Source organism: Ixodes scapularis, unplaced genomic scaffold (genome assembly GCF_016920785.2).
Source record: "Ixodes scapularis isolate PalLabHiFi unplaced genomic scaffold, ASM1692078v2 PGA_scaffold10__122_contigs__length_95168666, whole genome shotgun sequence".
In the NCBI taxonomy this organism is placed as follows: Eukaryota; Metazoa; Arthropoda; class Arachnida; order Ixodida; family Ixodidae; genus Ixodes; species Ixodes scapularis.
In genome coordinates, this window is record NW_024609836.1 from 90,922,746 (window position 1) to 91,050,367 (window position 127,622).

At 45.6% G+C, this 127,622-nt stretch overlaps 6 protein-coding genes and 1 pseudogene across 6 annotated transcripts in view; all 7 read right to left on the minus strand.

The window, feature by feature from the left end:
- Positions 1-8,906: 8,906 nt before the first annotated feature.
- Positions 8,907-11,260, minus strand: LOC120836064 (juvenile hormone acid O-methyltransferase-like). Its single transcript, XM_040211323.2, has 3 exons — positions 10,763-11,260; positions 10,064-10,223; positions 8,907-9,079 (listed from the first exon to the last, which is right to left on the minus strand). The coding sequence occupies exons 1-3, from the start codon at positions 11,258-11,260 to the stop codon at positions 8,907-8,909; spliced, it is 831 nt and encodes a 276-aa protein (XP_040067257.2).
- Positions 11,261-19,262: 8,002 nt separating this feature from the next.
- Positions 19,263-24,303, minus strand: LOC121834816 (juvenile hormone acid O-methyltransferase-like). Its single transcript, XM_042288630.1, has 3 exons — positions 23,803-24,303; positions 22,684-22,843; positions 19,263-19,435 (listed from the first exon to the last, which is right to left on the minus strand). The coding sequence occupies exons 1-3, from the start codon at positions 24,301-24,303 to the stop codon at positions 19,263-19,265; spliced, it is 834 nt and encodes a 277-aa protein (XP_042144564.1).
- A 4,366-nt stretch (positions 24,304-28,669) lies between these two features.
- LOC121834817 (juvenile hormone acid O-methyltransferase-like) lies at positions 28,670-30,488 on the minus strand. Its single transcript, XM_042288631.1, has 3 exons — positions 29,991-30,488; positions 29,453-29,612; positions 28,670-28,842 (listed from the first exon to the last, which is right to left on the minus strand). The coding sequence occupies exons 1-3, from the start codon at positions 30,486-30,488 to the stop codon at positions 28,670-28,672; spliced, it is 831 nt and encodes a 276-aa protein (XP_042144565.1).
- Positions 30,489-39,035: 8,547 nt separating this feature from the next.
- LOC120840695 (juvenile hormone acid O-methyltransferase-like) lies at positions 39,036-44,196 on the minus strand. The gene is made up of 3 exons (XM_040211310.1): positions 43,696-44,196; positions 41,705-41,864; positions 39,036-39,208 (listed from the first exon to the last, which is right to left on the minus strand). Exons 1-3 carry the CDS (start codon positions 44,194-44,196, stop codon positions 39,036-39,038), a joined length of 834 nt encoding a protein of 277 aa, XP_040067244.1.
- Positions 44,197-58,523: 14,327 nt separating this feature from the next.
- On the minus strand, positions 58,524-99,186 carry LOC115316764 (ATP-binding cassette sub-family G member 1). Its single transcript, XM_042288730.1, has 14 exons — positions 99,104-99,186; positions 81,780-81,888; positions 80,528-80,656; positions 78,581-78,701; positions 78,089-78,278; positions 77,326-77,471; positions 76,020-76,143; positions 72,544-72,658; positions 71,367-71,530; positions 69,897-69,986; positions 68,151-68,319; positions 66,876-66,976; positions 60,507-60,662; positions 58,524-59,125 (listed from the first exon to the last, which is right to left on the minus strand). Exons 2-14 carry the CDS (start codon positions 81,799-81,801, stop codon positions 58,769-58,771), a joined length of 1,884 nt encoding a protein of 627 aa, XP_042144664.1. The 5' UTR covers positions 81,802-81,888; positions 99,104-99,186; the 3' UTR covers positions 58,524-58,768.
- A 24,600-nt stretch (positions 99,187-123,786) lies between these two features.
- Positions 123,787-127,140, minus strand: LOC120840696 (annotated as a pseudogene).
- A 242-nt stretch (positions 127,141-127,382) lies between these two features.
- Positions 127,383-127,622, minus strand: part of LOC120840702 — an 11,276-nt gene continuing 11,036 nt past the window's right edge. The window contains exon 4 of the mRNA XM_040211325.3: positions 127,383-127,447. Within this exon, the coding sequence (XP_040067259.1) occupies positions 127,437-127,447 (11 nt within the window). The 3' untranslated portion in view covers positions 127,383-127,436. The remainder of the gene's footprint in view (positions 127,448-127,622) is intronic.

Below are 127,622 nucleotides of genomic sequence, written 5' to 3' on the forward strand. Positions count from 1 at the left end.
ATTATTGCTTCAATGGCAATCAAATAAATAAACGAGAAAATTCTCATACCCTACGATTTTAATGCCGTGGCATTACCTCGGAGAAAGTCAGCATTCAGGTCTTCGACCGGCGCTGTAATTATCCTTTTAGAGCGCAGCTCTTAGGCGTCCGTTTCCGGCCTCAGAGGCGTCGCCGTAACCGCGGCGACGTTTTCGGCATGGTGACGTTCCGGCACCATGCCGAAACACCTGCGCGGGGTCACGTAACCCCCTCGGGGGGGTCAGGAAGGTCATGTGACACCCCTCGGGGGGAGGGGGCTCAGGGGGCCACGGGACACCCCTCGGGGGGGGGGTCACGTGACCCCCCTCAGGGATCTCAGGAGAATTAGGTGAAACCCCTCGGGGTGGGGGCACGTGACACCCCTCCGGGGGGTCAGGGAGATCAAGTGACCCCCTGAGGGAGGTCCGTGACTTCCCTGAAAGGGTCATGTGACCGCCCTGACCCACACGAGGGGGTCACGTGACCCCCGTGAAGGGTAACGTGACCCCCATGAGATCACGTCACCCCGTGAAGCCACGTGACCCCTGCGGTCACGCGACGTCACGGGGGTCACGTGGCCTACTGTTACGCCGACGCCGCTCGGAGAGAGGAGCAGCATGATGAGGAGGTGAGGAGGAGGGAGGAGGGGTATACCCTCCCCTCAGTACCCTTCCCTCCTCCTCCTCAAGAGCTGCGCTCTAATTCGGCATTACAGGGAGTTGTAAACGGCTTTAATTTTTCTAGTGATTCTCAGATTTTATACTCAGAATTAACGTTCACAACCGGTCACAAACAATCTAGCAGCACCTTCCGCGCATGACGCATTTTCAGCGTAACGTAACGAATAGGGCATAGCAGGCTCCCCGATACTTTCCAAACGATTCACGCGTTCGCCTCTTCTTCGTCGGCTTGTCCAGTTTGCGCTAAACAGCGTCTATACTCTTGGACATTTGTCTGTGGCATTTCAAAGAGGGGAAGGGATCATGTGTGCACAGCTTTTATCAGCGCTAAAACGTGGTCCCGTACCTTTGATTGCAGCCGCACTGTGGTGCAGCTCCCGGACGCCCAGTATCGCTTAAAACCTACTACGTGCCAGTGCCGCTTCTGAAAACAAAAGTGTTATGGGGTGATTTCAGATAAGATCGACCAAAGGGTGGCTGGTCGACATTTTTAAATCAACTGATGTTTTTATATGACATTGTCTAGTGTCTGGTATAAACGAATCCACACTTAGTTTTGACCAGAAAAAAAATTTGGAGGCAAGAAAAATCGTAAGGCAGGGAGAGGTGGACAGTTGCAATAACGCGCACTGATGGAGGGGGCAAGTTTGAAAGTGAATAATTAAAACAATAAAATTAGGAGAATTTTAAAACTTTTTACAAACTATGGGTACAACTTGCTTGTAATATAAAGTAATAATATTTATTAAAAATTTATTTAGTTTTCTAAAAATTGCCAAACATGCCTGCTCGTACGACAAATGGCAAACTTTGGAAATCTGTATCTCATGAAATAATTTAATCATTATTACATAACTTGCAGACATTATTTTACTAATATATGGCTATTATTGAAAAAATAAATAAGGTATCTGAGTGACACAATAGTTACAATATATTTAGGCAAACATGGGAAAAAAATCAGACAAAGAAAAATTCCAATGCGAATAAAAAAAAACCACCACCTTCGATTTTTTAAAAATTTGGGTACCCTGTTATACTCTATTTCGGCATTCATTTCTATTAAAAACATGTTGCATCATTGCACTGTGAAAGAAGAAACAACTCCCCAAAGTAGGGTCCTTTTTCAAAGCCTACACTTAGCAGTGTCCTATACAAGAAGTGACTCCGAGTTCCAGTTTCATGAAACTTGCACAAATCTTTTATATACATTTATTCAGATGAGGTCATTGATAAAAAGAGCGATCGGTCACACAGTAAAAGGGAGGAGAGACTATATACAGCATTTTACATAAGCGTACAAAGTGGTATCATATTAGAGACTAATGATTTGAGAAAAGATGATGCAGTGTGAAGTTGTACCTTCCGGTATATTTTACATCTAGAGTAAAATAAATAACTTTACTTCCACACACAAAAACAAAGATATAATAGTAAGATATTTAGGTTGGCTGTGTATTTACGATTACAAACAATTTCAGGTGACGGATGCCATAGTGCCTAACTGGAGCAGCTTCGATGCTCTCGGTGTATGAATGAATCGTGGCAAGCCGATATATTTTATCCTGCTCGAGGATAACATTTTGGGATTTTTTTTTATAGCGATCAGATAAAAATTATTAGTAACCACCAACAAAAACAGTAGGTTAAATACCCCGTGAAGAAAAATGTGATAAATAAGATGTCCCTGCATTCAAAATGAGCAGTCCTTGGGAAATCAAATTCGGCACTTTACGCTAAGGTTTTCCTCGCTGTACCCATTTAATAAAGTTGCTTCCAAGCAGACCCGACTGTCCGTGCTACATATACGTCACAGGTCCCTTCTGTTGATGACTTGCTGAGCCGCCACGCGTGCCAAGACTGAATGCCAGGGAAGGCGCACACCGTCAGCCACTCTTCTTTTTTTTTGTTCACGATACCGAACAACCTCATTTTCGTCCAGATATACAAGATGCACGCCTTTCAGTTTCTTTGATAGAACGCTCACTATTGTCCTGGCCGTCTGAATTGCGCTTACTGAACGTTCTCTCAGGTTGTTCAGCGTGGCCTGGTGCTTCACGAGTCCGCCAACTCCGTCACATGCATTTTTCCCATGTCCAGATGCAGAAAATAACCACTGGGCTTGTGGGCAATCGTCCTTTGCAAATTGGTGAAGCTGGTAGCGATTCTTGAAATGACTGGCGGCGCCGTCACTTACGTACGTCACGTACGAGTATACCGCAACGTTGTCTTCAACCCACTCCTTCACTTTTTCTAGAGCCAAGCAAGCGTGAGCGGCGTCGTGACACAGGTCCTCACTGATGATGGCAAAGCTGTTTGTAGATTTTCTTGTCGTCACTACACATGTAAATATCGAAAATTGTTTTTTTTTTCCAGTGATATGCTTGCACTTCGTCAGGAAGCACGATGGTCCAGTTTTCAGCAAAGTCAAAATGAAAGACAATGCTCCCGCGTTGCATGCACTGTTTTTCATCGTAGATCGCTTTACCTTGCGTTTGCCGGATATGGTTGTGAAGTACCCAACTTCCAACCGTCACTTGGATGACTTTTAGGAAAGTCTCAGGTTCCAAAGATTTTTTCACAAGGTCGCCGGACTCCCATGTTGCAAGCACAATCTCTTCATCCTCCGGGATATCAAGTTCCTGGAGTGTAAGAAACTGGCCTTTTGGGCAGTTATCACAGTCTCCTTGAAGGCACAGTTCTGTTGCTGGGTCGCACAGAAATGCCGAGTTCATTTCACCAGTGTTGAATGTTGAGCCTGTAACGTTCTCTAGAGCGGCAATACAAAGATAATAATTGGCGCAGCGCACACAAACGCACACTTCCTGGTGTGGAATACATTGGACCCATCTAGGGCTCAACGAATAAAATTTCGTTAGCCCAACGCCGGAATCGGGATGCTTGTCTTTGTATATACGGAAGGCCTCTCGTATTGAGCGTGTCATGAAGCGCTTTGGCACGAACGTTTTCTCTCCGTTGAGCATGACAGAGATGACGTCCTTCTGGTTGGGACTTTGGCGCGAACATTGTAGCTCGTCTTTCGTGAAGTACTCTAGGGCAGCAGACAGGTTCTCAGGGCTCACCTTGCACCTCGTGTAAGGATCCGGCTCATACCACACGCCATGCTTTTCCTTGAGTTTTCGGGATTTACTGATGAGGTACATTGAGGCCTGTGGAATCATCTTTTGAACCTCATTCTTCGTCAGTGTTGACGGCAGGAGTGTAAGCAGTTGACAACGTTCCCGGAGAGAGGTGGCGGTTTCAAAGGGCTGCCGAAAGTTGTCCACCCACTCAGTGCATGTGGAGCATGTTGGTTCGGACGACCCCGATGGTGCGTCCCTGTACGCAATACGTAGCCTTGAGCGTATATTCTTGACAGCAACCTGCTCCAGTTCTGTCTGCTTTCTCTTGACATAGGCAGGCCTGTCCCGACTTCTTACGACGCTTGGTTGTCTCAGCGGCGACACATCTGTAGGTAGTATGCTGCGACTTAGATCTTCAATTGCTTCTTCAGCTGGCACAAATATGTCAGGGCACTGCTCTGAGCTTCGCATCGAGATCTCCTTAGTGATGTGCATGAAGCAATGGTAGCACAGGTAGTCCGTCGCACTCACTTTGGTGGAACAGTCAGGCGGAAGAATTTGCTTCAACGAGTTTAGGTCCAACTCGCCAACTCTTCGAAAATTCCGCTGCTTTGGTATAGTCTTTTTGTGTTTGCAAAAGTAATCTGCACAAAACACTCGTTCGGAGCTCCAGGACGTCTTCATAATGTATACATAAATAATAGAAATTAAACCCCAACTGATGGCATATAATTGCCAAGTGAAAGAACTACTGGGTGCACAAGTGACAAGTCCGAGGCTGAGGAGCTCACTCACTGCAAACGTACATTTGAAAAGAGAGGTCACAACTGAGGCTGTCGGCAAAGCTTGATCCACGTCAAAGGAAGAAAGAGGGAAAGTCTCCAGACAAAAAATTGTGGTCAGCGGCCTTCGAAAAAGACTTTCCGGAATCGCACTGTCGTCCCTCCACGCGCTGATATGAAAGCACCCGAGCTTCTACCACGTGGTTCATGACACAGCCTGAGCCATGTCGGCGACCGGTTCGCGAGGGGTTGGCGGTGGGGTTACGTTGATGGTCACTCGGATTAGCCCTTGCTGTACTGAGCTACCGCCTGCAGTGCCTTATCGCCGGCTGGTGTCAACAACGAGAACACACACACCCTGTCTACACCAAAACTACAAGCGTTCACCGCACACGCGTCGCCGCCGCTTTTAAGCTTTCGTGAAATTGCTTTCTTTTGCCGCGGAGAACCGCCTTATCTTAACTACGCGCCTGAAATCCTTCCAGGCGGGCGTACACAATATCAAGCGATTCGAGAAATGCCCGTGGAGTAGAACTATGGGAAAATTCGGAGCCCGCGATGTCGATATCGTCGCCGTTGTGTTAGTACGCCGTCGCGTACTGCAGTCCCCCGTTGGGGGAGGGGGGGGGGGGTCTTACTACGATAACATGGCGACAGCGTTTACACTCTATGTATTTATGCGAGGCTCGAGTATTTGGGGATAATGCTGCCGGTTGGTGTGCCCCTTTGTGCCTGATATTATCGCCCGTGACGCCAGCGAGTGAGATGGCGACAGGCATGACTGCTCAGTAAACAGGCGTCATCGGCCATGTTTTGCTGGTTGAAGCGAACCCCCTTGTCCTTGACAGCGAGCGGGGAAATGCGAAAAAAAGATTGTATCGGCCGTTTTGCCAGAACTAGCGACGAGTGTCGTCTGCGGTTTCCGGCAACTATTTTGCCATAATCGTGAGCTTAGCGAGGAAATGATTTTTGCTAGCCACAGAACACTACCACGCAGAAAGGGAATGCTTGAACATGTTTTTGTTCTGGATATATATCAGGGATATATATGAGAGCGAGACAGGGAGAGATGAAGGTAGAGCGGAAGAGGGAATAGCATATAGTGTCGCAGGAGAATAAAGTAAACAAAGTTCCTAGTGGCCGATGGCTGCATGATCTTTTCTCGGATCACTAGTCCGTAATATGATACCTCTTTGTACACAGTAGTTTCTCCTTACTTTAAGTGTGTGAACGATTTCTTTAGTTATCATTGGCCTCATCTGAATAAAAATATATAAAAGATGTGTGTTGGTTTCATGAAACTGGAACTCAGAGTCAGTTCTTATATAAAACACTGCTAAGTGTAGGCTTTGAAAAAGGACCCTACCTTGTGGAGTTGTATCTTCTTTCTCAATAAAATGATGCAACATGTTTTTAATGGAAATGAATGCCGAAATAGAGTGAAACAGGTTACCTAAATTTAAAAAAAAATCGAGGGTGGTGTTTTTTTTTTTATTCGCATCGGAATTTTTCTTTGTTTGATTTCTTTTCCATGTTTGACTAAATATATCCTAACTATTGTATCACACAGATACCTTAGTTATTTTTTAAATATTAGCTATATATTAGTAGAATAATATCTGCAAATTATATCATAATGATTAAATTATTTCATGAGATACAGACCTCCAAAGTTTGCCATTTGTCCTTCGAGCAGGCATGTTTGTCAATTTTTAGAAAAATAAATAAATTTTAAATAAACATGATCACTTTATATTACAAGCAAGCTATACCCATAGTTTGCGCCTAAAACGTATTAGAGTTCTCCTAATGTTATCGCTTTAGTTATTCACTCTCAAACGGGCCCCCTCCATCAGTGCGCGTTAATGCAACTGTCCACCACCTCATGCCTTACGATTTTTCCTGTCCCCAAGTATTTTTTCTAGTCAAAACTAAGTTTGGATTCGTTCATACCAGATACTAGACAATAACATATAAAAACATCAGTTGATTTGAAAATGTCGACTAGCCATCCTGTGGTCGATCTTATCTGAAATCACCCTATGATGCCTCACTAAACAGGCCGTAAGTCAGCGACCGAGTATCTAGTCCATGTGTGCTTGTAAAGACAGCTGCAGCGTCTGGACTCAAGCTGAAATGGAATACAGAAAGTCCCCAAGAACAGTGATCCGTGTTTCTTCGGCCCAGGTACATAAACTACGCATCACAAAAAGCTCAAACTCTGTGATATTGTGATGGTAGCGGTTCGGATAGAAGTCGAAAGTTTGAGAACATTACGTTGCCTGGATCAAAAGATAAGCGAGTAAAAGTAAATTTTTTTGCTCTATGAGCCGACGCCCACCTAAGCTTCACTTCGTCAAAACAAGACCTGATATTCCGGACGCTCGTTGGAGATTTATTTAAAAAAAACATTTATCAAGAAATAAGAGGAGATTGTTTCCTTTCTTGTTGACAAGTTTTTTCATCGAAATAGATGTTACAGGCTCTTACAAGGTCATTTCTTGTTTTATTGAGATTATAGGTGGACTCATAGCGAAATTTCATTTTTTTCTTTATATATTTTGATTCAAGTAACGCCATGTCTCAACTGTTCTCCTTCGAGCCCAACCACAAGCATCACATTCTCACGGATTATCTGCGATGTATCGTTTATTTACCCGAGCCAAGAAACACGGTTCTCCTTTCTTGAGAATTCCCTGTATAGAGAGAGTACTGCTGGTAATTGGACGAACTCAAATTCTACTATGAGTATGCCCTGAATGAGCATATTTTTTCACCACACCCTATATTACTAAATTTAGAAACGAAAACAAACGAAACAAAAAACGCTGATGATTTCACCCTGCACCTCTCTTTTCAAAGTTGTCAATGTGGTCAGTGACGACTTAAAAAAGGCAGGGCATGAACTGCTATGTTCACACCTCTTGCTTCGTGATTGGTTCGTTGGCGTTCTTATCGTCTAACGCCACAATCTTATTGGCTGAGGAGGGATAATGAGGTGCTCCAAGCTCGCCACGCCCTCAGGCCTCTCAGGCACGATGACTTCCTAATGCTTCGCGGCTCAGCTGGGTGCGGAGCTGAAGCTATTGCGCAACAGACAAGGAGAACATTCGTTCCCAGGTTCTGCAGTACTGTGTTTTTTTAAAGCTGTTTTGAAATATCCGAGGGAAATCGGTAAACAGACTGAAACCATTCAGAAAAACAAAAAAAGCAAACATTTATTTGAAAGTACATTTTTGTTTAAATTGCTTATCGCACGCTCGCAGAAATACGAAAAATCCACGGGACTCAGCCAAATAGTTGTTATGTCGACTCAGCCAGCTTGCTATCGAATTCCCAAGAAGAGCGTATAACATTTCGTTGGTTTGCTGTTTCATCCAAGCTTAAAGGGACAATGAAGGCAATTTCGGACATCTTTTTGGCGATTGAACTGGGTTCCAAGCACGTCTCAGGCCACATTGCACAAATTTCAGCCGAAACCGGCGCTTGTGTGCCGCGCAAATCAATTAAACAGTCGCGGTAATAATCGTACCGGAATCGACTGGAGCGACGCCCCGAGAGTTGCGGGAGAAGCCAGGAGAGGCGGAGCTCACGTGACCGATGCGAGGCCAAGAAGCGCGACGTCACAAGAGACGCCTCAGCGATTGGTCGAAACGAGAAACGCGCCCTCAGTCACGTTTTGGTTCTCGGTTTTTAGGAACACTATTCTAATTACCGCTTGAGTAACCATGAAAAGCATAAATCGGACCGGAAAGGATTACTAAACCGCAAATAAAGCACCATAAATGTTTTTTTTCTTTGCTACGCTGGACGTGAAACGGCCAACGAGCAATTATGGGCACTTCGGCATGCGGGCCGCTCGTTACCGGCTGGGCGGTCTCCCTCGGGTGACGGCGGAGGCCGCCACACACGTACTCCCGTTCCGTTTGTGTTGGGTTACTGAACGGAAGCTCGAACTCGCTCGCGAGAGCGGCATTGCCGTCCATGTTGACAGATTCGATGAAACGACCGCGCCACCGCACCACCGCGCTGCTATAACCCACCGCGGTAACCAGAATCTCGATCTCCTAAATACTACCGATACCGACTATTCACACTTGACGTCACCTCCGTTTTTGGAAGCCCAGAAACGAGATTGGAGATTGTTCAGTTTCGGTTTCTTTACTTCTTTCGTAGGCACAGAAATACGCGTCACAAATGGCTACAAAAAGTTGGGCAGCATGCTATGTTCCCAAGAAGCATAAAAAGACCATTTAAAAAAATTAAATAAAATCGTCTTCATTGTCCCTTTAAAAAGAGGTGCTCGCAGCATTCAGCTGTCGGTCATATCTTATAGTTTATCTCATGAAAAGACCTTGGAGGCGCGTACAATGTACACAGGGTAGTCAAGTGGAGATCCGCCGGCTTCTTTTTCGGTCCACAGTCTGTCCGCTTCCTTCATCACCTCCTCTCGAAGAAACGGCATTTCTTCCTTGCTTATTTTGGTTGTGAGCGGGTTGATCTCCATCAGTTCTCCTGAAAGTCGGATTCCCGCACACACAAAAAATATCATTTTAGACACGTATTTGAACAGTTCAGGGTCGAAACGAGGTTGGCACTTATTTCAGTAAAAGCTTAAGCCCCGATCGCACAGTTAAGACATCATACAAATGACTGACTCCAGACACTGTCTGAGAAAGGTGTCTTCCTCATATGACTGTCCTCTCACAATGATCACACGAAAACTGACCACAGACCATGGGCGTACCAACCGGGGGGGGGGGGGGGCGCTTACCCCCCCCTCCCAGTTCTCAAAGTGGGGGGGGGGCATAGCATGTGTTTAGCCCCCCCCCCCCCCCCCCCCCCCCGGCCTCCCCTGAAACAGCCGCCACTGGGCAGTGCAAACACTGGCCGGCGCCGCCCAAGGAATACCAAGGGCACCGCCCCGCAGTCCCGGGGGGGGGGGGGGTTGGGTCTGGTTTGCCCCCCCCCCCCCCCCCCCACTCAAAAATAAGTTTGCATGCCACTCTCACATATATGTTCGAAATATGTGTATCAATAGAGCACACATGCATCGAACTTGTTTGAAGCGCGTCCGCAAATAATGCTGTCACCATGTCTGCAAAATAACCCCGCGTGTTTTTTTTTTTTTTTTGTAGAATGTATGGACAGTGTGGCTGGAGCTTCATGCGGTTAGAGAATGGGAGTTGCTGCCTCCTCATTTTCTGTAGTCGGGAAACCCTTTCCGTGGCAGTTCGGAACAAGTAAAGCGTTCACGCGAATACCTTGAGAAGAGTTGCCTACAAATATCATTACTGAGTGGAGAACATTCATTGTTCTTTGTTTATAATACTTTTTTCTACTCTGGTAGCGCGATACCTAGAAGTGGTTCGCTGAAATGTTTTCTTCGCCGTATACGTTGCACACCTAGTTCTTGCGTGGTGGCTAAGCTAATGGTGTCACATCAAGGATGTGATAAAAATTTATTCTGTTTTGGAATGAACGCAAAAATGCGCTTACGTTTAAGGTCCTCTTTAGTGCCGTAACGCGTTGATATTTCCGTTATGACATCACAGAAGGTCGGTGTCAAATTGGCGCTTTTCAAGAGGCGTCTCATGTAGGAAATCCGGGCTTCGTTTCCAACCAGGTCTATGGTGCCAGGAGTAGTACTTTCACAAATCTGCATATTAAGAACGAAAGAATATTAGTCAGGGTCAGTTATTAACTTGGGTGTACCTAGAAAAATATATAATTTTATTGCAGCGATCGTGACCAAATGTAGACATCGGCCGTTTCAGTCTGAAATTATAGTTACTACCCGAAATGTCAGTTTACCAAAGGATCCTCGTCAGTTGTCTTCTTTGGTACATACCCGTGGCAGCTCAAGTTTTGCTGAGAAACTTAAAAAAAAAAAAAAGAAACTCTCTTCACTAACATGGAACGATCGCTATCACTTAAAACTTGTTGTTGGCCTAGTTGGTTCATGATGTAGTATAGAGGTTTTTTTTTGCACGACACAGGGAACAATTACAAGCGATCGTTTTTTTGCGCTTGTCCGTGTCTACTCGCTTGTAATTGTCCCCTGTGTCGCGCAAAAAAAAAAAAACTCTATACTGGATCGCTATCACGTTTAGGGTTTTAGCAGGTTCCTTTTTTTATCTAATTCCTAACAGCTTGATCTATCTTCGCGTTGGTTCTTAACTGACCATCAAAGCTCACCTCGGCATATTTCTTCCAACGTTCCGTATTTGCCAACTTCTTTCGAAATTGAAGATGGAAACTGGAAGCGTAGAACATGAATAGACATTCGCCACCGGGCTTCAACAATTCGAAGACGTTCTTGAATCCTTTCTCCTGGTCCTTCACCCAGTTGAAGAGGAAGATGGCGTAGACTCGATCAAACTGACCGTACTTCTTCACGAAGGCGGACACGTCATCCGCTAAAGCATCGAGAACGTCGTAGCAAATCTTGGGATGGGCGAAGTTCTTCTTGGCGGTCTCAATCTTGTCCTTGGAGACGTCGGCGGCAACGATTCTGCCGACAGGAAGACAGCGCGGAAGAAGCGCCTCACGCGTGACATCACCTATGCCACAGCCCAAGTCAAGGAATTGCTGTTCCTCACTCGAAGGCTTCTGGAGGGTCTTCTGCAGAAGGTCTAGTCCATCTAGAGTAATTTGATGAATGGTGCTCTCGTGGGATTCGGCTTGCTGAGACATGGTGGTCGTCGATGCCCACGGGAAAAAAAGCTGCTACTGAAGAACTTTATACTATTCAAACTCGTTCAGTCGGACCGGATTGTTTACGGGCAAAGAGAGAGTATATCTCGGTACGCCTGACTAACGCTGCTGGGAGGATACCGCCAAAGAGTGGAATAAGCTCGAAACCTTTGCTTTATGTAGTCACTGGTGGTCGCTGTTGGCCGCAGATGGTCGCTAACAGGATCGCAGGAACAACATGGACGCATTGCGATATGTATCAATCACTCGTAGCCTTGATAGCAAACGTGTTGCCTGCAGCGCTTGAACAATCAGAAACCGTCGGTGCACCAAGCAGCTGTATTTTCTCAGAAAAGAGTACGCGCGTTACGTGACTCAAAAACGACATTTATTGGTACATTTTATACGCTACGTTAACTGGTATGTTAACTGAAAGAATCAAAGGACTCTGTTCCCAACCGCGTTCGGAGCTACGTTCCATCTAACGGATTTCCGTTCTAAAAACGGGCCATGAATGAATCAAATCTATTCTACTCGCGTGCGAAAAGGTCCTAATTTAAGGGTTTTTTACGCACATATGGCGGCCAGATGTAGAAGGAGTGACTGAACTATGATGCTGTTCGCTCATATGGTCGCAGTTATCTGGCGCCACTAAAACGGCATTTTGATTTAGATATTTTTTTTTGTATTACTATACTGTTCGGTCTGGTATTTTGCCTGGCTGTCTGTAGGTTCCGGACTTTGTTCTTGGTAACATAGGCAAACACACGTCTTTTATGCGGCGGGTCGTCGCCTCGGACATTTCCGCTGACCCGAGCGCATTTAGAGCACAGACACGGACATCTACCAAAACTTCCAGAGCCCCGAAGTGTGCCTATCAGCGGCCTGAACGTCGTTTCGAAAAAGTGGACTGAAGGTTAGAGCCCTGCGCGGATAACGGTTTGATCATCCGCATCCGATTTGCACCCGCAATCTTTGCATTCGTACCGCATCCGCAAAAGTCGGAACCGCATCCGACCCTCAATGCGCGCATTCATCTAACATCATAAAATCAACCATAAATAAAAATAAAAAAGAGCATCTGGATGGTATTCTAAGCCGCCTGCTTACCTTTCTACGATGAACTCTTCGTGCAAGGAATACGGCGAAATTCATTTTATCGTATTCCGTTTTATCGTATTAATGAAATAAGCGATCATCATTCCATAGTCACTTCCCATCCCTGGAAATATGATCGCAGTTATAAGATCGTCTTAGGAGCCCGTGACACTGACACTCTGTCCAGAAGATGGGCTCAAAAGGAAGGAAATATATATTTATTTTTCTTTGCGCTTTAGAAGCTCACTTCAAGAAGAGGCATATATTATAGACATGAAAATTGACTAACGATAAACCAATGACATTGTGCCACTCTATTTAGGTGAAGCTATGAAGAAGTGGGGGAGAGAAAGAGAGAGAGACAGCATGTTTATTATATTGAGGATTCCCGTCATTGAGTGGTGTGCTCTGAGACGAGGGGGTGGGGGTGAGGGGTCATAAGGAGGGGGTGTGGATGACTATGGTGATATTAGCTGAATTTATGAGCCCCATGTTTTCTGATGAATTGAGCCAGGGAGTCTAGGATCGCCTTTCGGTGCTGTTCCTGGCCTCCGGTGTGAGTCCAATCGCTAAGCCTCCTTCGTTGGTCCTGAGCGGATAATTTTTCTCACGCAGTTTTCTGCGGTCTTCCAGGCCTCCGCACTCCGACCAGTAAGTGCTTGACACCTGACACCTTATTTTCTCTGCAGGCCTCGCTGATACGGTCTTCTTCCTTCAGTAGCCCCTGCCAGTTTGGCCGGGAATAACTGATCTTTTAGCGGTTCAAACATTTCCGAAATACTTCGAAATCTTCCGCCAGGTCTTTGACGCTCGCGCTCTTTCCCCGGTTAGGCACGCATAGTAATCCGAGTGAGTCCAATCCGACGAAGTTTATCGAATAATATTAATAAAGCGAACTCTCTCTTCACAGTGTGCGTTCTTCTTATCTTTTGCTGCGAAACGCTCGTCGTTCCCGAAGCAGATGTGAAAGATCGGAGAAGTTCTCGTCAGTCAGTATACGTGAGAGTTTTCGCGCGTGAAATTCGATGTGTGAAGTTGTTGATTGCGCAAAATCTCGGGTACGTGCCACCACCGCGACTTGAAGAAATACGCCGTGCGTATAAAACGTAAGCGCACTGGCCGCGCCAATTGAACACGAGCCACATGATCGGTAACCGCGAATCATGTTCCAGCGCTTTGGAAAGCTATAATTCAACGCGCAACTTCTCTGTCATTTCACTGCGACGGCACTGCTGTCGGCAGGACGCCATGTGAAAACGCTTCATTTCACGGGAATCTGGTTTCAACGCACCCGCAGTGTCCACACCTGTTGCGGCCGAACTCCGGCTTGATAGTGAACCGTGTGTTCGTCTATTGCAGGGGTCTCAAACACGCGGCCCGCAAACATCGCGCGGCTGCGAGCCCAAGTTTTCATGCCTCGTGCTCTACATGCGCCACTAATAATAGTTTTATATCGCTGATTCATTTACTCTCATATAACCTGCTCATACATTTTGCACTATTCTGTTGGTGTTTCTTTTTTTCAGGGATAGGGGGAGGGAGAAGAGGGGCTGAATATTTCTGGGTCTAATTATTTGTTTCTCAGCCCTTTCTTATGGAAATCAACCATAACGGCAATACCACTACTAGGCTACAAGTGCGAGCTCTTTCTTCAGTAAGGCACCTCGGCTGCACCAACTCTCGCTCAGCAGTATAACAACTGCGAAAGATAAAGAGATGAGATTGGGCTTCTGGCGTCAGAAAATACCTTTAAAATACGGGCATTTTCTTATAATGCTGCTATAAAAATCATCCGGAAAGAAAAACCTGCAGTATGAAGTTGAGCCATTGTGCGATAGGTTATGGGGGTTGTGCTTGCTTCGTTCTATTGGAACTGACAGTCTACGTTGGCGTTTTAAAAGTTGTAGCACGAGGGCCAGTCCACAGTAGTCCTACATGCAAATGAGCGTGAAAGATGGCAAAACGCTGAGTTTACAAAACCCAGAAAGCACGAGGCACCCTTACAAATCACTGGGGTGTCGCAGGGACAGTCGGCTGCTTTGCAACGCGTCACACCACTGCTGCGTGTTTGTTTATTTCTTTGTCCCAAAAGAACCAGATATAACTTGCCCTCCCCCCTAGTCGACCCTCGAACTTTCGGCGGTTGGTAATCTTGACCGTACACTTGAATGAGTTTGAAACTACTTCTCTGAAGGGCCGGGGGGTACATAGCCAGTCAAGCAGCGCTAAAAGTGAACAAAAATGAATCATCGTGGCACTAGTCATGGTGATGCAAATAATACAATAAAAAGGACGGCGGCACACATAAACGCAACACGCGACTCAGCATCGATCCAGGTGTGCTGCAGACTTTGCGACGCGCGTGTCGATGTAAACTTTGTTTTATGTGATTTAATGGACGAATCCTGCGCTAGCTACGTTATTTTGTTTTGAAATGAAAGCTCCGAACACTTCACCACCGGATGTGTTTTACTATCCTGCAGAACGGGCTCAGTGCTCAGTCGAAATATCGTGAAAGAACACCTTAAAAGCATTTTATATACCTGTGCGTGTGTAGGTATGTGTACTTGTGTGTGCGCGAGCGGTATGACTACTCTGAAACAGTGCGAGGTTCGGCACGTCATGAGATGTATCAATGCCATTAAATACAAATCAATTCTGACTTCGGTTCACCTATCTTGGTTGACAGGCTAAGAACGCAATAGAGGCCCCGTCTTCAGCACGACCTCGTCGCACTTTCCCTGTACCTGTGCGGTGCGCACGTCGAAGTGGTATCCGAGGCAGGAAGCACGAGCTCGAGGCGGTGCATCTGCTGGGTTCTAGGCGTGTCACGGACCATATTGATGGCCATAATTCGTTCAGGAAGCTATGCGAATAGCGCTCTGACGTCTCCACAAGTGCTCGTGGCGTCCGCTCCCTCGGTTTATATCTGTACACTGGAAGTTAGTTTGAGTGATACCGGATGTTAGGTTATTTCAGTCGTACAAAGCAGCATGCAACCAAAAAGACGAATATTTTAAAGCGGAAATATCAACGGTTCTTGAGTGTGAGTCTCTAGCTAAGTGGTTCTCAAACATTCATGTTTCGCGGACCCCTTGTGAACTGGCGGAGATGATGGAAAACCTAGTTCGTTGTGGATGGAAGAGAAAGGTAAAAGTTAATTACGATAATGATTTATTAAATGAATGCAACTAAGGGATAGAGTGAAGTACACTTCTCTCATTGACATCCACACGAGAAAGGTCACCCGAAAATTGGAACATTTCTTTTCAGTTTGAAAAAAACAACTTTTATTGCCGGGCTACTGATGAGACAGGGCCTCGCGGACCCTTAGAAGGCATTCACGGACCCCAAAGGGTCTGCGGACCCCCGTTTGTGAACCACTGCTCTTGCTGAACAAAGATTTTGTGTTTTGGTTACATCGAATAATAGATTATTACACACCTACGACACTCCGTGACGTCATGTGGCTACACTCGACACGCAGCCTGTAACGTTGCTGTTGAACAAAAGCGCTCTTAGCCACCGTGTTAATGTCGGACATTGCTCCATCAAAAAGTGTCCTTCGTGGGCCCAAAATCGATCGCTTCACGTGGAGCCACCAAGCGGGCCACGTTTCGGAAGAGCGACATTTTGGCAACCTCGGTGCTTGAAATCATTGTTGGCTGTTATCATTATCTGAAAATTGCGGGAAACGGTTCTTCCAACCCCAGAGATGTTTCTGCAGTCCGCGAAGACAGAGCGAAATTGATATCGCGTGTGCTTCCTGACACCGTATCCAAAGGTGAGCAGGCCACATTTTCGAATCCAAACGGTCTCAAATTGCGGCCGCACTGCACTAGCCAACAAAATGGCGGCGTCCATAATAAAGCCGGGGTTGAAGAGTGCCGATGCTCTAAAGGCTGGTTCACACACTGGCCACAGCTATCTTTCGACGAGAGAACACACTGGCGCCATCTATGTCGGCTTGATAACTTTGAGGTCAGCAAGTTTCGAACATGCTGGAGACTAGGGGTGTCACGAACCGGTCGAGGTTCGAGTTCGACCAGGTTCGACTTTTTCTAACTTCTTGTCAAAAGTTCTGCAAAGGTTCGACTCAGGTTCGACTGCTATGCACATGCGCGGCAGGCTGGCGAGTTGACTTCCGATTGGATGGTGATGGCTAAAAGATGTATTAAGGGCAGCACTGATTGGTTATTTCAGTTAGTACAAAGCAAAAAAATAACTTTTTCAGTGATCAGAATTAGTTTATTTTAATTGCAACTGTTCAAAAAAGTCCCCAAACCTAGACATGCTTCCATCAAGGTCTGGCCACGCTGTCCAGAAAGTCGAACCGGTCGAATCTGGTTTAAAGTTCAAAGGTTCGTCGAACCGGTTCGACCAGTCGAACCCCGAAAGTTCGACTTAAAAATCCGGTTCGACAAAAGTTCGCGACACCCCTACTTGAGACGTGCCCGTAAATAATTCTTGCATGATGTCTTCAACGAACACCATGTCTGTATGATGCATGCATGCGCAGTGTTGACCACAGCTTTTGGGTGCTGAATGCAAAACGAATACTTTTTAAATCTATTTTAAGTTTCGATGCCAGCGTGTCTTTCAGGTTTAAGTTAAGGTTGCCGTAGGCAAATCTCTGTCGCACCTTCGTTACTGGAGAAAACTTTAAAATATTGTCGTTTACGTAGGGGAGTTACGTTGAGTCGCGGTATTTATTTATTTTCGGGGCACCGAAGCAGCGAAATACGTTATCCCTAAAGGCAGAAAATGCCCCACGGACATGGCAAAGTTGCTTTCTCTTCAAGAAGCACCATATTACAGCGAAAGACCAAAGTAGTTCCATAAAAGAAATCCACTACCGTGAAGCAAACCAAGCCTCCCAAAGACAAGTGCCATCCCAAATATCGCAGTTCTTTGTGCCGAAATTCGATTTCAGGTTTGTAGATCAACTTTGACACTGCGGCATTTATGTGGCAAGCTAGAAAAAAAGCCATAGAAGGTCCAAAGAAAATTATTCTGGCACTAAGTAACGCCTTGAAGTGAAACCCTATTAGAGCCAAGTTGCGAGCCTAGTTTTGCCAAGTTTGAACTAAGGTGAGCGTTTCTCTAGCCTGCTACCTAGGGGATCACTCCCTAGAAGATTAGTAAAAGCACTCCCCCCCTGAAGTAGACGCTATTACCCCATCAAAACGCTAACACATCATCCCAGGCATAAGGACAATGTAGCTTCCGAAGTAGGTGCTTAATCAGATCCTATCCTGCGGCGTTAAGGTTGCTTCCCAAATCGAGCGCTGCTACTCCTTCCAGTATGGTGTAGGTGGTGCTCTTAGTTTTTGATGAAACAGCCTTGCCTTCTTTTCAAGCGCCATAAAAAGTTACCGAAATAAATTTTTAGTGAGCCTTTTTTTTAGATTGTCAAGAATCGGTTCAAAAGCAATTCCCTGCTCATTTTTCATCCCAGCTTTTCTCATACCAAAAATAAAATACGGGGTATTATGAAGGATTGGGATTGTGAGGTCATAAATGGCCAAGCTATATACATGGCCACATAAGACCTCATTTGCCCAAACCTTCATAACGACATATAGACACTTCTGCACGCGTATCGAGATATCGTGACAAAAGTGTTGCGAACATTGGACAAAGAAGAAAGCGAACGAAAATAAACAGACACATTTTATAATATTGCTTTTATGGCCACCACCTTTCATTCTACCTTCACCTTATCAAAAAAAGAAGAAAAACACCGTGCTAACCGATTTTGTTGGTTGCGGAGCGATAGCAAGGCGCTCGACACTTCGGCATGCGCAAGTCTCGAGCACGTACATGCCTCGTCTTCAAAGTGTTATTCGCTCCAGGCAACACAGCATTGCTCCAGCACGCCGCCACATTTGTCTAGTGGGCTGTGAAAAACGCTCTGAGCGTGAGCGCTAGCTCTCTTCTATGGAACGTTTGGTGGCGCACATGAGTCCACAACTTAGTGCCTTCGCTTTTTTTTTTCTTGTCTCGATGGTAAGTGCTGGAAGGGGGATGTGGGATTAATAGTTCGAATAGAATAGTGCTATGTCATCCATAACCTTTATAGTATTAACTCACGACAACCCGGCTCTCTTCGCTGTGTTGAAGCTGTGCACCGAGAAAGTGAGAGAGAGAGAGAGAGAGCGGGGAAGACGCGAGTGGGTGGGAACGTCAGAACGCCGAGCTCTGATTGGACAGATTAGTGGGTAGACCTAAGGGTAGACCTAAAGCTAACTGCTTTTCACTCCACTGCATCCGTGAAACACCTTGGAACCCGGAACGCCGGCGCCTCCGGCGTTTGAGTTTAGCGTCCGAGCGCGTCCGACGAGTGCAGTGCGAGTCAAATTTGGCAGATAGCTTTAGGCCTACCCACTAACCATTCGAATCAGAGCTCGCGGACTTTCTGACGTCTTCGCGCGCCCTCCTCTCCTCCTCTCTCTCTGTCTCTCGGCGCATGCGGACCCCGACGCTGCACTCTTCGATTCGAAGATAGCTTCATCGCTTATCCCACCCGGGCGAAAAAAATGCTGAGTCATTGAGCTGTGGACGCATGCGCAGCGTCCGATCTACCGCACAGCAGATCGACAGCGGATGCTCAGAAGGCGTTCCACAGCCCAGCAGACAAAGATGTCAGCGCGCAGAAGTCGATTTGTGCGAAGGTCTATGCGGAAAGCAAGTCGTTTGCTACTGGCGCAGGAGATGCGGTGACGTCAAAACAACGCCGAGCTCTGATTGGTCGACTGAAAAAAATAGTGGGTAGATCTCAATGCTAGATGCTTTGAGGTCTACCCACTACTTTTTTTAATGAGCCAATCAGTGTTGGGCGTCGTTCTGACGTCACTTCAATTCCCGCGGAAGAAGCAGACGACTTGCTCTGCGTATAGTCATCTCACGCGCTGGCCTTCGATGCACGGATAACGTAGACGTCGTAGTCGAGTGGGTGTCCTCCGGCCTCTTGTTCGGCCCACAGTCTGTTCGCTTCCCTGATCACCTCCTCCCGAAAGTGCGGCTTTTCTTCCTCGGTGACTGCGGCCGTGATCGGATTGACGGCGAGAATTTCCTCTGAAAATTGGAGCAGGACGAAGTGACCTTTGAGAGAAGGAGACTCGATGACCGTTTGTCTTAGATAACACGACAACGATTACACGTCGAAGTTAATGTATTGAAAGGTGCAATATTCTTCACCTATTTTTTTAGAGCGCAGCTCTTAGGCGCCCGTTTCCGGCTTGAGCGGCGTCACCGTCGGCGTCGGCGTCGGCGTCGCCGTCGCTGTCGGCGTAACCGCGCGGTGCATTATGTGTAAATTTCCCCGCTAAATCTAGCGGAAAAACTTCCCCGCTAAATCCAGCGGAAAATTTCCCGGCTAAATCTAGCGGAAAAAATTCCTTGCTAAATCTAGCGGAAAAAAATTCCCCGCTAAATCCAGGGGTAAAATTCCCCGCTAAATCTAGCGGAAAAAATTCCTTGCTAAATCTAACGGAAAAAATTCCCCGCTAAATCTAGCTTAAAAAGTTCCCCGATAAATCTAGCGGAAAAAATTCCCCGCTAAATCCATCGGAAAATTTCCCCGCTAAATCTAGCGGAAAAAATTCCTCGCTAAATCTAGCGCAAAAATTTCCCCGCTAAATCTAGCGGAAAAAATTCCCCGCTAAATTGAGCGGAAAATTTCCCCGCTAAATCTTGCGGAAAAAATTCCTTGCTAAATCTAGCGGAAAAAAATTCCCCGCTAAATCTAGCGAAAAAATTCCCCGCTAAATCTATCGGAAAAATTTTCCCGCTAAATCCAGCGGAAAATTTCCCCGCTAAATCTAGCGGAAAACATTCCCCGCTAAATCCAGCGGAAAATTTCCCCGCTAAATCTAGCGGAAAAAATTCCTTGCTAAATGTAGCCGAAAAAAAATTCCCCGTTGAATCTAGAGGAAAAATTTTCCTGGGGGGTCACGTGACCCCCCCCCCCCCCCCCCCCCCCGAGGTCAGGTGACGCCTCCTCCCCACCCCAAGAACAGGTGACCCTGAGTACCCTTCCCTCCTCCTCCTCAAGAGCTGCGCTCTAATTCGGTGTTACAGGGAGTTGTAAACGGCTTTTATTTTTTTATTCGGAATCGTCGAACATCTGCCGTGTTTTATTGAATTATCTGCAATAATCCTGCATAACGAAATCAAATGGAAGTCAAGGTATATGCAGTTCAAGGTGTTGTTCCTTTTTGCTTCCAAAACTTGTCTGCCCTGTGCAGAGCAAGACGGATGTAATTTCTGTATACGCGAAAATAAAATAACATTTGGAGATGTACGCCTAAACATGCTGCGTCAACATCCCATCAAGATCCATCAGCACACTCTCTAATGATGCAACGACGATCTGTATTATTTTGAATTTTTCGACCGTAGTTGATTCGATCGAAAGTTTAAAACACCATTGAATACCTAACCACACCTAACATCATTATCCGCCCAAATGTATCGCCTAGCGGTAGGAACCTGTTGACCAAGGTTTTAAAACTAACCGTAATCTTAGTGAAAAGCTATACATGATTTTCGGAAATTTATATGGTATAATGGCGGCCCACGCACGATTTGCTCTCGATTACTTGGAGCTGAATGGCGCCAGTTACCAAACACAAGCCCCATTTTCCGACTGAAATTTTGAGAAAATCACTTATAACTAGGGCTCCGTGTTTTCTGAGTTTATTTTTCGTTAAAATCGGAGGGTGTTTTTCGGAGTTTATTTTTTGCCGAAGATTCGGAATTTATCGGAGTTTACATTTGTTCGATTGCCAAATATCCGAAATTCGGAGTTTAATTCCACAGTGTTTCCTATTGAAAATAAATATGGAAATAATAACCGGATGTAAACGTATGCCAAATAAAAAATAAAACGCGCTTGTATAGATTAAAATTTCTTCAGTTGAATTTGACGTTCGTGCCATTGCAATTGGCACTATTACTTTCTACCACGACAAAAGTTGCACACAAGTTTAGCTTCGATAAACGTCGATACCTTAAAATCAATAAACTTCCAGAGGTAGCCGCAGGGAAGCTCGTAGTCATCCCATCAATCTATCCCGCGGCCGCGTGAGGTGGAGTGGTTAAGGATGTAGTAGATAGTTTCGACTGTCCCTTTTCTCTATTTAATACAATCTCTATGGTCCACAGCTTTCACTGTTACCCCCAGAAACATACCGTCTCCTTTCTCTAAATTCCATGGCCTAAACTGGAAACGAAAAGAATGGCTTTTGTCGTGACCCGAATGCACAATGACCTGTTGCCCTGAATCAACCTCGACGAGACAAGCGGCAAGACCTCTTTTGACAACGGTCTGAGATTTGAAAGATAATTATGGTGCTATTTTCACAGGACCATTGACTCCGTGCTTAACCAATAGACCCTTTCCGGAATTCAGTCTGGCCACTTTGATCACTATCATCATCATCTGAAAACGGCATATGTGCTATACTAATGGCGGCCTTCTGTTTATTGATGAAGGAAGAAGTTGAAGATGCTCCTAAGCAGATGATTCGAGGCCTATACATTCTAGATGTTAGCGCGGCGTGAAGCAGGAATTGGACGCAAGAGCTGCGTAAGCGTTCATTTCTAACTCGGTCCCAGTCAATCGGTTAGTAGCACTCACTCGGCTTCAAAGCCCCTTGATGTATAAAACTCTATCAAGGCGTCTATGTGGGTTGGCGCTTCGTTCCGAGTGGCTGCATTTGTTTCGCCATCGACGATAAAAGAGATTTAAAAATAATTGTAGTGAAGTGTACATTCTCGTTTACCGTGGACCTTCAAAAGTGACGGTGATCCATAAAATACTGCAGATCACAGGTTCATTGCCGCCATTAGTATAGTAAAAGATAAACTGCCATTTGAGACACCAGATGGCACTGAATTCCGGAAAGGGTCTATTGTAAAAAAAAAAAGAAGTATTTTTTTTTTTGCTTTGGGGGGGGGGGGGGGGGGGGGGGTTGGCATTGGCACATAAACATTCGGAGTTTATCGGTTAAATCCGAATTGACCAAAATTTCCCCGGCGGGTGTTTTTCGGAGTTTTTCGGATTTATCTGAAAACACGGAGCCCTACTTATAACTTTTGATTGAGATAACCGTTGATTTGGAAAATTTGACGTCTGGTTCGAACTTCTAGCGTTACATTTGGGCGGATAGAGTGCGTTCGGCTATATCTAGTTTATTTTCTGAATAAAAACAGAAAACACGTAAAATATACTTCTTTCCTTTTTTTTTTGGGGGGGGGGGGGGGGGGGGAGGGGAAGGGGGGCACGCTGTCTTTTGTTGAAAGGGCAGATATCGACTTACGGATTAGGACGTCCTGACTGGTATAATGCGTGCATCTTTCTTGGATTACATCGCATAAGGACGGTGTGAGGTTGGCCCTTTTCAACAGGTCAGTCATGTAGGAGATGCGTGCTTCTTTTCCAACAAGCTCCAACGTTGGAGGAGTTGTACTCTCGCAGATCTGGAAACGAAACGTGCAACGTAAATGCCTGAAAAACACACTGAGCGAAAAAAAAATTGGTCTTATTTTAAGGTACTATTGCGTGAATGATAAAAAAAAAAAAAGCTACGCACTGGGTAAATTTTCAGCGTATACGTAACCTCGAAGCACCAGCCACAACGACAAGAATTGATTGGGCAGTGCAATCGGGCATCAACTACTTGCTGAAAGGTTCCCACGAAACAACACGTGACAGTATTTGATTGGGAGAGATGTATGCCAAGACAGTTATGTAAAGGCCCGTTCACACACTTACAACTGGGTACGACTGAGATAGGCGAGACCTGCTGAAACCTCTTAAATTTCTTAGGAGGAGAGAACTCACTGGCACGATGGCACAATCTGTGCGGTGACCCATGGAACTACATTTTAGGAGAGCGAATGTTTTGCGGGATTTCCGAGGTCAAGTGTGCGTAATACCTATGAGAAGGGCTCATTTATAAGTTATAACGTCGGCAAAACTTTTTTGAGCCAAGAAAGAAAGGATAATGCGCGAGTGAAATAATAAATAGGCCGGACGGCCAGGTTTACACTGCTACCCTATAGATGGCGCCAGTGTGTGCGAACGGTCCTCAATAGATAACATTTCTTTCAGTCAATGTTACTTTCTGATGAAACCTTTGCTATAATATAACCGTCATAATAAAGGCTGCTTTCCGCACTTGCGACTCGTAAGCAGTCACAACCGGCTTAAAAACCGGTTGTATCGCAGTCGACCATAGGAAAAAACAAGTGTCTGACAACTTCGTAAAAGCACGTGATTTCAATCGGTACTACTAATGCTAGAAGATAACGATCCGCACTAATCCCCTGCTGTAGAATACTTTAAGTTCCTCTTTATGTAAAAAGGGAGGTTATCTATAACAATTTTATTTGGACAATAAATCCACCAACCTACGAACTGACAAACCGAGGCTTACCACCGCATATTTCTTCCAACGTTCCGTCCTGGCTAACTTCTTTCGAAACTGAAGATGGAAACTGGAAGCGTAGAACATGAAGAGACATTCTCCACCGGGCTTCAACAGTTTGAAGACGTTCTTGAATCCTTTCTCCTGGTCCTTCACCCAGTTGAAAAGGAAGATGGCGTAGACTCGATCGAACTGACCGTACTTCGTCACGAAGGCGGACACGTCATCCGCCACGGCATCGAGAACGTCGTAGCAAATCTTGGGATGGGCGAAGTTCTTCTTGGCGGTCTCGATCTTGTCCTCGGAAACGTCGACGGCAACGATTTGACCGACGGGAAGACAGCGGGGAAGAAGCGCTTCCCGCGTGACGTCCCCTTTTCCACAGCCCAGGTCAAGGAATTGCTGGTCCTCACTCGAAGACTTCTGGAGCGACCTGTGCAAGAGGTCTAGTCCTTCTACAGTTATCGGACTGGCGACGTCTACATGCAAGTCGTCTTCGGGCTGGGACATGGCGGGCACTGCTCTTTGCGCAAATCGAGTTACTGCTTCTTGCAGTTGAAGTTCCCCCCAAAAAAAAAAAAAACTTGCTGCGTGTTATTTCAACATTTACACAAAATAAGAGTTCCTTGCGTCTCGCCCGTGTACGACTCTGTTGGCAAATACAGTTGAAATGTAACTGTCCTCCTCCTTTACATACGGACTTATGAACTTGGGGGTATTGCATCCGGCATATCATGGGCGCGGTCCCCTTTATCGTTCGCTCTTAAATTTGCTAGCGGAGTGGGAGATCTGCTACGGCTGGACCAATCGTCTGTCGACGCTGCGGCGCGCAAAGCACATGTGGGCAGTACGTTCATGTGACCTTAAAAACAACGCTTTTCGTTACACGTCTAAGATTTAAAATTCATTTTGTATGTCGACTGAACAAAAAAGAAAACACGACGTAGTTGCGATGCAACGATAGTTAATCGGCGCATGGGCCAGTTGCAGGCAGCGCCGACTTCATTTGCAGTTGTGCGTTTTATACTGTAAAGATTCATGCTATACCACCTGCGTAAGAGTGTCACGACATGTGCAAATTTACATTTTTAAAATATTTGGAGCAGGATGTAGAAATATAAAAAATTGCAGGCCAAATTGCCCTGCATTTGTGCTGCTGCGGAAAACGTTTTAGGTTTAGCGCTAGTGACCTACAGGCATTTCTTCTCGAGCTGTACCTCCAGGTGTCTCCAATCCTCTCCACTCCATTGACTCCCCCCCCCCCCCCCCTTCCCTCCGTCCCAATGAGTTTGCCCGTCGGGTCGGCCTGTATATACAGAGTATGCATGGGAAATAATGGGCCACGGCCGGTCACGTGTCAATTTCCCCCCTTAAATTTAGCAAGTAAACTGTATCGATATGTAGTTCGCGTGACGTGAAGTTTCCCGCTAAAACTAGCGGGGAAATTGAATTTGAATATAGGTCACGTGACACGAAGTCATGTGATGTCATTTTCCCCCAAAAATTTAGTAAGGAAACTGAATTGGCGTTGAGGTCACGTGACGTCAATTTTCCCGCTATATCTAGCGGGCAAACTGAAGCCGCGTGACGTCACGGGCCACGGCTTCACGAAATGCAGCTTCACTAAATCCAGAGAAACTAGTCAAAGAACGTTTTGCGTTAATACAAGGATACCTGGTCGCAGCTAAATCCAGATATTAAAATATGTTTGCGAAAAACACCGGATGTATGCTGCGTGTCACTGTAAACGCTGGTTCACAGTTCTGCGTTGGTTAAGTTCGCATGTAACCGAACCGACCGTAACGACAAAGTTTCCGGGACTATAGTGTTCGCCGTACACAGCATGGCAAGCGATGCAAGAGAATGGATTGCTTCGCGAAGCAATACATGAGTCACAGGTGTTGGGGTGTGGTTTTTGCGGTCGTTACGGTTGCATGCGAACGCAACTGTTGCAGATGTCTGAAACATACATCTTAACTGAATCATAGAAAAGTAGCGCCAAGCTCGCCGTATGCTCTCCATGTTAGCTCATAAAACGAGCAATGAGCAATGAGCGCAGACAAGGGGACTTTATTTTCCGTTTCGCTGCTACAGACTACAGGCTTCCATCCATGGGACAGGGGACTTCAGGTGCCGTTTGGCGCGGCTTCAAGAGCTGATAACGCCAGTTCGCTCCATGGGACAGTTAATGCTTTCGCATTAAAAATAAGATACTAAGAAAGAGCCTTGTTGTAAAAAAGTGCCTATCCACGGCGTGTGCGTAAGGTCCTCTATCTTCTTAATGAAGCATTTTCCAGATTGTTGCTTTAATGGCAATCAAATGAATAAACGAGAGAATTCTCATACCCTACGATTTTTATGCCGTGGCATTACCTCGGAGAAAGTCAGCATTCAGGTTGTCGACCAGCGCTGTAATTATCCTTTTAGAACGCAGCTCTTAGGCGCCCGTTTCCGGCTTGAGCGGTGTCGCCGTCGCCGTCGGCGTAACCGCGGCGACGTTTTCGGCATGGTGACGTTCCGGCACCGTGCCGAAACATCCGCGCGGGGTCACGTGACCCCCTCATGGGGTTCAGGAAGGTCACGTGACGCCCCTGGGGGGTTCAGGGGGCCACGGGACACCCCTCGGGGGAGGGGGTCACATGACCCCCCTCAGGGGACTCAGGAGAATCAGGTGAAACCCCTCGAGGGGGGGGGGAGGGGCACGTGACACCCATCCGGGGGGGTCAGGGGGATCAAGTGACCCCTTAAGGGGGGTCCGTGACCTCCCTGAGGGGGTCATGTGACCCCCCTGATCCCCACAAGGGGGGGTCACGTGACCCCCCTTGACACCCCGAGAAGGGTAACGTGACCCCCCTGAGGTCACGTGACCCCCATGAGATCACGTCACCCCGTGAAGTCACGTGACCCCCACGAGGGCGCAAGGGCAACGCGACGTCACGAGGGTCACGTGATTTACGGTTACGCCGACGCCGCTTGGAGGGAGGAGCAGCATGATGAGGAGGGGAGGAGGAGGAGGAGGCTATACCCTCCCCTCAGTACCCTTCCCTCCTCCTCCTCAAGAGCTGCGCTCTAATTCGGCATTACAGGGAGTTGTAAACGGCTTTCATTTTTCTAGTGAGTCTCAGAGTTTATACTCATAATTAACCTTCACCACCGGTTACAGAGAATCTAGCAGCACCTGACGCGCATGGCGCATTTTCAGCGTAACGTAAGGAATAGGGCATAGCAGGCTCCCCGATACCTTGCAAACGATTCATGCGTTCGCCTTTTCTTCGTCGGCTTGTCCAGTTTGCGCTGAACTGCGTCTGTACTCATGGACATTTGTCTGTGGCATTTCAAAGAGGGGAAGAGAACACGTGTGCATAGCTTTGGTCAGCGCTAAAACGTGGTCCCGTACCTTTGATTGCAGCCGTACTGTGGTGCAGCTCCCGGACGCCCAGTGGCGCTTAAAACCTACTATGTGCCAGTGCCGCTTCAGAAAACAAAAGTGTTATGATGCCTCACTAAACAGGCAGTAAGTTAGCGTCCGAGTGTCTAGTCCATGTGTGCTTGTAAAGACAGCTGCAGCGTCTTGGCTTAAGCTGAAACGGAATACAGAAAGTTCCCAAGAACAGTGATCCGTGTTTTTTTGGCCCAGGTACATAAACTACGCATCACAAAAAGCTCAAACTCTGTGATATTGTGATGGTAGCGGTTCGGATAGAAGTCGAAAGTTTGAGAACATTACGTTGCCTGGATCAAAAGATAAGCGAGTAAAAGTAAATTTTTTTGCTCTATGAGCCGACGCCCACCTAAGCTTCACATCGTCAAAACAAGACCTGATATTCCGGACGCTGGTTGGAGATTTATTTAAAAAAAACATTTAACATAGAAATAAGAGGAGATTGTTTCCTTTCTTGTTGACAAGTTTTTTCATCTAAATAGATGTTACAGGCTCTTACAAGGTCATTTCTTGTTTTATTGAGATTATAGGTGGACTCATAGCGAAATTTCATTTTTCTTTATATATTTTGATTCAAGTAACGCCATGTCTCAACTGTCCCCCTTCGAGCCCAACCACTAGCATCACATTCTCACGGATTATCTGCGATGTATAGTTTATTTACCCGAGCCAAGAAACACGGTTCTCCTTTCTTGGGAATTCCCTGTATAGAGAGAGTACTGCCGGTAATTGGACGAACTCAAATTCTACTATGAGTATGCCCTGAATGAGCATATATTTTCACCACATCATATATTACTAAATTTAGAAACGAAAACAAACGAAACAAAAAACTGACGATTCAACCTTCACCTCTCTTTTCAAAGTGGTACATGTGGTCAGTGACGACTTAAAAAAGGCAGTGCATGACCTGTTATGTTCACACCTCTTGCTTCGTGATTGGTTTGCTGACGCTCTTATCGTCTAGCGCCACAATCTTATTGGCTGAGGAGGGATAATGAGGCGCTCGAAGCTCGCCACGCCCTCAGGCCTCTCAGGCACGATGACTTTCTAATGCTTCGCGGCTCAGCTGGGCGCGGAGCTAAAGCTCTTGCGCAACAGACTGGGAGGACATTCGTTCCCAGGTTCTGCAGTACTGTGTTTCTTTAGAGCTGTTCTGAAACATCCGAAAGAAATCGGTAAACAGACTGAAACCAATCAGAAAAAAAAAAAACATTTATTTGAAAGTACATTTTTGTTTAAATCGCTTATCGCACGCCCGCAGAAATACGAAAAATCCACGGGACTCAACCAAATAGCTGTTATGTCGACTCAGCCGACTTGCTATCAAATCCCCAAGAAAAGCGTACAACCATTCTTTAGTTCGCTGCTTCATCCCAGCTTAAAAAGAGGTTCTCGCAGCATTCATCTGTCGGTCATATCTTATGGTTCATCTCATGAAAGAACCTTGGACGCGCGAACAATGTACACAGGGTAGTCAAGTGGAGATCCGCCGGCTTCTTTTTCGGCCCACAGTCTGTCCGCTTTCTTCATCACCTCCTCACGAAGAAACGGCATTTCTTCCTTGCTTATTTTGGCTGTGAGCGGGTTGATCTCCATCAGTTCTCCTGAAAATCAGATACCGCACAAAAACGAACATCTTAGACACGTATTTGGACAGTTCAGGGTCGAAACGAGATTGGCGCTTATTTTAGTAAAAGCTTAAGCCCCTATCACACAGTTAATACATCATACAAAAGACATGTTCGAAACATGTGTATCAATAAAGCACACAAGCATCGAACTTGTTTGAAGCGTTTCCGGAAATAATTCTGTCACCATGTCTGCAAAGTAAACCCGAGTGTTTTTTTTTTGTAGAATGTATGGACGGTTTGGTTGGAGCTTCATGCGGTTAGAGATTGGGACATGCTGCCTCATTTTATGTAGTCTGGAAACCGTTTCCGTGGCAGCTCGGAACAAGTAAAGCGTTCACGCGAATACCTTGACAAGCGTTGCCTCCGAATATCTGTAATGACTGTAGAACATTCATTGTTCTTTGTTTATATTCTTTTTTTTTGTACTCTGGTACCGCGGTATATCTAGAGGTGGTACGCTCAAATGTTTTCTTCGCCGTACGTTGCACACCTAGTTCTTGCGTGGTGGCCATGTTAACAGTGTCACGTGAAGGATATGATAAAAATTCCTTCTGTTATGGAATGAACGCAAAAATGCGCTTACGTATAAGGTCCTCTTTAGTGCCGTAACGCGTTGATATTTCCTGTATGACATCGCAGAAGGTCGGTGTCAAATTGGCGCTTTTCAAGAGGCGTCTCATGTAGGAAATCCGGGCTTCGTTTCCAACCAGGTCTATGGTGCCAGGTGTAGTACTTTCACAAATCTGTAAATTAAGAACGAAAGAATATTAGTCAGATTCATTCGTCTTAAAACGTGCAGTTATTAAATTGAGTGCACCTAGAAAAATATATAATTTTATTGCAGCGAATGTGACCGAATGTAGACATGGGCCGCTCGGTCTGAAATTATAGTTACTACCCGAAATATCAGTTTACAAAAGGATCCTCGTCAGTTGTCTTCTTTTTGGTACATACACATGGCAGCTCAAGTTTTGCTGAGTAACTTACAAAAAAAAAAAAACTCTCTCACTAACATGGAGCGATCGCTTTCACTTTTAGCTTTTAGCAGGTTCCTTTTTTATCTAATTCCTAACAGCTTGATCTATCTTCGCGTTGGTTCTTAACTGACCAACAAAACTCACCTGCGCATATTTCTTCCAACGTTCCGTATTGGCCAACTTCTTTCGAAACTGAAGATGGAAACTGGAAGCGTAGAACATGCAAAGACATTCTCCCCCGGGCTTCAACAAATCGAAGACGTTCATGAATCCTTTCTCCTGGTCCTTCACCCAGTTGAAAAGGAAGATGGCGTAGACTCGATCAAACTGACCGTACTTCTTCACGAAGGCGGACACGTCATCCGCTAGGGCATCGAGAACGTCGTAGCAAATCTTGGGATGGGCGAAGTGCTTCTTGGCGGTCTCAATCTTGTCCTTGGAGACGTCGGCGGCAACGATTCTGCCGACAGGAAGACAGCGCGGAAGAAGCGCCTCACGCGTGACATCACCTATGCCGCAGCCGAGGTCAAGGAATTGCTGTTCCTCACTCGAAGGCTTCTGGAGGGTCTTCTGCAGAAGGTCTAGTCCATCTAGAGTAATCTGATGAATGGTGCTCCCATGGGATTCGGTTTGCTGAGACATGGTGGTCGTCGATGTCCACGGGAAAAAAGCTGCTACTGAAGAAATTTATACTATTCAAACTCGTTCAGTCGGACCGGATTGTTTACGGGCAAAGAGAGAGTATATCTCGGTACGCCTGACTAACGCTGCTAGGAGGATACCGCCAAAGAGTGGAATAAGCTCGAAACCTTTGCTTTATGTAGTCACTGGTGGTCGCTGTTGGCCGCAGATGGTCGCTAACAGGATCGCAGGAACAACATGGACGCATTGCGATATGTATCAATCACTCATAGCCTTGATAGCAAGCGTGTTGCCTGCAGCGCTTGAACAATCAGAAACCGTGGGTGAACCAAGCAGCTGTATTTTCTCAGGAAAGAGTACGCGCGTTACGTGACTCAAAAACGACAGTTGATTGGTACATTTTATACGCTACGTTAACTGGTATGTTAACTGAAAGAATCAAAGGACTCTGTTCCCAACCGTATTCGGAGCTACGTTCCATCTAACGGATTTCCGTTCTAAAAACGGGCCATAAATGAATCAAATCTATTCTACTCCAGTGCGAAAAGGTCCTAATTTAAGGGTTTTTTACGCACATATGGCGGCCAGATGTAGAAGGAGTGACTGAACTATGATGCTGTTCGCTGATATGGTCGCAGTTATCTGGCGCCACTAAAACGGCATTTTGATTTAGATATTTTTTTTTTGTATTACTATACTGTTCGGTCTGGTATTTTGCCTGGCTGTCTGTAGGTTCCGGACTTTGTTCTTGGTAACATAGGCAAACACACGTCTTTTATGCGGCGGGTCGTCGCCTCGGACATTTCCGCTGACCCGAGCGCATTTAGAGCACAGACACGGACATCTACCAAAACTTCCAGAGCCCCGAAGTGTGCCTATCAGCGGCCTGAACGTCGTTTCGAAAAAGTGGACTGAAGGTTAGAGCCCTGCGCGGATAACGGTTTGATCATCCGCATCCGATTTGCACCCGCAATCTTTGCATTCGTACCGCATCCGCAAAAGTCGAAACCGCATCCGACCCTCAATGCGCGCATTCATCTAATATCATAAAATCAACCATAAATAAAAATAAAAAAGAGCATCTGGATGGTATTCTAAGCCGCCTGCTTACCTTTCTACGATGAACTCTTCGTGCAAGGAATACGGCGAAATTCATTTTATCGTATTCCGTTTTATCGTATTAATGAAATAAGCGATCATCATTCCATAGTCACTTCCCATCCCTGGAAATATGATCGCAATGATAAGATCGTCTTAGGAGCCCGTGACACTGACACTCTGTCCAGAAGATGGGCTCAAAAGGAAGGAAATATATATTTATTTTTCTTTGCGCTTTAGAAGCTCACTTCAAGAAGAGGCATATATTATAGACATGAAAATTGACTAACGATAAACCAATGACATTGTGCCACTCTATTTAGGTGAAGCTATGAAAACGTGGGGGAGGGAAAGAGAGAGAGACAGCATGTTTATTATATTGAGGATTCCCGTCATTGAGTGGTGTGCTCTGAGACGAGGGGGTGGAGGTGAGGGGTCATAAGGAGGGGGTGTGGATGACTATGGTGATATTAGCTGAATTTATGAGCCCCATGTTTTCTGATGAATTGAGCCAGGGAGTCTAGGATCGCCTTTCGGTGCTGTTCCTGGCCTCCGGTGTGAGTCCAATCGCTAAGCCTCCTTCGTTGGTCCTGAGCGGATAATTTTTCTCACGCAGTTTTCTGCGGTCTTCCAGGCCTCCGCACTCCGACCAGTAAGTGCTTGACACCTGACACCTTATTTTCTCTGCAGGCCTTGCTGATACGGTCTTCTTCCTTCAGTAGCCCCTGCCAGTTTGGCCGGGAATAACTGATCTTTTAGCGGTTCCAACATTTCCGAAATACTTCGAAATCTTCCGCCAGGTCTTTGACGCTCGCGCTCTTTCCCCGGTTAGGCACGCATAGTAATCCGAGTGAGTCCAATCCGACGAAGTTTATCGAATAATATTAATAAAGCGAACTCTCTCTTCACAGTGTGTGTTCCTCTTATCTTTTGCTGCGAAACGCTCGTCGTTCCCGAAGCAGATGTGAAAGATCGGAGAAGTTCTCGTTAGTCAGTATACGTGAGAGTTTTCGCGCGTAAAATTCGATGTGTGAAGTTGTTGATTGCGCAACATCTCGGGTACGTGCCACCACCGCGACTTGAAGAAATACGCCGTGCGTATAAAACGTAAGGGCACTGGCCGCACCAATTGAACACGAGCCACATGATCGGTAACCGCGAATCATGTTCCAGCGCTTTGGAAAGCTATAATTCAACGCGCAACTTCTCTGTCATTTCACTGCGACGGCACTGCTGTCGGCAGGACGCCATGTGAAAACGCTTCCTTTCACGGGAATCTGGTTTGAACGCACCCGCAGTGTCCACACCTGTTGCGGCCGAACTCCGGCTTGATAGTGAACCGTGTGTTCGTCTATTGCAGGGGTCTCAAACACGCGGCCCGCAAACATCGCGCGGCTGCGAGCCCAAGTTCTCATGCCTCGTGCTCTACATGCGCCACTAATAATAGTTTTATATCGCTGATTCATTTACTCTCATATAACCTGCTCATACATTTTGCACTATTCTGTTGGTGTTTCTTTTTTTCAGGGATAGGGGGAGGGAGAAGAGGGGCTGAATATCTCTTCGGCTAAATATTTGTTTGTCAGGCCTTTCTACAGGAAATCATCCATAACGGCAATAATACGACTAGGCTACAAGTGCGAGCTCTTTGCTCAGTAAGGCACCTCGGCTGCACTAACTCTCGCTCAGCAGTATAACAACTGCGAAAGATAAAGAGATGAGATTGGGCTTCTGGCCGTCAGAAAATACCTTTAAAATACGGGCATTTTCTTATAATGCTGCTATAAAAATCATCCGGAAAGAAAAACCTGCAGTATGAAGTTGAGCCATTGTGCGATAGGTTATGGGGGTTGTGCTTGCTTCGTTCTATTGGAACTGACAGTCTACGTTGGCGTTTTAAAAGTTGTAGCACGAGGGCCAGTCCACAGTAGTCCTACATGCAAATGAACGCGAAGGATGGCAAAACGCTGAGTTTTCGAAAAACAGAAAGCACGAGGCACCCTTACAAATCACTGGGGTGTCGCAGGGACAGTCGGCTGCTTTGCAATGTGACACACCACTGCTGCTTGTTTTCTCTTTCCTTTGTCCCAAAATAACAAAATATAACCTCCCCCCTCCCCCCTACCCCTATTTGGCCCTCGACCATTCGACGGCGAACTATCTGGCCCTTACATTTGAATGAGTTAGAAACCACTGGTCTGAAGGGCCAAGGGGAGGGGGGGGGGGGGGGGTACATAGCCAGTCAAGCATCGCCAAAAGTGAACAAAAGTGAATCATCGTGCCACTAGTCATGGTGATGCAAATAATAAAATAAAAAGGACGGCGGCACACATTAATTCAACACGCGACTCAGCATCGCTCCAGGTGTGCTGCAGACTTTGCGACGCGCGTGTCGATGTAAACTTTGTTTTATGTGATTTGATTGATGCAACCTGCGCAAGGTACGTTTTTATTTTTTTTAAAGTAGAAATTCGAACGCTTCATCACAGGATGTGTTTTACTACCCTGCAGAACGGGTTGGGCGCTCAGTCGCAATTTAGTGAAGTGTGAGGGTGTAGGTGTACGTGTATTTGCGTGCGTGCGTGCGTGCGTGCGTGCGCGCACGGTATTACTACTCTGAGATAGAGCGAGGTTCGGAGCGTCATGAGACAGATCGATTCCATTAAATGGACGTATATACTGAATTCAGTTGGCCTATCTTGGTTCACAGGCTAAGGACCCAGTCGAAGCTCTGCCCTCAGCCAGCACCACCTAGACAGAAGGCCTCCACATGGTTCCCTCTTCTTCTTTGAAAGGTCATCACAGTCGGATCGCGCTCGGTCGGCTATTGGACCCGAGCCCGACTTTCGACGCGCTGATTGGCCACGAGCCGCAGCCGAACACTGACGCAGCACTCGTGCCCAATCTCTCGCCTCGATCGATCTGACTATGATGACGCGTGTGGAGGCCTTCTGTCTAGGTGGTGTTGCCTCAGCGCGCGCTCGGTGCACTTTCCCCGTACCTGTGCGGCGCGTACGACGAAGTCTTACCCAAGGCAGGAAGCTCGCGGTGGAGGCGGTGCATCTGCTGGGCTCTAAGCCTGTCACGGACCATATTGATGGCTGTAATTCGTACAGGAAGCTATGCGAATAGCACTCTGACGTCTCCACCAGCTCTCATGCCCTCCTATACCATGGTTTATGTCTGTATACTGGAACTGAGTTCGAGTGATACCGGATGTTAGGTTATTTCAGTCGTACAAAGCAGGATGCTACCAAAAACACGATTTTTTTAAAGCGGAAGTGTCTATGGTTCTTGAGTGAGTCTCCAGCTAAATAACCGTTTTTTTTTGTTGTTTTTGTTACATCGAATAATAAGTTATTAATCACCTGCGACACTCTTTCCCGTTATGTGGCTGCACTCGACAAAGAGTCTGTAACTTTGCTGTTGAACGAAAGCGCTCATAGCCACCAATTAACCCCGCGAATGTCCGACATTGCTACATCAAAAATTTTTCTTCATTGGCCCAAAATCGATCGCTTCACGTGGAGCCACCAAGCGGACCACGTTTCGCAGGAACGACACTTTGGCAACCTTGGTGCTTGAAATCATTGTTGGCCGTTATCATTATCTGATAATCGTGAGAAACGGTTTCATCAACCTCCAGATATGTTACTGCAGTCCGCGAAGACAGAGCGAAATCAATATCGCGTGTGCTTCCTGACGCCGTATCCAAAGTTGAGCAAGCCGCATTTTCGAATTCGAACGATCTCAAATTGCCGCTGCACTGCGCTAGGCAGCAAAATGGTGGCGTCCACAATAAAATCGGGGTTGAAGAGTGTCCATCTTCTGAAAGCTGGTTCGCACACTGGCGACAGCTTACGACGATGTGCGTTCAAGGAATACTTCAACAAAATTTGCAATATATCCGTCGTGTTCAGAAATAGGCGGAATATGATCTACAATATCCGTAAAGGACATTCGCACTTTTTTATTTTGAGTCCGATGGCTGTATTTTTCGTTATAAGCGGCCCACTCTGGCAAGCGCTCGGAGACCAGCCAGCGGAGAGCACGTCACATCCGGCGCAATCGTGACGTAGTCTGTCTCGGGATGAACAAAACTGCGGCGAGGCTTACGTCGTCAGGACGCCCGAGCCGTTCCAGCCACCGAAGCGGTCGAAGCACGCCAGCGATCGGTCCACCGGAACTAGCCGCAAAGCTGCTTTTGTTGTGTATCTCGAGTGACGGGTCAATCTTCTACAATCTTGTAGAGGGAGAATAGCGACGTCTGGGACAAAGAGAGTCCATTTGAGTGGGTAGTTCCTCCCTCCCCTCTTCTCTTGTGCTGGCCGTAGAGCTTCGTCACAACCTGTCAGGTTTCGTAGATGGGCATTACAAACGAGGTTTTAGGGACATCCACCAGGTGCTCTTTGCTAATCGTTTAATTTGTGTTGAAATACCTTTTCGTGTCTTTTTTTAACAAGATATTGCTGTGTCCGATGTACGTAATTTTATTTTATTTATTCAAAAGACCCCTAAAGGCCCTCTGTATGAGTGTATTAAATAAGGGGGGGGGGGAGGGAGGGAAAGATGCCGAAAAAAAAAAAGACACGAAATTTCACTGTAGTTTTTCTTTAAAATTTCTTAAATAACTTTTGACCAGAGAACACACTGGCGCCTTTTATGTCGGCTTGATAAGTTCAAAGTCAGCATGTGTCGAACATGCTCCAGACGTGCCCGCAGATAAATTTTTCGCTGTGTCTGCAACGGACAATGTGTCCTTTGTACGATGTATGAGCAGTGTTGACTGCGATTTTTTGAGTGCTGGATAGAAGCACGAATAAAATTTGAATTTATTTTCAGTATCGACAATAGCGTGTCTTTCAGGTTTGAGTTAAGGTTGCCGTAAGCAAACCTCCGTCGCACCTTCGTGATTGGAGAAAACTATAAAATGTTGGCGTTTAATGGGAGTTACGTCGGGTCGGGGGATTTAGTTCTTTTCGGTTCACCGAAGCGGCGAATGGCGTTTTCCAAGAGGCAGGAAATATCCCGCGGACAGGGCAAAGTTCCTTTACTTTAAAGAAGCGCCATATCACCACGAGAAGACCGAAGTAGTTCCATAAAACTATGCACTACCTTGAAGCAAACCAAGCCTCCCAAAGATAAGCGCCATCACGGGTATCGCGGTTCTTTGTGCCGAATTTCGGTTTGAGGTCCGTAGATCAACTCTGGCGCTTCAGAATTCTTGTGGCAATCTATAAAAAAAAAGGCATAGAAACTAAAAAAAAAAAAAAAAACTATTCTGGCACTAAGTAACGCCTTAAAGTAAAACGGTATTAGACCCATTGCTGCGAGCCTAGTCTTGGCAAGTTTGAGCTAAACTGGGCGTTTCTCTAGACTGCTACCTAAGGGATCACTTCCTAGAAGAGTAGTAAAAGCACTCCCCCTCCCCCCCTTCCCCCCCAGAAGTAGACGCTAATACCCCATCAAACCTCGAACTCATCATCCCAGGCGTAAGAACAATTTAGCTTCCGAAGTAGGTGCTTAATCACTCCCTATCCTGCGGCGTTAAGGTGGCTTTCCGAATCGAGCGCTGCTACTCCTTCCAGTATGGTGTAAATGGTGCACTTATTTTTTCTTGAAACAGCCTTGCCTTCTTTTCAAGCGTATAAAAAGCCACCTAAAAAAAAGTTTAGTGGACCATTCCTTTAGAATGCCAAGAATCGGTTCCAAGGCAATCCCCTGCTTATTTTTCATCCTATCTTTTCTCGTACGAAAATGAAATACGGGGTCGTATGAAATATTGGGATTGTGAGGTCATAAATGGCCAAGCTATATACATGGCCATATATGAACTAATTTGCCCAACATATGGACACTTCTGTACGAGTCCTTATGGAAGTGTCCATAAGGACATATAGACACTTCTGTACGAGTATCGAGATATCGTGACAAAAGTGTGGCGAACATTAGACAAAGAAGAAAGCGAACGAAAATAAACAAATACACATTTTATAATATTGCTTTTATTGCCCCCACCTTTGATTCTACCTTCACCTTATCCAAAAACGACACAACCACCGTGCTAACCAATCTCGTTGGTTGCTGAGCGATAACAAGGCGCTCGACACTTCGGCATGCGCAAGTCTCGAGCACGTACATGCCTTGTCTTCAAAGTGTTATTCGCTCCAGGCAACACAGCATTGCTCCAGCACGCCGCCACATTTGTCTAGTGGGCTGTGGAAAACGCACTGAGAGTGAGCGTTGGCTCTCTTCGCGGAACGTTTGGTGCCGCACACGAGTCCACATTTCAGTGACTTCGCTTTTCTTTTTAGCGCAGCTGTTAAGGGCTGGTTTTCCCAGGATCGTGTCCCCCGCAAAGAAATGAAGACACTGAACTTTGGACATCTACCGCCATCTATGAGCGACGGCGGCAAGCCACGTATCTGATTGCCGACGTCGCTCATAGATGGCGGCAGGCTGCAGCCTTTCCACTCTAGCTTGCCGACTTGCGGCTGGTCATTACTTTCCGTTGTACAGCTCCGCTGGTCTTCCTTCTTCACCAAAGTGGAGAAGCTAAAGTTTTTTTTTTCTGGATGGTAAATGCTGAAAGGGAGGCGTGAGAATAATAGTTTGAATCGAATAGGGCTATGTCATCCATAGCCTTCACAGTATTAACTCAAGACAACCCGGCTCTCTTTGTTATGTTGAAGATGTGCACCAAGAAAGTGAGAGAGAGAGCGAGAGCGGGGGAGACGCGAGTGGGCGGGAACGCCAGAACGCCGAGCTCTGATTGGACAGATTAGTGGGTATACCTAAAGCTAGCTGCCTTTGACTCCACCGCACCCGTGGAACGCCTTACGACCCAGAACGTGGGCGACTCCGGCGTTTGACTTTAGCATCCGAACTTGTCCGACGAGTGCAGTGCGAGACAAAGGCACCTAGCTTTAGGCCTACCCACTAATCTGTGCAATAAGAGCGTTCGTGCTTTCTGAGGTCTTCGCGCGCCCTCCTCTCCTCCTCTCCCTCAGTCTCTCGGCCCATGCGGACGACGCTGCACTCTTCAATTTGAAGATAGTTTCATCGCTTATCACCCTGGCGAAAAATGCCGATTCACTGAGCTTTGCACGCATGCGTAGCGTCTGATCTACTGCACAGCAGATCGACAGCGCATGCTCGAAAGGCGTTCCACAACCGACCAGACAAAGATGGCAGCGTGCAGAAGGAGATTGGTGCAAAGGTCTATGCGGAAAGCAAGTCGTCTGCTACTGGCGCAGGAGATGCGGTGACGTCAGAACGACGCCGAGCTCTGATTGGCCGACTGAAAAAAATAGTGGGTAGATCTCAATGCTAGATGCTTTGAGGTCTACCCACTACTTTGTTTAGTCAGCCAATCAGTGTTGGGCGTCGTTCTGACGTCACTTCCATTCCTGCGCAAGAAGCAGACGACTTGCTCTGCGTATAGTCATCTCACGCGCTGGCCTTCGATGCACGGATAACGTAGACGTCGTAGTCGAGTGGGTATCCTCCGGCTTTTTGTTCGGCCCACAGTCTGTTCGCTTCCCTCATCACCTCCTCCCGGAAGTGCGGCTTTTCTGCTTCGGTGATGGCAGACGTGATCGGATTCACGGCGAGAAGTTCCTCTGAAAATCGAAGCAGAACGAAGTGAACTTTGAGGGAAGGAAAGTCAATGAGCGTTTGTCTCAGATAACACGACAACGATTACACGTCGAAGTTACTGTACTGAAAGGTGTAATATTATTTGGTTATTTTTTTATTCGAAAACGTCGAACATCGGAGAAGTTTTGTCGCATTATCAGCTATAATCCTTCATAATAAAATCAGAATGAAGTCGACGTATATGCAGTTCAAGTTTTTGTTCCTTTTTTGCTTCGAAAGCTTGTCTGCCCAATGCAAAGCAAATAGGATGTGATTTCTCTCTACGCAAAAATAAAAGAACACGTCTAAACATGCTATATATATATCCCATCAAGATTTATCAGCACACTCTGTAATGTTGCAACGACGATCTGTATTTTTTTTTTTGTTTTGTATTGAAATTTTTAAGCGTAGTTGATTCGATCGAAAGTGGAAAACACCAGCGAATACCTAACCACACCTAACATCAAAAGTAAGGTCATTACACTTTTGGAAAAGTTTTAAGGCGGATAGCCCTCTTCCCGTGAAAAACAAAAATGGCACAGATTTGCCTAGGCCAGCCGAGTGATTCTAACTGCTCTGCATGACAATATATGTTCATTTCCTTTTATTTTATCCACAAAAAACGTTAAGCCTAAAGGGACAACAGTTTTTCTTTTATCAGTATATAAAGGGACGGTTTCACGCAAGTCGCGAAAACTTGCCCGTATACCGACAGCAACTTTGTAATTTTTGTTCCTCAAGAGAAATTGTAATTTCTGCAAAAAAAAAAAAAAAAAGTTTGAATATGTTTTTGCGGTTGCACAACAAGAAAAAAAATATTTTGGCATAAATAAAGAAAAAAAAGTCGAACGGTCATGGTTATTTGACCCTATCTGAAAACACCCAATATAGACAATCACAGACAATCGCAATTCTTTTTTTTTGTATCTTTACTTCTTTTGCGTTGTGCCCTCCACGGCGGCGGATCTATTGTCGCTCGCAGGCGGCAGAGGTTCAGGTTCTGCCTCACCCTACCTCCTATGTCATGTTACCGCCAAGGTTGTAGGCTGATCTGTTTGCAAAGCCGCTCCTGTTGCTTGCTTTACGTCGCGTAAACGGAGACGCTACACGCCGGCTGTTGAAACAGGTACCGCGAAACGTGTTACAGGGTGGCGCGCGCTTATTAATTTTGAGGGAGATTTACAAAAAACACAAAACGTCACCGCAAAACAAAAAGTATAAAAAAAAGAAACTTTCAGCCTTTCCACTCTGGTGAAGAAGGAAGAAGAGCGAAGCTGTCCTATGGTGGCAATGAACTGATGGCCGTCCGGAAGCCGGCAAGCCAGAGTGGAAAGGCTGGAAAGGCTGCCGCCATCTATGAGTGACGGCGGCAAGTAGACAACCGGCAAACACAACACTCTGGACAGCTACCGCCATCTATGAGCCACGGCGGCAAGCAGACAACCGGCAAACGCAACACTCTGGACAGCTACCGCCATCTATGAGCCACGGCGGCAAGCAGACAGCCGGCAAACACAACACTCTGGACAGCTACCGCCATCTATGAGCCACGGCGGCAAGCAGACAACCGGCAAACACAACACTCTGGACAGCTACCGCCATCTATGAGCCACGGCGGCAAGCAGACAACCGGCAAACACAACACTCTGGACATTTACCGGCATCTATGAGCGGCGGCGGCAAGCAGACAACCGGCAAACACAACACTCTGGACAGCTACCGCCATCTATGAGCCACGGCGGCAAGCAGACAACCGGCAAACGCAACACTCTGGACAGCTACCGCCATCTATGAGCCACGGCGGCAAGCAGACAACCGGCAAACACAACACTCTGGACAGCTACCGCCATCTATGAGCCACGGCGGCAAGCAGACAACCGGCAAACACAACACTCTGGACAGCTACCGCCATCTATGAGCGGCGGCGGCAACCAGAGTGTTGTGTCGACATTGGTTTGGTACCGGACACGATCCTCGAAACCTAAGCCTTAACAGCTCCGCTGTAAAAACATTACGTATAATTTTGGACGCTCATTGTCCGCCCAAATGTATCGCTAGCGGTCGGAATCTGTTGACCAAGGTTTAAAAACTAACCGTAATCTTACTGAAAAGTTATACGTGAGTTTCTGGAATTTGAAATGGTATAATGGCGGCCAACGGACGAAGCCCTCGAAATTCTGAATACATGGAGCTGAAAGGCGCCAGTTACCAAGCACGGGTTCCATTTTCCCATTGAAATTTTGAGAAAATAACTTATAAACTTTGGTTGAGATAACAGTTCATTTGGAAAGTATGACGTATGGTTCGGACCACCAGCGTTTCATTTGGGCGGAGAGTGTGCGCTCGGCGATTCGTAGTTTAAATTAAAAAAAAAAGGAAAACACGTAAAAAAAAGTCTTTGCTTTTTTTTTCTTTTGGGGGGGAAAAAAAAAGGGGCGGCACGCTGTCTTGTGTTGAAACGGAAAATATCGACTTACGGATTAGGACGTCCTTATTGGTATAATGCGTGCATCTTTCTTGGATTACATCGCAAAGAGACGGTGTGAGATTGGCCCTTTTCAACAGGTCAGTCATGTAGGAGATGCGTGCTTCTTTTCCAACAAGCTCCAACGTTGGAGGAGTTGTACTCTCGCAGATCTGAAAACGAAGCGTGCAACGTATGCCTGAAAAACACACTCAGAGAAAAATACAATTTGTCTTACTTTGTGCTACTATTACTTCAATGCTAAAGAAAGAAAAATATCTAGGTACACCTAGCACTTGTTATGAGTTGTGAATCCGAAAGCATGTACATTATGATTATAATGCAATTGAATGCAAAGGTGCAAGCGAGCTGAACAAGAATGACAAAAATAATCCCTGGAGAAGGGGAACAAGAAAAGGAACACGCGTGTTGGCGCGCTGGCTGGCGCTGACTAGAGTTCCTGTATAGGCTCCCTACGGGAGCCAGAGTTGCGCATTTGTTTTCCCCGCGCCGCCACGCCGCTATTCGCCGAGATCCATCACGTGAGGAGCAAAGCATCCGGTGGCGTGCAAGAAAGCCACCTTTACGGTCGCTCCGCCGACGTTTCTCTTGCCCCGGCGCATGTTTCCCTGCTTTCCGCCTCCTTTTCCTCCTCTCCTGTTTTCCATGCGCGGCGGCGCGCGCGGCGCCGCTATTCGCCAAATTTAGTCACGTGAGGAGCAAAGCATCCAGCTCGTGCGGGAAAGCCGGCGCTACGGCCACGCACCGAGGCTGAATGCGCAACTCTGCTACCGTAGGTAGCTATACAGGAACTCTAGCGCTGACGGAAACGCAGCGCCATGCGGTGGCCGGTCGTTGAAACTGACGCGCAGCGTCGGTTTCAACCACAGGCATTTTCTTATTAACTGATGGCAAGGGGGTTTTATAGCCTCACTTTCTTTGCAGTGCGGAGTGAATATAGATTTCACATTTAAATATTCTAAGCTTAAATGGTAAAACAAAATGGCTAGGTGGCGTAAGCTACCGCCTGATCCAAAGGGCTCAGCCGGATTTATCCATTCATCCATCCATCCATCGGACACTGGTCGACGCGCGCTAGCCAATGGGATCGAAGCGGGGTGAAAGGTGCCGGGGCTAACCGGCGAATGGGAGCTGGTTTGACTTGGAGAAGGAATAAGAACCGTTTGGCGTGGTTTCAAAGTTGATGACGCCAGGTCGCTCCATGAGACAGTTAATCCTTTCGCATTAAAATGACGCACTGGGTAAATTATCGGCGTATACGTTATCTCGAAACACCAGTCACAACGACAAGAAATGATTGGGCAGTGCAATCGGGAATTAATTACTTGCTGAAAAGTTCACGCGAAGCAGCACGTGACAGTATATGATCGGGAGAGATGTGCGCCAAGGCAGTTATGTAATAGCTAACATTTCTTTCAGTCAATATTACTTTCGGATGAAAAGTTGGCTATAATATAACCACCATAATAAATGATGGTTTCCACACTTGCGACTGCTTACGACCGGAGTGGTTAAAAACCAGTTTTTTTAAGTGCACACTTGCGACCGAGTAGGATGGAGAGAGACAAGACCGGTTTTTAAGCCTCTTACGACGGTTTAGGACCAGCTGCGCAGCAGCGTATCCTGTCCTAAGACGTCGCAATAGGCTTAAACCGGGCATGTCTCTCTCGGTCGTACTCGGTTGCAAGTGTGTGAACGGGCCTTTAACTCTTGAAACCGCTTGCAACCTCGCTGTGACGGTCGTAAGCAGTGCTTAAGAACCGGTTGTGTCGCAGTCGGCCATAGTAAAACACAAGTGTCTGACAACTTCGTAAAAGCACATGATTTAAATCGGTACTACTAATGCTAGAAGATACCGATCCGCAGTAATCACCGGCTGTGTAATACTTTAAGTTCCTGTTTATATAAAAGAGGAGGTTATCTATAACAATTACATGTGCACAATAAATCCATCAACCTACGAACTGACAAACCAAGGCTTACCACCGCATATTTCTCCCAACGTTCCGTCCTGGCTAACTTCTTTCGAAACTGAAGATGGAAGCTGGAAGCGTAGAACATGCAGAGACATTCTCCACCGGGCTTCAACAGTTCGAAGACGTTCTTGAATCCTTCCTCCTGGTCCTTCACCCAGTTGAAAAGGAAGATGGCGTAGACTCGATCGAACTGACCGTACTTCTTCACGAAGGCGGACACGTCATCCGCCACGGCATCGAGAACATCGTAGCAAATCTTGGGATGGGCGAAGTTCTTCTTGGCGGTCTCGATCTTGTCCTCGGAAACGTCGACGGCAACGATTCGACCGACGGGAAGACAGCGGGGAAGAAGCGTTTCCCGCGTGACGTCCCCTTTTCCACAGCCCAGGTCGAGGAATTGCTGGTCCTCACTCGAAGACTTCAGCAGGGACCTGTGCAAGATCTCTAGGCCTTCTATAGTTATCGGACTGGCGACGTCTACATGCAACTCGTCTTTGGGCTGGGACATGGCGGGCACTGCTCTTCGCGCAAATCGAGTTTCTGCTTCTGGTAGTTGAAGTTCCAAAAAGCCTTGTTGCGAGTTACTGCAACACATACACAAAATAATACTTTTTTGAGTCTCGCCAATGTACGAAGTTGCTGGCAAAGAGAGTTGAAATATCACTGTCCTACTTTTTTACATACGCACTAGTGGACTGGTGGGTATTGCATTCAAGAGTGTAATGGGATATCTGCATCTGCTAGATCAGTCATCTGTCGCCGCTGCGGCGCGCAAAACACATATGGGGACTACGTTCACCCGAGTAAAAAACAACGTTTTAAGCGCCATTTACACATATGCGACTGAGTACAACCGAGAAAGACCAGACCGATTTTTAAGCCTTTTGCGACTTCTTAGGACCGGATCCACTGCAGCGGAGCTGGTCCTAAGAAGTCGCAAGAAGCTTAAAAACCGGTCTGGTCTCTTTCGGTCTTACTCGGTCGCAAAAGTGTGAACGGGCCTTAAGATGTAAAATTCGGTTTGAATTTTAACTAAAAAAAAACAACAAAAAACAACGTAGTTGCGATGCAGCACCTGTTTCCGCCCTCCCACCTATAGTTAGTTGGGGCATAGGAGTGTTGCAGGCGGCGCCGACGTTGTTTTCGTGTGTCTGCATTTTTGTGCTGCGACGGCAGAAATACTAGAAAAAAAAATCATTTATTAAATGCAGATATTTAGATACGTCATGTAAAAACAAGGATTCATACTGTAACACATGCTTAAGAGTGTCACGACACATGCCAAAATGCATTTAAAAAAATTTGAAGCGGTATTTAGAAATATTTAGGAAAGAATGCAGGGCTAATTGGCCCTGTACTTGTGTTGCTGCGGGAGACGTTCTTGGTTTAGCGCTACTAGCCTCCAGGAATTTCATCTCGAGCTGTTCCTCCAGGTGTCTCCACTCCTCTCCACTCCATTACTTCCCCCCATTGACTCCCCATACTTCTCTCCACCCTATTGACTTTCCCCGTCGGGTCGGCCTGTGTCCATAGAGTATGGCGAATGACGGGCTACGGCCGGTCACGTGTCAATTTTCCCGCTAAATTTAGCAAGTAAACTGTGTTCATGTGTAATTCGCGTGAAGTGAATTTTTCCGCTAAAGCTACAGGGAAACTGAATTTGTATACAGGTCACGTGACACGAAGTCACGTGATGTCATTTCCCCCCCCCCCCCCCCCAAAAAAAAAAAATTTAGTAAGGAGACTGAATTGGTGTTGTGGTCACGTGACGTCCATTTTCCCGCTAAACCTAGCGGGCAAACTGATGCCATGAGACGTCACCGGCTACGGCTTCACAAATGCAGCATCACGAAATCCAGAGCAACTAGCCAAAAAGCTTTTTACGTTAACACTAGGATACCTAGCCGCAGCTTAATACAGATATCTAAATATGTTTGCGAAAAACACCGCATGTATGCTGCGTGTCACTGTAAGCTCTGGTTCACATATCTGCTTTGGTTGCGTTCGCATGTAACGGTTGGTTGCGTTCGCATGTAACGGAAACGACCGTAAAGTCAGAATGACCGGGGCTAGTGTTTGTCGTACACAGCGTGGCAAGCGATGCAAGAGGTAGCTTCGCGAAGCAATCCATGAGTCACGGGTGTTGAGGTGTTTTGGCCGTTGCGGTCGTTACGGTTGCATGCGAATGCAGCCGTTGCAATTGTGTGAGCCAGTCTTAACTGAATTGTGCGAAAGTCGCGCCAAGCTCCCCGTATATGGTCCCCATTTTTACTCATGAAATGAGCAATTTTTCCTTCACCTCTTGGTGATCGAGCCCATGTAAATTCGTTGGTGACGGGTAGCTTTATAGGGACAGTTCTAGTATACCGAGATTTTGCTATTCACACAGTGGCGAAACAAGCATACATCTTCGTACCACCACCACATCCGGTGTTGGTGCTTTGAGGCATTGAAAAATAATAATTTTTCAGTTTTGAAATACGAAAGAACAATAATATTGTAAGAGATCCGCGAAGTAGGCATGATTGAATAATTGATTGCATACACATTGCCGAAAACGCCTATATTGGCGAGGAACGCCTTCGGTACGATGAAACTCCGTGGTGATCTTGGTGCGATTGGATTAGAACGGTCCTCTCGAAGCTTTGAGGATTTCAAAAGGCCGAATTGGCGATTGCATTAGCAACGGAAGCCGATTAGCCGATCGCCTTGCGAGGAGACCGATTAGCCGAGCACAAACAAATACTAACATACAGACTCGCCTTGCGAGTATGTATGTTAATGTTTGTTTGTGTTCGGCTAGCTGGCAGGGAAGGCAATGGCGCTACTTTCCGAAGATCCAGTAATTTTAGGACAGCCAAGTGATCATCAGTATTTTTTTGTTGTTCTCTTTGTATGGAATCTCATTCATAAAAACTACTAGGGTGTGTTAGACGATGTTCTCTTAGGGCACTAACTTCAATGTCACCCAATTTACTATTAGGGGGAGGGAGGTGAATAAACGGGTCAGGGGAGTGTGGTTTCAATAAACCTTTTTTTTTGTACGGGAAAGACAGATAAAACAAGACTAAAGCCTCATTTCAGTGCTTCCCTATTGAAAATATTTCTCTGGGGCCCACCAGAATTTATGAAGGATCTTGTCGTACCCTTACAAACTTTCTGAGAGGTTTCAGACTTCTATCGAAATTTTCTAACAGGTACGACTTATCCTTCTATAATTTCTAAACGGTGTGAGAGGTCCGACATGGTTTTTAAAAAGGCCTGTACGGTCTGTGAATTCTTTTACGAGAAAGCACGTGAGCATTCATACTAGTTTTAACAGGTCTATGGGAATGATCACGCGACCCTTCAGGATATATGCGTCGGGGAATCTGCTTGGTCATTTTGTATCCGTTTGTCGCAAGGAACGATCGTTCATTGTCGGCTTTCCGTGCCCCACGTGGATCTATCTCCTAAGCAGCTCAGTCTGCGGATATAATAGAAAGTCACTCAGTGCCCTGCTTTTGCGGCTATTAGTCCGTCAGGCTTTAGAAGCTCGCCGTGCGAGTGAAAAAGACTCCGGGGACGCTACCGTGCCGGCACCAGTGACGACATTGTGACCGTGCTCAAGACGGCGGCAGATGTTGGTTTTCCTTTCGTGGGTTTCGCTAAACGTGTTACTGGCAGTGTGTATGCATGTGGTGTACCCGCTAGGTTTTAAGGGTTGGATTCTAGTACATCTCAGTCATTCACCTCGCGGCATTCTGAGTACCTTGAAAGGTAGTTTTGGTGAAAAAGAACTCGATTAGCGCTACTTGATCTGTTCGCTTCTCTCAAGAGCTGCTTGCTCCCGGGTTTGAGTACACGTTGGTTCCTATTGTTTTTCTGAGTTTCAACAAGCACGTAAAACTCAATGTCTAAAATAAACTTATATTGTCGTTTTAAACAACTGCATTTTTGGCGTAGGGTTTTTAGTCATTTGGGTGTCTAAAGGGTTGAAAGGCTGAGGGGGTCTGAAGGGCTCAGGCTGAAAGGGTTCGGAGGGCAGAGGGGTCTGGTGGGCTGAAGGGGTTTGAAGAGTTGAGTCACATAGCACATCAGGGCTGAAGGATTATTTTGATAGGGTTTTCACTGATTGTAGTTTGATTTCTCCCAACGTAGAGTTTAACATAGTTATTTTGACATACATTTAGCGTTTGCTAATTTGTTCTGCTTCAACATACTTCCACTGAGATGAGTAGCCAACTTTTGTAAGTTTGGTGTAGAATGATAGTGCGGATGACTTCTTCAGCATTGAGGTTTGAATTTCCCGGCAGGAGTGTTACAACTTTATGAATGATTCACATGATCAAGAGGAGGGGGAGGTGGGAAGCCGATACCCTCTATACTTATAACGAGATACGTACCACACCACCCTCGGAGTTCTATAATATCGGATATACAGCTGAACGCGCACTTGTTACCAGAATTATCAATATTGTTTGAAATACGTAGGACCAAACCGTGCACGTCCAAAATGTATTTCGCGATAACTGCAGCGACGATATATTCGCATCACAATACTGCCAAATCTGGGCGCGTAGGCTGAAGGTTTTAGTGTCTGTGCTTCCAGTATTGCTGTCGGTGCCTGGCGGTGCGACTAACATTCAAATACTCGTAGGGCCAAAAGGATGCTGAAACTAACCCTCGATGATATCTAGTTCAAGTGAGACTCAAGGCTTGTTCACACTTTTGCGACCGACTACGACCGACCCCGACACAAGCGGTCGTTAAGCATCTTGTGATCGCTCACGACGGGCTGTGCAGCAGCGATGGCGGTCGTGAGCGCATATAAACCGGTTATGTCGGAGCCGATCGTAATCGGTCTTAAAAAGTGAACGCCGAATTGGAGCGCAGCTCTTGAGGAAGAGGAGGGAAGGGTACTGAGGGCCACGTGTTCTCGGGGGGAGGGGGTCACGTGCCCCCCCCCCCGAGGGCACGTGACCTTGGTGGGGTCACGTGGGGGCAGTCACGTGCCCCCCCTCAGAGGTCACGTGACCTCGGGAGGGGGTCACGTGACCTCGGGGTGTCACGTGACTCCCCAGGTCGCGTGACCAAATTTTTCCGCTAGATTTAGCGGGGAAATTTGTTCCGATAGATTTAGCGAGGATATTCTTCCGCTAGATTTAGCGAGGAAATTTTTCCGCTAGATTTAGCGGGGAAATTTATCCGCTAGATTTAGCGGGGAAATTTTTCCGCTAGATTTAGCGGGGAAATTTTTTCCGCTAAATTTAGCGGGGAAATTTTTTCCGCTAGATTTAGCAGGGAAATTTTTTCCGCTAGATTTAGCGGGGAATTTTTTCCGCTAGATTCAGCGGGGAAATTTTTTCCGCTAGATTTAGCGGGGAAATGTTTCCGCTAGATTTAGCGGGGAAATTTTTTCCGCTAGATTTAGCGGGGAAATTTTCCCGCTATATTTAGCGGGGAAATTGTTCCGCTAAATTTAGCGGGGAAATTTTTCCGCTAGATCTAGCGGGGAAATTTTTCCTCTAGATTTAGCGGGGAAATTTTTCCGCTAGATTTAGCGGGGAAATTTTCCCGCTAAATTTTTCCGCTAGATTTAGCGGGGTCATTTACCCATAATGCACCGCGCGGTTACGCCGACGGCGACGGCGACGGCGACGGCGACGCCGCTCAAGCCGGAAACGGGCGCCTAAGAGCTGCGCTCTAAAATATGAACCAGCCTTCACGCCCCCAAAATATAGCTTCTCTTTTATTAATGTGAAGTATGCTTAAAAGCAAGATTCTGCGTTTTGGGAGTTTAGTTTTGAGGAAAATCAGAGGTTGTTTTCAGAATGTATTTTTTTCCCAAAAATTCTCAATTTTTCAAAGCATTCGTTTAGGACACTTGAAATCTTGAATTTTTAAGTGTGCTTAGCATTTCAAAGTGTTCAACTTCAAATGTAGTCATGCTTTCGAGCAGCAACAAATTACAGTGTAACTACAGAAATAATTATATTCAGTCAATCTTTAGAACATTTGTGACCAAAATGAATGCCTTGTTAGTTGCCATTGCGCCAGTGTTTACGTCAACTTCTTGTCCCTGTCGATTTTTATTTCGGCGCTTGTCTACGCTCATAAACCAACTGACCCAAACTGCCAGATTACTGCAACTGACTGAATCCGGAATTTCTGTCGTCAAGAAGGATGGCAGAGGAACTTGTGCAAAGGTTCAGTCTGACACAAAAGGAGGTCAAAGGAGCTCTTATACGGGAGGAAGGCCCCCGCTTGAACTGGTATACAGAATTGACCTTGTTCCGGCAATTGTCGCGAGGAGGACGTTGATAAGGGTTCTGAGGACACCCTCCTACCGCTCATTCACACTGGAAGCGGATCCGCGTTCGCAAAGCGGTTGCGAACGCTGTTGTATGAAGATCCAGAACAATTGCACGCGCACTCGATGACATCGAGTGCGCGTGCAATTGTACGGGATTCTTATTGGCAACGTGCGCGACCGAAGGTGTCGCTGTGGTCGGTCTTCCACGATTGGCCGTACGCTGACTATGACGTAAGAAAAGTATTTATCATCTACTGAAATAAGAGGAATGAAAGAACTTTAATTTTGACGGTGTTGGCAGTGTCCCTTTGAGAGCGCAATGATTTCAAGCTTCCACCATGCTATTTACAAACACCATCGAACTTGTTGTTTGCAAGGTAATGACGTCACAACGGGGAACCGTAGGAGGGCGCCACTAAAACTTCTCGCCGCTAATACAAACGCGTTCGCAACCGCTTTGCGAACGCGGACGCGCTTCCAGTGTGAATGAGCGGTTAGAGTGCAGCTCTTAGGCGGCCGTTTCCGGCTTTAGCGGTGTCGGCGTCGCCGTAGGAGTAACCGTAACGCGTCGGCGTGACGCATCGGTGTCGCCGTCGCCGTATAGCCGTAACGCGTCCCATAATGCACCGCGGTGACGCGCGCGTTGAATTATGAGACGTTTCCCATAATGCACCGCGCGGGAGGGAGGACTGGGAGGAGGAGGGGGAGAAGAAAGGAGGGGAGGAGGGGGGGAGGAGGAGAATGAGGAGGAGAAGAAAGAGGGAGGAGGAAGAGAGGACGAGGAAGGAAGAGGAGAGGAGAGCTGAGGAGCAGGGGAGGAGTAGAGGAGGGAGGAGGAGAGGAACACCGTCCCCTCCGTACTCTCCCCTCCTCCTCCTCAAAAGCTGCGCTCTAATTCGGCATTACAGGCAGTCTTAAACTTCTTCCATTTTTTTTAGAGCTCAGCTCTTAGGCGCCCGTTTCCGGCTTGAGCGGCGTCCCCGTCGGCGTCGGCGTAACCGCGTGCGTTGCAGTATGGTAATAATGCAAGCGAGCGTAAACGCGCGTTAGTTTATGGGAAAATTTAGCGGCAAAATTTTCCCGCTAAATTTAGAGGAAAAAGTTAGCAGGGAAATTCCCCCCCCCCCCCGTTATTTTAGCGGAGAAATTTTTCCGCTAAATTTAGCGAGAACATTTTTCCACTAAATTTAACGAAACAATTTAGGGGGAAATTTAGCGAAAATTTCTGGCTAAATGGGAGGGGAGCAAGAGAGGAGGAGGGTGGGGTACAGAAGGGACGAGGGGCATACCCTCCCCTCCTTTCCCTCAAGAACTGCACTCTAACTCGGCCTTACAGAAAATGTTAAACGTCTTTCATTTTCTAAGCCTTCGGAAAGGGCAAAGTGAAACGAACGAACATGGAAACAAGAAAAACTGGACGAAGAAAATGTCTTTCAGTCCCAGAAAAAATGTCTTATTTTTTTTTTTTTTTACTGCGGAGTTTTTGAATTTTTAGTTTTTCAGATAAATCCGAAGTGGAGATATTTTTACGTACTTATCAGTCGCAGCCGGCTTAAGAAACGCAAGGCTTATTATGTTCCCGCTTCTCGATTACTTCTTTGGCGTTCTTAGTGACTAATGCCGCAGTCAGTGGTGCCACGGTGCGGCTTCTAGACGGACCAGACGAAGTCCATGACGTCGTCAAGAAGTCGAGGACGGCGCAGACAGCTTTTTACTATGCGGCGTTACGTGGACGGTGTCGTTGGTGGCGCTGCCAACCAGCTACCAAGTTTTCACATCAAAACTATATAGTTTTCACATTTAAATACTCTCAGCTTAAATGGTAAAACAAAATGGCTAGGTGGCGTAAGTACCGCCCGATCCAAAGGGCTCAGCCGGATTCATCCATCCATCCATCCAAGGAGAACACACCAGCCGCAAGCCCTTTTTTGGCAGCAGGGTCGCATATTTGCTACAAAAAAATATTTCGAGTCCGATGAAAGTAGGGGGAGCAGTGCGGAAGACTGTGACGGAGCTCCGGGAGTTGATGGCAGTCGCTTGGATTGTCTTGCTTTCCGCGACTACGAGTTCTCGTGTTTACGGTGTTTTGATGACCTTGCAAAGTATCGATTTGGGGAGCTCTAGTATTTCTTCTTTTTTTTTTTAATAATGGAGATGTGCGAGAGCGATAGGTGCGCGTTATTGCTTTCCAAATGTTGCGAGTTTTATGACGTCATCGCACATGACTCCAGTTGTTTTGGAGAAAACCGTCAAATTTTCAGTCATCAATTTCTTCTACATCTTTAAACTTTCATAGGGCATGTCTGCGCAAAAATCTAGGCATGCGTAAGTTTCTGGTCAGTGTATTTTTAATTCCTATTGGTCAGGAGACACCATGCAATCCCAAGACAAATCTTTTATTTTATTTTCTCTTTTAATACTTTTAATTTTGTTCCACTTTTTCGTAACAGAAGTCCCTCGTTCAAAGTGTAGCCGCGAAAGTACAGAATATGAATAACAAAATGAGAAGTTAATAACCAAATCGGAGGGCCGTCGTCCAACTAATTTGAAATTTTCTGGCACATCGAAACATGACAGTAAAAATCGGGACTCGGAGTTGTCAGTTCCGCCTGAAATTGATGTAGTATACTTGCAAACCTTGTTTAATTAAACTCTGGCTATGCAGCGCATCGCTTCCAATCACGGTATGGTTTCGCCTCTGAAAACATTTGAAACTTTCTTACTCGACATCGGATCTCGACAACGAAATCGAGAATGCGTTTTTCCGCGAAAATGCGATCTGCGACTGCGAAGAATGCATTTTCACGCGAAGACGTTAGCTCTGTCTTGTATATCACTGTCATCTTTCTGACGACCACGGTGATTGGCTACATGGGTGCTCCGCGGGAAAGCGAACCCTTAAGTTTTGTCCATAAACAGCGCGTGTATCACTCGAGTAGATACTTTATATATGACGAGAGTTAGGAACGTGGTCAGCTAAACGAACGCATCAACAACGCGAATAATGTTGCACGTAATCATCTTACGTCAATTTACATTTATTCAATTTGCTTCAGCGACGGCCAGAAATTTCTTTGGTAAAAACTTCGTTTCGACTTTTATTATTTGAAAAAAAAAAATCATCTTTAAACTGGAGTCACTTCAAACAGAGAGAAGACAAGTGGTTGTTTGATTCCTTTTATAGTCGCTTTGAGGGAAGATTACTGAGGGTCCCTCTAAGAAACCTTGAACGTTTTCTTTCCCGCCAAGCACGCGAGAAGACCAATCGTTGTCATCTATACCGATTATGCCGAAAGTGCTCGGCAAATGACGGAGCTGGAAATATATCTATATCTATATATATATACATATATATATCTGAAAATCGAAACTGTTTGCTCTGACACTGAGCACTGTGAAACGTCACGATGCCACATCGCAGACTTTATCGACATTACCATTCGGAACGTTTTCCTAATTTTAAAAACAACCTCTCCCCCCTTCCGTTGCCCCCCCCCCCCCCTCCCCCCTCCACTTTTTTTCGAATCCTCAACCTAACGCCACGTTATAAAGTATAACTCTCCTTATTATTCGGTGCAGTGCCAGACTGTTTTTCATCCAACGTCATGTCCCAGCTTGCTCGAACTTAATTGCTCTGTCGCACGAACTACAGTCCTAAATATTCCAGCTGCGCGCCATTTTTTTATTTTTTTAGTTTTCGGTTTAGATGTGATTTTACAGGAGTTCCAGAGTGCAAAACAGAACTATTGCCCGTACTCACATGAACGTGCACCGCGTTTTACGGAATACAATCCAACGTAACCGGACGAGTTTAGTTTCCGCTAAAATTTCTCAGTATACATAATATATATTTATATATATATATATATATATATATATGTGTGTGTGTGTGTGTGTGTGTGTTTGTGTGTGTCTGCACCGAAAACCAGAGCAAACGTTTTGTTTCACTGGAAGCACGAGGAAAAACATGCAACATGGTGTGGTACATGTCGTTTTCTGATCATGAGGAGACGAGAGCACCTTTGCGACTTCCAACAGTCATCCCCGGCCCAATTTTTGTTTTATGCGCGCACGAAGCGTTCCCCAGTCGCCGACGGTTTAAGAAATACGGGGTGTGGTGAGCCCCTGGTTATCGCTCCACAGCCAATGAGATTGCCACGATCAACCTCTAGGAACACCCAAGCACCAATCAGAGGGGCTCGAAACGCGATCGTAATGTGATTCTTAAGTTGTCCGTGTCTAGAGCCACCGACAGCAACAGCAGAGGTATACTGGAAAAAATGCTACATCATGCGAAAGTACAAAACGGGTGGATAATATACGAGCACAACACACATATTAAAGAAATTTGAGTAATCGTATCTAGGCTTACAAAATATGCTCTAAGTTGCTTAAAGGACCTCTTAATCAGATCCAACTCACTAGCACCAAACTGGTTGGGCAAATTAGGTAGCGTATATCTAATCATCTGAGAGCCGTAATTTGTCCTCCGCGCTACCATTTCCCAATGTTCTGCTTGATTAGTAAGGTAAGCAAGTTCTTTTACGGAGAGATGTGCCAAATTCGTAAGAAAACCCGTGTTTCTGTTGCTCTCCAATTTGAATGTACTGCTAAGTCTATAGTTGTGTAAATTGTATAAATAACGCGGAGAGGCCGTAAACGGACCAGCTGAATGAGAGTCAAACGGGACGCCGCCGATGGACCTCAACACCCTCTTTTGTAATAAAAATTCCCTCTCACGACTGAATAATCTAGCTGAGCCCCAGATGAAATGGCAGTAATTTAAGTGGCAATAAAACAGTGATGTATAGATTAGTCATTTCACGTTCTTTGGCAAAATTGACCAATGACGGTATGTAAAGCCACCTATTCGTGACAGTTGAGGGTTTATAAAATTAATGTGATTGTCCCAGGACATATTTTGAGAAAACAATACTCCCAATGCCCTGAAATGACTCAGAATCTCAGTTGTAGTCAAATTTAGAGCGATATCTCGCGTTAATCTGAACGATCAATTTTTTTTTTTGTGAAAACGTACAGCTTTCGTTTTGTTTATGTTTATTTGACATTAGTTCTCCCGACTCCAAAATTCCAGTTTGGACAACGTCAGACTTGCCGTAACTACTAGCACATCGCAGTCCCCTCCCTAAGTAAGTATTGTTGTATCGTCGGCATAGTTGAACAAATTTTACATTTGAGTTAATGTTTACGACGTCATTTACATATATGTTAAAGAGGAAGGGACCTGATATACTGCCCCGAGGAACACCACGAAGTATTGGTTTTACTGAGGAGGAATTCCCATTTAGACAAACATACTGAACCCAACGCTCCAAGTATAAATTGCAAAAAAAAAAAAAAAACTTTATTAGAGGTTTTACTTGTTAAGAACGACGAAGGACAACTCGCAAGGCAAAAAACGTAAACATTATAAGCCACATGTTGTTTCTCAAGCTCTCGGTGACCACAAGGGAAAGTCGGGGTCGTGCCCAACGTGTCTCTTTTATCTATGCATCTTCTGACACCCTAAATAACAACGATACCTCTTTATGTGAAGTCAATCGATCATAAATGACAGTCGCATATGGCACCACCCGTTGTATGGGCCAACGCGGGCTTGTTTGTAAACAGGGTGTCGGTCTATAGCTTCCGGGATGGTGCCATTAAGGGTTCACTTATACTACGGCGTCTAGCATAGCAGACGCGGCGTAGCGCAGCGCACGCAGATACCGATTGGTCGCGGATATCGAGTTCCTGCTCGCCGGCCAATGAAATGCGCGTGTTCTGCGCTACGCTGCGTTCGCTGTGCGCGACGTTGGAGTACACTAGAGCCTTTAGAAACATACGAAAACGTATGGCGACGTTGTCGGATTCAATGAGTCAGAGAAGATCGGTTTGTTCAGGGCGATTTGCCCAACGTTTATTACGTTCGAATCAATGGGAAGAAGTTTCAGCACAATTAAAACGGGACAAGAAATATCACAATTTCCAAAGAACCGCTGACAGCAACGCTTCCACCCGTCCACTGTTTTACCGGGTTGCCCTGCAACCCATTCCATGTAAAGATAGCGGAGAACTTACAACATCTTCTCTCCGCTAAAGAGCCGTCCACACACTTGCAACTGAGTACGACCGAGAGAGACAAGACCGGTTTTTAAGCCTCTTGCGGCGGCGTAGGACCAGATGCGCTGGTGCGAAGCAGGTGCCGCCGTCGCAAGAGGCTTAAAAACTGGCCTTGGCGCTCTCGGTCCTACTCAGTCTTAAGTGTTTGAACGGTGCTTAATGACCATTGCATAGAAGCGTCACACTACATACGTTCAACGTGTGGAGTTAGATGCTCGGCGCGAGATGGCAAAAGTTACATGTCATGTGGGAGGTATACGTGTCTGCCATTAGGTGCCAGGAGTATAGACCCTTTTCTTTGCAAGCGCCACCATGTGACGCTCCAGTAATTGACATCCCAGCGAACATCCGGTTCATAAAAATAATGAACAAAGCCCACCCTAGCACTGCTGCTTCAAACGTGGATGAAACATGTAACCACCACTTCTCCACGTGTATGCCAAAGGAACCAAGAAGCGCGAGATCTGTTCCAATTCTTGAATATTCTTGTAAACCGACTTGTCTCCTCCAAGATGTTAAATCGTACAGCCGAATGCCCTCACTAAATCTCCAACTTTGCCGTTCGTCTAGTATTTATGCTTTCTAGCACTGGCGACATAAGCAAAGTCAACGGGTTCGCAAAGACGAAGAGACCGAAAGTCGCTTTGGACGCTAGCAGCGGTTCATGTTCGTAAACAGTTAAAGGGTCTTATATAGGTGAAACTATTGATGATTCACTTTTGCTCGCGCCCAGTTGCACTTCTCCGCAGTACAATAAAATCCTTATCGTCCACTGCGTGTTTCAAATGACTTTACTGAAAAAAAAAGGAAAGTCTGAATTTGTTTTCTTGCAGAAGAGCGAATCCGGCGGTCACGACGACCATATGCTGGGAAGGATCACAGGGAATAGGGAGTTTTCGTAGACCACGTTTCCCCCTCCGCTCAGCCTTCCGCAACGAAGAAGCCGCTACTGCGCCTGCGCGTCGATAGCCTTGACTGTAGAGTTCCGGCTAGCGTAGCGGGATGCGAAGAGCGTTGCGGGACAGCGGAAACGATCTACGAAAACTCCCTAATGGCGAAGCTCAGAGAACCGTTGCATCTAAAAATGTCCATGTGGACACGAACAATACAGAGTTTTAGTGGATCGTTCCGGTGACTCCGATAACGATAACAGATACTCTGTCGCAGCCTTTGCGCATACATCGTATCTTTACCGGGCATCGTTGTCGGGGCTATCAGAGGTATCGGAACGATCTGCTGAAACTTTTTTATGAGCGAGTGAAACGTATATATTGTTCATCTTCTCTTCGCACATCGCAGTTCTTCTTTATTTTTCGTTTATCTAATTGTGTTCAGACTTTTGTAATTTGCTGGCTTCATCCCATCGTTGCCCGCGAATAGCTGTCTACCTGTCCCGCAGGAAAGTGAACTCAAATATTTTTTTTTCTCTTTAGAGCGTGCCCCTCACACAGGCAACGATGTGGTTCCACGGATAATGTCACACTGTAACAGGTATAGATATGTAATAATGCCCAAAATTGGCGAGGTAGACTATTTAACAGTGGACGGAATTCGGAGCAAGATTTAAATGGGAGGGGTATAAATGTTTCTAAACTACAGCCCGATGGAAATGATAAAGTCATTGCCATCCATCCATTCATCCATCCATCCATTAACCCATACATCCATCCATTCATTGTCGGCCGGGTAGGTCTATAGCTCCTTGTAAACTGCGTGGCGCGGCCCGCTGCCGTAGTTAGTAGAAAGGGTTCCTTGTTTTCGGGTTTTACTTTTCTTCGAATTCGGGGGTGTTTTTACGGAGACTATTATTTACCACAGATTTTCGGGGTGAAAGTTTCGTGTCGGGCAAAAATTCGGTGTTTATCGAGGGCTAAGGTTGAGGAAAGCCGGACACGGGCATCACATTTCTTAAACTTGAGGCAGCAAGCACGTGATTCTTTCCGGTACCGATAGGAGGACACGAAATAAGGGAGGTGGTCCCGCAGAAAAAAAGGAGCAACCTCATGGAGAGCTCAGTGCGGGCTTTGTTCGGGATCAACAAAATTTATTGTTATAGATCTACGTTTTTCTCACCGAAGTTTTCGGTTTTTTATTATTTGAAGACAGACAGAACTTTTTTTCGTCGATTTTTGATAAAATGGGCGTGGGGGTTATTTGTCAAAGTTGATCGGTATTTATCGAAAAAAAAAAAAAAACACCTTGTTATAAAAAGAAAAAAAAAACACACACACAGGTCTGGCGTTTGTTGAATCTTCGTGCGTTTAATGTTTGATCTATGCTTTGAACGCGTAGTCAACGCATGGGCCCGGTCTGATCCGCTTATAGTCGCGCATCACGTGGGAGCCGGCTTGCCGGCTCGTGTACGCGGATTTCACACACCCTCCATTCGTGTCCAGCGTCAGAGGTGGATTTGAAATCCCCTCGAGCCACGGTCACTCTGCTCAAACACCATATGAATGACACGGCCTTTTCCACAGACACGGTGACAGAATTATACGCGGACCGGCCTTAAGCATATTCGAGACATGCTTGCTTCAAACGTCTCCAACGTGCCTGCAGACAGTTTGCGCGGCCAATCTGACAGTCATACAAGAAAAGTACACGCCCATGCCATTGTCCGTAAACTGTCTTTCGTACGATGTATTGTCAGTGCGACGACGGCTCAAAGGGCACGCTTGCCCCTGTGCCTCAGGGCGAGATACGTGGCCCCCTGCAAGACCACGACGAAGCCCAACAACGCTGCCAGGCACACTTCCACGCTCATCTCGTGGAGGCCCATGAAGTCCAGGAAGAGGTTCGGTTCCACGAAGAGGCAGGGCGACGACGCGTCGTCTTCGAGGCACTCCAGCTCGGGGCGGTCGTAGCCGTACAGCGTCCGCATGCTGCTTTCGTAGGCGTAGCGTAGGAAGGACGCGTACGAGAACCAGCGCAGGTAGTGGGGGATGGCGCGGAGCGTGACCACGAAGCCGCTGAACAGCATGAACGGGATGGCCACTGCCGGAGCCAGGAACACCGCAACCTGCAACGGTCGCATTGAAGGCGACGGAGTTTTGTAGCGAAACCCTCCACGGACCTTGCTTGCTCGTATTGGTGCTGGTCGCACCGTACAATTCGAGCGTCTACTTAATTTCCCTCAAAGTCCCAGGAAGAGCCAATTCCTGCAACCTAGGCAGGCGACTCAGCCAATGATGAGGCTGTAAATATGCGTACACCCAGTCTAACCTAACCTAACACAACCCAACCCAACCCAGGGGATAATATAAAAAAGGGGGGAAGTCTCCCCCCCCCCCCCCCCCCTTCGTTTCGAAGGGTAACTTTTTCTACGCAAAACACGGCATACACCAGCTTTATTTTTTAAGAAGAGAGGATTATTTTTTAGTGAAATGGCAAATGTTAAATCAACAAAATAAATCTTCATCGGTCCGTGACGTCACATCCCTCTCCATAAACCGCCCCCCCCCCCCTTCCCCGGGTCTGTCCCTTAAATCCGTCCCTGACCCAACCAACCTAACTTAGCACACAATTAACCTAACCACTAACCACCATGACGTTTCACCATGTGCAGTACTACCGCGCGGATTGTTTCCTTCTAGGTATAAACATTTTTTTTCTGCCTCGTCATTCTCCGTGCTCGCACCCTACATTGCAGCAATTGGCCCTCCCAGGTGCTTTGATGGAGAGCAGACGCTCCAGCTTTCTTCAGCCGTAGTTACGCTGCCCATGCACCATACGAAAGGCACTGTGTTCTTCGGTGCAGACGCATGATGACGGAATTATATGCTGACACACCTGAAGCATTATTCGAAGCAGCTGTGCTTCATGCATAAGTATGCGCCATAAGATGCCTAAAGGCAGGTTTTGCATGACCAATGTGGCAAAACCGCCATACAAGCACAAACAAACAAAAAAAAAAATAGAAAACTTTCAGCCTTTCCACTCTGGTGAAGAAGGAAGACCAGCGAAGCTGTACTATGATGGGGCGACCTCAAGCACGACTTCTTGGGCGACCTTAAGGACGACGCTTAGAGGACAACCTCAAGGACAACCTCAAGGACGACCTCAAGGACAACCTCAAGGATGACCTCAAGGACGACCTCGAGGACGACGCCTAGAAAAGTTCAGCCTTTCCACTCTGGTGAAAACCAGAGTGGAAAGGCTGGAAAGGTTGCCGACATCTATAAGCGAGGCCGGCAAGCCAGTTGTCTGGTTGCCGCCGTCGCTCATAGATGGCGGTAGCTGTCCAGAGTTTTGTGTCGACATTTCATTCCTGGGGACACGATCCTCGGGAAACTAGCCCTTAACAGCTACGCTGTCAAAAGAAGAAACGGGCCTTTAACAGTGTTTGCAATGGTCTTTTGTACGATATTTTAGCGGGATTCTGTCGGACCCTCTGCACCCACCTGCACGCATGCGATGGCACCGATGAGCATGCCGAGAGAGTGTGCCACGAAAGAAACCAGGACGCATGTGGCGGTGAACATGACGTAGCGGTAACAGTCGGAGGGCTGTGACGTCATCCAGTACACGATCGAAATGAAGAGGGTGGGGTGCAAGATCTGAAAAAAAGGAAGTTCATTTTCAATATATATATATATATATATCGATTTTCCTTGGTTGCAAGGGCCGGCCCTCTCGTGTTTTCGAGAAGTATACAGAGAGTCCCCGAGAAAAAAGAACTGTGTTTTTCGCTAAGGTTGAAGCCTGTCCAGTTGGTGTGACATACTTAAAAGCTTAAAACAGCGCAAAAGACAACGGACAGGGCACAAAGAAGGACACAGACAGCGCCCTGTCTGTGTCCTTCTTTACCCTGTCCGTTGTCTTTTGCGCTGTTTTAACCTTTTAAGTATGTGTTTTTCGGCCCGGGTAGATAAAATATGGGTCGAAGAATTCTCAAACTCCATGAGAATATGAAGCTAGTAGTTGGGATAGAATGCGAAAGTTTGAGAACATTACCTTACATGAATCAAAATATAATTGAGAAAAAACGAGAGCCGACGTCCACCTAAGTATAAGTTCGTCAAAAAGTTTCAGTGGAACTAACTTGCAAGCAGGAAAGAAAACGATATTCTCTTTCTTTTGCTACCAAGTGTTCTTCGCTGATATAAATCCCATGAGCGTTCACAATATAATATTTTGTCTTAACGATGCTAAAATAAAATAAACGTAATCACAAAAAAAAAAAAAAAAAATTCTCAGTTTTTTTTTTTGTTTTGCAAGATATTTATTGTTTCAAACTTTCGCGTTTTATCCAAACCACTAGCTTCACATTTTTGCGGAGTTTGAGCTTTCTGTGACATATAGTTTATTTATCCGGGCCAAAAAACAGGGTTCTCTTTTCTCGGGAACTCTCCTAGTCTTGAGAATGTTATTATTGATTTGCAGTCATGCGATTGCGGTATCAGCAAACAAGAGTCACAAAACAAAACTTGTGAACAGTGCAATAACTTATATCAGTGGTCTCAAACTCATTTGAGCTCGGGGGCCAGATAGCCCACGCCAGAAAGGTCGAGGGCCAATGTAAGGCGGAGGGAGGGGGATGGGGGGACAGGGGGAGGGGGGAAGTTAATTTTTTTAAGGAGAAGAGACCTCGTGCTTTATGCTTTTAAAAAAATCACGGTTTTGCCATTGACATATTCGGATTTGATTTGCTTCTATGACTACTTTGGGCTCTGACCTGATGTAATAGCAGAAATTGAAATTACACCGCCCCCGCCAACGTGCGGGCACTTTTAATAGAACAAGAGAGCAAGTACACTGTCGTTCCAGTTCCTAATTCACTCAGGAATTAAGCGAGCTCAACATGTCCCTACAAAAGCAATCAGTTAATTTGACAGTTCTTACTTTCCTGACCATATTTATTACAACACTCTGAACAATATACTTGTCCTATAATGGTGATATTTGTTTGAAGGCGGGAATCCCGAGCTCGTAGCTATATCTTTGAAAGTGCCTCCTGCTGATAGAGAGTTCGCGCAGCCGAGATGCATCCTTCAACAGGTAGCTCGCGCTTGCCGCCTAGTAGCGGAATTGTTTTACATTACACAAAGCTGGGAAGCAAAAAATAAAGCAAAACAAAGTGCGACCGAACACAGATAACTATCAACAATGTGAATACGTTAAAAGAGCAGAGCTACGTTTCACCGAAAATGAATCGACGAGATGAGATCACTATGGCGCATGTCTTTTCTAGCGCTCGAGACATGGGAATCGGAATTCGTAGCCGGTTGCCTGCGGGCCGCGTCACAGCGAGTCACGGGCCATTTACGGACCGCGGGCCGTGTGCTTGAGAAGCCTAACTTGTTGCATCGAGGTATTCGTTGCGCAGACGGAATCCCAACCTGAGTAGGGTGTCGCGTGTATGCCTTTGCTGTGTGTGTGTGTGTGTTTGTTTTTTTTAGGTAAAAACCGGTAGTTAATTAACTCTCGTTTCGTCCAGTTTCTCGTTTCGTCCGTGTCTAGTTGCGCTGTTTCAACATGAAAGCGCACCAACTCGCCCAGTTGTCCATTCTGTTAATAGTAATCCTCACCCTGCGTTTCTTAAAGTGTTCGTGGCTAAGACAACTGAAAAATCGACGGACGTTACTTACTCTGTTGAAGATTTCGCCATTTTCTATCTGTTTTCGGCGTTATGATCAGGGCTGGACAGGGATCGACACTCAGAAAGGCACCACAAAATAAAAGTACTAAAACAACACGTGTTTTTTTTTTCTTGGGGGGGGGGGGGGGGGCAATACATATCGAGATACCTAAGCCCTGGCAAAGTATCGCCAAATAACCGATACACCGTATTTCCCTACTGAGATACAAGTACATTCCCCAAAACGTATTTCGATACAGAGAAGACACAGATATTCCAAAGTATCTCTAAGATACTATAGAGATACTGGCCAATCCTGGTTCTGATCGGCTAACGCTGTAGAATCATCTGTTGTGTAGCGGTAATAAGATTCTTGGAACTTGCCACGCCTTGTGTTTCTTGGGCTCTCAGGGACTATATCAGGGGTTGTCAATCTAAGGTTTTGAAGTCGCATTCGGCTCGTCCCACACGAGCGTCGTATGCGTCGTATGCGTCATATCATAACCTCCTCTATACTCACAAAGCCTCGCAGTTCGACGAAGGAGCAGTGCCCGGTGGCAGATTTGGAGCACGACGATCTGGTAGCACAAAGCATCAAAGAGCCATTTCTCGGGGAACCTGACGTCAGCGCTCAGCTTTGTAAGCGGCGAGGACCCGGAACACACTTGTTCGTTCGGGAGAAGTGTGTTCCGGGGTCTCGCCGCAGCGGGGCACCAGTCACGTGGCTCTCCTCTCATCCGTTATCTGCCGCTCCGCCTTTTCCATTTCGGCGGCCGCTTCTCGTGGCGATCTGCCAGGCTTTGTCAGTATATAGGAGCCTAGTATATAGGAGTCAGTATATAGGAGTCGAGTCGTGCAAGCAACCGAACAAAAGGTCGGTTTTCAAGGCAGAGTGTTATGTAAGGAAAGTAATGGTGACCAGTTTCAATCCCGACCCAACTATCCACCTCATGCGGAGCTTGTGAGCTCCGTTTATGAGGCCGGGTCACTGCGAACAGCTGATTTCGCTCTCCTTGAGCGCCTAAGGTGTACTGAAGCTTATTGTGTTCCGTCTCTTCGCCGTCCTGGGTACCGCGTGAGCGCAAGGGGCATCGCCGTACCCGGAGCCGTGTAGACAAACTCAGAGGGGATGAAATCCGGGCGGTCTTGATATTGCGAAGGCTCACCTGCACCGTCAAAAATTCAGGAACGGTATCTTAGAAATAATCTGTCTTTGAATTCAACACGTTTACGAACCTCTGACGAAGTGGGCCCTGCAAACAGGGGAGTTCACGGTTGGTTGGCAAGGCGTTGCGTCAGGGTTCTGTCGCCGTAAGGCTTGAGCTCATTCCAAAGAGCTTTAAATGTCTTTCCAGTGACTAATATGTTCTGCTCTTCTTCCTCTATTTTCACCAGGGTTGGACAGTATAGCGATACAAATGTATCGCGATAGTATCTTAGAGATACTATCGAGTATCTGTATCTCTGTATCGAGATACATTTGAAAATGGATTTGTATCTCGGTAGTGTAATACATTTACAATATATCGCGTATGTCGCGATACTTCGTCACACTTAGGTATCTCGGTACATTTGTTGACGTTTTTTATGATATATTTAAAAGATGAAAACACGTTTGGTGCAAGGTGCTTCAGAATTTATAATATGAACCCGCCCTATAACATATGATCTATCACAGTCACCAACATTAAAAAAGCTGGTTTAAAGAAGGTTACTCGCAAGAATTATAGAATAAGCTCCTCTCACAAAGCCCTCCACTTTTTCCAACGTAGTAGAGCAAACGCTGTAAAGGAGTTGAGTGTAGAAAATGTGCGGCTCTGTTGTATCATCTCCCCACATTATGGATGACTCAGAAGCATTTAAGACAGCAGTTGGAGATGCGCCCTCACGGGAAAACAGGGTTCATTTCGTTCAGGCTCCTTTTGTGAAGAAGGCACACAGTCTTTACCGTTATGTGTTTCGCCAAGGGCGACGTGTTCTTTTTTTCTTTAGCGGCATTAAGATTTTGAGACACGGGGAAGTAAGTGCATATACAATAACACAAAAAGAGGAGCACAAGCATACATTGCATTTGGATTTGTCACGAACTACACCCTCCCTACCAAGCACCGTTCAGAAACAAATGTATTTCTATAAGTATCAAACGAAACAAACAGCGCCGAAAGAACACGGACACAGACGAAGAGAAACAGGACAAGGCGCACTCTCAGCTGAAGTTGATTGAAAGTTGACAAGCTAATATAGCCACACTACTAATCACCGAAATAAGTACGTCGAATGCGCTACTGGCGTCGGCTACAAAATCCCCATGACGTGTGGGATGACATACGTGCGCCAGACGGACAGGTGCGTGAATGATCGCACCCGCGAGCATGCTGCCTCTACAAGAACGACGCCTTCGGGGCATCTTGCAATTCCTTGTAACAGATGCTCGTGCACCCCGGCCTTCAATGACGCTAAGATTTTGCTTAGTTTTGTCTGCGAGAATTACATGCGGCATCTGAAATTAGGACCAGGGAGAAGAAAGGTATAAGTGACACGTCCCTGTCGTTATCTACAAGTGAGTTTGAATTTCTGAAACGCGTGCTGAATAGATAAGGATAACGAAGTTTCTGGTGGCTATATTATTTTGTCAATTTTCAATAAACTTCAGTTGAGAGTGCGCCTTGTCCTGTTTCCCTTAGTTTGTGTTCCTTTGTTTTTTCAGCGCTGTTTCTTTGTTTGCATTGAATCAACTGGGCCAAATCTCTACTTTATTGCTATAAGTATCTCTATTTCAATTCCGGAATACTTTATCGTCATTTTTGTGGACGTATCTCAGGGATATTCCTTTGCATAAAAGACAAATGTATCTCAGTATTTATATTTTGGGCGTTAAAATACCCATATTTTAGTATTTGTAGTCCCCAGTACTTTTTCGAGTATCTCTGCGCAGCCCTGATTTTTACATGGCAAGATGTGAATGTGTATAGCGCACGCGTTAAGAACGGAAAGCTTTATCCAGTTATTATTCACTCGAGTACCGAGTACGCCATTATTACGTTACAAAACCTCGCATGCACACTTAATGTCTTTTTGTTAAACGCAGGATGTCCCCGCTGTTACGTTGAAGACCCGGCCACCTGACACGGGGGGATTCGCGTCATAGGCTTCTGAAACGGGGGCTTTTGAAAGCGGGGCAAAAAGGGCGAGGTGTTTGATATTGGGTGCTCTCGTGCACCACCCACAAAAGGCTGCTGGAACTCTACAAAATCTTGCTTTTGAACAATTTTTGCTGCTGTTTGTGCAACCTACAGCTACACTGTGGTGACGCATGACAACTATGAAGCCAAGCCGCGAGAATAGCGGAGGGAGTCAAGCCCAACTAGCAGCCTCCCAAAATGACGCCTTAAGGCCCGTTCACACTCTTGCGACTGCTTGCGACCTCTTAAACCTGGGTTCCTTAAAACTTCTTAAACCAGAGAACACACTGGCGCCATCTATTGGGAAGCAGTGTAAACTCGGCGCTCCGGCATATTTTTTTTTTATTTCTCGCGCAATATCCTTTCTTTTTTGGCTCGAAAAACTTTTGTCAATGTTATACAGGAGCCTTTCTATGGGTATTACGCACATTTGACCTCGGAAATCCCGCAAAACCTTCGCTTTTGTGAAATGCAGTTCTAGGGTCACCGCATAGATGGCGCCACAATGTCAGTGTGTTCCCTCATTCTAGAAACATTTAAGAAGTTGTAAGAGATCTCGTCTCTCTCAGTCGTACTTGGTCGCAAGAGTGTGAACGGGCCTTTATTCTCTTTCTTCACCTTTCTCAGAGTTGGCGCATGCACCCAGCGATCTTTGAAAAAGGTCGGTCGAGGTGATGTGGTTATTTTGAACGCCTGTGTTGTCCAACTTGTAAGTTTGAAACGAACATCTGTTCCAACATTATAATGCATTATAAACGATTAGATAAAAAAAAAAAAAAAAAACTTCCATGTTCTTAGCGCGATGAATGCACGCTATTGTGCGACCACCTCTGCAGGTGGTTACACAAACCCCTGATTTCAATATGTGATCTGTGGCACGTATTCTACATTATTTTTTCTCTAGGTATATCATGCAGTAAAGCCTAAAGCGACCACCGATGTCGTAATAAGTTACGGTACTTAATTTACGTCATTAGACATATGCAATTTGGTACCTAGATGGTTCTTACCTGGAATGGAATCTCAACAATTGTTTTGGCCAGATAATATGCCTTGAGGGTGTACCATGAGTTACATCTCTCCCTAGTGAAGACAGAAGCCTCCAGGGGAACTGCAAAGATTCCAAGATATGTCAAAGATTGTCTTACTTTTTTATGTTTTAAGAGTTATAATAGTCTGAGGAAGCATAAATATAATCAATGCAACTGTGATAAATAAATGTCAATTGTCACCTCTTCATTTTTTTACTCTAATTATTTTCTCTTTTACGTCGTCTCATATTTTATATTTTGCGGTTAAAATTTTTCAGATTTCATATTATTTACAAGGCAATTCAAACATAACATTATAACCTCATGCTGTATTACAGACGCTTCATAACTTAAACTCTTGCTCCACACGCTAAATATATATGTGCGTCTACTTTTGTCTACAGCAAGTGGTGAATCAATCTGCGCAATCCCCGGAAAACGTTCAGCGAATGACCATGCGCCAATTATTTAGATTCGCACCATACTTATACTACTCTTTCATAAAGAAAGAACTGCTTTAAATGCAACTTCTACTTTTATATTAACGTATTTGATTAGCAGTTAAACCATATATAATAAATTAATACATCGGTGTTACAAAATTCATTAACATTTGACATTGGTCTGGTTAACATCCGCGATCCCAACAATGATGCATCAAATCATTTGATCGCAGTAACGGATATCAAAACTGCAATATGACATTTATTAGAGTTTGAAGTTAATCTGACCGTTTGCATTCACGGTTGAAATAAACATTTATTTAGTCACCTCATAACCAATTCGCCAGTGGAAACTACAATATGACAGAGTTTTCACATAATTTGATCACCATGCATTACATCACTGGTGGCGCAGACATCAGTCGCAACTTCAGTGCAACATTCGTCGAAGAGTGCACTTAACCTGATAATTTGTATTCACGATCCGACGTATGATCAAATCACTCGTGATTGCATTAGTGGAAACTTCAATACAATAATTATAAAATATTGCACTTCGCCTGATCATTTGTATCCACAATTTGACGAATAATCAAATCGATTGTGATTGCGTGAATGAAAATTTAAATACAATAATTATCAAATATTGCACTTCACCTGATCATTTCTATCAGCTATTTGACGAACAATCGAATCACTTGTTAGTACACGAGTGAGAACTTCAATACAATATATTTATTAAAGATTGCACCTAACCTAGTCATATGCATCCATGATTTGAATAATGATCAATTATCTTTTGACTACTCACACACGAGGACGACGGGCATCATGCCGGTGAAAGTGAGGAACATGAGGGCGAAGAACACGAGCGTCGCGTTGTTAAATAATAGGTCGGCCCGGTTTCCCGTGCCGTAGTACAGGAGACCCATAATAACGCCCACCGCCACGTGGGTGGCCAGACGGAGATGAAACACCATCTAGAACGAGATAAGCAAGTTTGGCGAAGGAGTGAAATAGCAGCGGGCAATAAAATCGTCGTGGAAGTTTCGATATGCTGAGATTGGTTAGTACCAAAAATTATCACACTTTGACGAACTAAAATGTTTTGAAGTTCGCATAAGGTGACGTTCCGATGGCTGATATATTTGTTTCATATTATGCTTCCGTATATATTCCAATTTTTTTTAATACGAACTCGGGACTATATAAAATATAGTATTCGTCGGAGCTTCCCAAACGGTTCAAAGCCTTAGAATACGGCAATTTAGCGGTAACTTTTTTTGCAAGTTAAGGAATGCAATTGTTTGTAACGTTTGTGCCTCAACCTCTCGAATGGTGGATATTTTTCATAAATTGACAACCGAACTTTTTAAGGCATTTTTAGGCGAATGAAATAAATACACATAATAATAATGACATTTTCTAAAACAACATAGTTTATATTTAAATTTGTTTTAATTGATAAAAATCTTTCAGTTGGGCACTCTCGTAGGTGAAACTCGCTTGGTAGGAATATTGTTACTAAATTGAATCGCTTGAATTTTTATTCTCCTAATAATTTAAGTACTCGTAATCATTTCGAGGTGGTGAGGCAATCAGGTCATGCCTAATTATTTTTTAGAAACACCAGAAAATCCCGACGCATAACGCTTAATGGATTCGATCTGATAATTGCACAAGATATAGTTTTCTCTAGAAGGCCATCCGCGCTTACGAGAAACTCTTCAGGTCGTTCGTAAACAATTGATAACGAAAGTTTGAGCGCCAGCGAGGTCATTCATGACCCCATTTAAAACACCCTGTATTCCACATACAACGGAAGAAGGTCCTTTAAAATAATTTTACATCGTTATTTACCGCTTCGTTTCTTCAAAATAAAGCAAGAGGGCAAGCGAGCTGGTTCAGACTTACATGGTAACCCAGGAGCGGGGGAAAAACGAGACGGACGGCCTAGCGAAATTCTAGCTGCGTTTGAAGCTTTTTGTTGTTCGTCCCGTTTTTCTCTGGCTCCTAAGTTACCATGTCTGTTGTTTTTCCTTCCATGCTATGCTCTTGCCTCATGTCACCGAGCTCTCTACGTGGGCTGCAGCGATTGACTTTTTCAGGTGCTTTACAAGAAAGTAGAGATTCCAGGTTTCTTTAAATACAAGCACATAAAAGCTTTTTTTTTTTTTTTAGCTGCCTGACTAATTCAAGTACTTAAACAAATTGTGACAAAAGGGTTTTTAAATTAACGCAATATAAATATGGCGTCCGGCCAAACGTGTGCTTTATGCTTCTGACTGATCATTGATTCACAGGTTGCGATTTTTCTTGCGATTTTGCAGCTGCAGCGTTGAGCCCCGCAGCCTCCACCACGTATTTTTTTTTCTGCATGAGCGACCGCGGAACTGAGAAATCGCAATCAAAATTGCATCATAAGATACAGGCTTGAGAACGTCAATTTATGAAAATCGCCATTTCGCTTACAACCTAGATAATCCGTGTTTGCCATTTTCTGCGCACAATGTTGACAAAAGTAAGCAGCGCGGAATTCAATCTTTTGTGTACTCACGGGATTTCGCACTAGTGAGAGGTAACATCTCTTCAGTAGCACTTTGATTTGAAGGCCGAGTGAGACCGTATTTACAAACACTCGATCCTCCTGGAAAGAAAGAAGCAGGTTTGAGTTCTCACGGTGCCACATTTTCTTGGGTCTTGAGGCCCGTTCGCACACTCGCGTTTGCTTACGATTGTTGTAAGCAGTTGCAAGTCTGTGGACCAGCCCTTACAATCAGTGCCAACTTAATAAGCGCAGGGTATGGCGATTTCCTAGCACCTTGTTATCGCTCCAATATTGCGACATTGGCCGATAAGAGCACTGAAGTACGAATTACGAAGTAAGATCAAAAAAACTGCTCCGACTTTACTCAACAAGATTGAGTAAAGTCGGAGCAGTTTTTTTGATCATTATGATTCCCGGCTTTTGGAATATTTTTGCATACGAAGTAAGAAACGGGAACATACTGAGTCACGGCCTGCATTTCCTAAGACGTCAGTGACATTAGTTCAGGGGTCTCAAACTCATCCGAATGTGGGATCGAGTTTGCCCACCCACGAATAATCGAGGGCTAACAGAAAGGGGGGGGGGGGGGGGGATATTTTGGTATTTTAAGGCAAAGAAGAAAAGCATTGCTGTTTCAGGTTGCAAGGCAGCCAACCCTCCCAGCAATACCCCAGAGATTTTCTACAAGAGGTCCCTCGTGCTCCCTTGTTCTTGTATGCTCGCCGTCTTTCCGGTGACATATTTAGTTTTCATTTGCATGTTGATATGATTCAAAAATTTGCACTTGATGTGATCACTAAATTCAAAACGCCAACTAGCTGGCAGTTCTTCATAGAACAAGAGCGAGCACACTTATGTTACCGTGTCGCACAATTTACTTGGCTCAACGGGCATGGATAAAGATATCTCTTCATACGGCAGTGTTTACTTTCCCGAAGATTGTTAAAAAAGCAATATCATAAAATACTCGCATTGGAAACGTGTTTCTCAAGGCTACAATGCCAAGGTCATTGCTTTATCCTTGGCACAGACTCGTGCTGAGTGAGTGTTCGAACAGCCGAGGTGTTTCCTGGAGCAAAGAGCTCGCGCTTGTAGCCTAGTGGTATTGTCAGCCCGGTTGATTTGCATGAAAAGGGTTGAGAAGTAAATGTTTCGACAAAGCTTAACTTAGCCAAAAAAAAGAATACAAAATACTGTAGAATGTGCGGTTACGTTATATGAGCTGAGCTTTGTTTTGCTCGGAAATGAATCGTCGATATGAAACTATACCATTTACGGCGCACGAAGCGCTCGAGGCATGGGAATGGAATTCTCGCAACCGCGTGATGCTTGCGGGCTGCGTGTTTGAGGCCGCTGCTATGGTGGATGTACACCCGCATTGGTTATTTCATGTCAATGTAACACCTGCATTGTTTATTTAGACCTTGGAGAGACATGCATTTTAACGTGGCCCGCGGACAATAGCCACTAAAAGCTCACCCTGGTTAACAAGGGAACCACAGCCACTTCATCATGCTGGGTATCTTCGATGTAACCATTTGTCATCGCAGAGGCATAGCAGGGCACTTTATCCATGTTTATGTTCGTATATTCCACAAGACTATCTTTCACGCTCCCATAATCTCCAGATGCAACCTCGATCACTGAAAACAAAAGTAAATATAATTTAGTAATCATCTCAAACTCCAGAAAGACAAGAATTCTTGATATAAGAAACACCAGAAAGACCAAAGTTCCTTATATAAGAGATTTCTAATCGAAAAATGTATTTTCGTATTTGATCTCTTAACTATTATAAAAAAAAAAACAGAAACTTTGTTATGATTGTGTATGACTTTATGGCCTATGCCCTGTAAAAATCACAAAAGAAATGGAAGCTCGTATATGAACAACTTACAAAGCCAGCTCAATCAAAACCGACTTATTCACTCTGAAAAAAAAAAGAAAGCTAAAGATAAAAGAAAAAGTTGCAATAATGTCGGTTGACAGGGCACCTGTGTTCCTATAATTAGCAAATCAGAAAATATACTATATACGAATCGAAGAATCAATTTGTTTTGCGTTTTGTCCCTTTCAGTTTACCACCCTCCTAGGGCAAAAAGCACATTCCAAGTGTATTCGTGCAACGTGATGTGCACTTCAGAACCTTGGGCGGTGACAGCGGTTGATGTAATTACGAAAATAATTATATCCTTCATTTTCCAACAATTTCATACAAAATAATTTAAAAAAATGATGAAGTTTCGCAGCGGATGCCAGCGAGTGTTCCTTTACAGTCGTGTCACAACGTCGCAGTATCACATAACAACATTTAAAAATGTATTTGGTAAATTTAAAGGGGACATTTTTCCGCTAAATTTAGCTGAGAAGTTTGCCATGGTCATCGTCAGGTCACGTGGCGTGCATGTGCGCAGTCTGTATTTAGCATAGTACGCAACGCTTCGGCCGTCACAAGTCACAAGACGTCAAAGCGATTCGGCTGTCACATGATGTCACAAGACGTCAAAAGACACCATGAGAACCATCGCTGATCTTAGCGGATAAATTTTTCCATTTAAATTTAGCAGATAAATTTACATGATACGGCAAATGGCCGGAAGTTTCTTGTGCTCTTTTACCCCACGGGGATTGGCGTCGAGCTCGTAGTGTGTCTTACAAAAATCAGCCGGGTTGTAGAACGGAGGACATTGTAGATTGTTGGAATTCAAATGGAGCACCATGTCTTTGGCGGGACCTCTGTAGATGCAGGAGCCTTCCGCTAACACGTACAGCTGAAGGAGGAAGAGAAGAAAAAGTGGGCAGCAAATGTAGAGATTAGAATTTCGTACTATGAAATCATATCAATATTATTTTTTGTCAAGGCGGCGCATCAGAACAGAAGACTGGGTCAAAAATTGCTTAATAACAACTTGACGAAGGTGCCAGCCCCCGCGAAGTTCGTAACAGAACTCCAAATCATAAAAAAAATAGAATACAAAAAAGCTACACAACGCACTAAACCTACGTTAACAGAGCTAAGTATATAAGCTAAGTACATCAAATCTACAGCTGAGAGACAAGTCAATCGTTGAGAAAGAACAACTTCAGGCTGTATAAACGTACACACAATACAATTACATAATTTTGTACAAGCGATAGATTTTACTAGCTTTAGACAAATACACAGACGAAATAGAGACATCACTAACCAATTACGGAATAATAAAAATCAAACATATACACACTGGTCTATACAAATGTACACACACACGCACATATATATATATATATATACGTGTGTGTACACGTGGATAGAGGGATAGTATACATACATATGCACATAATCGAAAACATGCAGATGAATGGACCATTCTTGATCGAATGAATCAAAGTTTACGAACCCGCCGAAAGACAGAAAACTTCGGCGACTTCATAAGCTTTGATTCATTCGACCGAGTACGGTACCGTTAGCTGCATATTTTCGATTATTTTCTCTTATGACATCACATGCGATAATGAAAGTTCCCGTGATACATACACATACAGATGTATACACAAATGCATCATTATCGTCACTTACTTTTCTCGGGGGCCCTCAGGGCATTATACGAGGGGTGGCAATAAAACTGAAGTAGAACAGCAAACAGAAATATAACACTGTAAGCTAGTTAGCTAAGCTAGATAGAAAGAGGGTAATGGATTCAACAAATTGAGTAGTATCGTTTATAGAAACGATGTTGTGAGGTAGTGAGTTTCCGACCCTCGATAGCCAATGGTAGTTTGGAAGTCTTGTGAGAAACAGTTGATGATCGAATTGGACGTAGTTTACATGGGCGATCTAAACGTGAGAAAGTGCCTGGTGAGGTGATAGTAATGATTATCTGAGGTGGATATTGTGATAGAAAGTTCGATGAACGGAAAAGACGCGTGACTCTCGATGGCGAAGGGAAGGCGAATAAAGGTTAGCCGAGTGCCGTAATTCTCATATGCTGGTATATGTTGAGTAGGTATTATAAATAAAACGAAGGCCTCTGGTTTGAACGAATTCTAGACGATTCGTGAGGTATGACTACCATGGAGGCCACATAAGCCAGGCATATTCTAACTTGGATCTTAGAAGTGTAGTATATGCTAGTAGTTTTACGGCGGGTGTAGCAAGTTGTAGGTTAGGGCGCAAGTATCCGAGAGTACGCTTAATATCAGCAATAACAGAGGTAAAGTGAGTAGTCCATGATAGGTCGGAGGTGAGATGAACACACAGGTATTTAAAGATGAGCAGGCTCTTACTTGAGTGTTAGCAAAGTAATACGAAAATGATGTGGCACGTGAACTGCGGGAAAATGACAAGGATTTACATTTATTAAAGTTTAGCGATATGCAATCTGATCTTATCTAATATAATGTAAAGTTTGCTTGAAAAGTAAATGATATTACTATTCGGGAAGAATCACATAGAAAGAATGAGCTCGATGAGTGCCTCATGTGACAATGCTCCTAGATCTATTCCTTTTTTAGTAATGTTATTCCATGTTGTCCACATTTATTGTAACGAAGCGTTTGATTGAGGTGATTAGTACGTAATGGCTGAATCACATACCCTCTCCAGAGGCAAACTCGACACACTAATGCCTCCACTACCCAGCTTCTTCACTCCAGCAAAAGCGAACGCCTTGTAAAGCACACAGCCGAAAGCGGGGAATTAGCTCTAAGAAGTTGGTCTTTGTACGTGGCATTGATTAATGAAGTCGGGGGTGCGTGGTATAGGCGAGCTTGTTCTCCGATCATGCAATTAGAACGGAAATATCGGAGCTTTCTAGATTGCCACGAAATGGCTGTAACATTTGAAAAGGGTATATTTCCCGACCTAACACTGCAAGGAGCACGTCTTCGTTAATGCACAAATTAAAAGCAAAAAAAACAACATATTGGTGATGATTAAATTTTTTTAAATAACTAAGGTTGGTTGAAAACTACCTGCGCACGAGCGAAGGATGACTGGAACAAAAGATTTCAATCTCTCCACTACCTTCGTTTATTTTCTCTCTAAAAGCAATACAAGCCCGAGAAAGTGGACGCCCCGAAAGACAGTACGTTAGGCATTGCTTTATTGCGTGATTGTTAGTTAGAGATGCATATCATGAATCTTGAAGATCGCGATTGCTTGGAATGTAGAAAACCATAACACGACGATATTTCTTTTTTGGCATAGCATGGGAATGAAAATGCCGCCATTGCTATTCCTGACTGTATTCCTGGGTTGTGTAATGCAGCATCTAGATAATCACATACCTCGATAAAAGGTCTTTGCAGTGCCCCCTCTTTCAGAAACCTCAACGCAACACCAGATACTTTACTAGGGTAACACATCTCACTCCGCAAAAACCCCAATGGTCCTGGCGCCGACGAGATTTGCGTATATGAAACCGCTGGATGCGCGCAGCCTTGGGGGTTTCCCTTTTCAATTGGGAGGAGTGCCTACCGCCATCTATCGTCCTAGAAACCCGTCGAGACGGCGGAGGCAGCCGTCTCTGCCGTCTTGGCGAGTCCGGTATCTCGGTGCACCGTCGGCAGCCCTCTCCCTCCACGCCGTAGACGCGCCGTCTAATGCTAATATGCGGAGTTAAATCTATTCTCACCAGTAGAGTATCTGGTAATACTGTTTGTTTATACATCCATGGCTATTAGCCGCGCCAGCAACGTCACGTGAATGTTATAACAGGTGGAGGAAAGCGAGCGAATCAACAGCCGCACCACCAGTTATCAAACCCTTATTGTCGTCAAGGGGGGAGGGGGGGGGGGGGGCTGAGTATCTATAGTCACTGAGCGCTCAACAAATGCAGGGCACGGCTTATAAGTTATAATGTTCACACTTCTTGAATTATAATTCGTTATTCGGTATTGTTAACGGCTAATGCCGTATTAATATTGGTTGTGAAGTAATAAAAACATGCTCCACACCCGGCACATTCCGCGTCTGTTACTATGATTGTGTTGAGCTCACGCACATGCATTTTTTCCATAAAACTTAGCAGTAATTCCGAGCATTTGATATCACACTACTCTGTTTAATGGGACAAGGTCTCGACAAGGATCACGATATAAAACGGACCTCGAAGGTTTCATGTTTCACAAACATTTCTAGCAGAAACATACTCTGTCAAACAGTTGAAAGAGCCTCGAACTTGGTTGATGTATGCTGAAGGCAATGGTAAGACCCCTGGTCGCTAACTCCCTCAGCAACATGATGCACTGCAGTGAGCTACTGCTGTCCAAGCCACTGCATCAAAGAAGAAAAAAAAATGATCAGATGGACGTTTAATTTCTGCTTGAGTGTTGAAACCCTTTTCTTTTGAGATTTGAGGCTGTGTGTGGATTTGAGGCTGTGTTTGGTTGCAACCTTGTTTGATGTGTGCAAATGTGATCACTAACGACCAGAGCAGGAGCACACTGGCGCCATCTATCTGATAGCCCTAGAGCACCTGCGATTTGCGTTTATTTCCTATTTTCTTGGCTGATTAAGGAGCATAACATATACTCGGTGGCATCTAAACGCAAGTGTGTTAATCTGCCTCTAGAATGCGAGCACGCACAACGGATACACGTCAAAAGGCCAAGTAGACCTGCTGCAAGTCAAACGCTGTTTGTGTGTTTCTTGTTCTGTCTCTCCGTCACGTGATAACTTGCACCCTTAAGCCTCCAAAAACGTTTAAACAACTTAGTCGACTACTTTCTTCAAAGCCACTTATTAAAAAAATTAGGTAAATATTAAAACTCGGAGCACAGGAATGCTTGTTAAAAAAAATTGCAAAGCTTCATGGTGACTGGACCAGTTTCCCGAAACCTGCGTGCTAAAAAAAAAAAAAAGGCAATGTGTATATTTTTTGGCAAAGCCATTTAAGATAGCCAAAAGCTGCAATCTTCGAGGGAGCTCGGCCAATGACGAGACTGAAATAATGTTTAGGCCTAAAAAATGACTGTGTGCACCCTGACACTCATGAGCCCATCGTGAGCACGTTGAAACGTCGAGCTCAGTGTCACAACGCAGATTGTTGCCCAATGTCTGTAAATAAATTTTCAGCCTCCCTCTGTAGGTTGCAATGAGCGGCTCTCCCAAGTGCATGGCGGAAAAAGTAGACGTATTTATTTTTTACAGTTTATCTTGGAGGCAGTTCTCGAGCTTTTTTAAGTATAATATTCATTAACTTATTACAGAAAAAAAAACAAAAAAAACTCGGGACGAGGAATGAAAAAAAAAAAAATATATATATGTATATATATATATATATATGTATTTTTTTTTTAAGTAAAGATGGCGTTCGTCGTATACATGTCCGGAGTTCGTTTTATTCTTTCTGGGTCAAGTCAACTTTAATGACCCGCTGCGCAGTAAATTTAGATTCCGTGATCTGCTCCTCCATGTAATATGAGCGAAATTATTTTGATAACTGTCAGCTCTCACCTTGTGGGCTCATCGAGGAATATCACCGGTGGAGTGTTGACCAACTCTTGCGCTACGGTAACCCTCTTTCTCTGTCCGGACGAGAGATGCCTGATGGCTCTGTGTTCACAGCCGTCCAGGTCCCAGGACTTGAGGAGATTCGTCACCTGTTATTGAGACCATTTTTGAGTTCATCTTGATACAACAGAAACACTAACAACCAACGGTCTTAATTCTTCGTAACCTGATTTATGCTATTGGAAAGCAAACATTTTATAAGAAACTTAAATATGACCTTTTTTTCGAATACAGTCAAGTCTAACATCACACTGCAGACTTTTTTTTGTATGATGCATCAGCGCGCAGTGTGAGCGTGGCTGCAGACACGGAATGTCACGGCTTTGAAAGTTTGTTCACTGGCTCGGAAGAAAGCCCAATCTTTCCCAATGTGCCATTTGGCAGGTTAGTTTATCTCGCACATGACCAACACCGCCTAGATGCAAGGCCTTTGGCACTGTTCCCTCTTCACAACACTCAACGTAACCCTACACGTCCGGACGCCGTTGGGCATTGGCCGCGCCAACGAGGTAACGCGACTATGCCAAACAAATGGGAGAGGAAGCGAATCGACGGTAGCGCTGCCCGGTATCAGACCTTTAGTGTGACGTTATGGAGGAGAGCAGGCAGACCTTATCGGTATCTAGGTGGTATTTACACCAGTGAGATGACACCCCCCTCAAATTATTCCTTCACCATTCCGTCCGACAGCAACACAGTTTCGTACCAGGGCATCTCTTTGCTGGTACGTGCTGTTTTCCGGCATCTTCAGCCTGGCCGCCGCGTCGATGGTTTCTCGTACCGTCAGGTGCTGTATCAGATTGTCCCCGTTCATGATGTAGCTGCTCAGTTTACGGAAGCTCTTCTCCTTCGTAGCTTGCCCATTGACAAAGAGTTGTCCCTGGCAACCCCGGGTCCTGTAAAAGAGGAAATCAAGTTCATCATTTCCCATTTACCGAAATATAGCTTTTTCGCGCAAGTGGCCGTGTAGCCAGTGGCCCAATTGAGAAAATCAAAAACGAAAACAAAAGACTGAATTCACGGGCAGCTTCAGAATTGCAGGGCGTGGAGTGTCCATGGGCATCTCATCACCGCATCAGAGTCAATGAGAGTGCACCATTAGCCGATGCGAACGCCCGAGAACGAATCACGGAGACAAAAAACGTGAACATGTGTTCTTGATCTGTTCTTGATCGATAAAAGACAACGTAGTTCTTACTGGAAGCCAGATAATATGTTGAGCAGGGTCGTCTTTCCGGCACCTGAGGGTCCGAGGATTGCGGTCAACTCTCCAGACCTCAGGTTTCCGGAAAGGTCGTTCAGGAGGTTTTTCTTCTTGCCTGGAAGGCGGAACGTCGCGCGATTTTAGAAACATTCGAGTCGTTAGGAGAAACACGAATTGCCAAGGCTGATTATTCGGACAAACATGAACCGTCAAGGCGGGATCGTTCGACTGCGTTCCAACCGCTCGTCAACGGCGACGTCGAGATAACACACTGGCACACGGGCGCCATCTATCAGGTACCCCCGGAAACACTTGCGATCTGCGTGTAACTAGACTGGCAGTTTCGGAGTATTCTCGAGATCAAATATAAGCGCCACTATAAGAAAGGGTTGCTCCTAACATGGCCAGTATTATTTCAAGCCCAATGTGAATTTTTTTATGTGTGTAAAGAAATAGGTAATGTACGGGAACATCTGGGAAAAAACAGCGAAGATGTTCACCTCAAACCAACTAGCCCAACACGTCACATTGTAATGTAAGCATATCAGAAGTATGCCAAAGGTATCCGACAGATGGCGCCAGGGTGTAGATCACACTCAGACTCATATAGCGTAAAATTATTACAAAAAAAAAAAAAAAATGCAGTTTTTCTTTACTGAACGAAAACGAGAAGAAAGTAATTCCCCAAATATTCGTCCTAATAGGATTTGGGTAACCGCAGAGATGTCACACGAACGGTGATGAAAAATAGTCGGATAAAACTCTATTTTCACTGTCTGCTTAGAAACAAACAGGTTGTGGCATATAATAATCACTCTTGCTTCGTGATTCCTTCTTCGGCGTTCGGACCTAACACGCCGTGCGTTTCTGAAGTTGTTTTCAGCTATATAATGTCACAAGTCCCTGATCGGATGTTACACCGTGACGCCCTCAAACTGGCTACGCTTTAATCAGCTCAGACAATGAGAGGGGCGAGCGGTGTAACGGTGCATAGATAACGCAGCCTATAAAGACGCGCCCACCTTAAACTGCCATAAAAGAGGCGGAATACCAATCACAGTCGTAATGTTTTACTTTGACGAAAGAACGAGGAATGTCCGATGTTCTAAGACCCCTCGGTGCAGTTTATACCAGGTAACTTCTGAGAGTGATACAGCGCAGGAACCCTCACTTTTGGAGTAAAACAATACAAATGAGAACATGTACGTACATTGCGCTACACAATTATATCGCCGACAACTTAAGAAATGTTGGACGCGGCGAGTTTGGAGTGTCTTAGTATCGCTCTACAGTCAGTTAGATTGCGGCACAAGACGATAAAAACTGCAATCCAGAGATCAGAAATCAAGAAGCATGAGAGGAGAAGCCGCTTCCTTCGTTTCTCAACATGTCAGTGACTATAACAGTTTTAGTGACTGACATCTCAAGAGACAAAAGGCGTGGCTTATGCTTAGATCTTCTGGCCTCGTAATTCGTTTTCATCCGATTTCTTTTTTTATTTATTTTAACTCAAAGGCTGTCATTAAAACTTCTAGTGTGGTGCACAGAGAACATTCAGGCCACCAATTTACGCGGTAAGCAATTATGCTTCTAAACAAAATAAAACAAAACAAAAAAAGGTCGATGTCTTTAAGCCAATCGGGCTGTTGCGCAGTGCGCGCGCCTGGTGCTGCACTATAGCCCGCGACAACTTAAAAACCCAGTGGATGTTCCGCCCCCAGTGCGAGCCTTCTCCCTTTGGTAACACTTCGGTGCGCGGGCAGCAAAACCCCGGCGGAAGTCACCGAGCGCGTTGGGGGCCAAGCGTCTATTAGGTCCTTAACCTTTCCCCGACTGTAAGTTACTCGGGGAGCTTCTAAAGTAAAAGTCGTACACCGTGACTGCTTGAACACTACCCAAACGCAGAGCCGCGTACATATGGCAGGCCTTGGTGTCTCTCACCTTTTGATGTGGGCACACTGTAAGATAGATTCTTCCAACTAACACTGATTCTTGGCGGTGTTGCGCATGAAGGTAAATGCTGTCCATTTCGACTGGATATAATTTTGGGCGTCAAATCCGCAGACACATCTATAAAGAGAAATGAAAAAAGAAAGAAATGGCAACAATTATACATATCCCAATTGCTCGTCAGTTCTGAGGATGCAGTTCGCATAACCTTAAGCTATTTTTCGATAACTTAGTGCTGGATAGAACTGCTATATCCATGTGTTCAAAACTAACCTTCCTGATATTTTGTATCGTATCTTGTTTCGTTTTGTTTCGAAAATACCACGTTCCCAGTTCCCAGCAGTCCCTGAGTGTAGTGCGGCTCACTTCGAGATGGCAAGCAAACTCGGGGAACAACATCAAAATGGCGACATTCTTGCTCCGAGCCTGCGGCCTACACTGACAGAGTTGCACAACTCTTCTGAATTTCTTGAAGCGTTTCCTATGGCACACTCTCACAACACCCACCAGCGGGTTCACTATCTCCTGGAGAAACGTGAACACTCACTCACTGCTACACGTATAGGGATAACGCAGAGCGAATGATTTATACTCTCTGAGTAATATTTTCCCGAACCGATGACTTAGTGCTCACTGAATACATGCGCCAAAGCGTGCTCAAGGTACCAAGCCTCGATGAATGATCATCTTTCCGTTCTGCCGTGAAGCAGATGCGCTAGTATTTTCTTAGCGTAGGTCTGCGTGCGCATGACATTTACAGAGACCGCCACAATTTGCATCTACTATTTCACGCGAATAAACTAAATTCAGTTCTAATATTGTGTCACCACAATAGGGCTGTTTGACGTACTATGGACCTCATTAACTTCTCTGCCTTCTCTGGTAGATTGTTGGAAATGAAGGCTGCGTCTACATTATTGTATACCGCATACTTTCAAATGGCAATTTTTAGACACGCACGTGAGCGCACTATAATTACATAAATGATCATGTAACGACCGCTCCGTGGCCATCAACTGTTCCGATAGCCTGTTGCAGGTTTAGAATAGCCGGACAATCTCGTCCTCACAGAGCTCTCTGCTCACCATAATCTGTAGTTTCCTCCTCTCCAGAATTCGATTTGCTAAAGTGAAAAAAGAGTAGAGGGCTTTGTGTGATGAGCTTGTCGTGCTGCTACTCTCATCCTGCAAGAGACTGTATGGACGGCAGTGCAGAAGCCAGAACCCACGTCTTTCTTTCTTACCTTGTAGCGCGAGAGATTCCATTGGAGACTCCCGCTTGGGCGCATGAAAGGCGGACTTCGCGGCCGGCGGCGGCCTTGTCGGCAGTGTCTACTTTTCCGGCACGTGTACCTGGAACAACGGCAAGGTGCACATTAGGATCGGTTCTCTTCGACTGGTTTCTACCGCAGTACACTCCGCCAGATTTCTGGCTTAATGAACTCGCAGCGGCCGCAGCTGCTGGTATGCGGTCACGGCCGTAAAATACATTTGGCTATATGTGTGACCGAAGAGAAGGTGTGCTTAGTTCGGACAACCACCACTCCGAGCTCGGAATACGTTTTTCTCTTATTTCCCTTGTTACGCACACTGAATGCGCCGTAATCCTCCGTTTTTCTTTTCTTTTTTTAATTTCGGGAATGGTTTCACCGGTGATAGTAAATGCACAAAGGCAACGAACGTCGTGACGATGCATTTTTAGCGCTGTTGCATCTGTTGCTATTGTAACGAAAATAGGGCTCCTCTTCTCTTCGTGCACACCGCGACTTTCCGCCTTTAAACTCTGTGTGTACGTAGACTTCCCCTTCCATTTTCTCTTTTTTTTTTTTTTTTTGTTGTTGACGTCATTCTTCTTTTTAAACACGCCGCGATTGACTCTTCGAGTGTTAAGACTATAGAATATTTCCATCTGCATTTCCCGGTTTCCCGGGCTTTACGCGAAAAAACAATCACTGCAACCTACGTATGTACGTGTCCTGCCAATGACGAGACACAAAAGAAATTGCGTTGAAAACGCATCTAGAGCACGGACTGTGAGTGGCTGCGACGTCAGTCTCATGATTGGGCGTCATAATTCTCTGAGCGCACATTAAGAACCTTTGAGATTGGCTCTACGTGCAGTGAATTTAAAGCGTATAGAGTGCTTCAGCAAACCTCTTACTTTCGGCAAACTTACTTTCGTGTAGCCAAACCCACACAACCGACGCATATCGTTAGGGGAGAAACACACACGAAACAGCTGCTTTCGAAGTATGCGGTCCCCACCGCTCCGCGCACCGAGCCGCTCACATGTGGTCACATTACGAGCGTCGCAAATTGCGGTGCCACATGTGAAACACGACAAACAAAACATAACGCGCAAAACACGACGAAGCTCGCATGCGGTGCTTAGAACCATTTCCCTGCAGGCTGTCTATATTTTGTGCCAAGTCTAAGCATATTGCCCGCTTGTTCCTGCTTTTTTCGGATAGTACACATCGTGTGTCGGTGGACCTTTTTGCAGCACACGCGAACATTCTCTATACCCTGGTACCTGGCCACTGCTTCCAGCTGTTGACATTTTCGGAGGGTATACCACCCTCACGACAAGCACTCTCAGCATCTGTATCTTTGCGAGTGTTTCTTCTGTTTTGAGGACGCTGAGCAACGATTAAAACTTTTAACCCCATAAATCACCACTTTTTAAATTATTAAATTACTCGATTCATCAGCTTTGTTAATTCCCTTGCATCGTAATCTAACAAAATCAAAATTACATTTTTTGTTGTTGTTTTTGTTGAATATGTAATGAACGAAAAATGTACAATTTCAGATGTTAAAACAACCTTGTTGTATCGTCCAAAAAAGACAAACATACCCACACGCGAATTATTACTTCAGCCGCAAAGGCAATGAGGTGCGTTTATCCCCCCCGCAAAAGCGGATTCTTTGGATTGGTCCCAATAGTCTATGTTGCGCGAAACGGACACTCGCACGGCCTTGAAGTGACTGCGACACGTATAACCTTTTCCGCTTGTTTGGTTACAGATCTTTCCCCTACAGCTTACTTTAGGTCAAAATGTCACCTAAAGTTTGCCTTCATACAAGTGCATTCGTCCACGTCTGCGTGGTGAACGGGACGAATTTTTTCATTTTTTTGTTTCGTTTAGGAAAAATTAAACCCACCAACCGGTTAAGAAAAGTAATCGCAATTATTAATCGATTAATCGGTATGTTAAACGATCAAATGCCCAGCCCTACTTTTCCTTTTCTTTTTTTAGCTGCGGTATAATCGGGGAAACTCTCTGCAGCAATGCATTCAAAAGTACGGGCACACGTGCCCTTTCTCAGGCTGAACGCATATCAAAGCTGTTCACGCGTCTCTCCTCCTCTTTACGTAAATGTTGCAGAAAGTGGCCCCCGATTATAGTATATGGGGCATAAAAGAAAGCAATCAAAACCGATAAAACTGCACGGTGCCGGTGTGTTCTAATAATCGAAGGCATGCTGGACTGCCCTTCATTTGTAGTCCACATACTAACGCCCAGATGGCGTTCGATACTCGAAAGGGGGTTCTTACTAACGTCCAGCAATTAAAAAGTAAAAAAAAAAGGTTTTCTTTTTTTTTTAATGAATTACGTAGAGAGCCGAGGTGCTGCTCACTCTACTGCACACTCTGCAACACGCAGACAACATCCGTGCGCTCGTGCATTTTCTTGGTAAGTTTAATGGCGAAATGAACATAGTATTTTCCCCTTGATCTTTTCAGCGGAGCTTCGGGTGCTTCCAGGAATATATAATCGGTGCAGAGACAAGCGGTACGCTTATCTCTGCTTATCTCGCTGATTTCGCTTCCTGGTTCTTCGTGCGCAGGTGGCGTTGCTTAAGTAATATTTTTATCTTTGTTTTTGTTTTTTTCTTTTTTGCATTCTGTTGGACGTGTTGTAGTTTCCAATGACTCACCCACATCCTGGTCGGCAAAAAACGTGGAAGTGCAGTTATTTCGTTGGACTCTCGTCCTTCTCATTCAATGAACTGATCGAAGGAATGCCAAAGACTCTGCTTCCAAGCGCATTGTGGTGCAGCCTACCCTCGCGAAGTCCCGTGCACGTGAGCCTATAGCCAATGTCTGACGGACAAAAAAAAAAAATCCTTTTTTCGAAATGCTTGGGAGATCCCCCAATCATATCAACATCTGCGCATCGAGAAGATGGCTCGTCGATTAGGGAGAAGGGGGGGGGGGGGGGGGGGGGGGGGGGAGTTATTTCAATGGCACTCTCTCGCATTTCTTATCTGTGACTTTCACCATTAGGATTATCAATTGGCAGCGACAATTGCCATGGTGTGTATGTAAAAAGCACGGCGGAAGGTTGGAGACGTTGTGTCCTTAACTAAGCGTGGAGAATCAAAGTCAAGATGATTTAAATCATGATTTTTATCATGATTTATATAGTGATTTTAATCACACCAGTATTACAATGATGATTGAATTCGAGCCTTTTCTCTAAAAATAATTCCGTAAACAGTTTTTATTTTCCGCTCGTCTATCATATTATAGTTTTTGTGTGCATTTATTTTGTACTGAAATTTAAAAAAAAAATAATCCATGAGGCAAACAAATTTTACCCTTTCCACTCTGGTGAAGAAAGAAGACCTGCGAAGCTGTACGCTCGTCCCGTGTGTGTCTTCTTCGTCCTCGTCTGTTTTGAGCGCTGTTTCCTACGACGAATTCCCACCAACTCGCCCAACTATCTATTCTTCTACGATAGCTGGAAAGGTTGCCGCCATCTATGAACGACGGTGGCAACGAGACTGATTGTCTGGTTGCCGCCGTCGCTCATAGATGGCGGTAGCTGTCCAGAGTTCTGTGTAGTTTTGTGTCGACATTTATTTGGCTTTCTTTCTACCTTCCACTTCGTTCGTCAGTTGCGTAACCTCCTATTGCGAGCAAATCAGACCGCGATGAAAAGAGCAAATAAAGCATCTTAGCTAACTAAAAAAAAGAAAATCAAGCCGTTTTTGTTCTGGTATAGCGGGGGTCACGTCAATAAGGTTGTTAATGAAATAGTCCTTTACACACACACAAAAAAAATTTAATTTAAAAACTTTAGGTTAAACCAGCCTTTACTTTTAACATTATTATCATTGATAAGCCCCTCGGATGGAAGCTTTCTCAGGGGAAGGAATGCCTTCGTTTAAAATTGTTCATCAACTTAATACGAACAAACCGGCATCGATAAGGCTAGATAAATGAAGAGTTTATATTTAATTTTGTACCGGAACGATCATGAAAATATTTTAAACGGCGCAGGAGTTGAGCTGCAGTACTCTTGTTTTTGCCCACTCTTCTTTGTTCTTTTACCATTTGCGAACGGAATTGTCTTGGTTACGGCTTAAAATTTGGTTTGAGAAGTTAAGAGAATCCACTGGCAACACTGAAAGCGTGACGTCAAATGTTGTACGTTATAAAAGGGCAGTACAGCTTGTTTCCAACGGATTACAAGAGGTTTAATGGTGTGAAATGAATGCCACGGAAGCTCATTCCAGCCAGCAGAATGAAATACAAACGCCAAAGGTATTGTTTCTTATAGACTGCCTGCTGGACCTTCAAGTTATGCAACTCGTGATGTTACCTCAACAAAGACAACGGGGAAATGTGAATATATGGTTTTGACCTGACCTTAAATTTACGCTTCCTTAATAGTAATTGTGAATTTAGAGATTATGAATAGCACGCCGGGAAGAGCAAAGTCTCAGTATTCCGAAAATGTGTTCAGTTTCGGTAGCTCAAAGAACCGCTGGAGCTACCCTACACGAAATGGAGACGTTACCACGGACTGTCACGAGTGGGGAAAATACTCGTTCAGAGGCCGAGTCTAAAAATGAAACGAGGGAAGCGATAGCTACTATTAAGGGGCTACTAAAAGCAGGTATAAGTTTATATATTCCTGGCTGATGTCTGCGACGGTGCGGAAGAGATTTTACGCTTCGATGCGTACGTGGTAAATACTGACTTTAATGAGGTCGTGTCGTTCCGATAAACAGCGTCAAGGTTGTTCCAGGTGCGGAGCAGTCGCTGCCGCCAAGATACATTGTCGCAAGTTTGTAGAGGGTTTAAGCTAGTGCTAGTTGCTTGCATTTCACAACAGCGAACCTCTCGAAGTATTTGCGAGATGACATGCATACGCCAACCTACTATGAGAAACGGCTCTCTATAACATGCGCGAAAAAAAATGTCAAAAATATACGCAAATCGCAAGTATTCCACGGCAACCCAATAGATGGCGCTAGTTTGTTCTTTCGTCGTAAGATTTCATCACCAAGGCCCGTTCACACACTTGCGACATTTTAGGACCGCAGAAGCTAAAACCGCTTTCAAGCGTGTTGTGATGGCTTACAACAAGCTCCGCAGCAGCGCAGCCGGTCGTAAGCAATCACAAGAGGCTTAAAAACCGGTCTTGTCTTCGTCGGTCGCAAGTGTGTGAACAGGCCTTTAAAGGCCGGTTCACACACTTGCGTTTCGCTGCGACAAACGGGGACAAAACCGGTTTTCGAGCCTCTTGTGACGTCTTACGACCGGCGGCATCGCTGAGCACTCGGTCGTTAGCCGTCACAAGTGGCTGAAAAATAGGTTGCATTGGACTCGGTCGTAGTCCCACACTTGTGACCGATTACGTTTTACGGAGACATCTTGCAACGGTTTACGACCGGATGTGCTGCTGCGGAGCCGGTGGGAAGCCGTCACAAGAGACTCGAACACCGATCTTGTCTCAATTGGTCGTAGTCGGTCGCAAGTGTGGGAAGAGCTAAGCCTTAAGTTTTAACCCACTCGGTTGTAAGCGGTGGAAAGTGTCTGAACCAGCCTTCGTCATTGGTTGTTCGTGCGTTCTTATCATTTAATGCCACAATGTCAGTGACCGCAGAGCGATAATAAATCCGCGAAACTCGCTCTACGTTTCTTTGGCTGTCACTGATTCTAGTTCAGAGTGTACGATGACGATTGAAGCAACTTGGTGCGCCGCCAAGTTTAGCCCGGTTCGGCGACTCTTCTTCAGGTGAGCACATTCAAGAAAATCGATTATAAATATTTATACCACTGCCTGTAGCGAAAGTGCCAATCCGTCAGGTGGTGCAACAGTTGTTAAAAAACACACAAAAATGCATTTATTTATGTTTGGGCGGCAGCCAGCGCCAGGACCTTCACGAGAAACCCTTTTCGAAATTCGGTTCCATCTGGTGACGCAAAAAGCAGTTTCACTTTCGACAAAATGATGGTGGTCACGAAGCTGCACACCTCTCCTAGCTTACACCTTTCCCTTTACCCAAGAAACAGACAAACGTGAAACTCTTTTTCAATGGGCTCCGTCACTTCGGCACGTCAATGGCAGACGAAAATCGGTTGTTTTGTCGCCTCATAATTCTTTCCGAATTGGTTTCAAATCAAATCAAATCAAATCAAAGTTTATTTAGACAACCGTCGAGGAATACAGCTGTCTGGGGCGCCGTCACAAAAGGCATCGACATGCCTGACAAGGCGACAGCCCCCCGCCATCTCCACGTCAAGACAAAATGAAAGACTTAGATGACGAAAACTACTTGATCATGAAAGATCAAACATAAAATCCCATAAGCGGTACAGAACACTGTAAACAAAGAGAAAACAATGAACTAAAACCAGACACTCCCTCACGTAAGACAAACAACAACGAGGCACATAAATTTTTATGCCTGCACAAACATGACAAACAAAGGAGCCGCAAACAACAACATAGTGCAGCCAGCCAGCCATCTCTACAAAGAGATGCTGCACAAAAAACAACATACGCGCACAAAAAAAAAAAAAAATACTGAAAAAAAAACATGTTATTTTTGAAGGGACAATAGATAGACATTTATGTTTTTCTTTAAAGCTTGTATAGACATACCTCCCAGAATAATGGTCATGAGATCAGGGTGGTCATTCAGAAGTACAGGTATTTGATAATCTAATTTTTGTATGCCATAGTTTATGCGTATTTTCTGCCTTCTGTAGCTGGTTCGGAACACCAGTTCCGAAGATCTGAACATAAAAATTGACCGGTACAAAACGGCGACCCATATGCCCCTTGATTGAATTTCTGCTCTCAGAAAGCTTCACAGCCAAACTTTTGCCAAGAGATTGATCGGACGACATTCTGAAACGAACGCTTGCGCAACCGCTTTATCAAATTCGTGAGTCGTGATGCATTGACGTCTCGAAGGTACAGGCCTCCCGTATCCTCCACTTTGTAGAATGTTCATCATCTTCCTTCATCAGCCTCAAGAAGTACACCATTCATATGGCAGAGATGCTATCATGCATGCCATAACTGAAATGATGATCAAAGTTGCCAGACTGAAATTTGAAAGGGGTCTTCCTGTCACAGAAACCGGCTGTTCCAGAAACCGACGGGGGTCGTGCTGACGTCTGCGGAAGAATAATGGCCAGTGAAGTAAACGACCGCCTTCGGCGGATGAGCTCGCGGCCAGGCGCGTGTCAGGTTACGCAGGCAGCGCTTCGTTGAAGCGACCGCATGTTCGGTGTTTCTTCGTATACACAACCTAGAGTGGTTTTGGGGGGTACACAGGTCTCTGCAGCCCCAGATTTACGAGGCGAGCTGGCGGCTCGCTGTTGGAATGTTTTTCGTCAACGCTGGAATGGCCTGGCGGGTCTTGGTATTTAGAAGAACACTGCTTTAGGGTCAGGGGTCAGACCGAGGGGGCAACAACCTACCGTGGGAACAAAGAGAGTGCGGGAACCGCGGGGTCGCCAGGACTGCCAGTGCGAGAGAGAACTCTAAGGCGGACGGACGCATCGCGACGTCGAAGGATGCGGCGAGACCCTGTCGACGGCCCCACGCCAGGCACCGGACGAAGCTTCCAGTGAGTGTGCGACCGCAAAAAGTGGGCGTGCGGGGCCAGTGAGCCGCGCCCACGGTGTGCCAAGCCACCCGCCGGAATTTCTCCACCTCGGACGGACCGCGCAGGGAGACGCCAGCACCTCTACGCCAGATGAGACTTTTTCTTTGCACTCACTTATCCCCCTATTTTAGTTTACCATTAGGACTCTCTTAAACTTAGTATTTTTCTAGTACTGTCTAGGCAACCCCGAGCATGAAATTCTAAACCGTTATACTGTGTGTACCTGTGCTATCTGCCGTTTGATATCTACGTGATTTTTGCATATTATATAGCGCCTAATTATCTACTAAACCCCTGTCAAATTAAACGTCATTTATATATCTGACACACGCCTCCGTCTCTCTTCATTGCTAAGACTCTCCACCAGAGCGTGGCCCTATCGCTCGGCCCCTTCTTTCACATCGTTACTCGGGAGGCCTACCGCCTTCCTGTGACACTTCCTAGATTTGAAAGTCAAAGATGCGCACTGTTAGATTTACCATTTGAAAGCGAGTGTCGCTGTCGTCGCGGCGTCCCAACCCCTGACTGCCGAACCTTCCGTGGACTGTCAAGTTGTGCGCACGCAACCTGCATCTAAAATACATCTGCCACATCTGCCATGGCTGTCTTGACAATGCCAGTATCGCGGTCGGCGATAGCGTGAGACTTCTATGACGTCATCAGGCAGAATTCGAGGGACCACATTTTGGACGCAGTAAACACACAAGTCGGGAACGTAATTAAAGCGCCGAGTTTGCAAGAAAAGGAGGAACAGGCGTTTTTGTTTTGCCCACAACTCCAATGTTTTTCGTACTTTTTATCTGGTATTCACCTTCCTCGAATTACGCAAGGTCGCCTTCCGTTGAGGATAACAGAACGATTAAGTGTGGTGTGCTCGGGTTCTTTCATGACGCCAGAAGTGCGCCAAGGTCGTTTAGAAAAACAGTTTGCATCGAACTAGGGGGTGTCGAGTTACAGATGACGCTACGCGCTACATGACCCTGACAGATTGTCGGAAGGCCGAATTCACGCTCGAAGGACCGCGTCGTTTTCCGCTAGGATATTTATCCATTTGGCACCAAACATCACAGCAAAAACATCACTAGTATTCACCTCAAAAAACGCAGTAAACAGGAAGAAAAAAAATCCTTGCTTTTTGCGGTTCAATACTCAATTTTCCCCTCATGTGTTGAGTAGGTGCATTTTCGTTCAGGTATATGCTTCAAGCACCAAAAACTATGTTTCTTCCCCCGACAACCAAGCCTTGTGAGAACTACTTCGGGCAGGGCAGGAACAACCTCAAAAACTTGCTTTATCATCGACGCGGCAGGGAGTATAAAATGAAGCACCATGACGTGTCAGAAACGGAAGAAAAAAAAATATAGCTTTTTCTGTCGAGAGTTACGCGAGTAGAGTTAGTGACAGTTTACGAAACGCAGTGCGTGGCGAGTTTTGAGAATGCCACTATCGCATCGCAGATAACGTTTCCGTCATTTGCCGATAAGAGCACCGAAGAACAAATAGCGAAGCGAGTAGTGCGTACATAATCAGTCGCGTCTCGGCGTTTCGTAAACTCTCGGAGAATCAGTGTTAGGTAAAGTACATCTAAAAGGTACTTCAACTAAAGTACAAAGTAAATGAGACGTGATGTACTTCAAGTAAAGTAGAAAGTACACTGGGTGCAATGTAATTGAAGTAAAGTACTATGAATAAAATGTGCTTTAAATGTAAAGTAGAAGTAAAGGGTGTCACAACAAAAAGTTTTTTTTTTTTTACCTCAAAAATAAACAAGGCATCACCGAACGCTCATTCTCCGTCGAAAGGTAGCACTAGAGGTCACAACAGATGCCAAAGTTTCAGCCCGATCTGACACCTTAATCAAAAGTTATAAATGATTTTCTGAAAATGTCAATGGAAAAATAGCGGCCGACGGAGTTTTCGAATACATGGGGCTCTATGGCACCAGAAACCGAAAACGGGCAAAAATTGGCTTCATTTCTCATTGAAATTTTCAGAAAATCACTTATAACTCTTGAATAAGGTATCGGATCGGGCTGAAACTTTGGTATCTGGTTGTGACGTCGAGCGCTACCTTTGGGTGGAGATAGAGCGTTCGGCAACGCCTAGTTTATTTTTGCGGTAAAAAAAAAAAAAAAACTATTTTTTTTTACACCTTGTATTTTATCACAATCTTTTATGATGTCTTTTAATTTCCTTATACCGTGATTTTGAACTGGTATCCATTGCCCAGGAATAATCAACAGTGCGTACCTATTTTTAATAAAACAGCGGCGAATGTTTGATAAAGTCAAGTGGCCACAGAGTAGTTATTTTCACGAATGAAGCCGAATTCAGAAGTCCCTCTTCTGAATTTGGCGCAGCTTGCACTGAATCGTTGGACCATGATGTCATCCCCGTAGCTTCAGCAAGCAATCCTCTCAGAGAGGAGTGTCCTCTCTTTAATGGAAAAAAAGTAGTGAGTGTGAAAGCAAGCTAGTGATAATTAATCATAACGCGACACCTGAGATTGGGGTGGGAAAAAATTAAGAAACTTTCAAGTCGAAGAAAAAGAAAAAAGAGAATGTCTCAAAACATTCTGACGTTCTCCACTGTTGTCTTTTTTTTTTCCACTTGAAAGTTTAATTATTCCACACCACAGTTTTAGGAGCTAGATTATGATTAATTTTGCTCTCATAATATTTTAAACCCCTTTGCTTGCGCTGACCGACCGAGAAGTACCCTGTATTCAAAAAGCTAGGGGGAAGCCACCCCCAGCCCAAACGGAGCGATGCCTCGTCTGCTCATATCGACGGTGAGAGTAGAATATCCTTACCACTATTTCTGCGTAGTTGACAAAGCATCATTTCGTGATAAAAATTTAGCAAAACAAAATTTGGGGAATTCACTTTGAGGTCAGAAATTGTACTTTACTCGGAAAGTACCAGAAAAAATACTTGAAGTCAAGTACAAGTACATACTCAGAGAATGTATTTCAAGTAAAGTTCAAGTTTCCTAACCCTACTTGAAGTAGAACTTTAAGTACAATGTACTTAAAGTACTTCCCAACACAGCGGGGAATATTAGCCACGTGTGTGACCAAAAGCGTCGATGTGGTCGATTATAACGCAATTAAATGCATATATATATAGCTGCAAGCGAGCTGGACAAGAATGACAAAAATAATCCCCGGAGAAGGGGAACATGAGGCTGGCGGTTGGCCAAACCATAGCTTCTTTTGATCATGCCTGCCAAATCGCTGGTCCACGGCGGGGCAAATCCTGGTCGTGACATCACGAAAGGAAATCATAAGTCTATTTCGTGATACAAGTATGTTAGTTGTTGCACACAAGTTACAACCCATGAAGGAAGGAGTGGTATTGAGCCACTCGGAGACGTAGTGGTTTTGAGTCAAAATCTATGACTTTTTTTTACAAACATCTTATCATAGATATAGTCATCTTCGTCGTTAGCTTCGGCCAAGTTCTTCGTTAATTTTGGCCAGAGTAAAAGAGTAGGTCGACAACCTGGATGAACAATGTGTTCGTTTGCGGAAAACAGACAACCTCGGAAGTTTTCTGCTCAAATTTTTTTCTCACGGACACAAACGTTTTGATAATTTAGTATGCTCGAAAGAGCTCCCACAATGGCGCAGATAATCTAAAAAATACGTAATATCGACACAGCTTTTTTTATTTATTTTTTATTTTTGAAAGAAATTAAGTAGGTTTAGAAAGAGTTATATACGTAAAGACAGGGGACGGGATATATGTCGGAAAAATCAGGGGAAAATCGGCCCTCGTATCTGCCCTTGTAAAGTAATCATTACCAGCATTTTACAATGCTTGCCAAGTAGGAAATAAATTATGTGTAAAACGTACCTTTCCTTACGGCGTGCTCAGGATATAAGGTAACTGGCAAGCCCGTCAAGGGCAGTGAGACATTTACGTTTTATGACAATTGCCAAATGAAATTAAATGACGCAAGAGAAACGACCTTCAGCAAGTGCCAGGCACCACTTCATGGACCTGTATAGACAAATCTCTATTTGCTTGGACTGATGCGCTTGATACATTTCGGCATCAGCAGCGGCTGAAAGTTAATTCCTCTCCGGTATCGACAACAACGCTGGTCTAGGGTGATTTCCATACAGACGGATTTTTTTCGCGTTACGTCGGTTCCTGGGCACTGTCAATTTGTCTGTGTCTGTCGTTTTCACCCGGGAAGTCACAACGTTTCTGTTCAAATTAATTACTTTAATTAAATTGTGATGCCTGAAGAAAATATTTAAAGCATCTTAATGATCGTAGACACTTGGCCGAGCATTGGGTGTAGTTTCTTTAAATGTATAAATAAACCGATACAGCGAATATTTCTGTTGCAAAATCGATTAACATCTAACGCATTTTAGGTGTAATATTATAAACAAACACATCACCTGATGTTAAGAGTAAAAGTTTCTTTTTGGTTCTTCGTAATTTTCTGATGACGACGGTCCTCGGCGTCTTCTGTTGGTGCCGTCGAGTTCAGGAGCCGTTAGACGGTTGACGTTTTCCAAGGTGTTTATTAGACCGAATAATTACTGACTCTGTACGTTCGTAGCAAAAAGTCAGGGACCCGGCATCATTGCTGCGCGCCTCCAAGTCCGCGTGCGCGCCCAGCTCATACGCCTCGCCCGACACGGGCTTTTGTAGGAAAGGTCCTTCTGTCCCTCTGGCCAGGACCGACCAATAATTTAAAAGCCCAAAGAGGTCACGTGGTATACACCTGTCCAATAAACGTCCGACAGTAAATACAACACCCCGTCAGTTCTCCAACCGCCAGAACCAAATTCCTTGTCTAATCGGCCCGTGCATTGTTCGCCGCCTGGCTGGCGCCTGAGCGCCGACTGCCCGGATCGGGGAACACCCGTGCGCTCCGAACATTCGGGCCGACGCCGTCCGGAGCAAAAACAAATAATTAAAGAACACACCCCCGCCGTCGCGGCAGCCACAACATGTACACCACCCGCACCGAACACTCGAGCCGACGGCGTCAGGAGCGAAAACAAATAATAAAATAACACACACACACCCGCCGGCGCAGCAGCCGCAACATGCACACTATTTACATTACATTATTCCGAGCATCAGATAAAATGCAAGCTAAACATTCGTGGCCTACCTTGTATATCCTATATATAATCAAGAGCCACTGTTTTCGATTTCTTACGAAGGTTTCAATAAGCACACATAGTGGCTTGTTACCTACACACTCACTCTGCGTCAGTATGATTCATGTGTACCCTTGTAATCTCATCAGATGTATGTGACCCGCCGACAGTGAAAATAGTCAAAACATGTCCTAAAATTAACTGCAGAAATTATGCAATCCACATAATAAAGGAATGTAGTTGGTAGCAAACGTAGCACCACACGAAGCTTTACAAATTAAGGCATGAAACACAATGGAACACGACGAGAAACACGAATACAAAGGCTTTGCCAAGGATCGGAAAGGAGAGCGCAGCGACGAGTTAAAGGCACCTTATGGCGGCCGCGTCACGTGATTCCTATAGATGTCAGCGCCCATGCGACGGAGGGTGAAAAGGACGATAATTTTGGACAACGTTCTTTGACCATGTTGTCAAAGCTGTGGGCGCACTTGTGCTTGGACATCTTGAGCGCCCATCAAAGCTGTGCACGCGCACTCTTCACTTCTGGAATATCCCTGCGTAAGCATAGTGTGGTAACTGTGGTGATGCGTAACTCAAGTTAAGGGTGACTTAACTCAAGTTAAGGGCGCCCGTCTAACAGGGGGTTACAGTATTGCAGCTCAATCGAGATTCAGTCTCAGTGGACAGCGGATGAAGAGAGGCGGGGGAGGGGGTACACGTTACAGAAAAAGTTTACTAATATTACACATGGTAGTGTTCCCCCAAAACTATACCCGTTTTTCCACCTGATAACCTAATTCAAAAATACCTTGTTTTTCTTGTCGTTTCCTCTAAGAGCAAGAAAGCCATCGTTCAGGTAAACACCCTCGTACAACAACGTCTAGCCATTCCCGTGCGCGTGGCTAACCAAGCGAACTAGGATTCCCTCTCTAACGTGTCAAAAAGCGCGCGTTATAAATAGATGAAAGCTTTCGCAGTCCACTGACCGTTTACGCAATCGCTCCCGGCGCTCCTTCGAAGGCAAAAGTAATCCTGGAGAAAGTCTGCACGCGCAAGAGTCAAGACGCGAGTGGCCGTCAAAGGCGAAGCCGATTCCGCACTCGGGAAAGAGGTCGCCGTTGCGTGCGAGCGCCTACTCTCCGTCTGACCTTACGACGGCCCGCAGCACACCCTATATCAGCCATGCCAACCAATCCAGCGTTGTGAATGTATGACGTCACTACGCGTTTCGCGTGTCGCTGCAAGGTCACGTGACACCAACGCGGCATGGGATTGGTTTCGATGGCTTGTAGCGTCCTCCGCGGTCCATCGCGAAATGATACGGGGTATTACGACGTTACACGTACGTGGAAAGGCAACCCCTTGATAAAGGGAACCCTCGCTCAACCGGTTTTTTTGTGTGACTTCGCGCGAGCGCTCTGTCGCTCCACGGCCCTCGAGGCCGGAGGCCGCGGATCCTCGGTGCGTCGAAAATCTCGGTCCCGCGCGGTGGCCTTCGAAGCACGAGTCGCTGAGACGGAACGTATCTGTGCGTGTTTCCTACACTGGGTCGGAGCTGTTTGTTGCGGCTCGTCGTGGTCTGTGATCGTTAGGCCGCGGGCAATCAAACTGCATATCTTACAAAAGGCAGTCTGCGAACATTGGGGAGTTTTCGTAGATCGTCTTCGTCCTCCCACAACGCTCTTCGCAACCCGCTCGATATGCCATCGGCGCGCAGGCGCAGAAGCGGCTTCCTCGTTGCGGAGAGGGGAAACGCGGTCTAGGAAAACTCCCTAATGGAGAGTCTTAGGGAAGCGTTTTTGCAGATCCGATACGGTACGATAATCCCTCCGGTATACGAATTGGGCATGCGCTACCACAGACGTCTTTCATATCGGCAGTGCGTACCGGAGGGCCCATCGTACCCGTACCGTATCGGATGGACGAAAACGGTTCCCTAAAAGTATCTATTGTTTGAAACGGGACTGAGACGTGTCCGCGAAAAATGCTGTCATCATGAGTGCGGCGAACGGCGTGTCTTTGATATGATGCATGAACAGTGTGATGCCAGAGTACAGGCGAGCTGGTTAAGGGGTATTCACACGAATACCCCTTAACCTTAACCGGCACGCGCATCCCACGACGAAAACGTCAGGCTTTGCGATGTGCCCAATTCCTCATGTTTTCATCTCGTGATGCGCGCGTGCCGGGGAGAAATCCCCGGGATTTCTCTTTCGCGTGAATACCCCTTTAAGGGGTATTCACACGAGGGGGAAATCCCGGGAATTTCTCCACGACACGCGAATCTTGCGACGAAAACGTCAGGCTTTGCGATGCGCAAAAGCCTCGCGTTTTTGTCTCATGATGCGCGCGTGCCGGGGAAAAATCTCCGGGATTTCCCCCTCGTGTGAATACCCCTTTAAGAACTGACATTTTGTTAAACCCTGGAGAGGGGAAAAACAGGGACAGAATAACACGAATCTCCAGAATCGAGTTGTTCCCTCTTTCTGTTTCTCCACTCCCCAGGGAATATAAATGGTGAGTAAGACTGAACTTCAAGGGTTGCAGTGGACTCTAAGATTCCGCGGCAGGCAGTCGCTACCTCCAGGGTTCAAGTTACGGGGGAAGGAGGGGGGGGGGAGTTTATTCCCCCCTCCTACTACGTCAGCCTCTCCCCCCCCCCCCCCTCTCCTCCCCCCAATTTCGTTTGGGGGCAGGGGGTTCTGCAAAGAAGTGTATCACAAACATATCTAACGTCACGGAGAAGATGCTATTTCTCCAAGCGGGAGACACATTTTTTCGAAAAAATAAAGTGTTGGCGGCCTTTTCTTTATAAAATAAAGTCGCACCTTAGAGCTATTCTTTTTATGACCAAGTCCGCCCCTGCTACCTCCAGATAGAGAGGAAAGCGGAAGGCTGCAAGCCGTAAGCACTGAAATCTGTAGTCCCACAAGTGAGAACGAACAAGAGAGCGACAAAAAGACAAGCAAAACAAAATACACTCAAAAGGTAATACGTGTTCGTTTGGCCGCGTTAAACTATCTGTCAAGTGTTTTTTTTTTTTTTTTTTCCCCTTAGTACAACCCAGGACGTCGGATTTATCTTGCAAAACAAGGCTGGAAATAACTAGCTACCGACCTTGCAAGTTCTGTTTTGCTGCTTTGCCCGTGTTGTCGACTAAAGTCTCGCCAGCAACCTTGCGCCCTACGGGTCAACCAATGATGAGTCTCTACGCGCCGCCGCTGCCAAGCGCCCGAATCAAGATGCAAATGATGGCGGACATTTTCCTCCAGGTCTGTTGTACAAAAATGCCAGTGCTGCCGCCTCGCTAATTGGCCGCCGAGAGATAATTATACGCTCGGTACTGGCCACATTCTGCAGTGATTATAGAAAACAAGATACATGCTCAACAGACGGTGTAAACTTTTTTTTTTTTTTTACCAAAGCTATGATCTGTATTTTTCTTCAATAAATGCCCCTGAATAGCTTCTTTCTTCTTCTTCTTCTTCTTCTTCTTCTTCTTTTAAATAATAACGTGGAATGATTCTCCTATGGCTTGATTTCGAGCTTCCTCGACATGTACTTTCGCGGACGATATGAACTGAAACGGTCCTTCGTGCTTCTTTGTCGTACCTGCCAATTCTTTTTTTTCTTTTTTTTTTTTAAGAGAGTTTCAGTTGGGTTTAAAAATAGAATGAGAAGTTTGGGTGCCATAGTTCGAACTGAGTGAGAAATTGAGAGATAACAGAGCTTTTGGGGACTGCGCCCATGCAGAAAAAAGCCCAATCGGACGCTTCAGCTCATATATATCTTTCCGCGAGGACACCGTCGTGGTCTCTTACTTTTGGCTCCAGTCACTTCACTTCGTAATTAATATATGCTTTTTTATTAAATACTTGAGCGTGTTGGTGATCTACATTGACTTAAAACGAAAGAAACGAACAAGAGGACGAGACAAACGACATAGTTGTGTCGTTTGTTTTGTTCTCTTGTGTGTTTCTTTCGTTTTAATAGAGGTAGGCGCGTGTTGGCTCAGACAGCAATTGGAGCCCACGCTCACCTTCCGGCCTTTCAACAGGACAGCTTTGTGCAAACAATAGGTTCATCAATATGACAACGGGAAATATTAGAATAACGTTGTTGTTGTTTTGTCCCGATGCCGTGGACTTCCAGTGAGCGCATTAAAGCATGCTGCGTAGGGGCAGTGCGAGTTGTCAACACCACTATCGTTCTGCAGCAATAAAGACAACAAGAACACACGACTTGCTATGTTTTGTTTTACCTTATGATGGACCGCGGACGACACCGCGAACTATCCAAGCCAATCCGAGGCTACGTGAGCGTAATGTGACCTTGGGGAGAGGCGTGGCGACATGCGGGGCTCGTAGTCACGTGGTCACGTTCAGGGCGTTTTATTGGCCGAGATGGCTCGTAGGCGTCCCTTTTCGGCCCACCGCAAAGTAAAACGGATTGTAGAACTTCCCATACTGAAACGTACACCGATTTCGCGCGAGGAAGTCGACAAACGGCGTAGCTCACCGAATCGGGAAATGTTGGGCTCGTCGACAGCACGGTGTCCACCGAGGACATAACACACCACCCGCCCGATAGAGAAACACGCGGCTATCAGCGCCCAGAAACGCGCGCGCACATCTTTTCAGAGATACGCGCATCCGACCTCGTGGAACTTCGCTTATCCATCCACTATCATGCGTTGTTTTCCGAATCCGGGCGTTCGCCAAATGCTCCGCGTTCTTACACACTCATGTATGCACGCTTGTTTACGGCGCACTGGGAACATCAATCATCGGCCTTCCTTTCGTCAGTTCAGCCAATCAGAAGAACGACAGGACTAAGGGGCTGCCACGGTAATCCTCTCCGAAACCGCGTCACCGTGCTCGTACATATGCAGAAGATACGGTGTTTGTTGCAGATGTGATGTTCGAATTATCCGTTGTTGGAATTATCCGAGCATTTTGGAACAAGCATGTTTGCATTCATACGTTATGTACGCTTTAAACATGCCTGCAGAATGTTTTTTTTTTTCTTTTTTTAAAGATGTATTAGCAGTTCGACCGCGACTTTAGTGCCAAACGGGGAGGACGTTTTTTTTAGAACCGAAACTTCGTGAGCGTTGGAGGCGCGAGGTCATCGTCCTTCTCGTGGGTTAAAATGGTTCAAGGAGCAACAAGTGACGTTCCTATATAGAAGGACTTTGCGTGTTCAGAGTGACCCTCCGGGTATGCCACCGTAAGAAACATGTAGCGTCTACTTCTCCGCAAAGCACTTGGGAGCTCCCAAATGAAAATTCTCATTTGTATGAGAAATTTCTTGTGTCCAATAAACACATATGAATCATACAAGATATTTAGGAACATATAAGAACCATATAAGAACCACAAAATAACCATATAAGAACTTTATGAGAACTATATGACCTTCTCATTTTGCAAGCTGACCTTCTCAAAATAACCGACAGGTGCCAGAATTGGAAAATGTCTCTCAATACTAACAAATGTAAGTGCATGCGTTTTTCTAATTCATTAGCAGAAACTAATCCTACGCTACTTTTGGATGGGACTATACTCGAATATACAGACCACTATAAATACCTCGGCGTGCATCTTTCACCTAATCTCTCTTGGAATACTCATATTAACAACATTGTACAATCTGCTAATCGAAGTTTAAGCTACATCCGTCGAAATTTTAGATATGTTCCCAATAACCTTAAGCGCCTCCTGTACGTTACTCTTGTCCGTCCCAAATTAGAATATGCGTCTTCAATTTGGCATCCTCATCAATCAACGCTAACTGATTTAATTGAATCTGTTCAGAGCCGTGCTGCACGCTACATTTTTTCTGATTATTCCCGTTTTTCGAGTGTCTCGTTAATGAAAGCTCACCTTGACCTTCCGCTATTATCTTCACGTCGTAGGATCTCTCGCCTTTGTCTTCTTCACAAGGTATTTTATACGCCCATCTTACAATCTCTCTTAAACCCCCCATCATACATCTCGGCTAGATTTGACCATCCTTGTAAGATCGCCCGCCCACAATGCTTCACCCTCGCACACCAGAAGGCGCTCTTATCATCTGCGATTGTGGACTGGAATGACCTCCCCGAGAACCTCATCGGCATCACCGACAGTGGAAGATTTCGGGACGCCATCACCAACTACTTCATGTAAACCCACTCCCCTCTGTAACGCCACCTGTGGCCCTGAGGGTATTATAAATAAATAAATAAATAAATAAATATATGAGAAGATACAAGCGCCATATAAGAGATTTGTGAGAAGTTGCTTATATGGTTCTTATATATCTTATATAGTTCTTATATAATTCTTATATATCTCTTAGATGGTTCTTGTATGTTCTTATATATCTTGTATGATTTATATGTGTTTATTGGAAACAAGAAGTTTCTTATACAAATGACTTTTTCACTAGGGAGAGGCGATCGCCGCAATCAATACGAGGGTTCTCGGCGAATGACAAAGCTAAAAATATATTTAGACGAAAAAAAATTGCCAGCAACATTTATCTTTAAAGGCCGACCTACAGCCTTCTACAGAGAAGATAGCGCTGTTGCGCTCTTAGCACTCTCCCTCTCGTAAGCTGCGAGGGAGCCAAGTTGTTGCAAGGTAAAAAGTGGAGAGGATATAGGAAAGCAGGAGGCGGCTAAAAGTGGAAAGCGCGTAGTGCATGTCGGCCCTCTAATATGGCGCCCGAGCGTCGGGGGACCGTCGGCTCAAGAGCCAGACGTCTTAATGGATTCTCCCTCGCCCACGTGAAGACAACTCGCCGAGGAGCAGCCTTCGTCCGGTGCGCTGCAAAGGACCGCGCCTTTCGGTCCGCATTCTTTGTCATTAAAGTTATGTATGCCCACGTTCCAGAGGTGTCTCCTTTTACTCCACTGGATACCTCTATCGAAGTTCCTTCGCGACTACGTATACATAAAATGCATTATAGGGAATACTCCCATCTCATTAAGCGTTCGGCGTATGCGTGACGCCTCCATGATTTCAGTTTATACAGGAGGCAGACGGCCGTGTTTGCGACGGCTCCTGCCGTCTCGTGCTCTACACACGGAGAGCTCCATCGAGGTCGTCGCGCGTGCAGAAAGACCAAAGTTCCCTCGATGCATTGCGGCTGCGGTGGCGTAGTCGAACTGGCTGGTGAGATCCGTCTCTTGGTGAGGGAATTGGTGTATCGCGTGACATATATTTCCCCGCTAAATTTTGCGGGCAAACTGAAATACTGTATAGGTCGTGTTACGTCAGGCCACACGGCATCGATTTCCCCGCTAAATATAGCGGGGAAACTGGATTGGCATCTAGGTCACAAGACGTTCATTTTTCCGCTAAATTTATCGGCAAAACTGAGTTGACGTGCAGGTCACGGGCTGTTAAGGTCTCCAAGTCGCATAGGTCACGTGACATGAGGTGACGTCAATTTCCCGCCAAATTTAGCGGGGAAACTGAATAAGTGTGTAGGTAGCGTGACGTGAATTTTTCCACTAAATTTAGAGGGGGAAACTGAATTGGTTTTTATATGTCCCGTGACGGCATGTCAATGGACGTCAATTTTTTTCGCTAAATTTAGCTGAGAAACGGGCCTCGTGTACACGTCTCGTGATATCAACTGTCCCGCTAAATTTAGCGGGAAATTCACTGACGGACGGACGGACGAAAGTTTGGGATTGGACGAAACATTAAAAAGGCATTTCATCACTTTAAACCACCTTGTACTGTGACACTGAGCATGGTTAAATGTCATGTTGAGCGTCACAGCGCGGGTCATGTTAAAGATGCAATAAAGGGGCATAATTAGCGATACCTTGATCCGCGCACTCTATGCGCATAGAAGTCGACCATGTCTCTTCGAGCTCGCCTTACCTTTTTCGAAGTAAGTTCCTGATACATTCGATGCCAGAATACAGCTGGACAAGCCGAGTGACGTGTTCCGCGAATGCGCTAGTCTGTGTTTACCCAAGCCCTAGCAAAACACCTTACCACACGCGACCAAAAAAAGAAAGGCACACAACAGAAAAAAAGAAAGGAACAGGTAGAACCGTAGCGACGTAGGCTAATGGCATGCAGAGACCTTGGAAATGTCTCGACGTGATGTATACTTTAGTGAGTCGGTGTTTTTAAAACAAATGCAACAAAAAGCGGAGGGAAAAAAAAAGGGGGGGGGGGACTAGTAGATTTCCACGAACGTAGCGCAGCGAGTTTGTTATTAGTTTTCTATTTTTCTATAGAAAACGACACAGGTCGTTGTCTTCATGTCTCGATCCTCACCTTTTCGGCGCTTTATACCCTTGCAATGTACCTACTGGCCCATCTATATTGGTACATTGTAGGTTTATTCCCCCGCACTTCACTTTACCCTCACTGACACCAATCGTGATGTCTTTTGACCCTCTTTTTTGAAAATAAAAGAGTGCACGTGAATAGCTCTGATAGGCGCTGAAGATGTGCGAGGGCGGAGACTCCGAAAGCTCGTTTCATGACGTAACGCTGCTGGAAGGAGGGCCTTCAGCGGTATTTTGAAAATCCTTTTCTGTAGCCTCTGTGCACCAAATAGACCGTTGTCGCCAGCCAGTTTGGCTACGCCACCGTTTCTTCAACGCATCGAGGGAACTTAAGTCTTTCTGCGCGTGCGACGACTTCGCTGGAACTCTCCGGATGCAGAACACGAGAAGGCACGAGCATGTCTCAGGCACTGCCGCCTGCCATCTCAGAACTAAAGTTATGGCGGCTTCACGCATGCGCCGAACGCTTGGCGAGATCGGAACGTAAAACAAGCTAAAATGGGCCTCATTTATTTATTGAAAGTTTCAGAAAGTCACTTCTAACTTTTGAATAAAATATAGGTTTGTGCTGAAACTTTAGCATCTGATTTGGGCCTCTAGCGCTACCTTTGGGTGGAGAATAAGCGTTCGGCGATGCATAATTTATTTTTGCGGTGGAAAAAAAGAACTGTAACTGTTTTGGGGGGACACCCTGTAGTTAAATTGGGACGCTGGGCTTAGGCTAGTCCCGCTACCAACCGCTACGAACCCAAGCACCCGCACAACGCCAACAGCGCTTGTCAAGCCGTGAGCTTGCGACAGTTGTGTGCTGCAAAGTAGATAGGTTGAGGAGATTTTCGTCCTAAAACCTTGGTGAACGAAGAACGACTCGCAGACATTAAAATAGCCGAACTCGACGAGCTGCTCTCGTTGATCACTGCACTGACGACGCCAGCAGCCACGTTTGTTATCGTTTGAAACCGAAGCGGAAAGGCAATTTCGGGATACGTTTGAAGACAATAAGGACTCTATCTACATTATTTGTTTCTCATACATCAAAATATTGTCGATTACAATACTATTACGGTACAGAGAAATAATTTTACAGCCAATATTTTACACGTCAATCATCTCTCCAACCAATGAGTGGCGAGAAAAGGTGCTGAGTTTTTTAAGCAACGAGCGGGGCCTAGAGCAGGACTACCCCCCCCCCCCCCCCACCCCCCAAAATTGAGTCTAGGGGCGTAATTATTGATGAAAAAATATTTTTAGTAGAAGAAGTGGTATATATAAGATTTAACCCTTTAAAACAATTTCACTTCAGTGTTGTTTTTTGTTGTTTTTTAAAGTGAATCGGAGCAACGACCGCCGGATCGCCCTAGGCGCCCGCCGCTCTGGTTGCGGTTGGCCGCCTCGCACATATATATGCGATTTCAATCGCGCTGATCTGTGGCAGAGAGAGTCGGCATAATAAGGGCATCCCTCCTCTTTTCCACTCTCTTCTTCTGTCACCGGTTGGAGACCCCAAATTTTGTTTCTCAGGCTCGCAATACACGCGTGTGTTTTGTATCTGCCTTGCAATCATCACTGGGAAAATTCCTTCCGATTTTTTCAGGTTTAAGTAAGACCCCAAGCGCGTATGACTGAGAAGGAACGCTTCTCCGTGCCTCTTGAAGACTCGAGTTTACCCTTGCCCCGAGTGTAAAAGATAAAGTGGTCAGAATGACCTTCCCTAATGATTTGCGCACTAGCTCGCTAACGACCCTTCTAGGTCGAATGCTTCAGATGCCGAGTGTTGTAAATAAGGAGTCGAGCGCGGCTTTGTCGACTCACAGCCAGCTGTCACGCCGACGCATCGTCGCGTTGCTGTCGCTGTCCACGTTCATCCTTTTTCTTTTGTTTCTAAGCAGACGTCTGCCGATTAAATTTCTATTTTTTTTTGTTTTATGGTTGTGGATTCGTTTCCCTCTGCGACAATGTATATCTGTTACGGACAGTTCGTTTGATCACACAGATGTGCACTGAAGCAACTTTGGTGTCAGAGTTTTTTTAAAGCGTGTGCTCGCCTGCACTTCGACCTTGATACACTTCACGTTGTCGTCGTGCGTGATTCGGCCAATTCGGCTTCACAGTCTTTTCACATTCTCAAATATTGCGAAAGCAAGCTCTACGGGACGGCGTTCGCACACCTCGAGCGTCGATCAAAGCTGTGCCGGGAATTCTTCGCTTCCAAAAGTCCCACAGAAAGTTGACCCCGGAAATAGAAGTTTCGTCGATCGTCACCAATCTCATTAACGCGGGAGCCGTCATATGAAGCCGATCGAAAGCGACTTCAAAGTTAGCGTGGTCTCTTACGTAGGTATAGCGTGCAAATATAGAGGAACGGCGAGCATTTCACTGGCGATCGACGGGTATATTGTCACAAAAGAGACAATCGGTTCTGCGTTGCTTGGACCTCGGATTGATTCGGACATCGCTAGGATAAATTTTAACGCGACGTTTTTGTTGCTCTCGTTGATCATCGGAATCTTCGAGGTCTGCATGTGAAGCGTGTGCAATGTATTTGGATACATAGTTTAGCTACGGAAATTGCGTTAGTCGTGCTTGACAGAGTGCAATCGTGGTGCCGCTTCGTTCAAATGACCGAAGGCTCATTTTGGTTCTGTGGCGCCCCGAAGAGCTGCCTTGAAGCTGGTAGTTCCCGTGCCGTGCTAGATGATGCTGTGCTGCTTCCTAAATTTTTCCGGCGTAGACGTGAACTTTCACGGAGCACAGGTGTTGCAATTGGTATTGAATCCTCTGGTTTGTCGCAAGTTTCGTCGACACAACCGTTTCATCAACACTCGTTATGCGTATTGCAAGCTGTATGGACATTTCATCGCTCGTGTATCACTGTGGCGCGTGTTACCTATCCAGCCCACCCGTTCACGCCGCCTTTCGGCGACAGTTTGCGGTGGCTCATTACCAGAAAAGTTGTCCCACGTCCATTTCAGTTCAGTTTGACCAAGGCAGTCGACAAAACACCGAAGGAGAGGACTTAATTCGGACAGAATGGCACTAAAGCAATGCAGCTTCTGTACCGGTCAAGATAAACTCTCTTTTGTCAGTTTTGTTGTATTGTCAAGGATGTTTGGTCGTCCTTTCTTCTATCAATCTTTACTATTCTGGAAAGTTCCAGGCCATGCTCGGCTGTCATCGTATGTTCTGGTGGAGGTGCCGGGTACTTTTCCCTTATCCCTTTACTCTATGTGCACTCTGCCGGCTCTTCAGTCGAGTTGCCCATCAACGTGACACGGGTGGTGGACTGTCCCACGTGGCGGTGGTGTCGAGCCAACCGCGGGCGCATCGCGCGCGCCGCCTTGATAAGTTTAATCAGAGGCGGCGCGCAGGCAGTCAGTGCCTCGACTCAAGCACCGCCGGCGACACATTGTTTCAACGTTAGTGTTCTTTATCGACCCGTCCTTGTTCAATTAAATGTGGTTTCTTGTTTTCGAAACCGTTGGCTCTGTAGTATTCCCCCGGGTCGGGTATGCAGCAAGGCAAACCGACCACAATGTCGCCCAAGCGTTGTATGCTACCCGTACTAGCCACCAACGCGCTCGTCTTCAATCATTATGCTACCCACCTGCAGGAATTTCACGGGGCTTGGTTTCTTTTCTTGTTAAGCCCTTTTCCAACTTCCGGTGTCCTAGAGTCGTTCTGTGCTTCCGTGTCACGTCCGTGTTGATTGTACTGGCGTTTAATTGTCTGATTGTTTTGTGACCTCAGCAAGAGTTTGCTTGCTTGTGTCGGTTTCTCGGGGGCGTTGTTTTTTTCTGTTTGTGTTTGTAGCCATGCCGACACGGCAAGAGGATCAAGAAATGGTAGAAGCTGCACAGGGAACTTTCATGGCGAAGGTCATAGGGAAGAGCGCCTCGCTGATGCAACGTCTGGCCCTCACGCCTGGTCAGCAAGAGAACCCCTCACAAGAGCCCCAACCACACTTGACTGTGCCAGTCTACATTGGGTACGACGACGTCAATACCGTGGCAGACTTCCTCTGCGAGGTGCGGACGTACCACCGTGCTTCCAATGCCTTGGAAGCCTTCATCTCAGACCGCATCGTGCCGCTTGCCCTACAATCGAGCTCCACGTGCTGGTTGGGGTCGCAGGCCCCCTTCACCGAGGGCAGACTCCTAGACAAGGCTACGAAAAGAGTTCCTGCCTGCGGGCTATGCGACGCAGATTCTCCGAGAGCTCTAAGCAAGGACGCAGCACCCGAAGGAAAGTCAGGTCCAGCACGTTCTGGTCATGTACGAGCTCTTCATGAGAGAAGACTCGGATGCACCGGAATCAGACAGAGTAGCTCGGGTCAGAAGACATTGGCGACCTCCATACCACATCTGCTTAATCAAATGTGCCTTTGAAACCCTTGAAAAGCTAGCCTAGGGTTCCCGCCTCGTCGGAAAAGCCATTCATGCCGAGTGGAATCACGTGCCGCTGCCGTGGGCTTCCGGAACGGGACTGCCATCAGCTTCGTTCCGGTCCTGCGAGAAATCTTCGTCTTCTGCTTGAAAACATTGTTTAAGGTCGGTGACATTCACAGGCCTGGTTTTTTTGTTTTTTTTTATTAGACTCGCAATAAATTAGTTTGTAAGTGAGTGGTGAGCAGTTTTCATGCGCACGAAACGGACCTTTCCACCTGTCTGCGAGGGCGGCTGCGAAGTCTCGGGCTGCGTCACTCCGTGGGTGAGTACGCCGGCGCACAAAATCTCCCACCTCGAACTGCAGGTCACATTGCCCCTGGTTGCACTGTTCCGATTGCTCCACTTGGGCTCTTTCGGATCGAGATTCACCCATCGGACCTTCAGAAAACGGTTTTCACCTGCCACAGAGGGTTGTTTGAGGTCACCCCACTGCCATTTGGGTTGTTTAACTCGCCAGCACGTTTTCAGCGCCTGATGAATATTGAACTCGGGGACGCGAAGTACGAATTCGCCATGGCATACATGGACGGCATGGTTATTTTTTCGGGAACTATTGAGCAGCATCTCTAGCACCTTCGTATTGTATTTGAGCGAATGAGTAATGCTGACCTCACGATTCAGTCCGGAAAAGTTCAGTTGGCCGCGCCCAAGATTAACCTTCTTGGTTTCGTTGTGGATAACGGCACGTTCCGCCCCAACGAAGATAAGTTGCGCGCGCTAACGGAATACCCAAGCCTACATGACGTAATGTGCGTTCCAAGATACCTCGGAATGATAGCGTTCTACAGGGATATTATTTACTATTCTGAAATATCTGAATCGCTCATTTATCTTCTTAAAAAAGTACAAAGTTGTGTTGACCGAACAACAACAGTGCGCATTCACAGCCCTTTCAAAAGCCGCCTGACAAGGCTTGTTTACAGCTCCCAGACTTAAAGAAGCCGTTTGTCTTACAAACAGATGCAAACGACTGTGGCCTGGGTGCTATCCTGCTGCGGGAGTATGGTGGTTTGCTTCGACCAATCGCTTTCACGAGCCACACGCTAACTACAGCCGAGCGTAACTAAAGTGTCACAGAACGTTGCTACTTGGACCGTGCTCGAAGAGTACACCTGATCGGCTGGGTGTCGGACCTACGTTGAAGGGACCAGTCTCGCCCAGAGCAGGGCGGCACTCCAGCAACCATCCCCGAGCCGCTCCGTAGGCGAACCCTACAGGATCGCCACCCAGAAAGCCGGTTGCACTCTACACAGCGGAGGTGCTGCGCCTCCTCTGTTCGCTCTGTGGAATTCCCGAAGTCTGTTGGGCGGCACATGAACTTGGGAAACTTTATCGGGAGAGGGCGGACGCTGACCGCATCACACGCATCAACGGCTCGGCGAGCGCGATCCCGAACAGGCCATCGCTCGCGTCCAGTGGTGACGACAGGACGCCATTCCGACCAGCAGCGCCATCTACACCCTACTTCCCACAACTACGACACCGTCATCAACATGCCGGTCGAAGTTTTAGTGGGGAGAAGTCTGTGCAACCCTGGCGCCTCCTCAGCCGAGCTCCCCGACAGCGGGACACTGGTGGCAGACTATCCCGCGTCTTACAACCCCAGGAAGCAGTGAACCAAGTCCAATCACAAGTCCGGTAGAAAAGCGCAAAAGAAGACGGGCGAGTCCCACAAGGACGAACCCCGCAATAGAAACCACGAAGATCCTGAAATCCGAGTCAGTCACTGCTACCAGAAAGAACCGCCGGAATTCGGTCTCCTTCCAGAAAGTCCAAAGCGGACTAAGCCTACGATGTCAAACCCTTAGCAGTAGACCGTGTCCGTTCCGACTGTTCGCACGCCCGTCGCAGCTCGCACTCCGTCGCCCTTTCACGGCGAGTTGTATGAAGATGCCGAGGATTGGATTGACCAATACTACCGCGTCGCCTGCCATAACAGGTGGACAGACGACCAGCACGTACAGTACATATACTTGTCGTGGATGAAAGAGCCAACATCGACGACAGAGAGCCGAATACCTGATTCGGTCCAGGACACGGCCACAACGAGAGCGTCACCGCATTCGCGGAGGGTGTTTTGTGCTTGATCGAGCGCCCGCGCCGACTCTCATGCTACAGAAGACAAGAACTTCAAAATCCTAATGTCCCTCATGTGAGGGAAAACAACTTCAGTAGCCTTGTCCGCAACCCTCCAACAACAGTCGAAGGGTTTATCACCGAGGCTTCCAACATTAAACGTGCACTGCATGCCCGAGCCCGTCACTGTCAATAACCCTACGGTGCCTCGATACTCGAGTCGTCCAGCTGCAACTTCGACGAAACCCTCCTAGGCATCTGCGACATCATCCACGACGTTGTCAGGGAGGAGGTCAGAAAGCTACTTCCTGCCACCACTCGGCCGGTTTTTATTTTGATTGCTGAGATTGTTCGGGAAAAAGTTCAACAGGCATTTTAACCGGACACTTCCGCGAGCGAAGTGGCATCTGACGAGCCGAGGGTGACTCACGTCTCAATGGCACGACGACCGCCACCGGGTGCCCGTTATAGTATTTGATGCCAATTCAACGGGTCACCTTAACGCCGCAGAATTCCTGATATCGGGAAGAACGAGCGTAGGTCTGCGCTAAACAAAGTACACCGAGGAAGACGAAGGTGTTGTGAACGGCCGACCGACCACTCTGCTTCCACTGCATGAGGCTGACCACGTCTACCGGAAGTGCCCGTACCAATAAATGGGCCTGCGAGGGTTCGCGCCGAACGACCCTCGACCACGTCTCGAGGAGCGACCGCGGGACATTGAGGAGTATCTTCGGCGGCCTCTGTCCCCGGTGCCGAAACTACCCGAAGTTGCTGATCCCCATCACTTCGATGAGAGCTAAGCATTACATATGCTTCTACAATGGGCACGACGAAGCAGGTGAGTGGCAATGCAATGAAAGCTGATTTGGTGCCGGTCGTCGTCCAAGGGCAATAATAATTTACGACACCAATTATATGTGTCCACTACGGGAAGCACGCGATTTCCAACTTTAAAAGAAAATCCCGCTGAGTGACTTGAAGAAATAAAATGGTTGGTCGTTCTCAAAAACCAAGCATCACCCGACTTAACTTTGCCATACAAGACTTACACAAGTTGCAGTGGTCGCGACATGCAGAAGAAATCGCCATTGCGGAATAGAGTGAAGTGGCTTTGATAGCAAACAAACTTTTTCGTCAGCCATCAAGTCAGCGGTACAGCAAAAGGCACAGCCACGTAAGCAATGCATGCCCGAACTTGCTACATTGACGCAGATAATTACCAAGAAAATTTGGGGATTAGAAGCTAGCCCTGCAGCTTCAGTGCCTCAGATGTCAGTTGTGGCATATTACGTACAATCACAAGGCGGTATCAGTCAGTCAAAGTCGCCACTCCACCAAACTGAATACCGACGACGTACCAGGAGCATCATCCCACAACAAGGAGCACAGGTACTATGACCGTTGCAGATAGAACTTGTTAAGAAACTGTTTAATAAAAATCAATAATTATGTTATCGAGTGGAAATAAACATATTTGATACGCTAACTAAGTAGGCATCATATTCACACTCATGCGTTAAGAGTATCTACACCAAAATTCTGTTCACTGCATGCGGTGGAGCTTCTGAGGACACTCGCATCTCTGAGCCCCCTCCCCCCCCCCCCCCCCTCATCCCCCCCTCCCCCCCCCCCCCCCCCCCCCCCAATATTAATAAATGGTACAAACCTGACTGGCAGACTTGCTTCATTGTCTGCACTCCTTCCACCTTTCATGAACATTTGGGGCATCCGAAAGCAAACTCCAGTGATGTGAAAATGTATATTTATTCATTTATCCCCTCCAAAGGCCTTTGCCGGTAATGAAGAGCGGACAGTTAAAACTATACACACATGATAATAACATTATAGCACACTGACATTAATGAACACAAAACGGGCCCAGCTACAAAAAAATATATTACACTCGTAAGAAATAATTATTGTTGTAACTTGTTAATTACAAAAACCAACACACCTCTGAGCATCTAGTTCAATAATATGGGTTGATGCATTGTTATACAGCAGGGAAATTTATATACATATGGCACAATAGACTCTTTGCAAAACCCAATCATGCAACATTGACTGTCACCATTTGTTTTTCGACGTAAAGCAGACGAATGGGCCCCAGTTCACGTAGAATGTTAATGCACCATTCGAGTCCCGCTGAGCCAAGTTCACAGTGATTGCTGACATAACATTCTTGTCAAACAAATGCCCAAAGTATGAAGGGCTTGGGTAATTAGCGTAGTAGCTACTGTACTTCGTTTCATCGCAATTTGGCAAACGGTCGTCCCAGTGAGTCAATATCACAGTTTGAGAGAGGCACGTGACAACATGTCATCAAAGTGCTCTCCTTCTGCAGAGACTTGTCACATACCTTCACTCCGCCTCTCTGATTGGCTCGAGGAGGCTGTGGCGGTTGTTTTTGGCCGAGTTGTGGAGAATCGATGTATAAACATCGATTCACAAAGGCACACGCCTTTGAAAAAAAAAAAAAAAAAAAGCCTATTGCAGAGACTGAAAAGAATGATAGTCAAAACTTTGCAGCAAGACTCCTTCTTCGGCAAGTGCTGATTGTTGGGCATGTTGGTATGGTACGTTAGAAAACACGAGTGCGCTTGAAGACAGGGACATAGGAAGAACAGATACCACAGAGCGCTACAGAGCGCCGTTCCTTGCTTCTTCGGCCAAGGAACGGACACAAATACAAGTTATCTTGTCCAGGTAATTAGAACAAGTAAATAATCGACCGACTGATACAATGCACTCTTCATAAATAAAACTGACTGCAATAAATTCAACGAAAGAGAAAAATGTGCAGTTAATCTTCTATTTCCGAGTTGCATTAAATTTTCACGAATGGTTGATATATGTGGTGCTACCTCTGGACCTCTAAGGAGTGGGGCTGCATTTCTTTAAAGATTCTAGATCTTGGAATGTTGGATGAAACAATCATCTAAGAGAAGTCTGATCATACAGATGGAGGTTAGTGTGGACTATTGATATCGATCGGCAATGCCAAGAGCCTACTAATACTAATTTATAAGGGACGTCGGATGCCGTAATTTGAGCACTGATAAATCAAAAATGCGAAGACTTGCTAACTGCGTTCGGAATCCTGAGTTCCAAAGGGATAAATGAACTGTTTTATGAATGTTACTAATACACTTTTTTTCGGAATGATTGGTTCGAATTCTTTGTAACAGTTCGCGTGCACGCCCCTCGCCAGCCTTTCACTTAAAAAAGAAGTATTGCGATCGAATACAAGCTACTGCAATGAAAGCACGTTATATCAAAATCTTAAGAACTGCCAGATTTGTAAAATCGTCCATTAGTACAAAAGGTTAAAGATAGCAGGAACGTCCTCGCTGAAAGTTGCTGTGGTTATTCGGTGACCCAGGGCTGAAACAGCTTCCCCTAGGCCCTACGTGCGACACATACATTTCGAATTGATTCTCAGATACTCCAACGTTCGGACAAAACTATAGTACTAGGGGAATGCAAAAGCTTTTATGCTAAAATGACTAAAACGTCTAACGATCTTCGAACACATCCGGGAACCCGAACACCGCTACGGCGGTACGACTGATGCTGTCTCACAGGTGCTAATAGTGTTTCAATCAGGAGTTCCTTTTGCTGAAATGGAAGAACAGAAACAGGCCGAAGCACTTTGGTGCAAGGTAAAAATACTTGACTCTTGTCTAGTACTGGGAGCGCTATACAGGCCTCCTAACGCACCTCTTTCGACCTTAAAAGAGACGAAGTCATATCTTTTAAAGCACCGTAGAAGTGACAGTAAAATTCTGCTAGCAGGTGACTTTAATCTGCCCTCGATAAGTTGGGACTTCTTATCGGCCGGTTCTGAAGAAAGTGACAGCGCGGAATGCCTTTTAGATACCACGTTCACTTTTGACCTACTCCAGATAGTGCAATCTTATACTAGAATTCAGGGAAATTCAATGTCTATACTCGATTATATTCTGCTTAGTAGTGAATACAAAGAGTTTGGCGCTGAAGCACTAGACGGAATCTCTGATCATAAAGTGGTGCTGCTAGAGCAACCCCTACGTTTCCACAGGCCTCAAGTTATGAAGACTAAGCTGCTGGATTTCAATAATGCAGATGACGTTAGTATTATAGATACATTGGATTGGTCCCTTGAGAAGTTAGCTGATCATTCAGAGCATTGTAACGCGAATATAGATGAGCTTTGGCACCATTTTAAAACTATTGTGGAGGAGTGTATAACTAATTTTGTCCCATACAAAATGAAGATTATTAAGCGCGAGCGGCCTTGGAATAATCGGGAAATAATACATTTGAAACGTAGGATTGCGCGTGGTCGTAAAAGGGCCAAGGCCACTGGATCGCAGATAAGAAAACAAGCTGTAACAACTTTGTCCCGAAGACTATAACGTATCTTATCTGAGGCAAGGTTTCGCTATCATAATACAACTCTAGAAAGATTCCTTAAATCGTCTCCAACGAAGTTTTGGAAATATCTATCAGCCAAACAAGAGACTGGTACTGCATTTAAAATAAACGATGATATAATTGAAGAGTCTAAAAAGATAGCCGCCAGCTTTGATGAACATTTTAAATCTGTTTTTATTAGCGATGATGGACGGCTGCCAAATTACACTGTTGATCAGGCTCTGCCAAAGTTGTATGACCTTATTTTAACTGAAGAAGGCATCCTTAATCTGCTTCTTAACGTCGATCCTCAAAAGTCAATGGGGCCAGGTTTAATTCCAAATGCTTTTCTGGTACGTTACTGTGAGTGGATGGCTAAGTACTTGTTGATAATATTCCTAAAATCATTAGAATAGAGTGCTGTTCCTAAAGAACGGAAAATAGCTAAAATTATGCCTGTTTCTAAATTGGGCGACAAAAAAAAATGTTGCAAGCTATAGGCCCATTTTCATAACGAGTCAGTGTTGTAAACTGTCAGAACAAATAATTTCTAGGCACATTTTCGATTACGTTGAAAAGGTCTTAGCGGCCAGTCAGCATGGACTTAAGGCTCTGTTATACTCCGACGTAACGCGCGCGCAAGCGAACGCTAGCCGAAGTCGGCTACGTCACGTCAGTCACGCCGCGCTCGTCAAAAATTCGCCCACTTTATACTCCGGCGGCCCTAGCGGCTCCCGCGGCGCGCGTCGGCGGGTCGCTGGCGCGACGCATGCGCAGAATCTGACTATGAGGACACGTTTCCTGCGAGAAGGTGCCACTTCCGGTTCCTTTTCATTTCGAATAGCAGACGAAATTCTCGCGCTTCTTGAGCGCCAACCTCGAGCGATGGCGTAGACGCACCTTTCACGACGAAAACTCGCGCTTGTTCTGTTGGTGCACCACCTGCGCCGTAAGCGTAGGCGGTCAATGTACATACAGTACATCTCTGACAAGCGCACGGTATACGATACTCAAGCTTCCTCGTGACGTAGACACACGGGTGAGGACGAATTCCCTCGATGAGCTTCTCGACCGACCGAGTCCGATTCTTCAAACATGACGCCACACGGAGTGGTGCTCCCGTCGTCTGCTATTGCTCGTGTTCGCCGCGCTTCCGGCGCGAGGGCTGCCGGGAGCCAGCGCGTGATGCATCCTGGTCCGGCGTCGCTGGCGCGGCCGGCGCGGAATACGGCATGATCCATTTTGGCGTCGAGGCGGTCAGGCTGCGTCGAACGCCGCCGGTCGCGTCGGTTACGCCACGACGCCGGAGTATACACTCCGTGCGACGCGACTGGCGCGCCGCCGCGCGGCCGGCACCGAAGGTAGGCAGCGAGAACCCCAGAGAAAACGAAACCGAAACCACGCCGCGTACGTTGGTACGCATTGAAGTCGGAGTGGTGCGGTTGCGCTGGGTTCACAGCATGAACTGCTGCCTTTGCTGCGTCATTAAGTGCTTCAATAGTTATGCGTCGTATCTCGTGGAGACAAAGTTTCACAGTTTTTCACCTCGCCGATGTTTTGTGGGACAGCGACAACGATGGAGCCGTGCCATACGACGCGAGAAATTTGGTCTCCCGATCATGTCTGCCACTGTGTCGGTACGGCTGACATATTCTACACTGCCGCTTTGCGCTCTGCGTTTGTTTTCGTACCAGTAACGCCTACATGTGTCAGCGCCGATGGGACGAACCCACACTCGCAGGTATGCAGTGCCCATTTCGTTGGAGGAATGCCCTCCAAAGAAGTTTCGTCCCCATCGTACGTGTCGATGATATTTCCGGACAAGTATGGCACGCAATCTGTACTTCATGAAAAAAGATTCGAAAGGTAAAAAAAGTGACAAATATAAATCTGAAGAAAACAACAATGAAACTCGGAATCACTGGAGAATCGACGTTTGAGTATGGAAGTTTATGTGGTGTGCTTTCTTTCTTGACCAGCCTCCTTTTGGATGTGGAAACGCTGACACTCCGAGTTCTGTAGACAACATTTTTTTTTTCTCGGCGTTAGAGCCACCTATCGCAAAATGGTTCGAACTGGAAGTACCATCCACTGGTCCCTTCCTACCTGTAAAGTGTGCACCTCCCACGATGAGTGGGATTATCTGACAGCCTTTGACGGTCAAAGCCAGTTCCCATTTAGTTACGCCGCCCAAACTAAATTTCCACCTGGTTTCGCAATGCCAACTCTTTTTGTTATAATAAGTGTTGTGCCAAGTGACGGTCATGTCAAAGTACCTGTGCGCCGAAAATCAGCACCTCGCACAACAGGTTATTACACAACAGCTGACCGCAAAAGCCCTTGGCGGCCAAACCGTGTGTTGGCCGACAACTTTGTTTTCTCGGCTTTGGAACCACCTTTCGTAAAGTTGTTTCAATTGGAAGTACAGTCCACTAGTCCCTTCCTACCTCTAAAGTCTCCACCTCCCCCGACCAGTGGTATTCTCTTGACAGCCTTTTCATGATCAAAACCGGTTCCCATTGAGTTACGCCGCCCAAACCAAATTTTCACCTAATTTCCCTATGCCACCTTTTTTTTTTTTTTGTGTAATAAGTGCTGTGTCATGTTACTGTCAAGTCCAAGCACCTGTGTGCCCAAATCTGCACTTTGCACAGCCCGCTATAACACAACATTTTGGGTACAATATTGGATATCCCGTACAGCTTTATTTCTTTATTCGTCAGAAACATAACTGTCACACCTGCTGTCTTAAAGAAACTTGGCTCTCTTCGTGCACAAACTTAGTGAACTTCTCACTCGCCTCCAAATATCATCGTTCCAGCAGTCTTAGGTTTACAGCGACGAGCGAAATAAATTTCCCACTCAGAGCAATTAAGCTGGCGGCCGTCTTGTTTTTCGGAAAATTACTCCAACTCCTTTTTCGGCCGCAACTAGAGAAATTACCCCTAATGACGACTCAAACTCAATATATAAGAAGTGGAGAACAGCTAAATGCCCTTCTGTCCCAGCACTCATGCAACGTCACCCTCAACTTATCGGCTCCAAAAGCAAAAGTTTCGTCCGTGCGCGCTTCCGCCGCCACAGCTTGGCATGCGAAAAGGCGCCGCAGGCTGCTGAACGCGCCTCACGGTCGAACGCCAGCTCCTCCGTTAGCGGCGCTGCGCGCGTTTTTCAAAGCGCCCCCTATAGTTCCCGCACGGAGTGTAGCGTCGGGTTTTCGCCGACGTGACGGCGCTGTGACGCTCTCGCACGCGCGCACGCGTTACGTCGGAGTATAACAGAGCCTTTAGAAGAGGCCTGTCTACAGTAACCCAGTTGATAGAAATAACGCATGATCTCGGTAAGGTAATGAATAGCAGAAGTCAGGCAGATGTTTGATATCTGGATTTTAGTAAAGCCTTCGATAAAGTTCCTCGCAACAAGTTTCTGCTAAAACTGAATACCATACTTAACTCAATAAATTAGTGAAACGGTTAACCTCATACCCAGAAGGAAGAGAACAGTATGTTTGTTTTAAAGGTTATGAATCTGATTCCCTTCCCGTTGACTCCGGCGTGCCCCAGGGCCCTTACTTTTGATATTATATATCAAACATATCACTAAAAACATAGATGTTAACATAAGATTATTCGCAGACGATTGCGTTTTATACAAAGAAGTTTAGTCCTATCAAGACCAAATAATTTTAAATAATTGCTTAGAGAGGATACAGTCTTGGTGTCGGGAATGGCAAATGGAGCTGAACACCTCAAAAACTGCTTCAATGTCCATTACTTGGAAAAAGTGTCCTCTGGAGTTTTCCTATTGCATTGATGGTCAACCTATTCAACGTGTCGAAGAATATAAGTACTTAGGGTTATATTTTAGTCATAAATTATTATGGGACAAACACATTGATTTCATTAAAACAAAAGCGACCCAGCGGCTTTGGGCCTTGAAACGTTTCTTGAAGCACTCTTCTCCCAGCACAAAACTTACAGTCTATAAAACGATATTAAGACCAATCTTAGAATATACAAATGTTGTCTACGACCCGTTCACTAAAATTAAAATTAATAAGCTAGAAGGTGTACAAAGGAAAGCAATACGCTTTGTTTACAACAAATATGAAACGCGAAGCTCCCCTTCAGAAATGTTGCCTCAAGCTAACCTGCTAACATTAACCGAAAGAGCCGGATAGATAGATTAAAGATGCTATTTCTAATTATTCGGGGTAAATTAAATATCTACACTTCCAGATATATTACATTTTCAGGCAAGTTATACACCAGATCATCTCATGCACGTTCAATACTGGACTATCAAGTGCGATTGGACACCTTCAAGTACTCTTTTTTCCCTAGGATCATTGTTAAATGGAACAAGCTGCCCGCTGATATTGCCAATTCAGACTCTGTTGACTATTTTATCGATAAAGCCACTGACTTCTTTTCAAAATAGATTGAAATTAATTTTTCTAATGTTTAGGTGACTTGTTAATGGTTATTGTTTTGTATGCTGGGTGCTATATATATTGCATAATGTTTTAGGCCTCATTTCTGCACGCTTATGTGACCAATTCAAATTCTGTCTTATTATTATTTATTGTTTTGTATGCTGGGTGCTATTTATATTTATATCGTATAATGTTTTGGGCCACAGTATTCCTGGTGTTCAATTGCAGTCTTCTTATTATTTGTATTTTTGTGCCTCCCCTACCACGGCACTTTGGGCCAGCTAGTATTGATAAATAAATAAAAATATTCAAAGCGATCCTGCTTGGAAAGGGTATAAAGTTTCATTCCTTCAGATCTTCCGGTTACACCTGCGTCAGAAAGTACAAAGAAGCCCGAAATCGTTGGCAAGCAGCGGCACATCACGATTACCGCGCACCGAACAAACTTGCATCCAACAGCTCTGGGCGCTGCCAGCTTACCGGTGACGTCACGGCTCTTGTCAGGTCACGTGACGCGTGGTCACTTTTGCGTACAACATGGCGGAAACTGGGGAAGGGGGAGGATCACTTTTTGCTCCTGTCGCTTTTCTCTGCTTCTCCAGCCCTTTTTGGTGGCGCCTTTAGCAAAAGACACCGCAGAATAAACGCACGCTGATAGCTGGTTGATTTATCTTGCTTTTGTTTCTTTATATTTCACCTTATCTTTCCTTGAGAAGTATCTTATAACAACAACGAAATTATAAAAAGCAAATAATATCTTTTGAACCTTGTGGCATTATCAGCTACCAGTGTGCGCCTCCGCGCCGACTACCCGACGGAAAGTAGTGCTGCATATGTGCGCGGAAGTTATGTATTTGTTTCATTATCATTGCCCCAGCCGTGGACACGGCACTTGTGTCCATGTTTTTATACGTCACCACCTGGCCCTCAGTTGGTGAACTATAAAATTCAGCACTATACCACTTCGCGTGACGTTGGCTCAGCAGTGAGACAACTGTAATGGTAGCTGGCTTGACGTCAAAGCAAGCAGGCCACCTATAGGCGCTCGTGAAAGATGCAAGGACGTATGCATCTCTCAGAGAAGATTATAAACGACCGCGCTTTATTTAGCTTGACCGAGATAGGTCATAAATCTAGAAAATAGCGTGTCTGTGGACATACAATACCCTTTCTCGTCAAGGCGTCCGGGTTCGTTTGCAGCGATTAAACAATCTCTACATTGTTCTCATGGCCCCTTGTAATCGTGTCCTCTGCAAAACAGGCCCCGCGATAGTGTTGTAGAGCGCAAGAGCGCCCGCCAAAGTCAGAGAGAGTTTGAATACTGCGCGAGAATTGCCAAGACAGTTTCTGGGTCGGCTTGCTAGAAACAGCGCCTCGGCTGAGACTGGGTGAAAGAAAGCTCTGCCAAAGCCAACGCACGAGATGAGCGGGACACAAAGCGCGTCTCAAGACGCTCGCGCGCCCCAGCCATGTGCGGTGCTTTCTTTCATAAGGTCGCCGCTGAGGCGCTGTTCTAGCAAACCTGCCTTGGAGCAGTTCAACTACGTGTGTGTTTTGTCGGGTTCACCGTCAGGGCAATGCTTGAAGATGGTAACGTTCAAGTGGCAACTTTAGCGCCCACCGCACTTCTCACGCGCTCCAATAGAGAGTATTCACTGGCGGCCATAGCTGTGAGCGCGACTGCTGAGCGCGTGCTGACGGCGAGCTTCCGCAGTTCTTTTGCAACGTGCATTCCGCACCATCAAGATTGCTGGTCTTAGCAGCCTATTGATGTGAGCTCGTTGTGAGCATGCGCTCTAAACATCGCCCTCAAATATGGCGTTCAGTTACTAATTCCTATGGACCTATTGCTATATTACCCAAGCATCAAGGACAATGCAGGGATCGGTGTTCCAGGCGCCGCACGTGCTGGCCTCAGTAGTAGTAACTTTTCCAAAGGAAATGCCTAAAACAAAGTGCATCTTACACGCGCGTTCGTCAACGCTTTATTTTGGTTATTTCCTTCAAATCTTTTATACGGGGAAGGCGTGCGCGTGTGGAACACCGATCCCCGCATTCTCCTTGATGCTCGGGCAATATAACAAATGATCTATTTTCTTTGAAAAGTCACTGATATAGTATTTTTGTGTGCGTTTTATTTTTTTTTTGTCATAACGCTCAGCAAGTATTTAATTAAAAAATAGGTTTCTTGTAAATAATTAAAACGTTAATTGACACGTTTTAGCTAGTCATTCGTTTTATTTCGACGATGAGCTCCCCCCCCCCCCCCCCCCCCTTTCCCCCTACGACGAACTGCCAGGATTGAGACATGCGACGGCGTGACACTTCGGCTTCTGTGAGGTAATTTGTTGCCATTTCGAGACTTCTTTCATTTCTTACATGTTACCCCGCAGCGTCAAGAGGCATTATTGCAGGGAGGGGGGGGGGGGGGGGGGGGGGAAGGTGTGAGGATACATTTGCACAAGAATTACAGTCGTCAAATACAGAAACACATGAAAAAAAAAACAAGTTCGCAAAAATAATTGTGTTGCAAAATTATAACACTTTAACAAATGAATCCACAATGGTATTAAGCTTTAGCTACCAATATAATTTTCCGTACAAGTAAAGGTAAGAAGACACAAAGCACAGTGTTATAGACCAAGCATTCTGAATACACATTCACAAAGAGAAAATTCACTTTCCTCATTCCCGGCTATCACGTGACAGTTTATCAAAAATAAAATTATCAGACGATGGAATTGAAATAGTTTCCTCTGGCAATTCGTTCCATTGTTTAACGGTATTGGGGAAAAATGAGAATTTGAATATATTAGTCCTAGCTGAAAATTCTATATTTTTTTTTTTGAACGACCTAATCTGCGTGACACAAAGTGTGCCAGTTCAATGAATTTAGTTCTATCCAGTCCAGTTGAATCATAATAAATCCCATGTAAAAATTTTAAACCGAGGTGGCGTCTTCTAGAGTTCAGAGGTTCCCAGTCTAAGTGACGTTTTAGGGCAGTAACATTTTGTTTAAAAATGTAATTTTGTGTAACGAAGCTAGCAGCTTTGCTCTAGACTTGTTCATTTTTCTATTCTAGATAGCGTTCTTTAGGGTCCCAGAGCACGCAAGCGTATTCTAAAATAGGCCTCACATTAGAAAGAAAAGGATTGGTTTTTTTTTTGTTTTTTTAAATTGGTAGGACAATCGCGAAATTCCTCCTCAAGAAATTTAGCACACGGTTAGTTTTGACTGTCACGTAGTCTACATGCGCGCTCCACGATAGGTTTTCCGAAAACTGAACGCCTAAATATTTTACTTTGTCCACCTTTTGTAGTGGGGCGCCATCAATTGAATAGCTAAAAGAAACAGGTTGTCGTTTTCTGGTAAATGTTATATGATTTCATTTGGGAATATTTAAATTCGTTTTCCATATTTCGGACCATCTTGTAAGGCAATCAATATCTTCCTGTTGCTCTAGACCGTCTGAATATGTCTTTGTCTTGTGGTATAAGACGCAGTCGTCCGCATTAAGACGAATGCTTGACGTAAAGTCTGTAGAAATGTCATTTATATATATATATTAGGAATAAAAGCGGACCTAGCACTGATCCCTGGGGGACCTCTGATGTTACTTCTAAATACGACGGCGTTTTCCCGTTAACTAAAACAGCCGGTCTTCTATTTGTAAGATGATCAGTAAGCCAGTTAATAATATTTTCAAGGATATTCAAAAATTTTAATTTTTATAGTATTAATTTATGGGGGACCTAGTCAAATGCTTTTTGAAAATCTAAGAAAACGCAGTCTACTTGCACGCCTTTATCAAAAAAAGAAGTGTCGTGATAAAAGTCGATCAGCTGCGTATCACGTGATAAACCACTTCGGAAGCCATGTTGATAAGGAATAAAAAAGTTGTTTCTGTCGAGATGTTTTATCAGGTGGCTGTAGATTATATGTTCTAAAACTTTCAAGCACATACAAAGAAGAGAGATTGGTCTATAGTTTTCTACCCTATTTTTTTACCGCTTTTGTGGGCAGGAACAACGTGAGCTGTTTTCCATTCACTTGGTAATTTGCCAGTTGATAATGAGTTATCAAATAATGCAAATAAAGAACTAGACAAAATGCCGGAACACTCTTTGAATATGCTGCCTGGTATACCGTCAGGCCCAGTGGCCTTGCCAGAGTCAATGTTGTTTAGTAAATTAAGAATTTCATCTTGACAAAGTTCAATATCCAACATGCTGTCCTCTAAAGACTCAAAAATAAGAGAAGGGTTATTCACTATAGGAGGCGAGAACACAGATTCAAAATAGCTATTAAAAAGCCTCGCTTTTTCAGCCCGATTATCTACCATCCGTCTCAAGTCTGATAGATGGAATTCCTGTCTCATCTTTGCCCGAACTTTTCACGTACCTCCAAAATGTCATCGGATTTCGTTTGAGCTTATGATCAAGAGGTGCTAGAAAATCATTCTTGTAGTGTTTCGCTTTGCTTTTAGAAAACGCTGTTAGTTCCTTTATATAGACTGACCAGGAGGCTCTGCTTTCCATTTTTTTTTATATCTAGAATACACACGCCTTTTGTTCTTAATGGTTGTCCGTAGTTCTTTGTTTATACAAAGCTTGTCTTCGCGTTTTCTTCCGGTTGTAACTTTTAAAGGAATATGAATTTCAATTAAAGATTTTAATTTATTTTTTAATGTATCCCATAGCATTTCCACATCAGAGTGGTAGCTGAATTCTTTGAAATCTTGGAAATAATCAAAAAGTTGGTCAGATAAAGCGGAACAGTCCCCTTGATCGTAAAAATAAATTTTCCTCTGCGTTTTTTTTTTTTTTTCTTTTGCGCATTTTACTGTCCCAACTACCACCTCGTGATCGCTGATACCGGGAACAACGGAAATGGAAGAGATAACAGAACGTTCACTGCTAAAGATTAGGTCTAGCGTGCTGTCCCTCCTGTGGTCTAGTCCTGTAGGAAATGTAACGTGTTGGTATAAAGAGAAACTTAAGGCAAATTCAATAAAGGTCTTGTAAGGTGTGGATAAGTTTGTACTGATCGATAAGCCAACAACAAAGTTAACATCAGGAAAGTTAATGTCGCCTCCCAGTACAAGGTAGTCGTAAGAAATTGTTGAAAGAGCATTTGTTAAAGAAGGAATGGAATCGTCACCAGACGCAGGCGGTCTATAGAATGAACCGACTGTGAGGAAGTGGCCATTTCGAAGCGACACCTTACACCAAACAGACTCAAATGAAAATTGCGAAAAGTCAATGGCGGTGCTTTGCAGACTGTTATGAGTCAGCAGGAATACTCTTCCACTATGCCCATTTCTGTCTCGTCGATAAGCAGTATAGTCAGGTGGAAAAACTTCTGCACTTTTGATTGAGTCATCAAGCCAGGACTCTGTACCCATTACAATACTGGGCCTTGTCAGATTAACAAGCTCTGCTAAATCATCATTTTTATTTTTTACACCACGACAATCACGAGAAGTACATCGAGTTCATTCACAGTTATTGTATTTTTGAGGGCAGCCCGTGGAATTTGTACTGGTTGCTAGATTCTTTTCTCTTTTACTCTTTGTTCATTGCTGTCATAGTAAAATACTTTGTTTCCAATAATTAGTCTGTTGTAGCGTAGTTTAATTGACTATTTTGTCCTGGCAAATCCCAGAAACTTGCTTCTTTCATGACGCACGTTTACAGAAAAGTCCTCGCCGATAGATATTCCGCTGTTTTTTAGCTTGGGCGTTTGTGATAGTATAATTTGCTTTGTTTCGAACGAGGAACGATTTACTATGATTGGCCTGGACCTCTCTGCATTGTGTCTACCCAGTCGGTGAGCGCGTTCCACATGTGAATGGTCAATAGCACAGTTTCGCAGAGCTGCGGAACTTTTGTTTCGGACGTTGCCCATGTTTCATTTGTATCCTCGGCAACACCATAAAAAATTAGATTATTTCTCCGATAGCGATTTTCTATATCATCATGCCTGTTTGCCAGCTGGTTTAACTGCTCGGTAAGTTCCGTGGATTCAACTTGTATTTGCTGCACTTTAGTCTCAAGGGAGTTCAGTGAAGTAACGTCTTTTTTAAGTGATTCTAGTGTTGAAAACACAGATGATAGTTTTTCTTCGAGCGATGTTTGTGTTTGCTTGATTGCCGCCATTTCAGCCAAAATTACGTCTTGGTTTTTGTGTATGCCCGGTAGTATACCTCCAAGACTTCTAGTATTCTCTTAGTTTGCTCTTGCGTGAACGGACCAGGGTTCATTTCTACACTGCCAGAAAGTAGCAGCATTATCTCTATAGGAAGTATTCACTGGACGCCATATTTGTGGGTGCTGTTTAGAGCGCATGCTCAGAACGAGCTCACATCAATAGGCTGCTAAGACCGGCACTCTTGATGGTGCGGAATACACGTAGCAAAAGAACTGTGGAAGCTCGCCGTCAGCACGCGCTCAGCATTAGCGCACACAGCTACGGCCGCCAGTGAATACTCCCTATTACTATGGATGCTGCCTAGCACAATACACAAGTCACGTAAGCACTGTACGCTTCAAAATGACAAAGCACAAAGACAAAAGCAAAGGGGCTCGGCACCGACAAGTAACGTCTAACACTGTGATGGTCAACAGGTTTGTAAAAAAGACCAACCTGGAGGAAAATTTGACGTAAGCGACTTGCATAGGACGCTAAACACACTAGTCGAAGACACGCTTCAGGCACCACTTCTAGAGGAAGTATTCGCTGGACGCCACATTTGCGGGTGCTATTTAGAGAGCACGCTCAAAACGAGCTCGCGTTATTAGGCTGCTAAGACAGACACTTTTCATGGAGCGGAATGCATGCTGCAAAGGAACTGCAAAAGTTTGCCGTCAATACGCGCTCACCAGCCGCGCACACAGCTATGGCCGCCGGTGAATACTCCCTATCCACCTTTTTCGTTTAGCCTCGCACCCAGCCGCGTTGTCCCCCTATCCGGTATGCGTTCCGAACAAAAAGCAAGAGATTACAACCCCGAACAAGTAAAATAGCATAGAAGGGTAATAACGAGAACGACTGACAGTTGCAATTAAAATGTTAACACGTTCTACTGTCGAGGCGAGAAGGAAGCGATGTTTTCACGCATACCGGATGTTCCAGAATTGAAAATGGCGGCGCCAACGTAGAAAACGTGTATAGGGAGTATTCACTGGCGGCCATATCTGCGTGCGCGGCTCGTGAGCGCTTGCTGACAGCGAACTTCCGCAGTTCTTTCGCAGCGTGCATTCCGCGCCATCAAGAGTGCCGGTCTTAGCGGGCTGTGAATGTGAGCTCGTTGTGAGCATGCGCACTAAACACCACCCTCAACTACGGCGTCCAGCGAATACCCCCTTATAGGCCAACGCGCTCTCTCCAAACAAGCCCCCACGAGGTACGGGACAATGCGCAGTTTCTGCACGAGGTGTGGGCACTGCAACGGGATGCTCTGAGCAGGATACCTGGAATACCTACAATAGCCCCGGTCACACCACTAATACGTCATACAAAAGACAGTCTGCACAGACTGTCTGAGGCGTCTTTCTTCCTTGCATTCGACTGTCATGTGACATTGGTCGTACTCATACCAACAAAACAAAAACAAAAACTGTGTGCATCGTAGAGCAACGTGTTTCGAACACGCTTGAGACGCATGTTGACAGATAATGGGGAGCTTTAAAGTAATGTACGCAATTTTAGCGCACGCTAGCGCTACATTTAACGCTTGCGTTTGCGCATGCACGCTACGTAAGAGTATTTTAGAATAGCGTTTCTCAGCCGCGACGCAAAAGCTCATGCAAGTCGCGCTTGCGACGCCACCAAGGTACAATAACAATTTTTATTTTACGCACGAAAGGCCTGTTACTTAAGAAACAAAACAATTTTTTGTTCGGTTTTTTATTTTTGTTACCGGTCGCATCCGCTTGCGTCGCCTCGGCAAGAGAGGTCACGTGTACTGAGGACCTTCTCCGAGAAACCTTCGCGCGTCGCAAGCAGCCGGCGATCGTTGTCCCCCCCCCCCCCCCCCCCCCTCCCTCCCCCCTGCTGGGGTTTGCGAAACGTTTCTGGCCTGTACCTCCACGTATGAGTGCAATGTCTTCCTGTGTTAAGAATCGCAGTCGCGAGGGTGCCGCCGACGTCAAACTCACGACTCCGCCATGGGAGCAGCCCTTTTTTTAACTGTGCTCGTCTTCGCATTAGCAAACTTATCACAAATCCTCCCTGGAGGAGCGCAAACAAGCGCGAAGACTTTTCGTGTATACGAAAGCAATTTTCGAAAAATAGCGTACGCTAAAATTGCGCACGCAAAGTGCAAAACGTGGTTAGCGTTCGGCGCATGCGCGGCAGCGACGACGCTATTCTTTGCGTACGCAAAGCCTTAGCGTGCGCTATTCCAAAACTGCCTGATTCTGTCTTTGTGTATGCAGCAAACGCCCTGTCTTCTGTATGATACGCGAGCAGCGTGGGTGTGGCTTTAGGCACCTTGGTAACTGATTTAGGATTCAAGGACACCGCGGACGGCTGGAGCCTGGAGGAATCAAACTTAAAAGTTCACTTCTCGTCTCGCGATGATGTAACCAAGGTGCTAAAACTGATAGTGCGTCTTGAAAAGAAAAAAGGAGCTGGCTTTTTTTTTTTTTTGTATTTTTCCGCCGTAATGATGCCAGTTGAGTTCGCTAGTTACAAGGTTTCCTCGAGTAATACCTTATAGGGCATCGATCATCGCTAAAGGAAGTACGAGTTTTGTATCGCACAAAAGCGCCATTACTTATTCTCTAAAACAAAACAAACAATTTTTTTTACGAAATTACATTTGCTATAATGAATAACACCATCTTTTTTTTCCTTCTTCTTCTTGGGTTTTTGTAGCACGAATTCACTCGGAGGCATTTGTAAGCGCAAGTCACGCACATTCATTTATATTGATGCGGAATCTTGCTTGCACCACCGAGCGATATCGATAGCACCTTGAAGGCTTGAAAACCTCGTGCGTCATTAGAGCCGTCAGTAATTGCTACTAGGAAACACTAGTTAATATGCCCACTTTGCTGCTACATTGCACGCAAATGACCACTTGCAGCGAACTCCGTTCGAGAACAGAATTACCATGAAACCTTGAAGGTCGGAGCCTGTCCATCTTCGAAGCTTATTTTATTGCAACATCCCTACATGGCTCCAGGCTCTTCTCATACGGGCACTGCAATAAAAAAAAGAAAGAATTGTGTACATTTCTACCATCAGAACACGTGTATACTTAGCAGAACTTGTCTCGTTATTCATATAACCCGGCAGTCAACTTTCAAACACCGCGCATAATTCACAGTTGCACGGTGACACATTGGTGGACACTTGGTCAAAGAAATGTTTCTTCA

Bases quoted from the DNA above. Each gene is read 5' to 3' on its own strand.
- LOC120836064 (XM_040211323.2), bottom strand. From the start codon at position 11,260: ATGTCTCAGCAAGCCGAATCCCACGAGAGCACCATTCATCAAATTACT. The intron at 10,224-10,762 runs GTGAGCTTTGAT...CTTAATATGCAG, and splicing joins GTTGGAAGAAATATGCCGAG to ATTTGTGAAAGTACTACTCC. The intron at 9,080-10,063 runs GTAAGCGCATTT...TCCGACTTTCAG, and splicing joins CACTAAAGAGGACCTTAAAC to GAGAACTGATGGAGATCAAC.
- LOC121834816 (XM_042288630.1), bottom strand. From the start codon at position 24,303: ATGTCCCAGCCCGAAGACGACTTGCATGTAGACGTCGCCAGTCCGATA. The intron at 22,844-23,802 runs GTAAGCCTCGGT...TTTCGTTTCCAG, and splicing joins GTTGGAAGAAATATGCGGTG to ATCTGCGAGAGTACAACTCC. The intron at 19,436-22,683 runs GTAAGTCGATAT...TCCAATTTTCAG, and splicing joins CAGTCAGGACGTCCTAATCC to AGGAAATTCTCGCCGTCAAT.
- LOC121834817 (XM_042288631.1), bottom strand. From the start codon at position 30,488: ATGTCTCAGCAAACCGAATCCCATGGGAGCACCATTCATCAGATTACT. The intron at 29,613-29,990 runs GTGAGTTTTGTT...CTTAATTTACAG, and splicing joins GTTGGAAGAAATATGCGCAG to ATTTGTGAAAGTACTACACC. The intron at 28,843-29,452 runs GTAAGCGCATTT...TCTGATTTTCAG, and splicing joins CACTAAAGAGGACCTTATAC to GAGAACTGATGGAGATCAAC.
- LOC120840695 (XM_040211310.1), bottom strand. From the start codon at position 44,196: ATGTCCCAGCCCAAAGACGAGTTGCATGTAGACGTCGCCAGTCCGATA. The intron at 41,865-43,695 runs GTAAGCCTTGGT...CTTCGTTTTCAG, and splicing joins GTTGGGAGAAATATGCGGTG to ATCTGCGAGAGTACAACTCC. The intron at 39,209-41,704 runs GTAAGTCGATAT...TTCGATTTTCAG, and splicing joins CAATAAGGACGTCCTAATCC to AGGAACTTCTCGCCGTGAAT.
- LOC115316764 (XM_042288730.1), bottom strand. From the start codon at position 81,801: ATGGAATCTCTCGCGCTACAAG. The intron at 80,657-81,779 runs GTAAGAAAGAAA...TTCTCTTTATAG, and splicing joins GGAATCTCTCGCGCTACAAG to ATGTGTCTGCGGATTTGACG. The intron at 69,987-71,366 runs GTGAGCTTTTAG...CTTTCTTTCCAG, and splicing joins TGGTTCCCTTGTTAACCAGG to GAGGATCGAGTGTTTGTAAA.